General features: G+C 53.5%; 5 protein-coding genes across 11 annotated transcripts; 3 read left to right on the top strand and 2 right to left on the bottom strand.

Moving 5' to 3' along the window:
• Nucleotides 1-8,557: 8,557 nt before the first annotated feature.
• UNC93B1 (unc-93 homolog B1, TLR signaling regulator) lies at nucleotides 8,558-17,005 on the bottom strand. Its single transcript, XM_008147019.3, has 11 exons — nucleotides 16,810-17,005; nucleotides 16,518-16,659; nucleotides 15,861-16,014; nucleotides 14,814-14,975; nucleotides 14,460-14,592; nucleotides 14,088-14,181; nucleotides 13,341-13,465; nucleotides 12,720-12,902; nucleotides 11,970-12,243; nucleotides 10,076-10,194; nucleotides 8,558-9,348 (listed from the first exon to the last, which is right to left on the bottom strand). Exons 1-11 carry the CDS (start codon nucleotides 16,900-16,902, stop codon nucleotides 9,013-9,015), a joined length of 1,815 nt encoding a protein of 604 aa, XP_008145241.2. The 5' UTR covers nucleotides 16,903-17,005; the 3' UTR covers nucleotides 8,558-9,012.
• A 7,420-nt stretch (nucleotides 17,006-24,425) lies between these two features.
• ALDH3B1 (aldehyde dehydrogenase 3 family member B1) lies at nucleotides 24,426-40,731 on the top strand. Of its 5 annotated transcripts, none has more exons than XM_028153766.2 (10): nucleotides 24,426-24,609; nucleotides 29,480-29,642; nucleotides 33,488-33,598; nucleotides 33,712-33,832; nucleotides 34,110-34,195; nucleotides 34,545-34,626; nucleotides 36,435-36,821; nucleotides 37,441-37,607; nucleotides 39,427-39,526; nucleotides 40,077-40,731. In XM_028153766.2, exons 2-10 carry the CDS (start codon nucleotides 29,481-29,483, stop codon nucleotides 40,265-40,267), a joined length of 1,407 nt encoding a protein of 468 aa, XP_028009567.2. In that variant the 5' UTR covers nucleotides 24,426-24,609; nucleotide 29,480; the 3' UTR covers nucleotides 40,268-40,731. The 5 variants fall into 5 exon arrangements, with proteins under 5 accessions (XP_028009567.2, XP_008145077.2, XP_054581409.1 ...); XM_008146855.3 differs by lacking the exon at nucleotides 24,426-24,609 and adding an exon at nucleotides 25,187-25,269; XM_054725434.1 differs by lacking the exon at nucleotides 24,426-24,609 and adding an exon at nucleotides 27,696-27,715.
• Nucleotides 40,732-41,976: 1,245 nt separating this feature from the next.
• On the top strand, nucleotides 41,977-46,506 carry NDUFS8 (NADH:ubiquinone oxidoreductase core subunit S8). 2 transcript variants are annotated; one of them, XM_008146854.3, is made up of 7 exons: nucleotides 41,977-42,064; nucleotides 43,159-43,216; nucleotides 43,306-43,356; nucleotides 43,870-43,959; nucleotides 44,050-44,222; nucleotides 46,111-46,239; nucleotides 46,323-46,506. In XM_008146854.3, the coding sequence occupies exons 2-7, from the start codon at nucleotides 43,159-43,161 to the stop codon at nucleotides 46,452-46,454; spliced, it is 633 nt and encodes a 210-aa protein (XP_008145076.1). In that variant the 5' UTR covers nucleotides 41,977-42,064; the 3' UTR covers nucleotides 46,455-46,506. The 2 variants fall into 2 exon arrangements, with proteins under 2 accessions (XP_008145076.1, XP_054580756.1); XM_054724781.1 differs by lacking the exon at nucleotides 41,977-42,064 and adding an exon at nucleotides 42,072-42,750.
• Nucleotides 46,507-48,696: 2,190 nt separating this feature from the next.
• Nucleotides 48,697-58,303, top strand: TCIRG1 (T cell immune regulator 1, ATPase H+ transporting V0 subunit a3). The gene is made up of 20 exons (XM_054725271.1): nucleotides 48,697-48,798; nucleotides 50,807-50,927; nucleotides 51,286-51,364; nucleotides 52,210-52,424; nucleotides 52,512-52,597; nucleotides 52,902-53,028; nucleotides 53,112-53,194; nucleotides 53,394-53,487; nucleotides 53,585-53,797; nucleotides 54,448-54,592; nucleotides 55,142-55,281; nucleotides 55,371-55,528; nucleotides 55,616-55,706; nucleotides 56,483-56,601; nucleotides 56,681-56,894; nucleotides 57,189-57,311; nucleotides 57,452-57,541; nucleotides 57,617-57,734; nucleotides 57,933-58,110; nucleotides 58,190-58,303. Exons 2-20 carry the CDS (start codon nucleotides 50,811-50,813, stop codon nucleotides 58,266-58,268), a joined length of 2,469 nt encoding a protein of 822 aa, XP_054581246.1. The 5' UTR covers nucleotides 48,697-48,798; nucleotides 50,807-50,810; the 3' UTR covers nucleotides 58,269-58,303.
• Nucleotides 58,304-60,439: 2,136 nt separating this feature from the next.
• Nucleotides 60,440-104,052, bottom strand: CHKA (choline kinase alpha). Of its 2 annotated transcripts, XM_054725599.1 has the most exons (12): nucleotides 103,522-104,052; nucleotides 91,246-91,357; nucleotides 79,715-79,768; nucleotides 73,718-73,831; nucleotides 71,777-71,910; nucleotides 71,292-71,396; nucleotides 70,293-70,351; nucleotides 68,546-68,633; nucleotides 67,635-67,743; nucleotides 64,291-64,397; nucleotides 63,036-63,117; nucleotides 60,440-61,596 (listed from the first exon to the last, which is right to left on the bottom strand). In XM_054725599.1, exons 1-12 carry the CDS (start codon nucleotides 103,833-103,835, stop codon nucleotides 61,537-61,539), a joined length of 1,338 nt encoding a protein of 445 aa, XP_054581574.1. In that variant the 5' UTR covers nucleotides 103,836-104,052; the 3' UTR covers nucleotides 60,440-61,536. The 2 variants fall into 2 exon arrangements, with proteins under 2 accessions (XP_054581574.1, XP_054581575.1); XM_054725600.1 differs by lacking the exon at nucleotides 79,715-79,768.
• Nucleotides 104,053-115,428: the final 11,376 nt, after the last annotated feature.

The raw sequence follows: 115,428 nt of genomic DNA, 5'->3' as shown, positions 1-115,428 counted from the left end.
AGGGGTCCCAGATTGTGAGAGGGCGGTTCTTGGGTGATGCACCCTGGAATCGGGCTCCCTCCTCTCTGGTTCCAGGGTGCGTCACCCGAGAACCGCCACTGCCAAGTCACCGCAGCTCCGCAGCTCCTGCATTGAGCGTTTGCCCCCTGGTGGTCAGTGCATGTCATAGCTACCGGTCAGACGGTTGCTTAGCCTTTTATCTATATAGGCAAGTTGCCTAACCTCTCTGATTCTCTCTGAGGTAACAATAGCACCTAATTGCCATGGTTCTTGAGAAAAATCACCGGGGAAGAAGCACAGCTCCAGGTACAAAGCCAGAGCCCACAATTGCTGGCTCATATTTCTGCAAGTATTTCTCAAGCACTTACTAGGTCTGGGAAGCAAATCAGCCATTCCAGGCAGAGCATGTGAGAACCCGTGTGTGCCCGCCCACAAATCCCAGTGGATTCAGTGCCATGCCAGGGAGGGAAGTCAGGGCAAGGGGATGGGTGGCGTGACTCAGGAGTCCCTGCACCCCCTCTCATTGGATTATGCACCTCAAATGGGTGAATGTATCTCAATAAAGCTGTTAAAACAAAACTGAACAACAAGAAGCCTGAAGAGCCCACAAGCAAATGAAAATATGCTCGCCCAGCCAGTGTGGCTCCATGGTTGAGCATCAACCTATGAACTAGGAGGTCACAGTTCAATTCCCCATCAGGGTACCTGCCCACGTTTCAGGCTTGATCCCCAGTGTGGGGCGTGCAGGAGGCAACCGATCAATGATTCTCTCTCATCATTGATGTTCCTCTCTCCCTCTCTCTGAAATCAATCAAGATATATTTTTAAAATATGATCAAAGTGCCCACAGGGCTGCTGTGCTCCTTCCCAAGGCTCTGGGGGCATGCTGACCTTAAAAATAACAGTTATTTTAGCAGTAAAAATGGGCTAATTTGGAACAGCAACTACAGCAAAAGCCATAGGCAAGTCCAACAAACAAAGGAGAGGAACATTATTTTAGAGGAACTAGCCTAACGTGGCCTGAAGATTGTAACGTGGTCTGACTGCCTGGATGGTACATGTGATTGGACCAGGTGAGGCCTCTATGCAATGTGTAAGATTTGGGGGTTGGGATGGGGAGTTTCTTGGGTGTGGGGCCCAAGACAAGCCTGGTAAGGAAGTTTCTGGTTCACTAAAACTGCCACCTACCCATCTGGAGCGACCTGCCTCTTTCTTCGATCTCTGTTGGTCCTCTGCATAAGGGGCAGGTTTCAGATCACATCCTGCAAACCCCCCAGAAAGTTTCAAACCTACCATCATTGAACACTATCCAGGATTGCTTTGCATATTTTAAAATTTTGGGCCATGTGTGTTGGAGTCTACATATCTTTCTGCAACTCTTATTTCTGAGGTTTTCCTGTCCTGGACCACACTTACTCATCCTATATAATAAAAGGCTCATATGCAAACCGAACAACCGGTCGCTGTGATGCGCACTGACCACCAGGGGGCAGATGCTCAATGCAGAAGCTACCCCCTGGTGGTCAGTGCGCTCCCACAGGGGGAGCACCGCTCAGCCAGAAGCCCTGAGATGGGCTTACAGCTGGCGAGTGCAGCAGTGGTGGTGGTGGGAGCCTCTCCCGCCTCCACAGCAGCACTAGGGATGTCTGACTGCCAGTTTAGGCCCTGCGGAGAGCGGGCCTAAGCCAGCAGTCGGACATCCCCCAAGGGCTCCTGGACTGTGAGAGGGTGCAGGCCCGACTGAGGAACACCACCCCCCAAGTGCACAAATTCCGTGCATCAGGCCTCTAGTGTCCAATAAACACCCCAGTGGGCTGACCTGCCCCTGCTGGCGGACATTAGGGGCACTATGTTTGGGGGATTACAAACATTGCTGCGAGTAACATTGGGTGCTGGTCTCTGTGCTTCCCTTGGATGTGCATGGGAGAGGGACACAGGCAGGTGATACACTGAGTGGCCAGATTATGATGATCTCTGAACGCATAATAACCTGGCCACTCAGTGTGTGTGTGTGTGTGTGTGTGTGTATGTGTGTGTGTGTGTGTGTGTGTGTATTAGAGGCCCGGTGCATGAATTCGTGCATGGGTGGGGTCCAGCCAGCCTGGCCAGGGGGTTAGGGGAACTCCTGGTTCGACTGCTGGTCGAACTCCTGGTCGAGGGAACAATTTGCATATTAGCCTTTTATTATATAGGCTATACACTGAGTGGCCAGATAAATATGCGTTCACAGATCATAATAATCTGGCCACTCAGTGTCTATTATGTGTACTTTTACCTGTCCCAGGTATGCTGTATGTGGCCTGGATGTTGTGTCCAAAGAGGCTGACTAAGTAAAACTGCACCTGTTATAGGCACCCCGAATACCAGCAAAGGTGTTATCGGACACTCTGAATTGAAGGAAGAGGGCGGTTCTTATCAATCTCGTAGGAAGGAATTCAAATGAGTGACTCCAGACAATTGCGTTGTAGTAAAGCCAACTTCTTAAAGAAGTAAAGGACATTTAGTAAAGAAGCAAGGCAAGCCAATCTATTGGACCCCATCCGGCCTAGAGCACAGACGGGCTGCTCAGCTAGCCCGGGAAGCCAGTGCGGTGGGGATTCAAAGGGTTATACCCTTCTGTCCATAGGTTTACATTTTTTAAAATTCCTTTGCCAAATATCTTGGCTCAGATTAACCCTGCAGGTTTCCCTTTTACTTTGTTATGGCTCTCCCAGAATTTATGGGAAGCATCTGGCAATTTTATCTTGACAAGCCCCGAGACTGCTGGCTTCTCTGTTTAGACAGTGAGGTGAAAACTCCTTTTTCTCTCCCCCCCTTCCCCCCGCCCCCACCTCCGCCACCAATGAAGGAGAGTTCTGGTGGCTCCACAATCTCACCAGCATTCGATGGTGTCGGCGTTCTGGATTTGGGCTATTCTAGTAGGTATGCAGTGGTATCTCGTTGTTGTTCTAATTTTTAATTCCCTGATGACATATGATGTGGAGCATCTTTTTATATGTTTACTTACCATCTGTGTTTCCTGTTGGGTGAGATACCTGCTTAGACCTTTGGCCCATTTTAAAATCAGATTGTTTATTCTTTCACCGGTACCAACCGTCTTGTTTATCATCGCTTCATAGTAAAGGTCTCCAACGTTCTCAATCACTATTGCTTCAGCACATGTCACATGTTTGGTAGCTTCCCACAGTTCTTGGGTATTCTGGTCTGTTTGTTTCTTTTGTTTTGGTCTGTTTTGAGTCTCCATGTCTTTGCTCTTCATTTTAGGAAGTTTCTGTTGTCAGACCCTGAATGAAGCCGGCCGTGTCCAGTTTGAACAAGGAGCTCCTTAATCTTTATGTCTGTTACAGTGTTTTGTTTTTCAGCATTTCTTTTTTATTCTTTCTCAAGATTCCCATCTCTCCGCTCATATGATCCTCATCTAATTCTGGTTCTGATGCTTGTTCAGTCTCTTCAAATTGTTTTGTGCCCTTTTAGTCTGCCTTGTAATTTTTTATTTTATTTTAATTTTATTTTATTTTATTTTATTTTATTTTATTTTAGAGAAAGAGGAAGGGAGAGAGAGAAAAACAGAAACATCGACATAAGAGAGAAGCATAGATTGACTGACCAGGGACCAAACCCCAAACCTAGGCATGTGCCCAGACCAGCAATGGAACCTGCCACCTTTGGGTGCACAGGATGGATGTCCAACCAACTGAGCCACACCGGCCAGGGCTGCCGTGTAATCTTTCTAGAAAGGCAGATGTGATGTGCTGGGTGAAAGGGACTGCGGTAAACAGGCCTTTACAAACGAAGAGGTGAAGGGTCGGGGCGAGGCTGTGCTCTGTGGTCCTGCCCCTGGTGAGTCTGAGCCCGAGCTTCTCTGCCTTCCCCCTCAGTGGGACAGGATGGCTCGAGTGGCCTCTGTCCCTTACCCCACGTGGAAGGCGAAAGGGGGCTGAAGCCCGGCCAGCATGGCTCAGTAGTTGAGCGTCAACCTATGAGCCAGGAGGTCATGGTTTGATTCTGGTCAGGGCATATGCCCGGGTTGCAGGCTCGGTCCCCAGTGTGGGGTGTGCATGGGGCAGCCGATCAATGATTCTCATCATTGATGTTTCTATCCCTCTCTCCCTCTCCCTTCCTCTCTCTGAAATCAATGAAAACATATTTAAAACAAAGAAAACTATTTGAAAAATAATAATAATAAGAGGGACTGATAACTTCTAAGCTCCTCACTGGAAGCCAAGCGTATCTCTCTTTTTTTTTTTAATATTTTATTGATTTTTTTACAGAGAGGAAGGGAGAGGGATAGAGAGCTAGAAACATCGATGAGAGAGAAACATTGACCAGCTGCCTCCTGCACACCCCCTACCGGGGGTGTGCCCGCAACCAATGTACATGCCCTTGACTGGGATCGAACCCGGGACCTTTCAGTCCGCAGGCCGACGCTCTATCCACTGAGCCAAACCGGTTTCGGCCCAAGCGTATCTCTTGATAACATCTTCCTGAGTCGGCAGCTGTCTTCCCACCCTGTGATGTCATCCTTTGTGTGTTGGATTTTTTTATTTTTATTTATTTTTTTACAGAGAGGAAAGGAGAGGGACAGAGAGCTAGAAACATCGATGAGAGAGAAATATCGACCAGCTGCCTCCTGCACACCCCCTACCGGGGATGTGGCCGCAACCAATGTACATGCCCTTGACCAGAATCGAACCTGGGACCTTTCAGTCCGCAGGCCGACGCTCTATCCACTGAGCCAAACCGGTTTCGGCTATGTGTGTTGGATTTTAATGTAACGCTGAAGAGGGAAAGCAAGCCCAGACACCCCGGAGCTGGGTTGGGCCTGTCGGCCGAGCCTTGTTCTCCTGCCGAACACGAGCATTTTCACAGAGCAACAGCATCAGCCTCACCCCCGGTGACCACGATGGACTGACAAAAGCAAGACCGTTCCAGACACATGGCTGAACACAGACAAAGGTGGGCATTGTCCAGACCACAACAGTGACCGGATGTTCCTCTGTCCTGGTTAGTGTGCGTGGCAGGCTCCTGGACCCCCGTGCGAGCCTGCGCCTACCGATAAGGTTACAAAGACTTTAGAAACACCCCTGCTTCTTTTTTTATAAAAATAAACTTTTATTGATTTCAGAGGAAGGGAGAGGGAGAGAGAGATAGAAACATAAATGATGAGAATCACCGATCGGCTGCCTCCTGCACGCCCCCTACTGGGGTTGAGCTCGCAACCCAGGCATGTGCCCTTGACCAGAATCAAACCCGGGACCCTTCCGTCTGCAGGCCAGCGCTCCATCCACTGAGCCAAACAGGCGAAGGCTCACCCCTGCTTCTAACAGTACCCAAGCCAGGGCAAAGCCCTCTCCTCAAACCTTTCTCCAAATCACCTCTCCCTGGCAGGCCTCACAGTTCCCCAGGGTCTCACCCGCTGGGTGGGTGGGTGAGTGACGGGGCGGCGGTCCTGCGTGGTAGGCGGGGCGGCGGCCCTTGGGCTGTAGGGGGACAGCAAGCGCTGTGTCTATCGGAACATTTCCACCTTGGCAGGAGGGAACACCCACCTTCGCAGGACTCGGAATTCCCCGAGGATTGTCTGTGAAAAGCAGAAAATCATTTCCCTAAATCCCATCTCTTAGTTTTCCTTCAGAACGTCCGGAGACCGTGAACAACTTCAGCAAGGAAGAATCTGACTGCCATTTCCCGAGGAAGGCCTCACACCGAGGACATTCCGGACCCAAGGATGAGTGAAGGTTCTTCTGACGATGCTAAGGCTGTCTTCTGTGGTGCGGACCTGGGAGACTCCTGAAGCGACATCCGAGATGCTTACAAGCTCTTCCTCGGGGCACCCCCTTCTCTGCAGTCAAGTGCAATGATAGCGGAACCATAGTGAAGCCCCAGCTGCCACCGAGACAGGATCAGACTGTGCCAGCGAGACTGGCCTACATTGGCACCTCCAGGGAGGGTTCTCTAGGCAGATCCTTGTAGACGAGTGTCTGGGATTGTTGTGGAGCTAACTCGAGTGAACGACCACTAGAGTCCAGACCAAATTAAAATTTAGGGAGCCTTTATTAGCCGGCTGGCGACTGCTCTGCCTTTCTCCACACAGGGAGTCCAGACAGCAGCCCCGACCCTTTGTGCAGGACCACTTTTAAGCCCATTAACCACATCCTGTTTTTGCAGAACAAGTAACCCAAGACAAAACAGTTTTTCCCAAGCAACGTCAGAGTCGTGCCATTGACGACCATGTTGTTCACAGGGTCATCCTGTTCTTCAGAAAGCTGATAGTGTTCTATGAAAGAAGGCCTACATGCTGGGAAGGGGCCATGAGACCCTATCTCAAGGCCTGGCCTGGTGTCAGCACTGACAACTCTATCTGGGGCACAGTCCATGGCCTCTCTGGAAGCATGCTCAAAAATTCCCACTCTCCAACAGGATTACACCCGGATTACACCCGCTGCCAGGAACACAGCCCAGATCCTGACTTGCTATAGATAGGAAAGTGGAATTGAAAGCTGCCAGGGCACATCCAAAGGCAAAGCCAGTTTTGCATCTTGCCGCTGGCTATTTCAAAGCTGCCTGTCGCCTCAGTGTGAAATTTGGTGCCACCCTCCGAACCAGCAGGCTAACAGGGAAGGAGGTGTTCCGGGGGGGGGGGGGGGAACCCCTGGAGGGACAGCACGATGGCCCTTCACCCGGCCTGTGGGTCAAACCACGTGACCCTTTCTGGGCCTGCCTGTCATTGCCAGTCTGCGTGTGAAGCTGACAGCTTTCGGACCTTCGCCTGCCTGGGTGGGTAGGCCCCCTGGTGGGGAGTCTGGGGAGAGGTGGCCTGTGGCCTCACTACAGCTGTAGCTCCCACTGCCCCCATGACGGCAGGACCCCGGAATCTGCCAAAGACAACTTAGTATCTGGCTTAGATGGGTTTGCAGCAGATGCGGGGGAGGAGGCTGTGTGGGCTTCATTCAAAGGCAATCACCTTCTGTAGAACTGGGTCCCAAAGGATGCAGCCGGGGAGGGGGACTCCCTGTAGGTCCGGAGTGTCAGTAGCTGAGGTTCATTGAGAGCTTCCCCCAGGTGCCCAAACGCTCTTGGTTGCTGGCACCCTTAGTGTCTCAGTCATTTTTCATGGTGCTTCCGAGGTCAAAAGAAATACCCAACGGTTCTACTTATGAACTACTTTAGGTCTAAATAACTTATAAGTATGTACGTGTTAATAACTTATTAGTCATTTAGAAAGTAGAATTCACATCATGAGAAAGAAAAAACAGTGCTTTTTATAATCACCAGTACTTACGGATCGGCCAGCCTCTCAGACCTCAGCATCAGCCCACACACCCAGCATCATTTCCTGTTCCTTGGTGATTTTCACTTTTTATCCTCAAAACCACAGGAAACCCAGGGTCTCAAAGGTATGACGAGAAAGACATGTGGGGAGTGACCTAAAGCTGACACTGAACCACCTGGACCTTTGAACTTGCTCAGAAACGTATGGGACCACGGCTTCCCTCTAAAATGTAGGGAATATAGAATATCCTCTGCGCCTTGTGAGTGTGCTGCAGGCGGGGACCTCGGAGCCACCTGCTCAGGGCCTCACACTGGCCTTTCTCTTACATACACTTCACAGAGAAGGAACCTGCGGCTGCCACAGGCAGACCCTGGGCCTGCAGTCACAAGCCTGGTTCCAGCGCCCCCTAGAGGCTGAGAGGACAAAACTCAGGTGAGGGCAGTGGGGGGCGGAGGAGGTAGGAGAATCTAGAAGACCTGAAGCTAGCTAGAGTGGGTGTGGACAGGGTCTGGCCTTAGGAAGGGGGTGGGGGGATGTGGCGCATGAGGAATGGTGTGGCCCCAGCAGAGGAACTGTTGGGTGCAGTTGGGGACTCCATGACCCTACTGTGGCCCCCTCGCCAGTCCTCACCCAGGCGTTTACAGCCTTCAGAGTGGGGTCTCAGTCGCCTCTCCCATAAGGGGCGGGGTAGAGAAAGCGGCCTCTCGGGTTGGAGGGGGTCTGAATCTCTCATGGGCATTGAGGCTGAAGCCGGTAGAGGGCAGTGGCCACGTTTACCTGGGCTCGGGCAACCACACTGCTGGCCCACACTGGCCTAGGGTGACCCTGCCGCGGCTTAGTAGTGGACCCTATCCCCCAGGGAGCTGTGGGCAGAAATGCCCCAACAGATGAAAAAAAAATGGGGGTGGGTAGGGATGCTGTGAAGACTACCGGAGGGAGCAGTCCCATCCTCCAGACCCGTCACTCTGCCCAGGTCCCCACTTCTTTCTCCTGGGCGGTGGGAGTGGGCCTGGCAAAACTGGGCGGCTTCCCGGAGGGGCGGGACTCCCTGGAGGGGCCAACCTGGTGGGCGGGGCCTAGGGGGCAACCTGGTGGGCGGGGCCCAAGGGGCAACCTGGTGGGCGGGGCCTAAGGGGCCAACCTGGTGGGCGGGGCCTAGGGGACCGTCCCCACCTGGGGGAAGTCAAGGCCTCAGACCACGGTGCCCCAGAAACTGGGTCAGCCACTCACACCCTGGGAGCTCTCCTCTCCTCCACGGCCTGAGACTTCCAGTCAGGACGATACAAAATCTCTTTATTGTTTATTTTGTAGAAAAAGTCGTACCTCTTGGTGGGCCGCAGGGATAGGATGTGCAAAGCGCATGACAAGCTCCACCCGGGCCTGCAGCTGAGAGCTGGGGTAGGACCGGGGAGAAGGGGGGCGGCGCGGGGACCCTCGCCCTGCTCTGGGGCTGGGGCACGTGCTGGGGGGCGGCCGGCCTGGAGAGTGGGTCATGGAGAGCGGCCCCGCGAGGGGTGGTGTCGGCTGTGCTCCCTCAAACCCTAGGCCTGGCCGAGGGATCTCCAGGTCCCACCCCACCTAGGAGGGGGCTGAGGAGCCGAGCCCAGGCTCAAGTGGTCCCCGGTTCTGGGAGGGGTATTTCCAACCTGGGGAGGGGGCTGGAGGTCCTTCCTGAAGGTAGCGCAGGCATCAGGGGGGCCCCACCCAAAACGCGGTCAACGCAGGCCGGGGCGGCGGCGCCCTCACTGCTCCTCCGGCCCGTCGCCTTCCTGCGCCTGTTCGTAGGGGCAGGGCCGGCGGCAGACGCCGGCTGGCTCGGGGCCGGGCCCCGCGGGCAGCGGCTCCTCCTCCGCGCCGTCCCCCCGGCCGCCGCCGCCGCCGCCGCCGCCGCCGCGCTCGCCCTCCGCGTCGCTCTCGTCGGAATTGTCCTCCTCCAGGTAGCGGTAGCCGCGCACCTTGTGCTGGGGCCGCGGGATGCGGGGCTGGCGCGGGGCCACGCCCCGCCGCAGCTTCTGCTCCATCGACAAGTAGGAGAGCGTGGCCACCACCAGCGTCAGCAGCAGCACCGCCAGCTTGGCCTGGGCACAGGGAGGGGTGCTGGGGGCTCGCGGCCGGCGCCCCCTCCCTGACCAGTCCCTCGCCCCATAGGCCCCTTCCCACCGCCTCCCTGAGCACCCTCCTGCCAGCAAGACTCCATCCCAGCTCCGCCCTCCACGGGCAGATGTGAAGATGCTGAGATGTGCGGGCACAGGCCTGGCCCCCCTTGACCAGGGCTTAGGTCCCTCTGTCCCTTACACGCGGGGACCGTAAGTAACGCTTCTCGACGGTAACACACAGTGAGAAAGAATTCTACCTCATCACTCAGTACCTACACACTCGCATACATACTCCCGGCTACTTTCTATTGTTTCATTTTTTAAATACTGGTCAGGAAGGACCTGCTACACCGACCCGCCCGCTGAGTGAGAGCAGAGCATGAGGACCCTGCTCCCCATGGCCAGAAAGGGAGACACACCTTCAGCATCCCTCTGGGAGCCGGACACCTGGTGAACAGGTTCCAGAGACACACAGGCGGCTGGGATGCCCCACAGGCAAAGAGCAACCTCTGAGAGGGGTAAACTGAGGCCCTCAGGAGGTGAGGCAGCAAGTGAAGGCTGGGCTTGGGGCCAACCCTTGGTGAGTGGTGCCCTCCCGGGGCTACGAGGCCGGGAGGGGGGGGGCACTCAGAAGGGGTCTGTTGCCTGAGCTGGGGGATGGTGGGGTGCCTAATGCCCCAGAGCCCTCCCCCACCCCACTCGGCCTCACCTTCATGGGCAGGCTGGAGCCCAGGTACACAACGAAGATGGCCACTGCCTGCCACCAGTGGTAGATGGTGAAGATGAAGTCTTGCCTCTCTTTGTCCTCGTACAGGATCCCCAGCAGTGCTGTGGCAGACGGAGTAGGGCAGGGATGGGAGTAGTGTCACCCAGGGCACGGGTCCTGATCTCCCACTAGTGCTAGGCTGTGCAGGGTCCCAGGCCTCGCCTAGAAAGCGATAGACCGGTCCTGGCCTGCCCCCTAGTGGATATGCTGGTTACTACACTGCCCGGGCAGCTGAGCAGAGCAGAGATGAGATGAGATGCAGGTGGGCCTCGCTCTGGGGCTGGAAACGTTTGTGCCAATCACATCCTGTCCCCTTTGAGGCCCCAGCTGTTCAGAGCCAGGCCGGCCGGGACTTTCTCCTCCTCTCCCCTGGCTCAGGGAGGTCAACCTGCTTGCAGCAATGAGCTTTCTACAAATGAAGCCTGACGCTGGGGGATTTGAACATATTTCCCTAAGAATCCTCCCTGGGGTGGGCAGGAGAACTGGACAGAGAGTCGGGGACTCAGACTGTATGCCCAGGCCAGTAAAGTGAGAGAGTTGGCACAGAGATGTGGATTCAAATGCTGGCTCTATGGGTGACTTAGAGAAGTCAGCTCCCCAGGCCACTGTTCCCATCTGGAAAATGAGACCAGGCATATATGTTATACTTACACTGAGAGGTTTTAATGTGAAAAAGCCCACACAGCACCTGGCAGTACCCTCGCCTGCCACTTGGACATGAACACCCCACTGTAAGCCCTGCAGCGTGACTGTACCCCATGGGGCTGCTGTGAAGGGACATGGAGCCCGAGGGTCCACAGAGAGGGGACAGGAAGCAGAGCTGGAAAGAAGAGGATGTCGGGACCAGGCCTAAGTCCAGCCATGACATGGGTCCAAGGTACCCAGGCTGGATGCTGCCCAGAGCTGGCTGCCCCTGAGCAAAACAGCCACGAGAGCGTGGTCCAGGGCGTGGGCTCCACCCCTGACTCTCTCTCTGGTGGTAAGTGCTGGGGTCACCTGAGCAGCCCTGCCCCGCCTGCAGCAAGCATGACCTCCACTGTGCCACACCCCCAGGGGCGATGTTCAAAACGGTTAACGGCACCGGCCCCTCAGAACAGATGCCGATGTGGAGGACCCCGATGGCTGAGCTGTGTGTACCCACTGCATGTCACTGGCATATGCCCACTGAGGGCAGAGGTCATCACAGCGCTGAACTCTGACCCACTGCCTCCTTTCCACCAACAGGGCCCCGCTTCCCGGTGCCCCGACCCCAGCAGCCCAGACGAGGGGCCTGGACTCTGCAGACCAGCACTGGGCGTCACCAGGCCCCCAGGTCCTCTCTGTAAAGGCCACACCTACACCTGCACCTGGGGTGTGGACAGGGCCGCCTGCGCTTCCCATGCTCCTAGGGCACAGACACGGAATCTTCTCCCGTGTCATGAAAACGATGTCAAATGGGCCCTGTCCCTGGTATGAAAGCAGAGTATCCCCAATATGTTTTTCACACTGTCCTTCAGAGGTTTCCACAGAGCCCATACCTACCCCAAGTAGCCACAGATGTGACACTGAGCCCTCAGTGTCATAGGGCCCCATGCCCACCCTGGGGTACCCACTGGATGTCCATGGCATAGGACTCCCACACCAGCCCCCAGGGTGCCCACAATTCTCCCCATCTGTCCCTACGATGGCCACGGAACTTCTATCCACCCCTGAAATGTCCACAGGATCCAGTTACCTCTACCATGTATACAGGACCCCATGACAGACCTCCCGTGTCTATGGGACCCCATGTCTGGCCCTGGGATGTATGTGCTACCCCCAACTGCCCAGCCGTCCCCGTGCCCATGGCTGTACTCACTGGAGAGTCCGGTCTTGTTGAGGCCACTGCCCACACCCCAGAGGACGGCTGCTACATAGAGGATCCAGATGTGTTGCAGGACCCGAGGTTTGGGGGCCCAGAAAAAGAGGCTGAGAGTGAGCAGCAGGTGCAATCCGGCCCCAGACAGCAGGGGCACCTGGCGGGGCAGCCACAGCCCCAGCAGGCCCAGGACTGAAGAGGCTGAGGCGCCCAGGCCATAAGCCACAAGGAGGTAGGCCAGGCGTTCCAGACCCACGGAGCACACACCATAGCCCTGGGGGGTGGGGTGGGGTGGGGGGGTGGACGTGTGAGGTCAACTGGCCAAGGCTCTAGCCCTCCCCACATGAGGCCTCCACCCTGCCCTCTCTGGGCCACCTTGGGGCTAAGCCCCTCCAAGGCTCAAGGCTCTTAGGAAGGGAGGGAGCAGAGAAAATGCTCGGACATTGTTCCCAGGCACCAAAGCTGCACCCCACAAGGAACCAAATACCTTATGGGTGTTATCCTATCTCAATCATGTAACCCCTCCGGGAGCGAACCCCTCCTCACTTCACAGAGGAGGAAACAGGCTCGGAGAGGTTAAAATAATGTGTCCAAGACAGAGGGGAAATAAAGGAAGGGAAGAGGGAAGGGAATATTTGGGACATATTTGTACATACTTAGACCCGTACTCAAAACTTAGTCGCTGTTTATCTGAGGTTCAGACTGAACCACAGAGACTGTTTCACTGCCATCCACGCAGGCTGTACCTACCAGCGCGAGGCCCGTGCAGGCAAAGAGCACCTCGAAGCCGCTGTAGACGAAGAAGGGCACGAGGTGGCGCAAGCGGAAGTCGCGCACGTGCTTGAAGGGCAGCTGGAAGATGTTGCCCCAGCCCACACTGCGCAGGTCGATCTCCTCCGTGGGCCGGTACGCGGCCCCGCACAAGCCCAGCACCTGCGGACCCGCGCCGTGAGGGGGCGGGCAGCCAGGCACCGGCCCCGCCTCTCGGCACAGGCCCCGCCCCTAGGTATACGCCCCGCCTCTCGGCACAAAGCCCCGCCCCTAGACACACCCACAGGCCTCCGCTCACACCCTAGCCACGCCCCCAACGCCTCAATTCTGCCCTCAGAGCCCAGGTCACGGCCAGTCCCCTCCAACCCAGTCTCCACCTCAACCCCAGACCAAGTCTGTACCCCTCCAACTCCACTCTCAGTCCACAGGCATCTTCCTGCCCTATTGCCCCAAGGCTCAGAGGGGCGACTCCCCAGGACTCAGCCCTGGCTCCCCACTCAGACCACAGGAGCCAGCCACCGCCCAGACTGCACCCTTATTTCCCCGCCTCAGTCCCCAGACTTCATTGACTCCGCCCCATCCCCCCGTCCTGGGCCGCACCAGCAGCATGGCCACGAAGGCCACTGCCATGAGCACGCTCTCCACCACAATGAGGTTTCGGCTCCGCGGCAGCGTCTTGAGAACCGTCTTGTTGAAGCCGCTGAGGATGCCCTGGCTGTTGGTACCTGAGAAGCGGTGGTGAGAGCATTGTGAGCAGGAGGAGGGCACACTCTCAACTCAATCACAAAGAAATGCAGCATGGCCGGTGGGCGGGTGGGCGGGAGGGGAGGGTTAGAGGGGACAGGCGAGGGTAATGCATGCAAAGGCAGGGTTCCTTGGAGAGCAGTTTGGATGTGAGGGCCGCTAGGGCTGAACATACTCCAAGGAAAGGAACACCTTCCTCCATCCCCCTTCCCACCTCCATCCCCCTTCCCATCCTATTGCACAGAGGCTAGGGTTGGGGGGCCGGCGCCAGTGCATCCCCCACATCTATACATTCATCTTGCACTGACTGAGCTTTGAGGGTAGGACTTGACCCCAAGAGAGGTCCCATAGGCAGCTTGATCCCAGATGGCACCTCCCCCAGGCAGCCTTCCCTGATACATCCCTCCCCCCTTGCTGGGTCAGATTAAATATATACTCTAACAGGGCCTTGTGCCTCGCCCACCAGAGCCCTGGGACCCCAGACTTTCAGCCCTGAACCCTGTGAGAGAGAGCATCCTCTGCCCTGGAGGGCTCAGGCTCCGCAGGATAACTCAGTGGGGGAGGTGAGCAGGGCTTGGGGACCCCATCCCCATGAGGACTGACCGCAGCTGTGCACATTGTTCAGAGTGTGGTTCAGGTCGTACAGGTAGTGATTCAGGAAGTAGATCATGGGCAGTTGGGCGCAGGCGAAGCTCAGCTGTGGGCAGGAGGCACAGGCATGATCTGGGCGGGGTCTTGGCATAGCCTTGGGGGAACGGGAGCCCTCCCTCCTCTGGGGTGGCCTGCTGGTAGAGGGGGATAGCCCAATGCCAGAGGACTTCCCCCTGGTCAGCACTGTGGACAGCCAGGGAATGAGGTTTTAATCACGTGGGGTAAGCAAGCAGGGGAACTAGGAGGCTGACAAGACTGGAATGGGGTCCAATGTGTGGGTTCCCAGGCTAGAGTCCCCCCCAGGGCCCCACATGTGGCACTCACATGGAAGAAGCTATAGAAGATGGTTTGGAAGACCAGGAGATAGGGCGCGTGGGAGCCCCGCGGTGGGCGCTGCTGCGGGCCCTGCTCATCCCGCTCCTTGTAGTGGGAGTACTCATAGTACTTCTGGGCCATCCTGGACCACAAAGGAGAAGGCTTTCCCCAGCCCAACCTCTGCCGGACACCTCTGCTTCCTGCACCCAGAGCTATGGGCTGGCAGCCCCTGCATCTTATGGATGGGGAAACTGAGGCCCAGAGGGCAGAGGGGCCAATCCCAGGTCCTCTGGCCAAGGTCGGCAAAGCAGCAGAGGCCTAGCCAGGTCTCCAGCTTCCCACCCTGCTGCCCACCAGGCTCACCTGGTGATGTAGTTGCCCATGGAGGCCCAAAGAGGCACGATGGCCATGCCCAGGGCCACGGCTGAGGGCACAAGTGTGTAGTAGCGTTCCCAGTAGTTGGTGGAGACAAAGAGGGCGTAGATGCCCACGCCCAGGAACATCATCCACTTGGTGCCAAAAAACCTATGGGCATTGAGAGATGCTGGTATCACGGGCTGATCGGGACTGCCAGGGCCAATAGCAGAGTGCCCACGACGCTCAGTGCATGAGGCTGTGTGAGGTGGGGAGAGACCCCTGGCCTGGGAATCAAGGACTCTAAGATAGAAACTCAGAGACAGGGGCTTGCTGAGTGGCTCACGGATGCTCTGGTGACAAGGCCTTGACTGTCATCCTCGCACGCACACATGCACGCACACATGCACGCACACATGCACGCACACACACGCACACACGCGGTGGGACAATAAAGGCAGCCGACTTTCTGGAGGGCTCGGGAGGGATTTTCCTTTTTCTGGTTTCAATTACGACTCTCACACTGTCTGTGCAATTGTGATAAAGATTCTCTTTTTAAAGATAAGGGAACTGAAACCCATCTGTCTTGTCCGCTGGTCTCTGGCCTGAGCACAGACCCACCGCCATTGGATAGCGTGTCTGTGGAGGGATTTTTGCAGTGGCCGGAGGCTGGCTGGAGGCCTTCCAGCTCAGTCTAAAGCAGGCCTTCCGGGGGGCCCCCTGCCCAGGTGCGCCCTTTCCGTGAGAAAGGTCCCTCTCCACCCGCCACAGCTGATTGGCCAGGGGGGGTGCCACAGAGGAGGGCACGAGGCCAACGCCACTGGGTCACAGGCCCGCTGAGGGAAGGAGCCTGAGTGAATTCCAGCTGCTTGAAACCCACTGTGTCCTGGGCAAAGCTCTTGTTTCCTCCCCCAAACCCAGGCGTCCCCCCTCCTCTCTCGCCCCTCCAGGGAGGCCAGGCGTCTCCCAACTCCCTGACTCCCAAGCCCCCCAGGGCAGCCCCTGCGCCCCTTCAAGCTCAGGGTGACGCCCCGCCCCTGGGGGCAGCGTGCGCACCTGATGAGCACCGGCGTGTAGAGGAGCGCCGCGATGGGCGTCACGTTGATGCCGATGAGCATCTTGCTGTCGATGTCGGGCAGCCCCATGTTGCCATACTTCACCTCGCGGTAGGTCTCGTCATAGTGCAGGATCAGCTGCATCTGCAGGAGACCTGGGGACGGGGAGCTGCAGGGGCGGCCCGGCGGGGGGCGGCCACGCAGAGCAAGCGGAGGCTGGAACACTTTTACCAAAGGGTCCCCCCACCCTACGCCCTGGCGGGGGGGCCTGGAGGACCGAGCGGGGCGCCCGGCGTCCTGCCAGCTGTGCAGCGTCAGCGACTTGATCCCCGTCTCCCGCCCCACCTGCCTCGCCCCGCAGGTCTCTGGGGTCCCAGCCCCTGGCCCCCACGTTCCCCTAGGCTGGGGCCCGGAGACACTGCCCGGTCTCCCCCACCCCCACGTGGGGAGGGGAGGCAACTGCAGCTGCGCGGGCCGCGGACCGGGAAGTGAAAGAGGAAGGGAGACCGACCGGCCCGAAGGTTTCTCTTTCCCAGACCGGGTCTGGGCAGGGAGGGCGGAGGGGTGGGGGCCGAGAGGCCCTGGGGTCGGGCGCCAGTGCCCCGAGGGTTAGGGTTAGGGTTAGGGTTAGGGTACACACCCAGGGGCAGGTACTCACCCAGGTAGACGGCGTAGGTGAGCATGCCGCCCGCGCTGGCCGCCAGCACGTTCTTGAGCACCCCGAGGCGCTTGCGGCGGTAGTAGCGGCGCTCCTCCTCCTCCTCGTTGTAGTTGGGGTACGCGCCCACCAGCTCGTCCAGCTGCGGGGCGTGCACGGCGCTCGTACGGACGGCGCCCGGGGCTCCCACCCGCCCCACCTCGGTCCGCCCCGGGGCTGCATCTCAACCCCAACCGGGAGCGCCCGGCCCACCCGGGCCCCCGCGCCCTCTCACGGTCCCGTCCCCGCTCACCGGGGCCCCGGACCCGTCGGGAAGCCCGAGTCGGTCCTCATCGCCCTGCGGCCCCGCGGCCCCCGCCACCGGGTAGAGGGGCGGCTCGGCCATGGCCTGTCCTCGCCAGGGGACGGGTGGTGGCGGCCCGGTGTCCCAGCAGCGGTCCGGTCCGGCACTTCCTCCGGGAGGTGGGGACCTGCCCCGCGCCGCCCCCTTCCTACCCGCGGAGGAGTGGCCCCCCGCGCCGCTGCGGAGGTGGCGTGTGTGTGTGTGTGTGTGTGTGTGTGTGTGTGTGTGTGTGTGTGTTAGAGGGGAGCGTCTATGTGAGACCAGGACCCAGGCTCAGGCATGTGAGATGCTGGTGTGTGTGTGTGTGTGTGTGTGTGTGTGTGTGTGTGTTAGAGGGGAGCGTCTATGTGAGACCAGGACCCAGTCTCAGGCATGTGAGATGCTGGTTCAAATCCTGACTCAGCCACCTCCTGGCTTTGTGTCTTTGGGAATTAACTCCGCTTCTCTGTGCCTCAGTTTCCTCATCTGTAAAACGGGGTGCTGGGCACTACTTCCTAGGGCTGTTGCTGGATTGAGTTAAAGAAAAGCTTTAGAAGAGGGCTAGGCCCATAATAAGCTCCCCTCAGTGTGACTACCGTCATCCCTAGCCCCCCCTCCAGGCCCCAGTTGGTGTGTCTGCAGGTCAGCAAAGAGCCCCCCTAGCAGCCCCCCAGAGGGCTCCTACCACAGGACGGGGCGGCCTGTGCCACCTCCCAGGCACCTCCAGCTTCAGTTTTGGCATCTGCAAGGGGAAGCTGTGGCCAGGCCACGCGGAGGCCCTGATTGCGGTGGCTGCTGGGCGACAGTGGGGTGACCCCATCACCACCCTGCAGGAGGGTTCAGAGCCTCCCACTGGGTCCAGGGCTGCAGGGGGAGCCCGTGAAGTTCCAGCCTTACCCGAGGGGACACCAGAGCACTGGCTGTTTCCCTGGTTACAAACACGTGGAAGATTTTTAAACCATGCATTTCCCAGGATAGTCTCTTCAACAAAAGGTGCTGGAAAAACTGGACAACCATATGTAGATAAATGAGATGGGACCTTTATCTCACACCACTTACAAAAATTAAATCTAAATAGATTAGATTTAAACAGAAGACCCAAGACCATGAAATTCCTAGAAGAAAATGTAGGAAAGAAGCTCTTTGACATTGGTGTCAATCTCAAAAATAAAACAGCTAGTTATTTTACCAGCAAAACGGGCTTATTCAGAGGAATTGGAATGACAGAAGAATTGCAATTCGGGACATGTTAGCCATGGCAAAACTTAGGTAAGTCTGGAGGAAAAAAAGGAGAGAAATGTTACTTTATAGAGAAAAAGGGTGAGTTGGGAGGGGCTGTTATAAACAACAAGAGGCCCAGTGCATGAAATTCACACACTGAGGGAGGGGTTGGGGTAGGGGGGGAGGTCCCTCAGCCCGGCCTGCACCCTCTCGCAGCCCGGGAGCCCTTGGGGATGTCCAACTGATGGCTTAGGCTGTAGGGAGCAGGCCTAAGCTATCAGTTGGACATTCTCAGTGCTGCCGAGGAGGTGTGAGAGGCTCCCGCCACTCGCCAGCCCTGAGCCCGGCTTCTGACTGAGTGGTGCTTCCCGTGGGAGTGCACTGACCACCAGGGGGCAGCTCCTGCATTGAGTGTCTGCCCCCTCGTGGTCAGTGCACGTCATAGCAACTGTTTGTTCAGCTGTTTGGTTGATTTGCATATTAGCCTTTTATTATATAGGATGTCCATTGGAAGAAACCGGGAGTTCTGAAGTGTAGTAGCTTTCCATTGGCTGAGTCATGGACGTTTCTCATTGGCTAGGTCTGTTGCTAGGCAAGGGGAAAATCTTCCCTCCTCCCACTAGAGTAGCAAGATAGCCTTCTTTCTGTTGGAGTCTGCAGGTGTGGTGAGTGGTAGTGCATGAGAGCACGGCTTCTAGCTCCGTCTTAAATGAGGTTTCCTTTATTCCTTTTCACATTGGTCTTGGCAATGATATTTTTGATATGACACCAAAAGCACAAACAGGAGAGAAAAACCAACAAGTGAAATCACATCAAATGTAAAAGCTTCTGCTCTGCAAAAGAAACAATAAAAATACAAAGGCAAGCCCAGACAGTGTGGCTCAGTGGTTCAGCATCAACCTATGAACCAGGAGATCTTGGTTCCATTCTTGGTCTGAGTACATGCCTGGGTTTCGGGCTCGATCTCCAGTAGGGGGCATACAGGAGGCAGCCAATCAATGATTCTTTCTCATCAATGATGTCTCTATCTTTCCCTCTCCTTTCCTCTCTGAAATCAATAAAAATATATTTTAAAAAAATACAAAGATGCCCACCCAGCTTGGCTCAGTGGAGAGAGCATCAGCCTGTGGACAGAAGGGCCGCGGGTTCGATTCTGGTCAAGGGCATGTACCTCGGTGGCAACCTTGGTTGTGGGCTCCATTCACAGTACTGGCCTGTGTGTCCTGGAGGAAACCAATCAAATCTCTTGCATCCGTGTTTCTCTCTCTCTGTCTCTCCTCCTCCCTTCCACTCTCTCTAAAAAAAAAAAAAAAAAGGCAACCTACAGAATAGGAGAGAATATTTGCAAACCATGTGTCAGACAAGAGGCTAATATCCAAAATTTATAAGTAACTCAAACAACTCAATAACAAAAACAAACAATTCAATTAAAAAATGGGAAGAGGAACTAACTAGATATTTTTTTTCCAAAGAAGACATCCAAATGGCCAACAGATAATGAAAAGGTGCTCAACATCACTAATCATCAGAGAAATGCAAACCAAAACCAGGATGAGATAGCACCTCACACCTGTCAGATGGCTGTCATCCAGTAACAACTGCGGGCCTGGGGCTAGAAGGAAGGGGACTGTTGTGCACTTAGTGGGACTGTAAACCGGCCCAACCACTTCGGAGAGGAGTAGAGACTGTTTTCCTTCTGCTTTTCTGTGGTTTAATTGTGTCCCCCAGGCGACCGCTCACCATGTATCCCTCACGCAGAGGCTCGTGTCAGACACTCAGTAGGTGCCCAGTAAATCTGGTGGATGGTGGGCGAGTGGATGGGTGACAGATGCCTATCCTAGAAGCCTTGCTGGGGAGGCGGAGCGCTGGGGGTGTGGAGTGCGTGCATTTGCGGAGGCTTCAGGCTGAGAGGTGGTGGAACTTTCCCCAGACCACACCCACGTGCAGACATAGGTACAGACCACAGGTGGAGTCATGCCAGTGGTGCCCAGAGGTGGGGCATGTGGAAGGAGCAGGAGAGGCCCAGGGGCAGGGAGGAGGCGAGGATGCAGGGGGTGCTGGGAGGTCAGGAGCCTGGAGGCATGGTCAGAGAATGGACACCAGTGAAGACAAAGTCCAGGGTGTGGCCATGGCGCCGGGTGGGGAGGGATGAGGAGGCGCAGGAGGTCGCGGGGGGTAATGTGGGGGAGGGATGAGGAGGTACAGGAGGTCGCAGGGGGAGGGTAATGTGGGGGAGGGATGAGGGGGCAGTGGACTTGGATGCCCTGGAGGACGCGGTCCTGTAGAATTCCCCGGGCGGCAGGAGATGCGTCCGGGCAGAGGGAAGAGGGCAGGGAGGCGGCGGTGCGTCCTCAGGGAGCGGGCTTAATGGAGCAGAGGGTGGGCGGCGGGGCCCACAGGCTCTGCACCGAGTGAGGAAGACACCAAGACGGACCCCTAGCTCCTCCCGGGAGTGCGCCCCCTCAGCCCATATTGGAAAGGGGCCCTTGGGCCTGGGGATAGACTAGCATCTCCGGTCCGTAAGGGACCCCTCCCTCTCCGCCCCCTTGAGCCACTAAGGGAGGAAAGGATTCAGCCAAGTGCATTGGCCCGGCAGCCGCGCCTCCGCCTGCTCCAACAGAGCCCGGAGGAGCGGGGAGGGACGGTCTGGGAAGGCCCTCCCCACGAAGCAGGGTCCCCAGGGCGTCCTCCCAGCCGGGAGCCTGGTCTTCTCTGGGCTTTAGTGTGGGGAGCCCTTCACCTCCACTGTTGGGCACCCCCCCCCCCCCCGGTGTCCCTCACCGCAGCGCGAACAAGCGGAAAAGCACGCTGTCCAGGACCGAGGGGGACAGGCTGGCGGAGGACGAGAAGCAGAGCAGACGTGGGGGGGCTCTTGTGGAGGGAGACGGGCAGGGGACACTGTTGTCACCACATCGGGAACAGGTCAAGCCCACAACGTCCTAGAGGAGAGAGGAGAGACGCGCGGCCCGGGGAGAGGCCTGGGGAGAGGCCGGGAAGCTCCCCGAGAGCCATGGCTGGGCCTGGCGGGGTCGGGGCACCGCTGGGCGGGGCGGGAGAAGGAAGTCGCAGGCCCAGTGAGGGGGCTTGGAGGTGCCAAGTGTGGGTCACCCTGAGTGGGTGTGTGCCGTACAAGGAAGGGGAAAGGTCTCCGGGGGCGTGTCTGCTCAGGGGGAGAAGGGACAGGCTTGCTGAGTCCATTGGTCTTGAATCTCCCACCAGAAGGAGGTTTTGCGTCTTCCTCCCAAGAGGAGAGGAGTCAGTGTTTTAAGAAACAACCAGAAAGCAAAGCAAAGGCGGGAGGGCACGGTGGCTTGCCCCGTGGAAGGCCCACCAGTGCCAGGTGTCCCAAATGTCTCCCACACCCACCCCAGCCACGCGCCCAACGGATGGCGGCTACTTACGTGCTGATTTCCCTAATGTTGCATGGTTTCCCTCTGTCTCACAGTCCCTGCCTGACAAAGAGGTTACTCTACAGCTGAGTATTTATTTTTTAAAAATCTATTTTTTATTGATTTCAGAGAGGGAGAGGGAGAGAGAGATAGAAACATCAATGATGAGAGAGAATCATTGGTCAGCTGCCTCCTGCAAGCCCCACACTGGGGACTGAGCCCGTAACCCAGGCATGTGACCCAACCGGGAATCGAACCTGGGACCCAGGCCAACGCTCTATCTACTGAGCCAAACCAGCTAGGGCTACAGCTGAGTATTTAACCTTAAGTCCTTGTTACATGTGCATTCCTGTGGTCTGTTGGTAACATTTAGTTTTAAATTTCTTTATTAGAATTGATTTACTGCCAAAACCAGTTTGGCTCAGTGGATAGAGCGTCAGCCTGCGGACTGAAAGGTCCCAGGTTCGATTCCGGTCAAGGGCATGTACCTTGGTTGGGGGCACATCCCCAGTAGGGGGTGTGCAGGAGGCAGCTGATCGATGTTTCTAGCTTTCTATCCCTCTCCCTTCCTCTCTGTAAAAAAGCAATAAAATATGTTTTAAAAAGAAAAGAAAAAAAAGAATTGATTTACTTTAGAACATTTTTCTGGTAGCTTGTTACAAAACCTGACATTATGGCACAATGGTTAATGATACTGTTCTAACTAATGGGGGGGGGAGTATATATGTACACACACACACACAAATGACCAAAAAAAAAAACCAACAACAACCTGATTCTTTAAAACACACACACACACACACACACACAGAGACAGAGACAGAGAGAGACATGCAAACATGCATGTCCCAAGGAGCAAGCAGCCATTCCGCCTTGTCAGTGCTCATCAGATGGATATGAAAGGGCAGCGCTTCCAACCCCAAGGCTCCAAACCCCGCGGATGCTCAGTGACTGTCCGTTAGCGAGAACACATGGCCAGATCAGTCCAGACGTGGGGTTTGGATGCGACTGGCAAACTGCTCCTGAGACAGGGGCTTTCCAATTTGGGCAACGGGCTCCTGGTTGGATTCGGCCAATGGGAGGCGCTAGTGGGAGACGGGGCCTGAGAGCCACGGGATTTTTCCCGGAGGCACGTGGGCGTGGCTTGGCCCCTTCAGGGTCCCAGCACCCACAGAACAGCCCCTGGATGCCCCTGACCCTCTGGAGGCTGATGACACCGCTTTCCTCCCCTTCAGCCTCCCCCCCTGGGACGGCCAGTGAGCGGGCCTGGGGGATCCAGACAAACACAGCGGCCGTGGCCCGCAGGACACAGACCTGACGAGGAGGCAGGCTCCTCCCGCCCCCATCCAGGCTGCACACCCTCACGGCCACACCCCCAGGAATGGGCAGCCACATCTCCCTCACTGTTTTTAAATGACTTTCTCTGGAATCGATTTTATTCTTTGTTCTCATTATGACATTAGGGCTGTCCTTACAGAGAAGCACACAGGAGACAAATGTTACTCAAGATTCGAACACCTTGAAACAACAGCTCCTGCATCGCGGACCAAACAGGAGCCTGCTGGGCCCACTGTGCTCTCGCCCGACACCACCTCCCTGCACCGAGGCGGGTCTTTACCGCTTTTTAAAACGAAATGCCGTGGGGTCGATGATCATCATAGGCTGAGCCGAGATGTGCCACGGACCCTGCCCAGCGCCTGGCACCCACATGTCCAGCTCAGGGGCTCCCAGGAGTAGGGGTGACCTCCCCACCCAGCTCCTAAACGAGGGCCGGCAAGTCTGGTCTGGGGGCCTAGAACCCCCAGCGGTCCCTCTCGCTGTGGCCCTGGCCCGCCCGGTCCCTGCTCCTCTCTGAGCTGCTGTCTCATCTGTAACAGAGGCATCCAACCCAGAGAGGGAGAGGACTGGCCCCTGTTCCTCCCCAAGAACAGTGCCCCTCAGACTGGGGGCTGCACTGCCAGCCCCAGTCAGGACCCCTGTGCCAGGAGGTCAGGCCTCTTTGGGGGCCTTCCAGGATGTCCCTGAATTCATGACAAGCTCAGGAGTAGCCCCTGCAGGGGGAGATCCCTGGCTAGGGAAGGGCCCCTCAAGATCCTGCAACACCCCTCCTACTCACCAGTACTTCCCCAGCTGGGGCCCTGATTTGCTGTGTGGCCTTAGACCAGTGGCTGTCCCTCTCTGAGCCTGATTCCTAGCCAAGGGCTGCCAGGCTCAGCCCTAGCCCAGCCCCACCTGGAGCCAGCTCTGCCTCTGCCTCTGCCGCTGCCTCTGCCTGGCTCAGCTCCAGACAGCAGGGCTGGGCTGTCACATGCTGAGCCACGTGACAGGCAGCGGCTGGGGGCTCCATCCCTCACAGAGGACGGGGCCTCTGCAGGCCCTGACCCCTGTCCCAAGTGGCTAACGCCTCCAGAGGCCGCCAGAGCAGGTGTGGGCCAGGAGACCTCTCCGGCCCTCCCAGGTAGGCAGGGGGAGCAGGGAGGGAGGGGGTGGCAAGGAGCTTCTCCCAGGGGCAGGGCGGCCCGTAGGCCCCAGGCCAGGATCCGAGGCAGATCCAGGGCACCAAGGCAAAAGGGCACGGGGACCGTGGCAGCAGGTCCAGGGTAGCTGGCACAGGGTGATGGCACAACAGATGTTCCTGCCCCCACACCTGTTACCTAGCCACCTGCCTGTCTGACACCAGCAGCTGCTGGGGAATCGCCCGCTTTGTGTGGGCTCCCACAGGTGTGAGGGGGTGGAGGCCAGGGCAGGGCAAAGGACAGGTGCCCCGGCCCCGCTCAGGCACTGAGGAGCGGAGCACAGGAACCACCATGGTGACACCTGTCATCACACAGCTGCCCTAGAGGGCAGAGGGCGGCGCTCTTCCCGGCGGGGAGGGGACACCGAGGAATGGACGCGGGCCCTGCTCGTAGCAACACGCTTCCCGGGGGGTCCCAGCCCTGCCACCCGTGCCCTGAGTGGTCCAGTCCTGTCTCCGCTCCGGGACTCCATTTCCTCCGGGTGAAATGTCAGGCTGCGGGGCCGGCTCCGTGAGGGGTGCTCGATGAGGTGTGGATGGTGTTGACGCAGACGCGCGGCGGGCGTGGCCCTGAGCTTGTGTTCCTGGACTCCAGCCATCTTGGGATCTGCCTCTTCATTTTGCAGATGGGAAACTGAGACTCAGGTGAGCTGGGCGTGTGTGGGCGGCAGGGTCTTCCTTCCTCTTCCAGGCCACTGGGCCCCACCCCACAGCATAATCCTCAGAGCCACCGCCCGGTCCCTCCTCCTTCTCCAGCTGGGCCTGGGTCCCTACCACCGGGCCTGGGGCTGACCCCTCAGCTCAGAGCTCCCTCGGGCTGAGAGACCAACTAGGAGGCTGGCAACCCCGTCATTGCCTCCAGGGTTCATTAAGGAGACTTACCCGTGAAGTGCGCCGTGGGCAGTGGCAAGGTGATGTGGATTCGTGGAAGGCGCCAAGGAGTTACATAAGACGGGCCAGGAAGGATGGGGACACCGGGTGGGACCGTCCCAGACACGTGAGGGAAAAGCCGTATGTGCCTGCCCGGGGAAGGGCAGGGGTCTGTCTGGAACCATCGCCTGGAGGGTTGATAAGAGTCTCTGTGGGGACTTAGGGGAGGAAGTCTCTGTTCTGGCCCGGATCTAGCTCGGGGTCCAGCAGGGGTCACATCTCTCCCGCCCAGGGAGGGAGGTGGCCGTGAATCTCAGCCCAGGCTCCAGGCCAGGGCGGCCCCGCCCCAGGGCAGGCCCAGCCTTGGACATTTCATAACGCAGGCTGGCCACAGAGCAGAACGCCAGGAGGAAGGACAGCTTGGCAGAGCCTCAGGTACCGTGTCCTGGGGAGGCCGGGAGAGAGCAGCGAGCAGCCGGGGCCAGGGACCTGGCTGGTGGGCTGGCTCGGGACTCCCGGTGCTGGCAGCCCAGGCAGGCAGGCCACTCCCGGCCACTGCACAGACCGGCTCTGTCCTCAGAACTCCTCGGCCAGCCTGGGGAGAAAGGGGAGGGAGGGAGGGACTTCCCTGTGCTGAGATCTAAAGGGGAGTGGGAGGGGCTGAGGGGCGATCCGAGTGGGGATGGGGGGCCTGAGGCCAGGCTGACAGCAGGCACCCTCGTTTTGTCTGAGCTGGGCCACCACCCTTCCTCTCTCTGGGGTTACACATCCTGTAAGGGAGCCCAGGGCCCCAGCTCTGGACCTGGCATTCCCAGGAGGGAGAGCACCCCATCCCTGGGGTGGGGGTTCAAGCCATGCATTTGGCAACACGCATTGCATTTCCTGGGCGTAGCATGAGGAACTGGTCACCGAGGGGCTTTGTGGGTAAGGGAGCCCAGCGCAGCCTCTCCGTGGGCGGGGCTGGCCCTCCGGGAAGGGAGGGGGGCAGCTGCCCAGAGCTTCAGGGACCTCGTGGAAATCCAGGTTAAGGTCAGATTGGAATCAGGAGCTTCGAGGCTGGTCCGTGACCTCCACCTCTGGCAGCTGAGAGGGTCCCCAGCCACCGTTTACCTCGGTCATCTTCCCCAGCTCTGCACCCGGCCCCGACCTGGGCCTCCGGCTGAAGCCCTGGCTTCAGTTCTCCTCGGGCTCCCACCCCAGCGTCTCCGCCCCAAACCCTGTGCAGCTGCCCTTCACAGTCTGAATACAACCGCTCAGAGACATCGTCGCTGAGCATTCAGGGCTCGGCCTGGCAGAGCGTGGCACACAGGATCTCCCAGCAGCACACGGGGCAGCTGCAGGCGCCACCCCCATTTCACAGACGGGGAGAGTGAGCCCCAGAGAGGCCGTGCCACCTGCCCGAGGTCGCCTTGCAGGAGATTTGCGATGGTGCCTTGGAGCCAGCAGACCTGGGTGCTCACCCCCTCCATCCCCCTCCTCAAGCCCATGTGACTTTTCTGGGCCTCAGCTTTCTTTCGGGGCCCCGGGCTCTAGCTACACCCAGGCTGGCACAGAGCTTGGCACGGTGAGCACCTGGTTATTCTTATTAGAGGAATCCCAGGCCTGTGGCCTTGAGGGGACCTGCTTCGTCCTCCCCAGATCCCAGGCCAGGGGAACAGGCCTGTCCCTTATCACCATCCAGCGATTTAGCAACTCCTGGGCCACTCCCCCCACCCCCAGAAGCAGCAGGTCCGGGACAGAAACAGCTGAGTGGGTGGGCCCTCAGCCTGCTGTGAGGTCTGTGCCCCCGAGAGCCCTGGCCTGCCAGCCCCGATGAGGCAAGAGGGGGAAGCAGAGGGAGGATTGTCAGGAACAGTGAGGGGCCAGAGGCCAAGGGAGCAGGATACAGACAACATGCCTTCCCACCCCTGCTGGGTACCACACGCCTCTGCCTACCTGGCCCGGGGTCTGCAGCGGAGGCCGGCTGAGGTGCCCCATCTCTGCAGGGACAGGCTGCCCTGCTCCCCGCCAGCCTCGGGTGGGGGATGGGGCCTCAGGCAGGCTCCTTGCTGTCTGTGCCTGATCTCCATCTCCTCAGTGGGGAGAGCGTCGGGCCCCTCCCAGCTGTCCTGGTTAAGTGAGTCACTCGGGTGCAGGTGATGGAACCTGACTTTAATCCGCACCTGAGGATATTTTCCCATTGATTTTAGAGAGAGCGGGAGGGAGAGAGACAGAGAAACATCAATGTGAGAGAGACACATTGATTGGTTGCCTCCCGCACAGGCCTTGACCAGGGCCAGGGATTGAGTCTGCCACCGAGGCACATGCCCTTGACCGGAATCGAACCTGGACCCTCCATAGGCCGACACTCTATCCACTGAGCCAAACACTAGCCAAACGCCAGGGTGGAACCTGCCTTTCTTATGAACTTCGGCAGCTCAGATGTGCCCAGGATGGGGTGGACTTGGGGAACCCTGTCATTTGTGGGTCCTTTGCGAGGTCACAGGCCCAGGGTCCCCCCAGATCCCGGTGGAAGGCAGCCTTGGTTTCTCTGCACGCCTGGGTTGTGCCCAGCTCCTTGTTCCCCAGGGGGCAGCTCCTGGGGGCCTCCGTCCAGAGTGACCAACCAGCAGGGGGCAATATTGGGTGAGTTTGCCTCAGGGTTGCCAAGAGAGGCTGCTGGAAGGTTCCATCCAGATTTCCACCCTCCCACCCCGCCCCCGCCCCCCGCAGAGCTCCTGCCCTCCCCTCGCTCAGAGCCCTGCACCTTGAAGTACACACTCGAGTGCCCAGTGCACGCCTGACATTTTTGTGGCTTCTGCCGAGACTCTAACGAAAGTGCAGATACCCTGGGAGGCAGGAGAGGGTGGGGTGCTGTGCCCTCAGCCGCCATCAGAAGTCTGTGAGTGGCAGCGGGACCGGGGGGGGGGGGGGGCAGGGGGGGGCAGGAGGAGCACCGCGTGAAATAACCGCGGCTTCCTGGGCGCTCCCTGCTCACAGGAAGACGCTTCCTAATCCTCAGGAGGACAGCAGGCGCTCTCTCGTCCCCACCTTGTGACAGGGAAACTGAGGCAGAGGGAGGGTGAGTGACTCCCCCAAGGTCAGGCCATTAAGAGGCAGAGCCGGGGGCACCAGCCCAGATGCGGGTCCAGAGGCCGCAGGCTCTTGCTCCTGGGTCTCCCCAGGGCCAGGGCGCCTTCCTCCCAGAAAAAGGGTGGAGCCTGGGGCCCAGAGCGGCTCTGAGCGCGTCCCCTTCTGCCACACCGCCACCCTCTCTAAGGGCCATGGTGCCCCAGGTAACTGCCCAGTTTCTCCCAACCAGAGCCGGAGGCCTGTGGGGTCCGCTTGGCCCCAGGCGCACCCAGTGGGCCGGCGAGGGCTCTGGCCAGGCTCTCGGCGCCGAGGCCCGTTAGGCCGCCATCCTGTGGGCCGCAGCAGGCTGGCTTCCAGAAAGCGGAACGCACAGTGACAGCAGCCATTGCACAACCGCGGGCAGCCTTGGAGGCACTGATGCCGCCCCGGGCTCAGACTGGACTCGCCCTTGATAAACACCGCGCCAGCTGGTGGCGCCCTCACTGCCCCCTAACGAGCAGGAGAGTGGGTGCCAGGACCCCCAGTGATGAGCTAAGTCTAGTGGGAGGAGGGAGTGGAGAGGAGGGGGAGATCCAGGGAGGAGGACAGGATGAAACCGGGTATTTGTTACACATGTAACCTGGTGCAGTGGGAGCAGAGCCAAGGGGCCTTGTGGGGTGTGGGAGGGAGTAACCAGGGCGGGCTGCCTGAAGGAGGCATCAGGCAAGCCGAGACCTGAAAGGAGGAAGTCAGAGGGGCAGGAGGAAAGGGTCCCCTGGGTCGTTGGCACCAGGCCAAGGAATGTATGCGGCAGAGCACTCCTCTGTCAAGTAAACAGGTGGGGCCCCGGGGGAACATCGGGGCCTCTACCCCACCCGCCAGCCCTGGCTGATGACTGCCCCTGCACCCCTGTCCCCACTGTTCCCTAGGGGCTCTTCCAACACAGCGGCTGGCCCCCACTGGGGTGGGCAGCAGGGCCTCTGGGAGGCCGTTCTCTCCCTGTCTTTTTCGGGAACAGGGAGAGGAGGCCCCTGCTCTCTGTCACCCTCTGAGCCACTGCCACCCTTGGCAATGCCGCCCCCCCCTCCGCCGCTGGGGGCGGGGGTGGGGAACAGAGCATTCTGTGTCTGGAATGTTCCCACGTGGTGGCTGTGGTGGCGGTTGGTGGACTGTCCCTCTCCTTATCAAACTCCTCCTGGTCACTCCAGGCTTGGCAGGTGAGGGCAGCCCCGGCTCCAGGAGGGGCACTGGAAAGGGGCGGGGCCCTGGCTGGGGGCTGATTTCTCTTTGGTCCCTGGCTGCCTGCCCACCCTTAGGGGCTGAGGAGCAGCTGTCCCCAAGCCCACACCAGTCCGCAGGGTCCAGGGCTCCCCTGTCCACTGACCACGGGGAGCTGTCTGTGCTTTTATTGGTGTGGTGTGTGTGTGTGTGTGTGTGTGTGTGTGTGTGTGTGTGAACATGGCCAGCCCTGGCCCTCTGGGGTTACACGCCAGTCCAGTGAGGGTGTCTGTGAGCCCACAGGGGTGCAGGAGAGGGTGAAGCAGGTGCCTGAGAAGGTGGGGATCCCTGCTCATGCTCCCCATTGCCCTCACAGGATGGACCCCTTCGAGGACACGCTGCAGCGGCTGCGGGAGGCCTTCCGCTTGGGGCGGACGCAGCCGGCCGAGTTCCGGGCTGCACAGCTCAAGGGCCTGGGCCGCTTCCTGCAGGACCACAAGCAGCTGCTGCAGGAGGCGCTGGCGCAGGACCTGCACAAGGTGAGGGGCGGCGGAGGCGGCAGGGGCGGGGGGCTGGGACAAGGGGCCTGGTGACAGCTTCATCCTCTATGAAGTGGAACTAAGAGCCTATCCAACGCCACCCTCTGCTGTGCCATAACCCGGTCCTCTCCGTTCATCCATTCACTCATGCCTTCGTTCACTCGACTATTTACTGAGCACCTGTTATGTGCCAGGTACTGTTCTGGGATCTAGAGATGCAACAGAGAATAAAACCAAGTCCCTGTGCCCAGCAAGCTGGCCTTCTGACCAAACATGACAGCAAATAGATAATCACATAACGTGGTGACGGCACGGAGAGACTATCTAGCGCAGTGGTTCTCAACCTTCCCAATGCCGTGACCCTTTAATACAGTCCCTCATGTTGTGGTGACCCCCAACCATAAAATTATTTTCGTTGCTACTTCATAACTGTAATTTTGCTACTGTTAATGAATCGTAATGTAAATAGTACCCGTGTTTTCCGATGGTCTTAGGCAACCCTGCTAGCGGTTCTCAACCTGTGGGTCGCGACCCACAGATATTTACATTACGATTCATTAACAGTAGCAAAATTACAGTTATGAAGTAGCAACAAAAATAATTTTATGGTTGGGGGTACACCACAACATGAGGAACTGTATTAAAGGGTCGCGGCATTAGAAGGTTGAGAACCACTGATCTAGTGTGAAGGGAGCACGAGGGCCAGGATCAGGGTGCTGCTTTATACTGGGGGTCAGGGAAGATTTCTCTGAGAAGATGGCATCTGAGCAGAGACATAAGGAGGAGGGGAAGGATCCATGTGGATTTAGGGGAGAATGGCAGCAGGCACAGCATGTGCAAAGGCCCTGAGGCTGGAGGTGCTTGGTGTGTTTATGCTTGAGGAGCAGCAAGGAGGCCGCAGAGATACACAAAAGGTGGGGTCCAGGGACGTGGGCCACACCATGCAGGACCTCATGGCCTGGAGGACTTCAGCTTCACTTGGTACAGTGTCCAAACCCGGGAGGCCTGGGGGCTCAGCCCCTCCCAATTCCAGCAGCAGCCGTGGCTGGACTCCAAGAAATGCACTTTCCCGTGGGCAGCCCCCTCCTCCTCAGCTGACAGGCCCATCTGCTTAGCTGCCCTGGGACAGCTGTCCAGCGGGTCCTTTGGAAAAATGTCTCCTGTGCCTGTTGCAAAGGCCACAGTGTCCAGACCCACCCCTTGCGTCCCACCAGCCCCTCACCACCTGGAGCCCCCAGAGCCAGGCCTGAGGCTCCTTGTCAACCAGCGAGGTGAAGTGGTGTTTTGATCCTTCACACCTGGGAGGGGACCTCAGTGCTTGGTGCATGTTGGCTGCCCACCCGCCCGGTGGTCACCTCCTGTCCCCAAGGGACAACGACAGTCCCATGTTGGCTTGTCCTGAGCTTGTCTTAGTCCTCAGCCCGAGTCTGTCCAAGGAAGTGCCTGGGGCCTCCCGAGCCCACACACGGGACTCTGCGTTGATTCCTGGGGTCCACCCCTTGCTGCTCTGGGCCTGCTTCAGACCCTCAGGGTCAACCAGACCCTCCCCTGCCCTTCCTCCTCCCCCACTTTCCCAGTGGGCAGCCGCTCCACTCAGGTCGCATAGAGACACGGGTGCCGGATGCCAGCAGGGCCAGGGGTCCCTCTGCAGCCTCCTTGGGACCGGCCCTCTTCCCAGACACCCAGCCAGGTGCCTGCCCTGTCCCTGGAGCAGCCACAGACTTTAAGACTAGTGCCTCGGAGCACCTGGGGTGGTGGATGAGGTGTCCCCGTTCCACAGGGACAGCAGACGCTGGCCAGGAAGACTTGTCTGAGAGGGTGGCCTCCTGCTAAGACCTGCTCCCTTCTCGGAGTCGGCAAAACCTTCTCGTTACCAGTGCCGTAGCCAGGTGACACCCAAGCACCCTCTTCGCCCTTTCTGGAATTATCTGTTGTCCCGTTTATGAAACCAGGGCTCCCGTCCATACTCTCCTCAGCTCTCCCCATCTCGAGGGGCTGGCCTTGCCTCCCTGTGGGGAGTATCCCATTCCCTGGGCGTGGTAGGGGACGGGTACGCCACGGAGCCTCTGCCACCACCCACCTGCTGGCCCGGCTGAGCTGACTGTCTGTCTGGTCCCTTTCTCCCTCCGGCTCAGGTTTCATTCCCGCCTCCCATCCCAGCTCCTCAAGGCCCCAGGAGCCCGGCCCCACAAAGGGAGCAGTGGCCCAGAAAATTCACCTGGTCCCTCCCTCTGGTCTTGCAAGTTCTGTCCCCAAACCTGCCCTGCCCTATTCTGCATGAATCCTCTCAGTTAACCCCAAAGGGCCTTCCAGGTTGGGTGGCCACCCTCGGTCCCCCCTAGAGCAGGCACAGAGAACACACAGCCCTGGCTCAAAACAGCCTACTCTCAGCGAGAGGTCAATGGGGGGGTGGGGGGGTGGGGGGGAAGGAGACAGATGCAAGACTTTAAACAATAAAGAATTTAAATAAAAAACAAACAGCCTACTCTTCCAAAATCATGGTGTTCAGGAGGGTCCTCAAACCAGCCCAAACCTCACTCGGGCCATAGGTGACCTACCAGGTGCAGTGGTCAGGCCCACAGCTCACTGGGCAGGAGCCTGGGCTGCGCTCACAGGTGTGGGGGAAGCATGCTTGAACCCTGCTTAGCTCCTAGAAGCGCTGGTGGGAGTGGCATCTTCCTGCAAGGTCCCAGCCCTTCCCCCTTCCCCTCAGGGCTCAGCTCTGGCCCTGGCCTTGCCACCTGCTTGCTGAGTGACCCTGAGCAGGGCATCCCCATCTCTGGCCTTCAGTTCATCCTCAAACCGGCCTGGCACCCCTTGGACCATTGCCCTGCCCTCTAGCAGGGCGGAGCTTGTGCTGTGATGACCAAGTCTCAGGCATCAGGACAGCCTGGCTCCTGTGTCCCTGACTATGGGCCTCATGCAGCCTGCAGCCCATGGACGGGGTCTCCTCCCTGGTAGGGGCAGGACAGGCACATGGAGAGAGACCAGGGCAATGTCCCTATTGATGTCTCTCCTCCCTTTTGCCCTGGAAATCTGACAGTGAGGCCTGGCCCCTAGGTTGTGGGACCTGATGGCATTTAACCCCAGGATGCCTGTCCCCAGTGTCCCCTGCAGACTGGTATGCACACAGCAGGCCGCGGTGGGACACACAGACCATCCTGTTAAAACTTAAGCTAGATCCTGTCCCTACTCCGCTTGACAATCCTCACCCCGGCTGCTTGGCCCCATCACCTCACCCACTCTGCTCCTGGCCAATCGGGAACACAGCAGGCCTGTGCCCACCTCAGGGCCTTTGCACATGCTGTGACCGCTGCCTAGAATATTCTGCCTCCGCATATTCATGGGCTCCCCACTCCCTTTCTTCACAGCTCAGATGTAACCTCATCCCAGAGCCAGGCACCGACTATCTGTCATAAACAGAGCAAACACGTACCTACATGCACACATTCACACACTCACTCGTACACACATCACTCACTCGTGTGCTTGCACACACATGCTTGTTCACACTTGTGCGCGCGCACACATGCACACACACCCCAGCAGTCTCTATCCCCTTACCCTGTTCATCTTTCCATTGCACCAACTCCTGCCAAGGTAGTCGCCTGTGTTGTCATCGTCACGCTGACTGTCCTGCGATGGCAGTTCCAAGGGCAGGTTTTCTGTCTGTTTCGGCTGCGGCCGCATCCCTGGCTCCAGAACGGGCTCTGCACACTGTGAGCACTCACTGACCACGGAGAGAGTGAGGGGATGAGGAAACAGAAGCAGGCTCTGCTTAGAGGAGGCTGTGCCCTCTCCAGGGCTCTGGCCACCTGCCAACCCTGCCCTCCTCCCCCCTGCAGTCAGCCTTTGAGTCGGACGTGTCTGAGATCAGCATCAGCCAGGGCGAGATTAACTTGGCCCTCAGGAACCTGCGGGCCTGGATGAAGGATGAGACGGTGCCCAAGAACCTGGTGAGCGGGCCTGGGCTAGGGCAGGCACTGGGCAGCCCCTGGGGTGAAGGGTGGTGCTGAGGGGCTGGAGTCTCAGACCTACACCCCTCACCACCACGCTGGCCCCGGCACAGGCCACCCAGCTGGACTTGGCCTTCATCCGGAAGGAGCCCTTCGGCCTGGTGCTCATCATCGCCCCCTGGAACTACCCCCTGAACCTGACGCTGGTGCCCCTGGTGGGCGCCCTCGCTGCAGGTGAGAGCCCAGCCTCCACCTTCCACCCGGCCCCTCCCTCATGGCCTCCCTCAGAGCTAGGGAGGAGCGGTGGCGCCAGGTGGCAAGGAAGTCTGGCTGGCATCTGGCTCACCGCCCCCGGGCTGCTGGGCCTTGGGCCTGCATGTCACCTCTCTGAGCCAGATTCTTCACCTGAAGGCAGAGTGAGGCCGACACCTGTCCTGCAGGTGTGAGGAGTGAGTGAGTGAGGCCTGGCATGGTTCCCCCTCGCCCAGCTCTGCCCCGCCCCACCCCGCAGGGAACTGCGTGGTGCTGAAGCCCTCGGAGATCAGCAAGAACACCGAGAAGATCCTGGTCGAGGTGCTGCCCCAATACCTGGACCGGGTGAGCAGAGCAGGCGGCCCCAGGGGCTGGGCCAGACCCAGTTCCAACTCACTCCTGCCTCCTGTGGGTCGAGTGGCCCTGGCCAAGTCACCACCTTCTCAGCCTGTTTCCCTCCTAGTAACACAGAGGGGTGGCAACCACGGCAGTGTTCTGAGTAGCCTGTCTCCTGGAGGTCCCTATGCCCCCAACCGTGGCCTCAGCCTTCCCACCAGCCCTGCCGGGCCCCAGACCCTCTCCCCACCTCACCCCCATGAAGCCCACAGAGAGCCTGGGCAGTCCTGGCTCAGGCCAGACTCGGAAGAGTCCAGACTGGGTCCCAGGGGGAGCCCTCTGCCTGTCCCTCTTGCAGAGCTGCTTTGCCGTGGTGATGGGCGGGCCCGAGGAGACAGGGCAGTTGCTGGAGCACAAGTTCGACTACATCTTCTTCACGGGTGAGGAGCCTGCTGCAGGCGGCTGGGGCAGGACGGGGCGGGGGGGGGGGGGGGGCGCCTGCACTAGCCCCACCTTGAGGGGTCTTGTCCCCAACCCTGAGAGAGGCCACAAGTACCAAGGCAGGTGGGTAGCCAGAACTCAGAGGGACAAGTGCCCAGCGGTGCCCTGGGGCTGCAGGACAAGCTTGCTCCTCTCCTGGAGGAGGATGGGAGCAGCGCTGGACCCGGGGACCCTCAGGAGGACTGGGACCCTCCCCTGGGCACAGACCTCCAGATTCGGTGTCCAGCCTGGGTCACCCACTGGCCAGGGTTGGACTATGGAAGCAGAGGGGCCAGGGTCCTCAGCTGTTCCTGCCGATTTGGGGGTGGGTGGGAGGTATAGAAAGAGGCAGCCGGGAAGGTGCCAACCCAACCTCCACCATCATGCCACACAGCTCGATGGGCTTCGGGCGTTGGCCCCCAGGACGGAGGGTACAGAGGTGGGCAGACCCGAGGCTGGCTCCAGGCCAGGTCCCAGGGCAGCCGGCACAGAGGCCTACAGGCTGCCAAGCCCACTCTGCCAGGCCTTGGTGTTCTGACCTGTAGACTGGAACCATCCTCAAGGCACCGGCCGGTCCAGGGGACACATAGAAGCCTTTGTCGTAGCACGTGGCCTGGGAAGCAGCTGTTCATTTACTCACTCAGTGGAAGTCTCCTAAGAGAGCAGCCCTTGCCCAGGCACCCCAAGGGCACTGGTGGGGAGGCCTTAGTGCAGTGGTTGGCAAATTGCGGCTCGCGAGACACCTGTGGCTCTTTGGCCCCTTGAGTGTGGCTCTTCCACAAAATACCACGTTCAGGCGCGCACGTACAGTACGATTGAAACTTCGTGGCCCATGTGCAGAAGTCGGTTTTCGGCTCTCAAAAGAAATTTCAGTCGTTGTACTGTTGGTAATTGGCTCTGTTGACTAATGAGTTTGTCGACCACTGTCTTAGTGGAATTCAGTAAGGGGAGGTTGCGGGGTGGGGGGGGGTGGGGAGTGGTCAGGAGTCCTCAGAGACAAGGAGATGTTTGCGAAGACAGGAGGAGCTGAGGGAGAAGCCTGGGCGTAGGGTCAGGGGGGCTGAGAGGAGGAGTGCGCTGTGAGACCCAGGAGATCACCCCAGAGGAGAGGGCGGGACAAGCCAGGAGGGGAGGGAGGAGTGGGAGCAGAAGGTGGCAAGGCTGCCAGGTCGGCTCAGAGAGAGGAGAGACCCAAATGTCCGCAGCTGCAGCTGGACTCTGGCCTCGGCCTCGGCGATAGGAGTCTCCGAGGGTTGAGGGGTGTTTTGTTTTGTTTTAAAATATATTTTTATTGATTTCAGAGAGGAGGGGAGAGGGAGAGAGAGATAGAAACATCAATGATGAGAATCATTGATCGGCTGCCTTCTGCATGCCCCCTACTGGGGATCAAGCCCACATCTGCAACCCGGGCATGTGCCCCTGACCGGAATTGAACTCAGGATCCTTCAGTCCGCAGGCAAACGCTCTATCTACTGAGCCAAACCAGCTAAGGGCGGTGGGGGGTTCTAGAGGAGCGTGAAGTGTGAGGAATGCAGGGCAGCACGTGAGACACCTGCAGGGGGAGTCAGAAATCAGAAGCAGGGAGGGCGGGGGAGGGGGGGACGTAGGGGGCATTGCAGAGGGTCCTGCTAGTGCAGTGATTGGCACGGGAAGGCCAATGAGACACAGGGCAGGTAGTGCAGCCCCCTTGAGGGATCCCAGTCCCCAAACCTAGGCCATTCCACCAGGTCCAGGTGAATGACGGTCACTCAGGGTTTTTCACACACAGGGAGCCCTCAAGTCGGCAAGATTGTCATGGCCGCAGCCGCCAAGCACCTGACGCCCGTCACGCTGGAGCTAGGGGGCAAGAACCCCTGCTACGTGGACGACAACTGCGACCCCCAGATCGTGGCCAACCGAGTGGCCTTTTTCCGCTACTTCAACGCCGGCCAGACCTGCGTGGCCCCCGACTACGTCCTGTGCAGCCCCGACATGCAGGAGCGGCTGGTGCCCGCCCTGCAGAGCGCCATCGCCCGCTTCTATGGCGAAGACCCCAGGGCCTCCCCAGACCTGGGCCGCATCATCAATGAGAAGCACTTCCAGCGGCTCCGGGGCCTGCTGGGCTGTGGCCGCGTGGTCATCGGGGGCCAGAGTGAGGAGAGCGACCGCTACATCGGTGAGTCCCGCGCTCCCGACCCGGGGCCCCGGGCTAAGGCCCCTCCTCGCTGGAGGCCACAGCTGGGCCGAGGCTGGGCCCTGAGGTTCCCAGGGCCCCACTGATGGAGCCCAGCCAGGTAAAAGGCCGTTGCCACGATTCCCGGACACTAACGCCACATGTCGCCGTGGTCTGAGCCTGTGACCCCGTGACCCCACCCTCGGGTCCAAGCCCTGCTTCTCGGAGCTGGGCCCAGTGTCCAGGCTCCCGAACCCTCAGATCCCCAGCTTCAGCCCCAGCACCTGCTGCTCCACAGCCGTGACCCCGGGTCCTGTGAGCCGATTCCCGGCCTGGGCACCCGCTGGGCCGTCCTCACAAAGCAGCCCCGGCCTCTGGGCCGCAGGACTCCGTGGGGACGCCGCTGCTCCAACAGGCTGGGGCCTGGGACCTTGGGCTCCAGGGCTCTGGGATCCAGTCACCCTGAGACTGTCAGACCACGGCTGGGACCCGGGTTCCTGGTCACTGCTCAGGGCCGTGGGGAGACTCTCTTCCCTAGAACATCCCCGAGCTGGAGCCCCGGTCCCTGGGCCCTGCCCAAGGCCCCACGCCCAAGGCTGAGCCGCCCCCTGTGCCCGGGCAGCCCCCACGGTGCTGGTGGACGTGCAGGAGACGGAGCCGGTGATGCAGGAGGAGATCTTCGGGCCCATCCTGCCCATCATGACCGTGAGGAGCCTGGACGAGGCCATCGACTTCATCAACCGCCGGGAGAAGCCCCTGGCCCTGTACGCCTTCTCCAACAGCAGCCAGGTGGGGCCCGGGCAGGCCTAGACAGGTGGGGCAGGTGCCAGCAGTGGACCAAGGGATCTGGAGGGAGGCCGGGGTCCTGGCTCCTCTGGGCAGCACAGGAGTTCCTGGTGGGTGGCAATCTTGGTTCTGTCTCTGCCCTTTCCCTCGGGAGCAGCCACATCCCTCCCGCTTCTAGGCCACGCTCTCCAGCATCCAGGGCCCCCTCGGTCAGCCCTCCTCCATCTCGGCCTGGTGGCTAGTGTCCCTCCCTGCTCAGTGCCCAGCTCATGGAAGGCACACACATGGGCAGGAGTGAGGAGGGTGAAGGACCAGAACACACAGGCCAAGAATGGGCCCTGGTCCCCACTCCTGGCCCCTCACCTCCTGCCTCAGCTTTGCTCAAGCCCCTGGGGCAGCCCCAGCGCCTCAAGGGTAGCACCCCCAGTTCAGAGCACACCTCCCTCCACAACCAGCTCTCATGAGACCCCTTGCAGACTCGACAATGCTTTTTAAAATAAGCTTTTTATTTTGGAATAACTAGACTTACAGAAAAGTTACAAAGATGGCCCAGGGACCATATACCACACACCCAATTCCCCGGTGAAGGGCCCTGACATTGGTCAAAACTAAGGGGCGGACATTGGCGCAGTACTGTTCACTGGACTCCACACTTGATCCAGATTCGCCAGTTTTTTTTTCTGCCCCAGGATCCAAGCCGGGTCCTTGGTGTGTGTAGTTGTCCTGCTCCTCTGGCCTGTCTCTGCTTCACTGGAAGCTGCTGTGCCTGAGCCCCGCCCATCCTGTTTTTCTCCACCTCCTTCCTTTCCTTTCCGGTCTACAAGCCGCCTCCGGCTCACCTCATAATTTCTCCACCAGCCCTAAAATCAGCGGCTCCTCCAGGAGCCCTGGTTTATCAGGATTATGTTCACATAAGAAAGAGCAACACGGGGTTTGGGGAATGGGGGTCACCTGGCATAGAGGTTTTCAAGCTTCTGACTGCCCAGGCCTGGTCCCAGGATGCAGGGACCCTTAAGGCACTTGACTCCCCCAGACGACTTATTCTTACTCCTCTCGAAGCACTGACCCCCCACTCCACCCTCTGTGGTCATGACTGCTGGTCTCAACTGACCTCTGAGCCCACTGATGGGGGGTCCACTCTGCCCACCATTGGCGAGCCCTGACCCAGCTGTCATCTGAGGGTCACACACTGGAACGGAATATAATGACAATTAGTGACTACTAACCTTTTCCCTCTCATTCTCCAAATAAACCTGCAGAGCGAAGAGGAAAGGGCTTTCTAAAAGCAAGCGAAGGCCAAGTTCATGTTTCTAAAATACCAATCTGATCACATGATTGTGTCTGACCTCCCTGTGCCACACATCAGAGTCCCCAACCCCCGCTTCCCTGCCCCTCAGCCTCCCCACCTGCCCTGCACGCCTGGGGGGGCCCTTTCTCTGCCTGAATGACTTCTGCTCCCCTGAGACACCACAGGCATCACATCCCTCTCCTGGGGCACCTCCCTGACTACCTGGCACCTCCCCTGCACTCTGCATGTCCCCAGGCAAACGCTGGGTTCCCACCTCCCCCTGGGGCCTGAGCGTGTCCCCAGTACCCTTCACACCAGAGCAGATGCTCGGAAACATGCCCCGAGTTGGGAGTTTGGTGGCAGGCTGCGAAACGATGCCCTCCACTGGTCCCACCACCCCCTTCGGGTCACGTAGTGGCCTCAGACCCTTCCTGGGGCCCTAATGGGCTGGACGGAGCCCTGGAACGGGGGTGGGGCGCAGCAGGCTGGCTTCCTGCTGCCCAGCCACTCAGCCTCATTGCTGCTTGTGCCCAGGTGGTCAGGCAGGTGCTGGCCCGGACCAGCAGCGGGGGCTTCTGTGGCAACGACGGCTTCATGCACCTGATCCTCGCCAGCCTGCCTTTCGGAGGAGTGGGTAGGTGCCGGCAGAGCCCTGCCTTCTTACCTTACAGACTGATGGCCCCAGAACCTTCCAGACCTGCCTCTGCATTGACATATGAGTGTGGGGGTCTGTCTGGGAGTGAATCTGATCCTACTACTCCCCATGAAAACCTCCCACAGCTCCCAGGCCCCTCAGGATCAAGCCAGGCCCCTGCTGGCCACTGAGGGCCAGGCAGCTTCCGGAGGCGGCCCTTCCTGACCCGGCCTTGGGGTCCTGCCCCAGCCTCCTCTCCAGCTCCCCTGCCTGCTGCCCGGCCACACCGGGCTCTGCCAGGTCCTCACATGCCATAGGTCAAACACCTGGCAGGGCACCTGGTGTCTCCGCTTATTGAGCTGGTGCCAAGCTCAGGGCTAAGCCCTATACCCAGTCTCTGATGATGAGCCAGCCCACTTTACAGAGGGGGGGACCAAGGCTCGAGGGGGTGAAGTAGCCCACCCAGGTGGCACTGCGTGATTGGCAGAGCCCACATCTGTCTTATGACGCCACTGAGGGCCTGACTGCCACGTTCTGTGCCACTGTACAGGGGCCAGCGGCATGGGCAGCTACCACGGCAAGTTCTCCTTCGACACCTTCTCCCACCACCGCGCCTGCATGCTGCGCAGCTCTAGAATGGAGAAGATTTACTCCATCCGCTACCCACCCTACTCGCCGCGCAACCTGAGGATGCTGCTGGTGGCCATGGAGGCCCGGAGCTGCAGGTGCACCCTGCTCTGAGCCCACCTCGGGCACCAGGGTACCAAGTGTCCCTCCTGGCAATGTCCGAGTCCTCCTGTCACCTGTGGGTGGAGATGTGGCCTCGGGTCCAGGGAACAAGGATGAAAAGACCTGCCAGGGCCCCAGCCCAGCCCAGCCCGGGCTCGCCCTCCTCCTCGGCCTTCCATCTTCTGGCCCTCAGCCTCCTCCTCAACTGCCCCCAAACTAGGATGGAAACCTCAATGCTAGGCACCTGCATCCCGGGAGCGGGCAGACGTGGGCACCTGTGGGCCACGCCCTTCCTGAGGAGGGTGCGGAAGGGGCGTGGACATCTGGTTCAGGCCACATCGCAGACCTGTTGTGACCCGGGCGTCCCTGTCCTGAGCTGCTCCCCATCTGTACAGTGGAGGTGACTAACAATCAGTATCTCAGATGGTTGTGAGATTACATTTGGGAGCTTAATAAATACGAGCTGCTGACCCCGAGCTCCAGACATCCTGTCTCCTGGTGTAAGTGGGGTGCAGCTGCCTGCCTCTTCTCTCCCGCCTCTCCCTCCCTTCAGGGGGATCTCCCTCCCCTTCAGCTCAGGCTCTCGGGAGCTCTGAACACACTCCTGTCCCCCAAGTGGCCAGCCCCAGGCGCCTTATCCGCACCATGTCCCACACTGGACTCATCCTACTCCCTGTCCTGCTCATCCTTCTGGGCCCGGATGCCATGGATCGGTCCCCCACACACACTGCCACAAAGCCCAACTCACCAGCCTCCTGCTCGGCACCCCACCCCCCCTTTCATCTCCCAAGCCCCACCTCCAGCGAGTCACGATGATTCTGTGACACCACACAACTTCTCGGTTCCACACATTAACCACTGCGCTCAGGGCCACCCCTAACCCACCCTCTCCCCAGGCCCCGCTGCTCCTCAGTTTACCCACTGATCCTCCCAGAGAGCCCGCGGCGTGAAACCCTGCAAACCTGGCTGGAAGCCCCGCCATGGCCCCGTGCTCGCACGCGTGGCCTGTCCTCGTCCTCTGCTCACGCACGTGACCGTCCTTTCCGGGAGGACCGCTGCACACACGGGCATGCTCTCTCTGCCCTCGCCGGCCTGCTCAACTCCAGCCCGCATTCAGCCTGAACAGCCCTCCTCCACAGCCCTCACCTCCCCCGCCCCCTGCTCCCAGACACAGGAGGCCTCAGGGCCGCCTCCGAGTCCGCAGCCTCCGGGGTCCGTCCGCCACACTAGGCACCGAGAGGAAACAGGTTTGGTGGCTGGTGAGGGTCGGGCTCCCGAGCCACGTAGAGGACTCGGTTCAGAGAGCTGCACTTCGCAAGCCTAGGGTGTGGGCAAAATGAACAAGTCCGTGCCTCAGTTCCCCCATTGGTAACGCGGTAATAACCGTCCCAGGGCTTTGTAAGGGGAAAATAAAGCCGCCTTGGGTGGAGTCCCGCACGGACCGGCACCACAGGCGATTCTCACCAACTTTATCACACACCCCGCGGAGGCCGGCCCGGAACCGCTCCCTAAACCACGCCCCGGATGTCCCGCCCCCAGCGTCTCAGAATCCTCGCTTATTGGCCTCTCCGATACAACATGGCGGCGCTAAACATAACTTCAAGCGCCTGCTCTTCCATAGCCAATCAGAGGAAAGAAATTTCTACGTCCCGCCTCTTCGGTTGCGCCGCTGGCCAATCAGACCACACCATGAGGAGTCAGCGCGGAGACGGTGAAACCAGCCGGTCCAATGGGAGCATCCAAGGGTGTAGGCTCCGCCTTCTCGGCGAGCTGGCCGCTCGGTAGGGGAAGGAGTGGCAACGCTTCAAGGTGGGTGTCTGGGGCTCCGCTGCTAAGGCCGGGCTTGGGCAGCGCGGCGTCGGGAGCGAGTGTGGTGCCTCTGTCGGTCTTGCTGGCTCTGCCCCTGGGCCTCATCTCGGCCCGCTTAGACCCCCGTCCTTGTGCCCTTGAACGTGCAGCAGAGGGACCTGGAAGTTGGCCTCCTCAGGGCGCATGCGCCGCTTGCGTCCTTGGGGTCAGAGGTCATAGGGAAGGTCGAAGAAGATGGGTTGGGTGCCTTAAACTGAAGTCAGTGGTCGAAAGAAATGGACCCGTTAGAAGTCACAGGTCACGGGAGGGGGCAGTCTTGAGCTCCCGCTAAGTGCCCTGCTCTGGGCTAAACCCTTGGCTTGTAGGATCTCCCTTCGTTCTTACGATCCCCCCATTTCTCATAGGAGGAAACAGGCCAGGTGACCCCACCTGCCCAGGGTCACTTGACAGTCTGAGAGACAGTTCCAGAAGGGCGTTGGTGCTGGGGAAAGGAATTCGATCTTGAGGGTTATTTAAGCCTCGGTTTCCAGCAGGGGCGGGCTGGGGATGGAAAGGGAGGGGTCTGCTGGATTCGGGTCCTGGTCCCAACCTCCTGGAGCGTGACTTGGGCAAGTCACTTAACACAGCCGAGCTGCAGCTGCTCATCTGTGCCTCTCCCGTGGGATCCTCGTAAGGACACGATAACTGTGAGTGGCCCCTAGCACAGTGGGCCGTTGGTGCAGTGACCTCGCAGTCGCTGCAGGTGGCCACTGGCAGTGTTGTCCGGGTCTGCGTTGGGAGGATGGACAGGAGGGGAGAGTTGGGAGGCAGGAGCACTGGTCCGGGAGGGAGGAGAGATGGATTTGAAAGGTTTCTTAGAAGGTGAGAAGATAGAACGTGGGCTCTGTCTCACGCTGAGCTGTCATGTTGGCGGGCTGAGAGGTGCTATACCTGGGGACAGGAAGGCCATCTGTGCCTCTGACAGGAATGGGGTTAAGTAGGAGACGAGATGACACAGTGGCCCTGAGGTCAAGGGTAGGTCTCCTGTAGAGCCTGAGTTTCTGGGGGGCCAGGTCTGGGACCCATCATACCTCCCTCCCTTTTCATACCCGCAGATGCACTGCCTGACTACACCCACGGTGCTTCGGGCCCTGGCCCAGGCTGTTCGTGCAGGTAGGACCAAGAGAACCTTCCCTGGGTGCCGGGGGGCCAGTGTCCTGGCCTGAGGTCGCAGCTGCACAGCAAAGCCCCTTTCCTTGCAGGACATCCCAGTGCCCGGAGCCTCCACAGCAGCGCAGTGGCAGCCACCTACAGTGAGTCCCTGGCGTCTGGAGCCTCGGGCCTTCCTGACCATGGTCCTGCCAGAGGCAGGGGAGGAGGCCTGGCTTTGCCAGTGTCTTCCCCTCTCGGAGCCTCAGTTTCCACTCTGTAAAATGAGGAGGAGGATCAAGATTGTATATGATCCATGGGAACAGAGTCTCTCCTTGCAGGGGGTGGGGGCCTTCCCTCAGCTACAGTGTGATCTCAGAGCTCCCCTGTGGGGGGCGTGGAGAGAACTGCCAGGTGTGCGCCCTGGGTGCCCGTGCCTCTTCATCAGGACCCCAACACCTAAGCCCCTTCCCACAGCCCTCAGCTCCTGGGCTCAGATGGCTCCACAGGCACCGGGCCAGAGGCCCGGTTTGGGAAGGTTTGGTGAACGAACAAGCGCCTGGGGCTGTTGTACCTGCCAGAGGGGTGGGGCTCATCTCCCTGAGCTGCCTTCGTGGCAGGGGAGGCGAGGCTGTGAGAACCACTGCCACAGGCCTTTCTGCCTGTTTCCCCTGCAGAGTACGTGAACTTTCGAGAGCCCTCGATGGACATGAAGTCAGTGACTGACCGGGCAGCTCAAACCCTTCTGTGGACTGAACTCATCCGAGGTGGGCCCTTGGGGGAGGGCCGGACGGGCTGGAGTGGGACCCAGTGGTCAGGGATGAGGGCCGCACCTACCATGCCTATGATGCCCACAGGACTGGGCATGACCCTGAGCTACCTTTTCCGGGAGCCAGCCACCATAAACTACCCATTTGAGAAGGGCCCGCTGAGCCCACGCTTCCGTGGGGAGCACGCGCTGCGCCGTTACCCGTCCGGGGAGGAGCGCTGCATCGCCTGCAAGCTTTGTGAGGCTGTCTGCCCGGCCCAGGTGAGCCCCTGACCCCACCTGACCGCCACCTGGCCCCTGTTTTGGGGAGAGGGAGGTGGAAGCCTGTTACTGAGAGGGAAGCTGAGAACTCTGGCCGCTGCCAGGTGTGTCTCCAGGAAACACCCTTTCCCTCTCTGAGCCACGTCCCACTGTGAATGGGAACCAGGAGGCCTTGTCGCTGGGGCCGGCTCAGAGTCGGTGAGTCACTGAGTCAGCAGGGGAAGCTTCCAACCCTGAGCAGACCGCATGACACCAGGTGCTGCCCTTGGAGGTCTGGTCAGGGATGTGACACCAGGCCTGTGAGCCACAGGGTGGCACCGAGGGTCTCCATTTCCCCCAGGCACAGCAGCAGTTTCAGGAGCCCTGCCTGTGCCTGTCACAGGGCCAGACCCTAGGACACGCAAACCGCAGTCAAGGCTGTTACTGTCCCTGGTCACTGCTCCCCTGAACCCCCGAGTTTGGTTCAGTTGGAGGGTCCCTCGTGGACCGCCCGAAGTCAGGGCCTGGTTGTGTAGAAACAGAAAGACCAATCGTGGCAGACAGACCCATGGCACGCCCAGCAGGAGCGCCAGCAGGCACAGTGACCCCCTCGCAGGGGCTGCTCTGGGACCACGTGTCCATGACCCAGGACGGCTCCTTTCTGAGTCCGAGCATGCCTTCTGGGCAGCTCCCAGGCCCTCCGGGCCCCAGGCTGTGGCCTTGACGTCTTCAGTCCAGCCACCAACACATGACAGCAGTGATGCTCCCAGGGAGCGAGTGCCGTCCGCAAGCCAGGCACTGTGCCAGGCTCTTGACTTATCTTTATAGCAACTCCGGGAAGTAGAGATTGTTATCCCTGTTTTTAAATATGTTTTTATTGATTTTTAGAGAGAGGAAGGGAGAGAGAAACATCAACAGGCTGCCTCCTACACACGCCTACTGAGGATCGAGCCTGTAACCCAGGCATGTGCCCTGACCAGGAATCAAACCAGTGACTTTTTAGTGCACGGATGACGCCCAACCAACTGAGCCACACTGGCCAGGGCTATCCCCCTTTTTATTTTTTTTTATTATTATTTTTTTAATATATTTTATTGATTTTTTACAGAGAGGAAGGGAGAGGGATAAAGAGTTAGAAACGTCGATGAGAGGGAAACATCGACCAGCTGCCTCTTGCACATCCCCCACTGGGGACGTGCCCACAACCAATGTACATGCCCTTGACCGGAATCGAACCTGGGACCTTTCAGTCCGCAGACCGACGCTCTATCCACTGAGCCAAACCGGTTTCGGCAACTAGCCCCCTTTTTATAGATGAGGCTACCAGCCGAAGGTCCCACTGTGAGTGGTGGGCATGTGAGGGCTTTGCCACACCACTTTGAAGATCCTCCTGGCTGTACCCAGGAACTGAGAGTTAAGGACTGGCCTTCAAGTCTGGGCTCTGCCCCTCACTTGCTGTGTGGCTTAGGGGAGCCCCTCAACCTTCTGAGCCTCTGTTTTCTGGTCCATCAGTGGGGAAGCTAGATGTAAGTGGGGTTGTTCAGCATACACCCAGGAGAACTGAGCGGCTCCACGCTGCAGAAACAGCAAGTGACAGCCCTCCCCTCCTGGGATTCGTGTCCTCCAGTTAACAAACAAACAAGAAAAATGCCATCTTGGGGAAATGCTAAGGAGAAGCCGACGAGGTGACGAGGTGACGTGACGGGTGGCCTGCTGGGAGAGAAGTCAGGAAGGGCAGATTGGGCTGAAAGTGATGACAGAGGGTCCGCTCTGTAGGCCCCCAGGGGGTGAGTGCCCAGAAGGGGCCAGGCCTGTGCAGATTTGGGGGTGGAAATGAGCAGTGAGGGGGGACCCTGTGCTCCGAGCTGGGGGAGACTGGCAGATGGCAGCACCCTGAGCCACTCCCCAGGCCATCACCATCGAGGCTGAGCCACGAGCCGATGGCAGCCGCCGGACCACTCGCTATGACATCGACATGACCAAGTGCATCTACTGCGGCTTCTGCCAGGAGGCCTGCCCTGTGGATGCCATTGTCGAGGTGAGTGGGCCCTGGGGTGGGGGAGGCTGGGGCAGAAGCTCCTTGGAGAGGCCTGACATGGCCGCCTGCACCCCCACCCGCAGGGCCCCAACTTTGAGTTCTCCACGGAGACGCACGAGGAGCTGCTGTACAACAAGGAGAAGCTGCTGAACAACGGGGACAAGTGGGAGGCCGAGATCGCCGCCAACATCCAGGCCGACTACCTCTACCGGTGACGCCGTCCCGCTGGCCCGCGGCCCTGCTGCCAATAAAGGAGCTCTGACCCACCGCCTCTGTCATGTATCCGCTGTCCACGCCGCTGAGCCAGCCGGCCTTCCCCTTAGGCCCTCCTTGGGGCTGGGCCCCAGCCCACAGCAGCCCTGTTGGCCACACATCTTTCCAGACACTTTCCCCGGGCTCGGCAGGCCGCAGTCAGCTCCAGTTCCCATGATGTGGGGTGTCCACGGCCTAGGTCCTGGGCCTGCCCTCTCCTGAGGGCTCCCACAACTAAGCACTGGGACACAGAGCTTCCTACAGTCTCAGGCAGAAGTACATCAATTGCAGAAACTCAGAAATACCAGATCATTCTTTTTTGGTCAGAGTGAAGCCTGCTCTGGGGATGACAGTCACGAGATGGTGACACAGGCTCTGCTGACCTTGAGCTGGCCTTGCCTCACCTCCAGCCACATCCCCTTTTCTTGCCAAGTTCCCCAGACCAGGCTGCCTGCTTTGCGATCCCAGCAAAGTGGTGTGGTTCCCTCTGGGAAGCAAGCCCAGTGCCGGTGGAATAGTCGAAATGAGCCCCTGGAAGTTGGTGCTGAGCACTGAAAGGACTTCTGTGTGTTCTGAGCAGTGGGGAAGCCGGCTCAGAGAGATGCAGTGATTTGCTCAATCACACAGCCTATATCCAATGAACAAACTAACTCAGTCTGAGCTCCATCATTCCAGAAGTACTTGTTATAAACACTCATTTCCCAAGATGATCTTGGAAAGAAGTGGGAGGGGGTTCCATGGGTCACTAAGTGTGGGAAATGTTCCAAGTCTCTTCACTGGGACAAGCACTGCATGTTAACACAGTCAAGGCTCTGAGAAGGCCTGCAGCAAAGAAACCCAGCCTTTCCCCAGCTCATGCCTAGGGATCCCCTTTTCCCAGATCACTGCTGAACCCTGGGCCAGGCTGGACCCCAACACTGGCCAAGGCTTTCGGGCCCCCACAGCCCAAGGAACAGCACAAAAATGAGAAGTAAGTGTAGGACCCAAAGGGAATCCCAGAGCCAGGAAGTGCCTGGGAGTCCACCCCACTGGTCCTGGTGGCAAAGCGCTTGCAAACAGTCGCAAAAGGGGCTCAAAAGCCCCAAATCACTTCCCAGACAACCAGCATTAGAGAAGGCACGGAGCCTATGTTAGCACACAGGTAATTAGAACACTTTTATTGAACTGTCATTCCCGCTCCTGATGCGGTTCTTTCCCTTACTAACCTGTTTTCCTGTGTCAGGACTACAGCTCTAACGCCCTTTTGTAACACGATAGGGTTCCAGTGTCCCCTGCACCCAGCAGTAGGGACCTGAGACACCCCCCCCCCCCCACCACCCCTTCCACACACACTGGTGCTCTTTGGTTGTGTTGAGGGTTCCCTCTGGGAACAGCCCTGTGATGTTCCAAATATCCCCCACTGACCTTGGCTGTGACTCAGTTTCCAGCCCTGTTTCTGGGGTTCCATTTGCTCACTCCTACCCCTCAGTGTGACTTTCAAGGATCACCATAGCTAAAGGGCCCCTGCGCCCCAGTGGATATGGTCCTGGTTTGTCCAAAGTGCAGGCAGCTGGGTAGCTGTGAGCCCCAATTCAGTGCTGGGACCCGATGAACCCCCTGGAGTTGAATCAGCCAGGTCCCTGGGACACCCCACAGCCCGTGGAGCAACAGTTAAGCACAGAGCGTTGGCCAGCACACGCTGGGAGCAGCGCCCAAGTAGAATACAGCCTTGCCTGGCCTCCGTGTCCTGCTGTCCTTGAGGGGAGAGGCCCAGAGAGGGCAGCCATCCACCCTGGGGCACAGAGCGCTTATCTGGTGGTCAGAGGCCGGAAGGGGTAAGGACCAGGTGTAACAGGCCTCACTAAGACGGAGGGGTCGAGAGGTGGGGAGCAGGCTGGTCTTGGAACCTCGGCGGATCTGAGGGTGGTGGGGTCCCATCAGCCATAGGCCCAGCGAGCCCTCTAGGTGGGGGGGATCCCATTCTCTAGCCCCCCAGCTGGGCCTGGGCTCAGCACCTCCCCCAGCCCGGCCGCGTAGACAAGCCTGGCTGGCGGCGGTCCGTGTCTCCGCTCGTGTCTCAGGGCCTCCACGCCCCACGCCGCCCAGAATTGTTTTCCAGCTTCTGGCGAGAAACCGGAGCCGGAGCGCGTCCCGGCCCGGAGCCCGGGGCGGGGATTGGGGGCGGGAATTAACTGGCCCCGCCCCTCTCGGTTCCGTCCCGCCCAGGAAAGTGAGCTGCGCTGGCGCCTAGGCCGGTATCAGAGCCGGGAGCACAGAAGGAACAGAGCCAGAGCGCGCTGGTGCGCCCAGCCGGGGGTGAGTGAAGGGGTGAGTGCTCGAGCGGGTGAGGCCTTGCTGGGGGCCACAGGGGCGACGAGGAGGAGGAGGAGGAAGACGATGGGGTGTTAACAGCTGCTAAGGACTGAGCCCAACTCTGCCAGGCCTGGTGGCACTCAAGAGTTTTTCTCTGCTGCGTCTTCCTCCGAGGGAGCGACCCATTTTACAGATGAGGAAACTGAGACCCACCCAAGTAGGAAGAAACAGAGCTTGAGGCAAGTGAGGTCATTCTGATTCCAGAGCCAACCATTTTGGAATGGAGGAGGGGGCTGACCTCCTCCAGCCCAGCTCACCATCGGGTGCCTCAGCCTCCAGCCTCCCGAGGGACCAGGAAGAGAGGAGGGCAGAGTGCGGAGCGCACTGGACTCTGAAGGTCACAGGACAGAGGCATCTTCATTTGCTCCTTAAACAGGACTGGGGTGGCCCCTGGCGCTGGCAGGGGCCAAGGAGGAGGGGTAGGTTGTGAGCCAGGGAAGGGTCTAGCCAGGTTTCTACATACCCATGCCCACCACAGCTTGTCCCCCCCCCCCCCCCCCGCCCCCCCAGGGAAATGCCAGGCCTGCATGAGTCAGGGCCACCAGGCTGTATTTGCCACAGCTGATGCTCAGGGCTGCCGAGTCCCATGGGTCCCCAGGCCTGGCTTCCTCCAGTGCCCTCTTCCTTCAAAATTGCTGTTGAGTTTAAATGAGATAGTGTGGGTGAAGGGATTACATGGGATGGGGGCTCCGGTGATTTTGGTCATCTCCCCAGCCAAGTCCTGTCTCTGCTGGGGGTGGCCAAGGCCTCTTTACCCAAAGAGGAAGTGGAGGCTCAGAGAGGACAAGAGACTCCCCCAAGGCCACACAGCCAGTCACAGCTTGGGCAGGGCTCCTCTGATGGTTCCTGAGCCTCAGGGAATGGAATCCAGCCCCTTCCACACACTCATCCCTGTCCAGGTCCCGGAGCTTCTGTAGCCTGAGGCTGCCTCCAGGGCATTCTCTGCTCTCCCTCGCCCAGGCGGGTTGCATTCCCTATTTGGACTTAAGTAAACCGGGCCCTGAGGGAGGAAGTGCGGCTGAGCAGGCCAGGCACTTTGATGCCAAACTTTCACCCTCCGTGGGGCCTTAACTGGTGTCTGTCCCACCTCCCTCAGTCTGAGAGCTAAGCAAACTGAGTCCCACAAGAGGGGAAGTGGCTGGCCCTGGGTCCCGAGAGCAGTGGCCATGGAGCCCTGGCTTGTGGGCGGGGGCTTCCGCAGGCCCATTGGAGGCCACCATGGACCTCCCCCTGCGGGCGATTGAGCAAGGCCCCGCCAGACCCTTCCGGCTCGTTTTAAAGTTCGCACAGTTTCACTTTCAATGGTTTCAACACCTGGAAGGCTGCTCCCGCCCACACCCGCAATGGTTGCTGCCAGGCAGCCCAGGCCTCGGCAAGGTCCCCCATTCATGAGTGTCCCCCTCTGCCCTCTGCCCTCCCTGAGCCCCTGGGAACTCAGCACACACCGACGTCGCAGGGAGGGGGAGGGCTCAGCCACCTGTGGAGACAGGCCCGAACTCCGCCGGCTGTCGGTTGTCATAGATGCTCCCTGTCCCTGGGGTAGAAAGACAAGGACTAGTGACCAGTGAGGTCTGTGGCCCTGCGTCCCAAGAGCAGTGGCCATGGGTCCCCAAGAATGAGCAGGATCCAGGGTGAGGGCAGGTCACAGACGAGGGACAGTGGGAGCAGAGGTCAGTGTCCCCAGGAGCCGTCGGGGGTGGAGGGAAGGGGTCTGGGATAAGGCAGAGCCAAGCCAGGAAAGAGATTGCAGCTGGGCTGTGGGTCAGGATGTGGGGTTACTACATCTGGGCCCGGCTACTTCCTATGTGACCCCAGCACCCCATCGAGCCTTCCCGGGCCTCAGTTTCCCCATCTGTCAGATGGGCGTGGGAACAGGACCTTCTGGGATTATGTGAGCTGAGGTATAAGAATTCCTACCTGTGGCCTGCCCCTGACTTGTCCCCACGCCCTGCCCGTCCCACAGGACCATGGGTTCCATGTTCCGGAGTGAGGAGGTGTCGCTGGTCCAGCTCTTCCTGCCCACGGCTGCCGCCTACACCTGTGTGAGCCAGCTGGGCGAGCTGGGCCTCGTGGAGTTCCGAGATGTGAGTGGGCTGGAGGGTGTGGGAAGGACCCCGCTGGTGGACCGTACCCCCTCCTGATGGCGCAGCCCTGCTGGAACCCCTCGGCCTCGGCCATAGACCGTCTGCTCTCAGGAAGGCCGGTTTCTCACGGCTGAGGCCCCCTGACCTGGCCCGAGTTCAGCCAGACCTTCTGGGCTCTGCCATGCCCTCTTGGCATGCGGGGCCTGGTCTGCCTCCAGCTGGGCACCTGGAGGTTCACAGTGTGCATAGCACCTGCTGGGGGGAGGCAGCTACAGTCTGAGGAGAGCCAGGCCTGGGGGTGGGGACCTCCCTGCCCCCCACCCCCCAAAAAACTGACTCCTCCACACCACAACCACAGCTCAACGCCTCGGTGAGCGCCTTCCAGAGACGCTTTGTGGTGGATGTCCGGCGCTGTGAGGAGCTGGAGAAGACCTTCAGTGAGTTGGCCCCAGGCCCACATCCCAGGCGGGCTTCCTGGAGGAGGAGCTTGGTATGAAAGGGAGAGTGGGGTCACCTCGGTGAGAGACAGAAGGGAGGTCCAGGATGGGCCCTGCAGAGCCAGGAGAGGGCAGCTGGAACGGAGGGAATGCATCCCACAGATCTTGGGAACGGGTCCCCCATTCTTGGGAGCAGAGGGCCTAGGCCAGGGAAGCGTCCTTGAATTCTGCGTGAGAGCCCAGGAGTTTGTCCTATGGGGCCACCGTGGTTTCTAAGCGTGAGCAGAGTTTTCTCTGCGGCAGATGGACGGGGTGGGCAGAGGCCAGGATCTAGGGTCAGGTGCCCCAGGAGCAGCTCCTTCTTAGTCCTGGGCAAGAGGGACCTTGGCGCTGAAGCCACTCCGGCACCCCCCGCCCCCCCGGAGAAGCCTGTGGTGGAGGATCGAGCACACTGTAAGGTTCGATAGCTTGGTGGCAGCTTATAAGTACCCGGCCGGTTCTGTGCGGCCTCCAGGCAAGCTCATGTCCCAGGCCCCGCAACGCTAGGGCCGGCCTGCCTAGGAGACCGCGGTGGGCGCCAGGCCCTGGCTGGGCGTGGCCGAGGGACTGGAGGAGGGTAGTCTCCTGAGCTCGGGGAGCGGAGCAGACCTGTGGCCATGGAGGTGCGCCCTGGGGTTTTCCTGGGGGTCTCGGACTCAATGAATCAGTTTGAGGGTGGCCAGTGGAGTTTAGGGTTGCATTTGGGATCCCCTAGACATTAACCAGCCCTTGGCTAATAGAGGCCGTTAGCTGGTGGGGGCTCCTCCGTGGTCGGTCTCCCCTGACGCCCATCCCTCTGCACCCAGCCTTCCTGCAGGAGGAGGTGCGGCGGGCTGGGCTGGCCCTGCCCCCACCGGAGGGTGGGCTGCCGGCGCCCCCACCCCGCGACCTGCTGCGCATCCAGGAGGAGACGGATCGCCTGGCACAGGAGCTCCGGGACGTGCGGGGCAACGAGCAGGCCCTGCGGGCCCAGCTGCACGAGCTGCAGCTCCACGTGGCCGTGCTGGGCCAGGGCCCCTCGGTCAGCGCCAGCTCAGGCAGGGCCACGGGAAGGGGAGGGTGCCAGGCCCCATTCGGGCCCTGGCTCACGGTGCCTCTCCACTCCTAGGTGGCAGCCACCTACACGGATGGTCCCTCGGAAAGGACGCCCCTGTTCCAGCCCCCCAAGGGACCCCACCAGGACCTGAGGGTCAAGTAAGTGAGGGGCAGCTTCATGCTCTTTCCTGCCACCACGGAGGCCCTGAGTGATGGGGCCAGGCCAGGACTCCTTGTCCAGTGCTCTCGCTCACCCTGCCTCCTCCCTCAGGCCTGGAGTTTTTCTTGCTCGTGGGGAGTCCTCCTGTCCTGCCCTTGCCTGAGGGGACCTTGCCTTCTCCCTGGGGGCAGGGCCAGTGTGCCTGGTTGGCCAGCACGGGCAGGGCCCGGCCTCAGGGTGGCCTGGCCAGGGCGATGCAGGGGGAGGTAGGAGCGGCCCCGCTCAGCCCTGCCCGGCCGGCAGCTTCGTGGCAGGGGCCGTGGAACCCCACAAGGCCGCCGCCCTCGAGCGCCTGCTCTGGAGGGCCTGCCGTGGCTTCCTCATCGCCAGCTTCAGGGAGACAGAGCAGCCGCTGGAGGACCCGGTGACGGTGAGCAGCTGGGGGACACAGGGCTGGGGTCACGTGCTTGGCAGAGCCAGGACTTCAGGGTGAACTGGGCCCCGCTCTGGCAGGGCGAGCCTGCAACGTGGATGACCTTCCTCATCTCCTACTGGGGCGAGCAGATTGGGCAGAAGATCCGCAAGATCACAGACTGGTGAGCCCTCTGGGGGGCTGGCCCCACTGCCCTTGTGCAATGGCCCTGCGTCCAGGGGTCACTGTAGAGTGAACACACCACAGGCAGAGACCCCTGCTGTCCCCCGCGCTGCCCTGGAGCTCCCTCTAGACTCAGCCTCCAGCCTCTGCACAGCCTAGACGCCCCGGGCCCCCCTCACGTCACCCGTCCTCCCTGCCAGCTTCCACTGCCACGTCTTCCCGTTCGAGGAGCAGGAGGAGGCCCGCCGAGGAGTCCTGCAGCAGCTCCAGCAGCAGAGCCAGGAGCTGCGGGAGGTGGGCGCCCGGGGCCTGGTCCAACCTTGTGCCCCCTGCCCCTCCTTTCTCCCCGCCCCCTTGCTGACCCCAGTGGGCCTGTCCTGCTCCTCCTCAGGTCCTGGGGGAGACAGAGCGCTTCCTGAGCCAGGTGCTGGGCCGGGTGCAGCGGCTGCTGCCGCCCTGGCAGGTGCAGATCCGCAAGATGAAGGCTGTGTACCTGGCCCTCAACCAGTGCAGCGTCAGCGCCACGTACAAGTGCCTCATCGCCGAGGCCTGGTGTGCCACGCGCGACCTGCCCGCCGTGCAGCAGGCACTGCACGACAGCTCGGTGAGCCTGGTGGGGTCTCCCGCCCTCCCCGGCTCCCAGGCCGCCGCCTGTGTCTGCCTCACACACACTTCCCATTCCCAGCACTATGCCTTTGCCAGGGCTCCCCCGCCCCAAGGAGTCCACCTGGATGGCCCTGGCCCAACCCCCTGACGTCCCAGAGCCCTTGGGCAGAGCCCTTGGGCTGGGCCATGGCTGCAGTGGGCGGGCGTTAAATCAGAAACCAGGTTCAAATCCAGGCTCCGCGGCCACTGGCCCTGTGACCTCCCGCAGACCGGAGGCTGTAATGACCCTGCCTCCAGGGGTCGCTGTAGCGTGAACACACCACAGGCTGCAGTGCCTAGTTGGTGCTCACAGGTGGCAATGGGGCTCCCTCTCCCGGGCCACCTAGATGAGCAATAGCGGATTTCGGTTTTCCAAAGGATTCTGGTCCACCTGGTGTCTGGCTCTCCCTCAGTCCTGGATGGTGGGGCTGGTGAGCCTCCTGCACAGAGAAGGGAGGGGCTGCCCCAGGATCCCCAGCGCTCGCCAGCCAGCACCCTCAGTGCTCCATGTCTCCATCAGGGCCTGGCTGGGGGGGTCAGAGGGTCCCTGAAGGCCCAGTCTCATCTGTCCATCTGTCTGTCTGTCTGCCTGCCTGCCGGGTGCCCCAGAGCGAGGCGGGTGTGAGCGCCGTGGTTCACCGAATCCCCTGCCGGGACATGCCCCCCACACTCATCCGTACCACTCGCTTCACGGCCAGCTTCCAGGCCATCGTGGACGCCTACGGTGTGGGCCGCTACCAGGAGGTCAACCCCGGTGAGAGCCACGGCGCCCCACAGCTTTGGTGGAAGCCTGGGAGGGTGGCGTACACATTGGGCCTGTCCCGCCCTCTGCAGACGAGAGGGGCACACTCCCTGTGATTCCCCATCACACTCTCGGGCACGGTGGTGTGTGTGGGGGTGTTTATCCCAGCATCCCCTGGTGAAGCTTACCAAGGAGCCAGCACGGGGTTGAGGGGTTGGGCATGGAGCCGAGACCCTGCAGCAGGAGTGGCCTGGGTTTGGGGTCTGACTCACTCACCTCAGTAAGTGTCCTAGCTTCTCTGAGCCTCAGTTGTCTCACCTGTAAAATGGGAATCAGACAGAGCGGCTTTGGGAAGGTGTGCAATCGTCAGGGGTTGCAAACCAGCAGCAGGCCAGGGGCCACAGCGAGCCTGCAGGCGTGTCCTGTTCGGCCACGCTGTGTTTCTGAAGAAGTTTGGATCAGGTGCTGTCCCAGAGTCTGGGTCCCGGCCTCCCTGGCACCTTGTACAAGATGCGCCTTGGGCTGCGGGGTCCCGCTGAGCGCACGGCTCCTCTCCCGCAGCGCCCTACACCATCATCACCTTCCCCTTCCTCTTCGCCGTCATGTTCGGGGACGTGGGCCACGGGCTGCTCATGTTCCTCTTCGCCCTGGCCATGGTGCTGGCCGAGGACCGGCCGGCCATCAAGACAGCAAAGAATGAGGTAAGTAAGGGCATTGGGGCGGGGGGGGGAAAAGGCTGGTGGGGGGGGGGGCAGTCCGGGCCTTGTCTCACAGCCACCACCACCCCCAGATCTGGCAGACCTTCTTTGGTGGCCGCTACCTGCTCCTGCTCATGGGCCTGTTCTCCGTCTACACCGGCTTCATCTACAACGAGTGCTTCAGCCGCGCCACCGTCATCTTCCCCTCGGGCTGGAGCGTGGCCGCCATGGCCAACCAGTCCGGCTGGAGGTGAGGCCCGCCGTCCCCCTGTCCCTGGGTCCCCGCCGGCCTGCCCCGTCCCCACCACCTTGACCACCCTGCCTGCTGTTGCCACAGTGACAGTTTCCTGGCCAACCACCCACTGCTCTCTCTGGACCCCAACATCACCGGCGTCTTCCTGGGACCCTACCCCTTCGGCATCGACCCCGTGAGTCCTGGCCCCTGGCCCTGGGTGCTGCAGGCAAGCAGGAGGGCAGCCCAGTTCTGGCGCAGGATGCTCGGGGCCCCAGACAGATGAGGGGCCTCCTTGCTGGGCGCTTCCTGCAGCCACCAAGCGGAGAGACTGTCAGAGTGATGGCACCACTGGGTCACTGTGGAGCTGCCTCTGTGCCGGGCGCTGTTCTGAGCCCTGTATGTGCAATGATTTTTAAAAAATATATATTTCTTTATTGATTTCAGAGAAGAAGGGAGAAGGAGAGAGTGATAGAAACATCCTTGATGAGAGAGAATCATTGATGAGAGAGAATCATTGATGAAAGAGAATCATTGATCGGCTGCCTCCTGCACGCCCCCTACTGGGGATTGAGCCCGCAACCCAGGCATGTGCCCTTGGCCGGAATCAAACCTGGGACCCTTCAGTCCGCAGGCTGACGCTTTATCCACTGAGCCAAGCTGGCCAGGGCTGCAGTGATTTTTTATACTTCATTTCTGTGACAACTCCAGGAGGCACCCCTTAGCATCATTCCCACCTTACAGGGGAGGAAGCGGAGGCACGGGAGATTACCCACGGTCACCCAGGTCGGAAGAGCTGGGGTTGGCCCAGGTTGTCTGGCCGTGTCTGTGCTCTTAACCAGTGCTCCCTGCTGCCTCTTGGGGGGGCAGGTCACAGATTGTGCTGAGGCCCTAAAGGGGACAAAGAGACTGGTGAGAGTGACGAGGGCCAGGGAGGCCCCTGCATGACACCTGTCCCTCCTGCCACCCCAGATCTGGAGCCTGGCTGTCAACCACCTGAGCTTCCTCAACTCCTTCAAGATGAAGATGTCCGTCATCCTGGGCGTCACCCACATGGCCTTCGGGGTGGTCCTAGGAGTCTTCAACCACATGTGAGGCCGAGGCTCTGGGGGGGGAGAGGGGACCGCGGGACCAGGGTGGTCCGGTGACTTGGCCCTTGTCCCACCCCAGACACTTTGGCCAGTGGCACCGGCTGGTGCTGGAGACCCTGCCGGAGCTGGTCTTCCTTCTGGGCCTGTTCGGCTACCTGGTCTTCATGGTCATCTACAAGTGGCTGCGCGTCTCGGCTGCCGGCGCCGCCTCCGCCCCCAGCATCCTCATCCACTTCATCAACATGTTCCTCTTCTCTCGCAGCCCCACCAACCGGCCGCTCTTCCCCGGGCAGGTGGGCTGAGGCGGCGAGTGGGTTCACAGCCCTCAGCGGGCCCTGGTCACTGGGCCACTCAGAGTGGTCGAGTGCTCATCTGAGAAACAGGGGTGCTGGCCTGAGCTGTGAGATGCGGGGGCCCAGGGACAGCAAGGTGGCACAGTGGGTCCTGGAGGCCTGTCCCCTTCTCTCCGAGGATTCCCTACGCAGGGATGTCCCTGCTTAGTGAGGGGCCCCGGGGGAGGAGCGCAGTGTAGGCTCCCTGGGCGTGTGGCTTGCAGGGGCACCCTGACTTAGCCCCCTCCCCTGCAGGAGGTGGTGCAATCTGCATTGGTGGTCCTGGCCCTGGCCACAGTGCCCGTCCTGCTGCTTGGCACACCCTTGTTCCTTCGCTGGAATCACCACCGTCACTTGAGGCGCCCCCCGCAACTGCAGGTAGGGGGGTGCTGTAGGGAGGTGGAGCCGCTGCCAGCCTGAGACCCACCTTGCCCCTCTGCGTGGCTGTGTGCAGGCAGCAGGGGCAGTGTGGGCCTGTCTGGGTGGGCCTGCTGACGCTGCCTACGCGCCATCCCAAGGATGAGGTCAAGACTGGGCTTCTGGACTCGCCCGACGCGTCTGTGGATGAGGAGAAGGCGGGGCACCCAGGGCACCAAGAGGAAGCCAAGGTGGGTGTGGTGCCTTCCTGAGTGGGGGGTAACTGCTGGCCTGGCCCGCCCCTTACTATCACCCCACCCCCTCAGTTTGTGCTCTCTGAGGTGTTCATGCACCAGGCCATCCACACCATCGAGTTCTGCCTGGGCTGCATCTCCAACACGGCCTCCTACCTGCGCCTCTGGGCCCTGAGCCTGGCCCATGCCCGTGAGTGACCAGTGTGGTGGGGGGCCCGGCCACGGTTAAGTCCTGGCTCCAGCTTGCACACACAGCTGCTGGCTGGGTGGCCTGGGCGGGTCACTTCTCTGGGCCTCAGGGTCCCCTCTGTAAAGTGGGCTCCAGGCTGCCGAGGATGCGGGGTGGGCCCCCCGGCTCCTGGTCTCCACTGCCCCCCTCCCCCCACAGAGCTGTCCGAGGTCCTGTGGGCCATGGTGATGCGCATAGGCCTGGGCATGGGAGGAGAGATGGGTGTGGTGGCCGTGGTGCTGGTCCCTGTCTTTGCCGCCTTCGCCGTGCTGACCGTGGCCATCCTGCTGGTGATGGAGGGGCTCTCGGCCTTCCTGCACGCCCTGAGGCTGCACTGGTGAGTGGCTCACCCGACTGCTGCGCGGCTCAGGGCAGGGCAAGGCCTTCCCTTCACCAGCTCTCCCTTCTCACTCCAGGGTGGAGTTCCAGAACAAGTTCTACTCGGGCACTGGCTATAAGCTGAACCCCTTCACCTTCGCCGTGGAGGACCAATAGCGCCCACCTGTGGCTATGTCCGCACCCTCCCCCCTCCCCCCCCCCTCTGCCCGCAGCTTGCTGAGTGAAGCAGGAAAGGAATAAAGAGGAGGAAGTCCCAGGACTGTGTCTGGGTCCTGTCTGCTCTGCAAAGCAGGGGCTGGGGAGGCTGGTGTGGCAGAGCCTGGGCCGCGCCAGAATGGCAGGGCTCTGGGCTGTGGGCGTGGGCTGGTCCTGCCATGAGCCTCTTTTGGTTTCATGGACCCCATGGCAGCCTCTACGCCTGCCTCTTACATCCTCCTTTGCAGCTGAGGTGGTGGGAGGCACCGGCCCATGACCAAGGGCCTTAAGAAGTTGGGGAGAAAGCCCATCTGTAACAAGCCCAGACTCTTGGGTGGACCAAGGAGGGATGTTTCCTGCACATTCTAGCTCAGAACAAGTGTCTTCCCTATGCTGGGCCAGGGGAGTGAGCTCCCCATCCTTGAGGGTGTGCAAACTGGCTGTAAGAGGATGTTTGGGGTACCCTGGGTATGGAGGGGGATGCCTGGCACGAATCGGCCAATGTTCTCATCCCTCGTGCTGGCACTGGACCCAGGCACTCCATATGGGGAGAGCAGTGGTGTACACCAGAGGCCACCATCCTGCAGGGAAGGGCAGAGGCTGGCCAGGATAGCGCCAAGGGTCAGAAAGGGGGCGCAGCCAGACTAGGCCCTGTCTCCCCGTCCTGGGAGGCTTCGGCCTTGCCATCTCCCTCCGCAGCCAGACCTGCTCCCTGGAGGCTGTCCTTTAGCTGGTAGGGCGGGGGTGGCCTCCTGCAGCTTTCTGGCTTGGGTCCCACCACCACTGGGAGGCAGAGCCAATGCTGCCCAGAGGCCTCTCTCCAGCTGGACGGCCTGGAACAAAGGCCGCTTTGAGGCTAGACGCCCTGGGCGCAGCGAGCCTGGGGGCCTGGCCCCATCACTGGGGCTCTCATCTGGCCAGCTGCCAGGAGCCTGTCCCTTGGGTCCAGGACTGTCCCTTGGGAGCTGTGTGGCAATCCCACATGCCTGGCAGATGTGGCTGGGAAACGATGATGGCCGTGTCTGGTGAGGAACAGATGTGTGGGGGACTGGGACTGCGAGGGCAAGCCCCGGCCCCAAGCCTTACACCTCCCTGGGGAGCAGAGCTGGACAGACCTGCAGGGTAGGGTGGTGAGAGGGACCCTGACAGATGCTCGGAGCTGGTGTGCGGTGTTTTGTGGAGGCAGGTGTGGCCTAGGGAGACGCTCTCTGGCTGACACATGGCTGGCTGGCAGCCTGGCTGCAGGTCTGGTTGCCGCGGGCCGGCATGTGCAAAGGCACTGCACTGGGCACTCCTGGGGCAAGGAGGTCATCAGGAGACGCAGGGACAGTGGGTCACCTACACTGGCGACAGGTCTGATCCTGCTGTCTAAAGCAGAAGGCACCTGAGTGAATAAGTCAATTTCAGGAAAAGGCGCATGTAGTAAGAGGGATGAGCCAGGGAGGATGTGGAGCGAGGGTGGTCTCCTAGAAAGGCACGGCGTTGCGTGGTGACTGTTTTGAGCTGATGTGAAGAAGCCCATCATTGGAAGACTTGGCTCCCCAGCATCTCAGCGGGAGAGTCGGCAAAAAGCCTGGCACGGTGGGGAGAGGAAGGCTGGAGGGGAGAGGAAGGCTGGAGGGGAGTGGGGACGAGGCCTGCCCAGGTGACCGCCTGGCCTTGTGGGCACAGGAAGGAACTGGAAGCTATGTTTTAAATGAGCTCAGTATTATTGAACATCAAAACACATTTCCCTGGTTAAATTTTAAATGTCCACAAGGTGAACGGTGGGAAGTCTCCCCTGCCCGGGCCCACCTCCCAGTGACTGCTCTGCTGTGTCCCCTCTATGCCTGGGCAGCCAGCACGCCAGGAGCAGATGCCGGTGCACATACTGGGCCGCCGTCGCATGACTCAGTCAAAAGTGACAGCTGGCTCTAACCGCTTTGGCTCAGTGGATAGAGCGTCGGCCTGCAGACTGAAGGGTCCCAGGTTCGATTCCGGTCAAGGGCATGTACCTTGGTTGCGGGCACCTCCCCAGTAGGGGGCGTGCAGGAGGCAGCTAATCCATGTTTCTCTCTCATCGATGTTTCTAACTCTATCCCTCTCCCTTCTTCTCTGTAAAAAATCAATTTAAAAAAAGTGACAGCTGAAGATGGAGTTTTATTTTTTTATTGTTTGTATAGTACAATCTCTGTGGTAGCAGAACTGTATGCACAGAAATAATTCAATAAGAGTTCAGGTTTAAAAAATTTATCCCAAAGGATAGTTAACATATACAAATTTCACAGCTATACTCTACCCACGCCCCACATGTCACATACAGGCTGCTGGTCCCACCGGGAGGACATCAGGGTGTCAGAACAGTGAGGGTTGGCCACCGAGAGCCCCAGCCAGGTTTCTGCTCCTCCTGAGGGCCCTGGGGCAGACAGCCCTGTCACAGAATGGTCAGCTCCAGGCTGCAGTCATGGAGAAGAGGCTGCAGGAGGGGACAAAGACCCTGGTCCCTACGGGAGGCAGCTGGGAGGCAGGGGCCTGCACCCCCCCACACTGCCCTTGCCTGCTGCTGGCCCTTCGAGGCAGGGTTAATAAAGCAACATTCAGTGAGGAGGGCGAGGCAGAGGCTACACCCATGTAGGGAGAGATCTGTCCGTACAACTGAACCCACGACAGGTACTAGGAGCTACATTCATCGCACGGAGACAGCAGCTTGCGCCCGCCATGTGCATGCTGCTTTCTTGAGCTTCAGCCATTTGGACCACAGGGTGAAGGAACAGCTTCTGGAGACTACTGGCAGGCCACGAGCAGTGTCACGGTCTGTCCTGTCCCCTCGTCACCCTCAGGAGTGAGCAGTGTCTACACACGTTGTTACCTACAGAGCCGGTACAGTGCTCACCAGCAGGGTCAAGTCCTGTAAAGAATCAACAGTAGCCAGAAACGCCCGTGGTGGCATGCTGGCTGCATGTCTGCGCAGGCGGGGCCTCTCTGGACTACAGGAGTCTGAGCTATCGCACTATTGCACTACTGAACTGTGTTTCTGCTGCCCGAGCTCGTCAGAGGCCTAGTGAAATCGTAAACAAGGTATGAAATAAATGTTACTCAATTTTAATACAGTCTTTTGTATCATACACATCTGTGTGCGGCAGCGAGCCATCCCAGCTTCTTGCCGCAGGAACAGCAGTCGGAGCAGAGGGCCCCGTGGCTCGGCCGCCCCACGCAGTCCAGGGACGGAGTGTAAGAAGTCCTCCCGCAGTCACACCCCCAGCTTCCTCTTCTGGTGGAAATAGGCATCAAATCTTGCTTGGGCATAGTCCTAGGAGACAGAAGGACAGTGGCTGACCCGGGCTCCTGCCTACCCGAACGCTGCTTGGATCCTGCCCAGGAGCCCACCTGTTCTAGAGACATCTCACGCTGTTGGCAGTGTTCACCCCACACCTTCATCTTAAAGGTACCCAGTTTGGTTGCCATGGCCCACCTGGCCCCGCCACCCAGATAGGACTTTTCCTGGTTCCCCAACTCATTTCCCCCAAGTGTTCAAGACACTGACTGACAGACATTAACAAAGCTCCCCCTTTAAAACAAAGTCCCCAGATGCTCGCAAGCACAAAAAAAGTCTACTTTGTCTCAGTGTCATTTAACCATGACTCCATTTTTGCTTTAAAAATCCAAACTTCCCCTCTTCTTCTGCCCCTCAGCACCTATGTATTCCCTACTCTCTGCCCCTCAGCACCTGTGCATCCCCTACCCTCTGCCCCTCAGCACCTGTGCATCCCCTACCCTCTGCCCCTCAGCACCTGTGCATCCCCTACTCTCTGCATCAGCACCTGCGCATCCCCTACCCTCTGCCCCTCAGCACCTGCTCATCCCCTACCCTCTGCCCCTCAGCACCTGTGCATCCCCTACCCTCTGCCCCTCAGCACCTGTGCATCCCCTACCCTCTGCCCCTCAGCACCTGTGCATCCCCTACCCTCTGCCCCTCAGCACCTGTGCATCCCCTACTCTCTGCATCAGCACCTGCTCATCCCCTACCCTCTGCCCCTCAGCACCTGTGCATCCCCTACCCTCTGCCTCCCAGCACCCTATGTATCCCCTAACTTCTGTCTAGAAGCAGAAATCATCCTGATACAGGAGCAAGGAGGAAAATGCCACCTGTCCCAAAGCAAGGTGCTCACTCCAGACTTCTGTGCGCCTGGCCCCCGGACACCCACCCACACTCATGGAGAGTAACTACAGTGTCTATGACCAAGACAGCTCTTAAGGTTGGAATAAAATGATAGCCTGGCTTGGCACCAACTTGCCTATGAGTAGGATGTCTAACTCAGCACAGCTCCCACCTAAGGTGAGGCTGGACACCACAGAATGGAGTGGTGACAGGTGCATCCCACACTCTTACTCTGTGTCCCTGTGTCATGAGAGACCAAGGTTGGGGGCTAAACCTCTCACGTCTGCATCTCTACAGCCCCTGTCAGAACCAGAGGCCCATACGGCAATTTTCTGATGCAGGGAAGGAGGGCCTGCTGCCCCGGCGGGAGTGAGGCAGCCTCCACAGGCACGCGGCCTCGGTCAGAGGGGCTTCGATGACAGCCTTTCTGCTACCTTCCCGGCTGAGCCTGCTGTCCGGTGCCAGGTGCCCTGGTTCAGGTACTCACAGGGAACGGGGAACTCTCTGTATGGACCACGGCCACCGGGCAGTCACAACCATGTAGCCTTATTCCCCCGGGAGCAGAAGAGGAAAGCACCTCCCAAACATACCATGTAGCCAAATTCGATGGATGAAATCTTGGCCTGCACGATGGACCACAGTGCCCAGAAGAAATGGGAGGCGAGGGCAAACCTGCAATCACAGAAGCAGGAAACACGTGCGTAAATGTGTGGTACCGTCAGGGGCCAGGGAAGTCCTTCTGCTAGATGGGCATTCTAACTCATGTCCGTTCATCTGGACGCGAACCGTCTGGGCACTCAGCGGGGTGATGTCCCATGGCCACAGAGGGAGCACCGCGGCCTCTGACAGGTGTGAACACGCCAACTGCCTGTCCCTGGCACATGTGACTGCATTCACAGGGCTCACCCGGAGGCCTTGGTGGCCATGCCGGTGAAGCCTGGGCGACACTTATTTCGATGCCGTGCTGCCATGTATGAGGGCGCAGCATCAGCACCTGCACCACATCACCAGCAGGAGGAGAAACCACGGCTTCTGAGAGCTCACGGCCTGTCCCCGGAGGCAGGACGACACCCTCACCCCTCCTCCCTCACCAAGTAAAACCAAGCACAGGAGAGTGCGAGCCAGTGCCTGTTACAGGAGTCCAAATTCTCACCTTCGTGCCTGTGGGCCTTGTGCAAATGAACACGAGTGCCAGTCCCAGGACCAGTGCTCTGGCTCGCTCACTAAACCCAGCCCTGTCCTCCTGGCAGTGCCCACTCGCCGCCCCGGGTACCACCCCTTCTGTGTGGGTCTCTCCACCTCTCCGTTTCCACCTGGTGAAGAACCAGAAAGGGCAGCCTATGCTGCCGGTGGCACCCAGGGGGTGGCGTGCTCGGGGAAGGGTGGACATGCCTGAACCATGGAAAGGTGACCGGAAGTGGGGCAGACAGTACAAGGTGGGCAAAGGTACTTTGAAAGTTTGAGTTTTGCTTTGAGAGCTGATGAAAACAGTTAAAAGCAAGACTCAGAATACACGCAACGTTTAATCATTTCCTAGGAGACGTGTTATCAGACGGCACCCTCCAGGCCATGAGCCTCAGAGGCGAGTGCACAGACCTGGCTGGCAGCAGCCTCGCCCAGCTGAGTCTTACGCGTGTCCTGCCCTCCCGGGGCAGACCCTGTTCCCCTTACCTGCTGACACCTGAACACACTCAGCCGAGAGAAGTACCAATGTTCTGTTTCTGACAAAGCACAAGGCCTAGGCATGTGCGCTAGAGCTCTTAAAGTACGCCACGGCCAGAGGCATCCCAACCCCATTCTGTTCAGAGGTAAGCTACCTTCACAATCAGCAAAGGAAAAAATTACCTATTGACTTCAACCAGCATTTCTTCTTCTATAATGAACTTTTCTTCATTACTGAGGTTTTCAAATTCATTTGGGAATGCAGCCAAGTAACTGGAAATAAAATGGAGCTTAAAAAAAAAAAAAAAAAAAAAGTAAGGACCAGTGATGGCTAAACAGACGCTGTCCAAAGCTTCGGTGAAGCACACACATCTAGGTCACGTCAGAGAAGCCTGCGGAAGCCCGGCCGTGCCCACCACACTGCCCTGCTGCCCAGGGGACCGGAGCGCCTGTCTGGCAGCAGTCACTGGTACAGCCAGAGCTCTAACGGCCCCGACGAGACAGGCACAGGAACCTAAGGCTCCTTCTGGAGACAGTAATTCAGCTGGAATCGTTTTATTCTAATCGACACTCATGCTTCCCACCGCCTGATGGTAGAGCAGGTGAGCCTATCCCCAAGCGCAGCCACAAGCACGCCAGGCTCAAGGCTCTCGGTGCCCAATGCTCCCTCAGGGCGGGGGCTGGGCCAGGCAAAGAGAGGCCCCTCTCAGAGGCCGTGATCATTCGCCCACTTATGCTCACACAGGGTGACGTCTGCGTTTACCTAAGGTTGTCCCAGGCTGCACATTTATTCCACGTGTCAATTAGGACTTAGGAGCTCCCTGGTTCTTTTTCTTTTTTTTAAATCCTCACCTGAAGATATTTTCCCATTGCTTTTAGAGAGTGGAAAGGAGGGGGAGGAGGAGAGGAAGGGGAAGAGGGAAAAAGGGAAGAGAGGAGGGAGGGAGGGAGGCAGAGAGAGAGAGAGAGAAATGAGAGAGACACATTTATGGGTTGCCTCCCACCAAACCTGCAACTCAGGTACATGCCCTTGGTGGCCAGGAATTGAACCCAGGACCCTTCAGTGCCTGGGTGACACTCTAACCACTGAGAACACCAGCCAGGCCAGGAGCTCCCTGGTTCGTGGCTATTTCATACTCTGTCAAAAGGCAACAGAACACAGCCAAGCACCGACGCCTTCTTTTGCACACAAGAAACTGGCTGGTCGGTCATCCTTCTCTCACTCACTGGTTCCCTGCTTGGTGTGCCCACACTTCTTCCTCCACCTCCTTTCCCTGTACGGCCTCTTCCACCTTCCTTCTCTCAATCAGCTTTCACATTCCACTACCAAACAGGATCACTCACGGTTAAGTGCTATCCTAGGCAGGGGCTCACAGAGGGGCCTCACACTCTGAAGGAAACCTGGCACAGAAACAATGAGGTGCCAGGCCCTGGCCACTGTGGCTCAGTTGGTGGGGCGTCCCCCATGCACTGAAAGGCTGCTGGTTGATTTCTGTCAGGGCACACGCCCAGGCTGTGGCTCCATTCCCAGTAGCGGGGCATGCGGGATGATGAGTTTTTAAAACCCATGCTTGAATCACTGCACTAGTAGGATTCATTTCTGGGAGACACTAAGTGCTGAAACAGGCAAATGAAGACAGGAAACTTGAGTTGAACTGACTGACACCTCAATGACTCTCCCTCCAAAAAGTCCTAGGCCCAGGCTGTTTTCCAAGCAAGGTCTATCAAACGTCCAAAGAACAGGTATCATCTTCATCGTAAATAAACTTGTTCCAGAAAATAAAAAGGGAGACTGGGCTCACTTTAAAAGACTGGTATAATTGATTCCAAAATAGGCAATACTTTTAAAAGTAAACATTCAAGACCCATGTGCACAGATACAGAATCCTAAAGTAAGACACTGCCTGACTGGACCCACCAGAGCATCCCAGTTTACTGCAGAAATTCCAGGAGGTTTTAACGTTTAAAAACATCTCACTAACGAATTAAAGAGAGAAAAGCATTAGACAGCCTTGCTGCATCCATGAGGTAACCAGATAAAGATCAACACCTTGGTTTCAAACCTCCCACAAAACAGGAACAGAACTGCCTTCAATGTCCATGCTGTGCAGCATTGGCGGTTACACAGCTCTGCCTCCCACTGCAATGAATCGCCTTAGTACTGAAGATCTCCCCTGACTGGCAAGAAGGAGCACACTGGAGACCAGGCTGTGTTCTCTCCCCCCAGGCTTTCTCCACCCTTTCTTCTCATACAGCACGGCCTTGAGGTCCAGACCATCCTGAGCACTTTAGACACACTCTCAAGTTGTTCACCGTCAGCCTTAAAATATGAACAGAAGAGCCCAGCTGGCATGGCCCAGTGGTTGAGCATCGACTATGAACCAGGAGGTCACAGTTCAATTCCCAATCAGGGCACATGCCTAGGTTGTGGGCTGATCCCGTGTGGGGCCTGCAAGAGGCAGCCGATCAATCATTCTCTCTCATCATTGATGTTTCTATCTCTCCTTTCCTCTCCCTTCCTCTCTGAAATCAATAAAAATAGATCTAAAAATAATACATATGGCCAGAAGAGAGCAACAGAGTTCTGGGCAGGAGTTACATTCATCGATAGCCTGCAGTTGAAAGGCTGCGCCCAGAGTCTGCCTACTGAAGACTATCACTGTGCCTAACTCAGGGGGTGGGCGCCTAACCAACACCTGCTCAGTGAGCTACGGAAGCAACTGACTGCATCCCTGTCCGCTCCCCCGACCTCTGTGAATGCTTCTGAGCAGGCAGGACGTGCCGGGAGGGCAGGTGTGGAGCTGCCACTGTAAGATGGCAGAGGTGGGCTTGGTGTACTTCCCCCAGCCCTGCCGGCTCCCACACGCCTACCGTATTTTCCGACGTATAAGGTTTTCCTGGGTTAAAAAGTCGTCTTATACGCCGGAAAATACGGTACTTATCCTCAACCCAGGCTTCAGTGTTGGGCTGAGGAATGCGAGAGAGGGGTCCCAGGAGGCAATCCCCAGTCACTGGACTCCCGTAACTCAGGACAAGACAGCAGCTATGACACCGAGACGACCCCTCTCTGCACAATAGGAAACATCAGTGATCCCCAAAAGGCAGCCAGAAAGCAGGAGAGAGGCTACACTTTTTAGAAAAAACTAAATAAAAAGAACTACAAAGGGGGCTGTGCTCCTCTCTGACTGAATACTGCTATCTCTGGCACAGAGCTGAACTCCAATGTCAAGTTTGTGTCTACATTTAACGAGAAAAACATTTAAAGCAAGAGGGTTTGCCTAAGCATTACAGTTTATTTTTTATTTTTATTTTTTTCCAGTCTATAGTGAATTTCTTTCTGGGCCAACAGTTCTTTTGAGTCCCAATTTCTATGTCCAACAGTTGTTTATGTGTACATAACAGCAATGATATTTCAGGTATTACACAGTTTAAAAAAGGCATCTTTCCAAATTGTGATGTAATCAACACTAACACATAAGGCTGCCCTGGGTAATTCACTGACTCCAATGTACACACCCCAGCCTTACCTGCTGCTTCCTGGTGGGGAACTTCCCCAAGTTTGCTCTGAAAAAGGGGTACTTCTCATAGTTATAATCATACATCCACTCACAGAAATGGTTCGCAATGTCGAATCCCCTGAAAAAGAGATCAGAAATGCAGAGAATGAGACAACCTGCCCACCACCAAACTCCGTTTACAGAGCGAGGCCGAGTCATGAGCATCCCTCCTGGCAACGCACTGGACTTCCTGAGGCCCCAGAAGGACACCTGCTTCATGGTCAGGGACAGCCAATGGGGCCATGGAAGCAACAAAGCACCTCCTGACCTGCCGCTCAGAGCAACTGCTCGAGCACATTTTCCTGCCATCAGTCCTCTTATGAAAGGAAATAATCTCTGAGCAAAAGGAAGTACCAGATTCTGGATTCTGATCACGCACAGCCCTGCTTCCCTCACAGGAGCCAAGGACGGGCTGCATGGCAGTGTGAGGCCATCCCGCTGGGGACAGAAAGCATTGCTTCCAGAAAAAACTTTGTAACGTACAACCATATTGCTACCTATTTTCCCTTATAGGTGTTTCATACACATATTCAAATAAAATAGTATGGAAGTGCCCTGGCTGGTTTTGCTCAGTGGATAGAGCGTTGGCCTGGGGACTGAGAGGTCCCGGGTTTGAATCCGGTCAAGGGCACATGCCTGGGTTGTAGGTTCAATCCTCAGTAGGAGGCGTGCAGGAGGCAGCCGATCAATGATTCTCATCACTGACATTTCTCTCTCTTTCCCTCTTCCATCCTCTCTGAAATCAATAAAAATATATTTTTAAAAAATAGTACAGAAGTAAAAAGACCAACACATTACCTGTAATTATCTTCTTTCTTTAAAAAAAATATATATTTTATTGATAGTATTACAGATGTCTCCCATTCCTCCCCGTTACTTACCTGTAATTATAACTGCTGTATTCAAAGTCGATGAGCATCAGTTTCTGGTCTTCCAAATTCTCTCCCCCTTCCAGCAATAAGATGTTACCTGCAGAAAGGTGTGCATGACATGACTTTTACTCTGGGCAGGTTTCACATTCGAAGGTACAAGTCCTGAACAGCAGAGCGAGTCTCTGACCCTTTCAGGGATGCTAACCACACATGAATGAAGATGGCCAAGTCCTGGGTGGCGCCTGGAGCAGCACTGTCCTGGGAGGCCTGGCCTGTGAGGGAAGGCCAGGGCCCCTGTCTGTTCACAGCAGCCCCAGAGGAGTGCAGCCCTGGGCTCTCCCTGGGTTCTCTGGACATGGGCCACAAAGGGAAATGCCTTTTTGGCACGCTAGAACTCTAGTTACCCCAACACCCCACAGCCCCGAGGTGGGGACGCTAGAAAGCTGTGTTCTGGTGTCCTCCCAATGAGGAGACCAGAGGTGAGGTCAGACACTACAGGGCTCCAGGGACCACACCTGGCCCCACCGCATGGTCCTCACCAGGTTTCCTAACCAAGACCACAGACAACATCTAAACATTTTCTTTAGGGCTGGATTCTGGGCCAGAAGTGAGTTGGCCACCACACTGACCCCCAGGCCTACATTCTGAGGTCCCCACACTCTCACAATGTCCAGCATCTCAGTTCCCATGGGTGGTGGGCAAGTAGGGCCCGCCTGGCTCATCTGCTGGCCATTCCCTCTGCAAGGATCCTGCAGGTGGCACAATTTCTAGGCTTTTCAGCAGCACCTGTTTCCAGTGGCCATGGAGGAGAAGTCGAGGCAGACGTCCACAGAGCAGAACACAGTAAATGGACACTGCGCACTCCATCCTCTCACACACTGCCATCACGGGCAGCTGACCTCCCTCCCACACAAAACTGGCTGATGTGTCTACATGTTGCTTGATCAGACTTGGCTGGCAACAATCAGCTAATTACTAAAAGGTACTTTGGCTTACGTTAAGGTCTTACTGATGACTTGTCTTCAATAGAGACTGTTCTCAAAATTAAAACAAACTGCTCAGCCTGGCCAAGGGCCCAAAGGGGGCCGCAGGGCAAAGCCACACCACAGCCAGAAGTCAGTACAAGGTGTGAACTTCATACTGGCAGGACGTGATAATGATCCGCGAGGAGGTGGCTTTGATACGCTGCAAGGTGCTGCTCTGGATGGGAGTGGCCCAGGACGGACCGAAGCAGTGGACCTGCCCTTGGTCTGCTCGTCCAGGTTAACGGTCATGTCCACAGTCAGGCATCAAACACTGGACAAGCACAAGACTTAGGAAGGTGAAGGCCTTCATCCCACCTCCCAGTTTAAGTGAATATTCTGTTTTTTTACAGAAATGGGATGATATTCTACATGTTTTTCTAAAACCTGCTTTTCTCTTTCAATATATCCTGGAGGTTTTTCGATTGGCCTATATAAAATTCAACCTCTTTTTTTTTCTCTTTTGAGAATTCTTATGAATTTATTTGAGCCAAATTCATAACATGCTGAGAAGCAAGATCTCTAATGCTCCCTCTTTCTTTTTAATAGTTATGCTACACTTCATGTCTGGCTGTGCCATAAGTTAATGCCTCGAATCCTCTCTCTTCCTGCACACCTGGCATTTGCTATACACCCTAGAGGCTATCTTTTAGTACACAGCGCGCGTGCTGTACACACACACACACACACACACACACACACACACACACACACATAATGGAGGCAAGTCTTACCTTCTTGACAGTCATTATGACAAAATACAACTGGAGATGGAGTGGATTCAAGCAATGATCTGGAAAAGAAAGGATTTGCTATTACTTACCAAGCTTTTAAGAAGTCCAATGCAATGCAAATAGTCCTGCTGTCTCAACAAGCCCCCCACTGTATTAGTGCTCCAAACAACACATGGCCTCTGCGTAATGTCTGTCACTTGTGAAAACTGTCCAGTGTGGGCCAGGCTCCAGTACAGCCTGTGCTGTCTCTCCCTCTCCTTCCCTCCTCTCTCACTCCTCTCCTCACCTCAACTTTCCTCTCCTCCTGCAGTCCCTCCTCTGAGAGCCCGACTGACCACTGGCCAGAGCGCATCCCTGTTTTGGCCTCTGGTTTCCTTGAGAACACTTATCACAACTTAACGTTATTTTCTTTATTTATTTGTTTTCTGTCTCTCTTGATGGAACAGAAGTGCCTTGAAGAAGGTCTTGGTTACTGTTTCCTCAGCACCAATCACAAAGCCCAGCTCAACAGACTCTCACATCCTGGGTATTAAAGGTGTAAACACCCCCACTTGGGGCACGTGTGCTAGGAGTCTGCATCCCCGGCCTCCGAAGACTCCATGTGGCGTCTACTCAGACAGCGATGTCAAGCTTCTTCCTGTATTTTCCCACAGCTTGGGGTGCACTGTTCCCCTCACTGGCTGACACTCCCAGTCTGTCCCCATGGTTACTTGTTTTGGTTTTGTTTCAGAAAAAAACTACTACGCTGTGTGCGCTGGTGCCATAGCCAGCAACTCCCACCATGAAACCTTTGTGTACGACCAGCAAGTGACATCACTCCTGTAAAACTAATGCCAGGTGACAAAACCCATTGTTTAAAGCCATCCTGCAGGACAGATGTAAGTGCTGGACCTGAGGCAATGCTTAGTAAGCGATTACTGACAGCTGTGTTAGTGACTGAGGCAATTGACATTTCTGGATGCCTACTTTCTGAGTCAGGAAATGGATGCACTTACTGACCTCAGGTTCTCCAGCTCCAAAGGCAGGTTGTAACTGAGGAATCTGTGGAGCTGCTTCACCTTGGCTCCCTCGGTAAATTTAATTCTCAGCACTTGATTCAGATATCTTGCAAAAGAAGAGAACAGAAAGCATTGCTCAAGCACCACGCTTGTCCCGGGCTCTAGTTCAATGTAACCATGCAACACCAAGGGCACCGGATCTCCATGAAGGGGAAAGGGAAGGGCATGGGGTCCAGGGCGCTCTGGAAGTAGACTTCCTGCCCATCCACCTGTTCAGTGGCGTTTCTGCAAGTCTTTCCTGGTTCAGGAACTGATTCTGACATGGAAGAAAGATCTATTCATGAGGCATACACCACCAGCTCACAGCTGCACACCAGCAGACAAAGGAATCCCTCCAACTGAGTGGCCAGCCAGTGCTCACCTCTGGCACCACCGGGAGCTGCCAATGTACAACTAAAGTTAGAGAAAACTGATAGGACCACTTACTTTTCCATTGTTCCAAAAAGCCATTTCGGTTCCTTATTGAATGGCATCTTCATACCATGAAATGTGGCCATTTTCTCAGCTATTTCTGCAGAAATATCTGGCAAACTTAATTCTTCAGTCTCTAATCGCCGGCTCTGAAACAAAGAAGGGTGTTAGAAAATGGAAGTGTGAGCTCACACAATCTCTAAGGATGAGAAGCCAGGTTTTGTGGGTGTCTAAGTCTCAGCTAATACACAAAACTCCCTTAAGAATGGGCACTGTGCCGAAGATGGTGACCCACCAATTGCCATGGCATTTCTTTCTCTCTCTCTTTTTTTGTTTGTTAAATATATTTGTATTGATTTCAAAGAGAGGAAAGGAGAGGAAGATAGAAACATCAATGATGAGAATCATTGATGACCTGCCTCTTATATGCCCCCTCCTTGGAATCCAGCCTGCAACCCGGGCATGTGCCCTGACCTAGAATCGAATCATGACCTCCTGGTTCATAGGTAGACACTCAACCACTGTGCGACATGGGCCGGGTGTCAGGGCACTTCTTAGTGAGGGGCAGACCACCTTCAAAGGTCGATTTCATTTTGAAATTTTTAAACTGAAAGTCCTTCTCCCACATAATTTGTGACTGCCCTCTGCTGACCCAACACTAAAAGTATGCTCCCTTCTCTAGGCAAAGAAACCCAGGGCTTCAGCAGTTTATCAGGTGACCCGCAACCAGCTCCTTCATCAGCTGGAACAGTCCTCTGACACATGCAGGTGAGGTGTGGTGGTCAGCAGTGCTGTAAGCTCAGCTGAGTTTTGTCCCACTATTCACAGTGGGGGTCCCCAGCACCTGCTAGACTGGTAGAGAAGGTTCTCAAGAAAACAGGCGCCAAGTAAGTGGGACTTATCCCCAGCTTTCCTACTGCAGCCTGAGGCCAAGTGTGTGTGGCCGCCTTTCCACAGCTATTCACAGGAGCTCAGTAACCTAAGACTTGTCTATCTTTCCCACAAGAACTGCTTCCCTATAGAAACCCAGAGACATTTCTCTGAAAGTCCAAAGTGAGGCATAGCTCAGTGGTTGAATGTCAACCTATGAACCAGAAAGTTCAATTCCCAGTCAGGGCACATGCCCGGGCTGTGGGCTCGATCCCGTGTGGGGTGGGCATGAAGAAGCTGATCAATGATTCTCTTTCATCACTGATGTTTCTCTCTCTCTCTCTCTCTTCCTCTCTGAAATCAATAAAAATATATTACAAAGAAAAGAAAGAAAATCCAAAGTGGGGTAGCACAGGGTAAAGAGCGAGTGTCCCCAAGCTAGAGAAATAGCCCCCTGCTCAATTTGTGGCTTCTATACTCACTGCAGAACTACATGGCCAAGGGCACATTACTTACACCTCTGTGCCTCCTTTTCCAGTGTCTGTAAAGTGCCAACATGCCATGAAATTCCTGACAAGGCTGCTCTGAACTAGCTCAGACAATGCAGGCGAGTCTCCGGGCCAGCACCTAACCAGAGAGTTTCAACAAGCAGCAGGTGCCCTATGATTCAGGCCGAGGCCCATCAAGCTGTCTCTCTTCAACTCTGGATCCTCCACAAATGACCACGCTGTGATAGGAACAGGGCACTCAGCTTTTAGTAGCAGGACACGGTGGACTAATTAAAGAAGCTCACTCAGCTTTCTGAGCTGCTAAAAAGTGATGGTAGCCCTGGCTGGTGTGGCTCATTGGTTGGGCATTGTCCCTTGTCCCGAAAGGTTGCTGGCTGAGTCCCAGTCAGAGCACATGCCCATTTATGGGCTCAATCCCTGGTAAGGGTGTGCAGGAGACAGCCAAATGATGTTCTGCTCTCACATCAACGTTTCTCATGCTCTCTCTCAAAATCAATTTTAAAAATAAAATTTAAATTTAAAAAGAAAGAATTTAAGTCACATTTACTAATTCAGTTGAGTCGCAAACACATCTTACCGGGATAAACTGCTCCAGGCGGCCTTGCGGAAAGATGCCATAGAGCTTCGGCCCGAGCGACCTCTCTGCAAGAATGGCGAACATGACGCTCTCCAGAACCATGGCCTCAGTGCCCTGAAACATGCCAACAAAGCAGACATCAGCGAGGGCTGACTTGGGCCAGGCATCAGAGTGCTTTCCCACAAGCAGTGTCACCGGATCCCGCACCAACTCTTAAGATCAGGCATTATTATCATCACCCATATTTAAATATGAAGAAACAGAGGTTAAAAGATCTGGAAATTTGTAGGATCCATGTTCAAAGCACTATAAAGATGAGACTTAAAATTAACTTTAATTAAGGTCACTGACTCCAAAAATGGGACAATATCTATCAATCCTTTATTGCTCCTGTTAATTTTAAAGCTTGTGTGAGTCCCACCCTGGGCATCTTGTCCAAGGTCACAGCACCGCCATGCTGGTGAGGGTAGACAGTGCTGGATGGTAAGCGCAGGGGCCAAAGGCCTGGGCTGTGTGACAGTGAGCTTCCTAATACTCATTCAGATCAGGGGTCTGTTTTCTGGCCCAAAGAGCACCTGGGCCTGGAGCATTCAAGGTTTCTATTTTCTACTATTATCCCCAATCTTCTCCTCTGTCATTTAATGTTCATCTTCTTGCCAAGACATCTATGATGCTCATATGGTTCTGTCCTAAAAGCGAATGTGGATCTATAATCATTTTGCCTTCAAAATCCATGTTTTGGATTCAATTCAAACTATTCCTTAGTTCTCTTCTCTCAGACAGCAAATTATAGGTTGAGTTTCCATCTGTTGGGGTGAAGAAATGGGAACTTAACCAGAGGTGCACCCGAATCTCTTAAAGCTTTTCAAACGGGTGTGTCTGAGGAGATGCCAGCAGGCGTGCTCTGAAAATTCTCTCAGGGGTTCGGGGGGTTTCCACTGCACCCCTTGTTAAGAAACGTGCTGCTGTGCTTCTGGGGTGCCCCAGAACCGGCGCACCAGGTGGACAGCTTCAGATCGTGTTGAAGCACCATCCAACCACCTCCACAGAGACACCGAAGGACAGGCTCAGTGGGCACCACAGACCAGCTGGAGTAAGTCCTGTTCTGTGGGGTGGGCCCTGCATAGCTGAATTGTCACAGCCTATCCTTGCAGCCAATCGGCCTCAGGGTAAATCTCTCCCATTGATATGCCAAGAGCAATTAAGGCTCAACTACAACAGGAGGGTGTACACAGCCCACACGGGGTGGGAGAGGGGTGGGTAGAGCACACCTAGAGTGCCCAGATAGGGTGAACAGGGAGGCTGTGCAACTGGACCCTACAGGACACCTACTATACGAGGCAACTCTACCAAGCCTGGGAGACGTAACAGCTGTACCTAATACATAGAAACAAACACAGGGAGGAGAATAAGAAACATGTCCCAAATGAAAGACTAGAACAAAACTCTAGAAAAAGAACTAAACTAAACGCAGACAAGCAATACTAACACAGAGTTCAAAACACTGGTTATAAGGATGTTCAATGACTTAAGGCAAAAGTAAACAAACTTAGAGAGAACAAAGACATGGAAACCATAAAAGAGAACCAGTCAGAAATGAAGGATACACTAACTGAAATGAAGAATAATTTACAGGGAATCAACAGCAGAGCAGATGAAGCTGAGAATAAAAACAGCAACTTGGAATATAAAAAAGCAAAAACACCCAATCAGAATAGCAAAGGGAAAAAAGAATTTAAAAAAAAATGAGGATCGTGTAAAGGAACCCTGGGACAACTTCCCATTTGCCAACATTCGCATTATGGAGGTGCTAGAAGGAGAAGAGCAAGAACCTGAAAACCTATTTGGAAAAATGGTTAACTTCCCTAACCTGGTGAAGGAAATAGACATACAAGTCCAGGAAGCACAGAGTCCTATACAAGGTCAACCTAAAGAGGACTACACCAAGACACATCATAATTAAAATACAAAGGGTTAAAGACAGAGAGAGAATCTTAAAAGCAGCGAGAGAAAAGCAGTTAGTTACCTACAAGGGAGCTCCCATAGGACTGTTAGCTGATTTCACAACAAAAAGTTGCAGGCCACAAGGGATTGACAAGAAAGACTTAATGTTATGAAAGGCAAGGACTTAAAACCAAGATTATTCTATACAGCAAAGCTATCATTTAGAATGGAAGGACAAATAAAGTTTCCCAGACCAGAAAAACCTAAAGGAGTTAGTTCATCACCACCAAACCAGTATTACATGAAATGTTAAAGCATCTTCTTTTTTTAAAAAAATTTTTTTAATTTATTAATTTTAGAGGAAGGGAGGAGGAGGAGAGAAACATCGAAACATCAATTGTTTTCCACTTGTTGATGCATTCATTGATTTTTGTATGTACTAGGGATTGAACCTACAACCTTGGCATATTGGAATGATAATCTAACCAATTGAGCTACCCAGCCAGGGCAAAGAGTCTTCTTTAAGAAGAAAACAAGCTCTGACTAGGTTGCTCAATTAGTTGGAGCATTTGTCCCTTACACTGAAGGGTCATGGATCCGATTCCTGGTCAGGGCACATACCCCCGTTTCGGGTTCCATCATTTCTCTCTCACACCGATGTGTGTGTCTCTCTTTCTCTCTCTCTCTCTCTCTCTTTTTCTCCCTCCCCTCTCCAAGATCAATAAAATAAACCAAAACAAACAAACAAAAACACAAATATCCTTTGGAGAGGATTTTTTAAAAAAATTCTTTAAATCACACTCACATTACAAAAATGAAGACAAACTCATAGGCAATGATGCAAGCTCAAGTTAGTGAGAAGGAAACAAAGAAGAAAAAAGAAATGCTACTTGCAAAGATATGGTGTCAAATTTAAGTAAAAAAGTAATTCAGTCACTTGTACATGTGGTGGGGGAAGTGGATTTGCTGGTAATCCCCCACAGTTCTAGTCTAGCCACCACCCCCTTGTGTAATCCCCACAACTATGATCTAACCATCACCTTGTGGGGTCCTATCTTCATTTACTAATTTGAAGTTTTATATAAATGACTGCTATAAACCAAACTGCATCCTCCTCCAAATGCATACATTGCAGCCCTAACTAACCCCCAATGCGATGATATTTGGGTGAGACCTTTGGAAGGTGACTGGGTTTAGCTGAGGTCATGAGGGTGGAGCCCTAATGGAATCAGTGTTCTTATAAGAAGAGACACCAGAGAACTCTCACTACTTCTCTCTCTCCCTCCACCAAGTGAGGGCCCATGGAGAAGCTGGTATCTGGCAAGGCAGGAAGAGGGCTCTCACCAGAACCCAGCATGCAGGCACCCTGTCCTCCGACCTCTCGCCTCCAAACCTTCGAGAAATCAGCATCTGTAGTTTATGCCCCTGGGAATTTGTTACTACTAAGACAATGACAATAGGTCCAAAGGGTTGACCTATCAAAAGCTAATGGATTTGAAAGGGGATTTGACTGACAATCTTTAAACTCTTAATGACTGACAACAAATTCCTGACATCTCTATTTAGCTGGTAAAATGTCTTCACTCACTCATCTGATCAGACAGCAAACCTGTGTGCGGGGGTACAGTCACGGCTGGCTTCAAGTCCAGCACCAGAAACACCCACAGGAGAGTGCTGCAGAGCATCTCTCAAGCTCTCCACCTGAACCCGGGCTCTGCTGCCCCCAGGAAGCAGCAGTCCAGCGCCCCACCCGTGCTGGACGTAATAAAAGTGAGTGCAGGACAAGGAAGCTGACCTTGGCACCCAGACCAGCTGGTCTACCATTAGTGGCTCTTCACCATCTGTACAGCTCCCAACCCAAAACTTCAGCCCATTCCCCAGTCATTTCCAAAGAGTACAACGACTAAGATTTCTTCTGTCTAGGTACCCTAAATTTTGTTGGAATTAAAATTTGCTTTTAAGTGTCCTCTGTTTAGAATAACTAAGTTAAAGGTCATTAAGGTTGAATATGAATAAAACACGTTTCTAATCTAAATGTCCCTTACAGTTTAAAGTTTCAAATTTCATAGATTTAAACCCCACTATTATTTCAGTAATTATTTTTGCACATTGTGCCCACTCAGTGCAAAGGCTTCTGGGAGATGACTGCAAAAGAACACACACGGTCCAGAACCCTCCAGAGTTGAGTCAACCCACTGCCAGAGATGAAGACGGAAAGAGAACTTAAGGATGTTCCAACCTCTGTAGCATTGCTCTAAACACTGTAAACAAGAAACATCTTTGTTCTTATGTGGTTACAGCTCAGTATTTATTCACAGTAGGGAGAAAGGGGAATGGTGTGTGGAGGGAAGAATCTGGAAAGGAAGAAAATGAAAGAAAACACTAAGTCACAAACAAGACAAATGGGTAGTTAAGAAGGCTCACAAGTAATCTTAGAATGAGTGCATGGACCACAGGTGGTCTTTCTGTAACCACAAGGTCTCCAGGCACCCTGCTGCTTGCTACTTAACCTTTTGCACTCGGATGTCGAGTGTGACGGTTATTGAATGTATCAATAATTTGAAATATAAAAAAATCCAAATAAATGTTTGTATGAAAAGAAACTCCAGTTTTTTATTCTACTGCCGCGCTTTGTAAAATCTGGGGTATTTAAAAAATTAAAACCCGAGTAGAATAAAGGAATCGAGAAAAAAGCAAGCGAGTGCAAAGGGTTAAGTGACCAGTCGAGGTGGGAATGGTAGCAGATGGTGTGAATTCCTAGCAAGGGCCTGGGTGGAGGACAGGAGCTGTGAAACTATGGTGTATAGGAGAAATACAAAGACAAGGTTTGGATCAGGTGGCCTGAGGAGAGAGGGCAGCATGTGAAGAGGCCGTGGACCAAACTGTGGAGCGTTCTAGAAGTTAATGCAATAGGACATGAGCCTAGAAGGAAAGAGAGAAGGAAAAGTAGAAGAAAAGAGACAAGAGTTTTACTTTGTGTCTGTGTCCCAGCTGCCTTAGGGAAGGACACATTTCAAAATAGGTGAGGGCCCTGTTAAATGCTGCTGAGAAGTCAAAATAATAGAACTGAAAAAATAATTTGGACTTAGCATCATGGAGGTCCTAGTGCTCCGACATTTTCAACTACCAGCAGGCACTGAGGTCTGCATATAAAGGGCTCAGATGGGTGAAAACAGAATGTCGATCACTTCCCACCCGGTGACTTCCCAGTCAGTTCCAGACCCTCAGGATCAGGGTCTCCAGAGCAGGGTGCAGGTGAAACAACCCACCAGAACACGAGGACTAGCAGCACTTTTATTCCTGTATTAGCTCACCTCTTTTTTATGTCTGTCTTGATTATTTTAATAACTAGTACACAACTTAGTAATTAGAAAAACCAGTGTATTTATGTGTACAAATACATACATACATGCAACACGATGTTGTGTGTACATGCACACTTGTGCACACACATCCCTTATATACAAACTTGGGAGAGTGTGCTCAAAAGTTGTTTCCTCCCTGGAGTGTGGAGGTAACTGCTCCAGACTCCCCACTTCTGAGCCTCAAAGAGAGGACAGGATAACATCAGTGCTCTTGACCTCAAGCTCTTTTGAATTTATACATTTTCAGAAAGTGGGGTCATTCTAACTCAAATCTTGTAATTGAGGGAGACACCTTTCTACCTGGTACCTTACATAAGTAAAAACACTCCTACCTGCCCCGGGAAGAGTGGCCACTGAAACAACTGGGCAGTGATGATACGACGCAGCAGTGAAATCCAGGAGGCCTCCACCAGAATATCATGCACAAATGTTACCTCAAACTGCCATCTCTTAGTACCCCAAAATGCTCTCAGGTCACCCAAAAGACACCAAACATGCACTACCTCAGTAGGAACTGGAAACAGCCACTGTCCTCTTAGGCTTACTGAGGTGGCTCCCATACGCCAAGAGCCCATCCTCTCAGACAGACAGACAACCAGGGTCCTTCAGATACTGCCCCACCAGAGTGGCCAAGGTCGGCTAACATGGTTACAGCTCACCCAGATGCAGAATGGATTTCATTACTTACTTGAAATTCATTTTCATTCTGAGCTTGTTCGGATCCCTCCTTATTACAGGACCTCTATGAATGAGAAAAAGTAAACACTTCCGGTGAGATGGGGAACAATCAGCTAACTTTGCAACCACCAGAACAGCCAGGGGTAACAAAACATCACCGATTTTTAAAGAGTGTTTCTCAGTCCACTGATGTCTAAACTGCACCACCAGTGTCCAGCACTAGTACCAACACCTGAAGAAGCGCTTCGTTTCTTTACAGGAAAGGGATGTGCTGTTGAGACCAAGCAGCTGTGATTCTCAATCACTCTGGTGTACCACTTCACAATTTCATTGCTGGAGGAAAGGCAACAGAGGGCGCTCTTCCAACGAGGCCTTCCATAGACACATGGTCAAGCTGAGTCTGCCCTACTTAGCCAGGTGGCTCTTTACCTGGAGAAAGGCCTTCTTTCAACAAGAACAGGGAAGGCACACATGCTTGTGGCAAGCGTGGTCAGCACAGAACTCACAGAGAAGAAAGCCCTGTGCAGGCAGGTGACCTGGCACAGAAACTGTGCAGGTGAGCCTGCCAACTTGGTACTTTCAGACTAACTCTGCTTGTTCCTCTCAATATAAATTTGTCCTCCACCAAAAAGAGGTTTGTGTAAATTTAATCAAGTCTCTAAACTTATTTCACATATTAACATATGAAGGGATATTTTCACATCACTCTCCGCAATGAAATTGCAAATGACTGGTAACCAGGATTCTAGCAATAACAACAACTACATCATGAACCACCATCTTCCACTCTGCCTACATTCTTTCTTCATGGCCCGGACCATTTCTTCTCAAAGTAACCCCCACCCCAAGTGCTTTAAAACCTTCCTATATCTTCTAGCCAGGGCCTGGGGAAGCAAGTCATAAACTTAAGTGTCACGTCAAAAGTCTATACTCAAATACTGCCTCTAAAAATATGTTGTTAAAATTAAACTAAAGACACAGAAGGAAGCCCATAAAGGAAGCTCTTTAAAAATGTTAAGGTAAAAGATTCTTGAACCACCCCATGAAAAACATACCTTTCCATTCCACAGCTTTATCAAAAATACCTGTACCAAGGGTAGAAAGTGTGGACAGGAAAAAAATGCCACGTTAAGCAATACCAGCTACTCTAGCACCATTCAAAAAACCTAGTGATTTAAAGCAACAATCCCATCCATCATACACAAGTAACATTCCACAGACGTTTTAACATGTTTTGTATAAACAGTATATGTTCTAGCTTACTGAATATAAAACTAAACAAAATAAATATTCATGTGCATGAAGCTATCTGCAAAGACCTGCACTTACATATACTCAATAGTGTATTTACCATACAGTTAAGCACATTTTGTACAAAGTACAGAAAATACAAATGGGATATAAAACATTTTGTATAATTTGCATCTCTCTGATGAAAAGGTGGTACAGGTTAAATCCCGTTACAATGAGAGCTACAAAAATGAAAGTATTTCAGAAATACTTTTAGACCTCTGCTGATGGCTAGGTGTAGGATGTGATAAATCTTAGGAGGGAGTAATTAGGTATCATGAAAGCTTTAATCTAAAATACTCTCATGATTACACTGTTACTTAGACTTGGTCTCCTCTCCCCGTGGCCTACAAGGTACTTATGAATATGGACACCATCTTTGATTTATGTCTTTTCCAAAAGCACCAAGTAAATCCTGGTGCTTGAACACTTTTAGGACGGCATGAATAAATGAACATTCTGGCACCATGAAGTTCAAGGTGGCTAGCTCAAGGTGCAACCCAGGGTGATGAGCCGATAGTTATGGCAAACTCACATCCATGATTCCAGCAGTGGGAACACTGGCTACAGTGTTAATTGAAACACTGAATGGGGCGGAAATGTCCCCAAAACATTATATACTTTTGCTTTTTCTCCCCAAGGAAAATTAAGCATAAAGGAAGTTCTATTATCTGATATATCTCATACTTTGTAGGGAAAACTTGAAGACAAATAAGGAACTTCGATATCTTACAGAAATTTGTTGTAACTGGATTTGACCTGTACAGAGTTCTAAATGACTATGGTTATTCCTAGGTTATTATTACTCAAACTGTATCTCCTTAGATACAGTTAATGGGTTATTAAGTCAACAGAAGTCCCTTTTCCTTGTCTAATGGTGCTCTCAAAAGCAAGTGACTTCATCCAAAGTTAGAATTGGTTTAGTTCCCAAGGCCATGACTTTTGAACATATTAGCAACCATTAAGTGAAAATAACTTCCCCACCCTGCCCACCCCAGTCCACCCCCAAATGCATGCATTACTTCTGCCATAAGAACACCATCATGAAGGTAAGATGGACTTCTGCCATAGTCAACCTTCGGTTCTGTTTCCTCAGTACAGAATGCTCAGGTTCCCTCAAACCTGGGAATGATCCAGGAAACCTCAAAACAAGAAGATATTCATGAAAAGGTGAGAGAAGAGGCCTCCTCCTGAGGTAAGCCAAGAAGAGAGACTCACACTGCCAAAAGGTCAGAGACGTTTCTGTCCTGGAAGACAGTAAGTAAAATATATCTTGGAATCTGTGGGTTTTTACTTCAGAGGAACAAATTTATCTGAAGAAGATATAAAATATATTGTAAAAAATTTTACATGACTTCAATTATTTTGCCAACTAACTTGCACATTCATAAAAATTTGCTTTCATAAGCTAGAAAATAAAGCTGAGAATTTATATTTATTAGAAATTTGAACACTGACTGGTTATTTAATATCAAATAATTACTAAGATTTTTAAATGTGAACATTATTCTGATCATCTTTTTAAAAATCACCTTAGATACAGACTGAAACATTCATGGAAGAAATAGTATGGTGTCTGTGATTGGCCAAGAATGTTTAAATTTAAAACCCAAATTCCTAAATGTCTAAATTCTAAGATGAGAAAATAAAGGACTTTCACTTTTTTTGGAGGGGGGAGGATGTTTTGTTAAGCCTCACTCAAGGATATTTTTCCATTGATTTTTAGAGAGAGTGGAAGTGAGGGGCAGAGACAGAAAAAGAAAAACATCAGTGTGAGAGAGAGACATCGATTGACTGCCTCCCGCATATGCCCCAACCAGGGCCAGGGATCAAACCTGCAACTGAGGTATGTGCCTTTGACTGTAAATTAAACCCGGGACCCTTCATTCCACAGGTCGACACTATCAACTGAGCCAAACCAGCTAGGGCAGGACTCCCATTTTTTTATTTTATATACTTCCATACCTCAAAAAGTGTTTAAAAGTATATGTTACTTTTATAATAAATATATTTGGTTCAAGGTTTCCAATGTTTCTTTTTCTGACAAAATCACATTTAAAAGGCTTTTGAATTTTAAAGACCACCATGAAAAAAGTAAATGTTCATATTACAGGTTATTAGTTTTCAAAATGTTCTATTTAGTGATTTGCAGAGATAAAAATCCATTGGTAATAAAAACATCTTTAGGAGCTGGGATAAGAAAATACCACTTGATTGAATTGTCATATATAATTTTAGGATTCAAAAATGTCCTACTTTGTTACCTAATGTTTCACAATCTAATCATTTTATTTCTTTAAATTTGTTTAAGCCATTGGGCAAGATTAGCTCTTATCAGGGGCCAGTTCTTAATAAAAGGTTCCTCTAATGATGAACCTTTATGACTAGACTACTTTAATACAACCACAACATTTGTGAGACTAAACCAAGCAGCACTTGGTTTTCCCCAGAGTCTGTGTATGTGTGTCTATAAATAAATTAATCCCAGGGGCATGAAGTGGCATACAGCTATCCAAATGTCATTTGTACTACCTGAAACATTTATCTTCAAAATATCTTTAAAGATCCAATACTGCTGAGCGGCTGGCGGGGCAGGCTGGGAGAAGTGATGAGTCAGCTACAAAGAAGGACATGTCATCAATAGTGTAATAAACCCAAAATGCTACCTAAGAAATTAAATCATCATCAATTATAGATAATGTCATAAGGAGGTAGCCACTATGTTAAATACAATGGTGGCTACAGAGATTTTTTTAGATACAAATAAGAGTGTTTTATAGAAACATGGAGGACATTCTCTTCTTCCCAATAAGCTCTTCCCCATCAAAAAATAACTAAATGGACTGTCTCTTTCAAAGGCTATCGCAATATGATGTAGTTGGTTGTGGCCTTTAAAAATGCTTTGGACCCCTAGCCAGTTTGGCTCAATGGATAGAGCATCGGCCTGCGGACTAAAAAGTCCCAGGTTCAATTTCGGGTCAAGGGCACATGCCCAGGTTGTGGGCTCGATTCCCAGTAGGGGGCTTGCAGGAAGCAGTCGATCAATGATTCTCTCTCATCATTGATGTTTCTCTCTCTCTCCCCCTCTCCCTTCCTCTCTGAAATCAATAAAAATACATTTTTTAAAAAGTGCTTTGGCATCCAGAAATGAGTGAAGAAAGAATAATCCAAATGTTAGCTAGACTCAACCTTTAGGGCACCTAAGATGTGGTCCAGGAAAATCCTCCCTTCTCTCCACTGACCTGGGATTATACTTGTGAGCTGAGTCCTAACCCATGCCCAGGCTCTCATATTCACCCTGAGAATAACAGCTGTTCGTCCTCTTCTGAATGCTCAGTAACACTGAACCTGGAATGACATGGGCTTCTTTACTGTGCAGTCTGCAGCGCTGAAGACTTCTAAGATTCACCCTGGTTTCTGACCACACTCAATTCTCCAGGAGAGAAAAGATTCTCAGCACAGGGATGGCACCTGTCACCATGCCTGTTAATGATGGGACTAGATTCCTCTCTGCTGAGCTCGGGTGGAAAAAGCTCGAGAATTGCGACTCCACAGAAGTTACAGCAGTCATGCGGCTCTTTCCATTAAAATTCTGCAGCACGCTTTCTTCTGAATGTTACCATGGACCCTAACCTTCCTTCTCCAGGATTTCTAGGAGTTTTTCAGTGTAATAATATTTTCGATGTAAATTTTTGCTTTTATGGTTTCTTACAGCATTTCCTGAAAATATTTTACAGAACATATTTAAATGTTAGATGACAATGCAATGATTTAAAATAGAGCCTATGTGATTATTTAATGAGTATATATGAATTATGAGAATTTAGACCAGTGATTCCCAACCTTTCTAATGCCGTGACCCTTTAATACAGTTCCTCATGTTGTGGTGACCCCCAACCATAAAATGATTTTCGCTGCTACTTCATAACTGTAATTTTGCTACTGTTATGAATCATAATGTAAATATCTGTGTTTTCCAATGGTCTTAGGCAACCCTGCTAGCGGTTCTCAGATCGCGACCCACGGAAAACACAGATATTTACATTACCATTCATTAACAGTAGCAAAATTAGTTACGAAGTAGCAACGAAAATAATTTTATGTTGGAACTGTATTAAAGGGTTACGGCATTAGAAAGGTTGAGAACCACTACTCTAGAGTATCTTCAATTATCCCAAGAAACATTCTTTTGAATTTTGTAAAATTGGGTGACTTGATGAACATCAACAGACTAGAACTTCTACAGACAAAGACAAAGACAGGTGAGTAGCTCTTGGTAAAGAAGGCTTCTTTTAGGACCTTCCCAAAATGTATGTCTGACCCAAGGTAACTGCCCCAGGACTCCTGAGGCTGGAGGTCAAAGTACCTTCGGCATAAACAGCCCAAGGGTTGACTTGGAAGCAACCTGTTTCCAGGGGGAGAGAGTGCCCTGGCTCCTCAGGCCTGTGGACGCTTCCACACGGGATCAGCATTGCTGAGCGTGATAAAGCTACCAGGGACCCACCAAATACATGGAAAAGGATACTAACTGATCAGACAAGGAAGAAAGTTTGTTTCCAACTCTGACCAAAACCTCAATACAATGCTAAAAGTGATATGAAGGAAGTAGGTCAACACTTCAATTGATTTCTCAGGCTGAGGTCCATAAATTTCTAAAATAACTGAATGTCATTTTCTACTGAGGAAACAGAAGGGAATATGATTTATGTTGGACAAAAACAAAGCAAAACCCCTCAAAAAACAAAAGTGGAATATTCAATATATAATATTCTGACATCTTAATCACTGAACCTCTTTAAACACAGCACAAACTGTAGCTGGTGCTACTTAACAAAAGCATTACAACTTTCTTTTTAAAAAGCATTTCTTGAAACCAAGAACTAAAAGAAGGAAATTAAAGCTGTAGAGAATGCTCCGACTTCAGAGGACTCATACTATACCGTGAATCGTGTCTGTCACCTGGAAACCAGAGTGCTCCAGGCACGATCGCATGGACAAGCCTGCAGCAGAGAACACATGCACATACAGCTAAAGTGGTACATTACCCCCAATGCCCTCATGCCACCCAACACAAAGACATTCCTTCCCAAGAGGGTGGGCTGCGGTCACATCATCGTTCCAGGGGCCAGAAATCTGTATTGGTTTCATGCTATAAATCTCAAACATAATTTAAGACCAGCAAGACAAAGACACTTTGTATATGTCAAAATTAGACACAGTTGTACGTGGTTTATTTAGTTATCAAAAGAAGGCACCAAAGCAGGTATGGAAGGACTACAGATCGTAATTTGGTGACTATCTTTGTCGAGTGCTAGCTAAAAGAAATACTGGGTGGACCAAATGGGAATACAAAAGCAGAAAAAAGTTTGATTTCTGAGAGGGAAGTTTGACTAACTTAGAGACAGATATAATTACAGCATACTCAAAGTACAATGGAATTTTTTATTTTAATGCAGAATAAATAACACAACTTAAACTCATGATAACCCTAATTCAGAGTATTCAATTACCAGGGACATGGCTTTCAGTCACCTGGGACAAAGTGGGGCTCTTTGTGAAGGGGCCTCAGTCATACTGTCTGCAGAGTAAAGGTGACCTTAGTTCCAAAGAGAAATGTCCATTTCTCAGGAGCCAATAGTTTACTATTAACTATCTATGGGCTGTTCTATATTTTATTGTGGTTAACTTTTAATTAAACTGGGGTTAACGGGAAACCGGGAAGAGCACATTTTGTTTTCTGCATTCAAAAAATACCATGTACCAAATTTTAATCTTTTGAATCACTAACACATATCTGCGTTGTGCCTTGATACCTTTAATTGTATTATGGTTAGTACTCAAACAAGCACTAATATTAGCCTTCTATTACTCAAAAAAAAACAAAACATTTCCCAGACAACACTCGAGAGAGCTTTGATGTATATTATAAACATCCATGCCTGTGAGACCGTTCAAAACGGTGAGGCCGAAGCTCTCCATTCATGCACAGAAGGGATTGGCTCAACACAGTCACTGTTCTGACAGAGGAAGGACAAGGCAATCCTCTGAGGCTTCCGCCAACTGGCACAGGTTACAGTGAATGGACGATACGTACTGACATTTGTGTCTTCCACAATTCATGATAAATAAGCAAACTGGTTATTTGTAATCAGCCAAACTTGCTTCTTTGAAAAGGCTGCTACTGGATGCTGCAGAGCTCATGTTCCTTCCCAGTATCAGAAAGGAAAAAAATCAAGTTACATTTATAGCTAATTTTATCATGTCAAGCTCTTTTCTAGCAATGACATTTCTTACCACATGGCAAAGTTAAACTAGTATTTCTTCTCAAAACTCCTATTAAATCCAAAACAAAACAAAACAAAAACCCTATTAAACCATACTACTTTAAATTAGGGGCAATTTTATAGTTGAATTCAGTTTTCATTGACCACACAGTGAATGTAAATAACCTCTTCCTCATTAAAATTAGAGCTAGTCTGTGAAATAGATACCAAATTATATTGACATGTATTATTTTAAGATTACACCATTATTTTTCTATTTAACAATTCCCTACAAATAATACTTTGTACAGCTGTTTTTCAAAGCTGTGTTTCTTTTATTTATATTCTCGAATGGACCAATTCTTTCCCTTGTCTAACAGAGGACTTTTAATGAACACAAATCCTAAATAAGACCTCCAAGACACAATTAGGAAGTCTGCTTATGGCTCATCTTATATAAAAATAAGGGACAAAAACTGGGCCTTAGACCAATTAGAAGGTTTTACCTTGGCTTTCTGCTACTTAACCCTTAGTGAACTGCACCAAACAGCAGCCATTTCCCTGCCACTATGGAAATAAAGGAAGTTAGACACCTCACAACAACAAAGTAAGGAAAAACAAAAAAGTTGAGAAATATCTCATTATTTCAAACCAAGTCATTTGTAAATTACTGTAAATGTAAATCAAAGATTTCTATTTATTTAATATTTTATTGTCACAGAGATTAAAAATGTCAAAAGCTTAAAACAAAGAGAAAGGGGGGAAAGGGACACACTAAACGAGTCTATCATATAATTAAGCAAAACAGCAAAGTATTATGAGAAAATACATATTATGTACAGTCATCAATTAAGATTTTTAAAGAAAGGAGCTTATTTTAATCCACCTCAAAAGGATGCTACAACTGCATTTATATAGCTTATTTAGGTTATACCAATTATATTTCCATAAATGCACAATCATATGTAGAGATGTGTGTGCTTCCATCTAAAGTAAAAAAGGCAAATATAATATTTGCACTGTACTATATTAAACTCTGCCTTAAGCTATATCTCTTAATGCCAATCCTGACAAGTTACTGTCAATTCTGTTAATTTTGTCATTGTTTTGGGAAGAAAAGTGTCATTGTAGATTATAAATATCTCTTCATCCCTTATAGGCCAGATTCAAAGAGTTGATAAGATATCAGAAAATTTTAAACTGAGTTAAAAATATTGGGAAAAGAATTTAAGTTCATGGTAAAATCCCTGATAGTGTTGTGAAAGTTCAATTTTTAAAGCACATAACAACTGCTGTCTGGCTCGCCTCTTTCTGGCTCCTCAGTCTACCTCTATTTCCTTCTCTCTTACCGTGGTCTGGTCTGGGAGTCCCTGCATTTCCCCTCCTAGTGTTGTCAATAGTAGTCTTAATGTCTGAAAGTCTAACTGGCAACAAGTGCCCCTGATAATCCTGAAGAACCTGGGGACCAAAAACATTTACATTTGAAGCTGTAGGTTTCATAGTTTACTAGGTTCAAACTTCAATTTCTAAAAAAAAGAAAAAGGGTACTTAAACTAAGGACTCAATCAAGTAATTATGCTGAAATAGATTTCCACCTATGAGGCAAAGAAAGTTTTTTCCCCCCAAGAAAAGTGAGTTTATTGTCTAGTAAGTCAATCATGAGACTGTCAACACTGGCTCATTACCACCCTGTCAGCTACTCGTTTCCCTTTGTACCCAACATGCTCCAGGCACAGTTTCCAGCTGTCATCAGTAGATGCAGTTTCAGAAATGGAAACTAAACTTGTCTAATAAAAATATAATCAAGAAACTAAATGTAGAGTATCCCCCTACAAATTAGAACTGTATGTAAAATATATTCCATTCCATTAGTTTGGTAAGAGTTAATTCCATGTTAAGTGGCTTCAATTATTCTGCTCTTTATTTTCAGAGTTACCCAATAGCCTATTTTTCCCCTTAAAAACAAATAGGAACATAGAATTCTGTTAAAGCAAATTCTATTTCCAGACATTTCTATTGTACTTAAGTACTTACTATAAGGTAATAATCCTAGGCTGCTAAAACATTTAAAAGGACAACATACTAACTACTGAGAGTGAATCTCTGTTAGGGAAAGTCACAGGCTGTGTTGTAGCTGGCTCTTACTAAGTGACCTCCCAGTAAGGCAGCACGTTCTAGAGCTGAGCTGTCTGATGCAGTAGCCACCAGCTACATGTGACTACTTCCATTTAAACTAATTAACATTAAATACAATTTAAAAGTTCATTTCTTGGTTGTACTTGCCACATTTTAAGCATTAAATCAGCCACATGCAGCTGGTGACCAGCTTCCTGGATAGCACAGATCCAGAGCATCTGCCTCACCTCTCTGCTCTAGGCAGAGCACAGGGCTTGCCGCCTCGCTTAGTCTAGCACCTAGAGGAGTGCGGAGTGCATACTTATTGATTTTAAATATTCTTTTTATTGGTTTAAGAGAGAAACAGCACTCTGTTGTTCCACTTATTTACGAATTCATTGGTTATTTCTTGTATGTGCCCTGACCAGGGATCAAACCCACACCTTGTTTTTGGATGATGCTCCAACCAACTGAGCTAGCCTGCCAGGGTCTGGGAGTACACATTTAAAACACTCCTGTTTAAATTATAAACAGAAGTGAAAGCCTCATAAATCAGATTTAAACAATAGTCTTCTATCACATGCCAATTCCAATAAAGGTTATTAGAGTATTGCTTAAATGAAAGCACACAAAAACAAACAGAAATGGGGCTTGTTACGGAATGGAAAAGTCATCACAGGAAGTGGCTAAAGACTGACTTTATTAAAAGGGCCAAAAGGACATCAATTGGGTATTTCAAAACCTGTGATTTGATACTGCAACTTGATTAAATAAATAAAACCAAACTGCATGGCAAACAGAAGAATCTTTTCTGCTTGTGCATCGTCAAGGTCAAGGTCAGCTGCAATTCAGCTGTATATACCTAACTGTAAATGGCCTCAGATTTCCTCAGCAAAGTGCACACAATCTCACAGCAGACTAACTTGTTTCCAACTCTTTCAGATCCTAACCACTTTCACAGCTTGTCAGGGTCAAGGAAAAATTATCCAGTGAAAAGATTCAGTCAAATTATGACAATAATTCATTTTTAATGAATTAATATATAAAGTGCCAATCTTAATTATTAATATTTCTAAACATAATCAAATTATCATAGACATGGACATGACCTGCTTTTTAGATTGAGCTGAAACTAGTGTTTTAAAAATTAAGTCAGAAAACTATTCTCCATTTCATAAAGATAAAAAATAGGCCCTTCCAAAGAGGATTTAAATGAGTATCAAAATTCTACCATAGAAATATATCCATCCAATATGAGTGTATGTGGTCAGTAAAATGGTAAACTCATGGTATTAAAAATAGTTTTAAAAATCCAGACATTTGGGATATCCTATAATAGATTAAGACAATTCAACAAATAAGGTACTTTAATTAAAATTAGAATAAATTATTTAAGTAATATAAAAATTAGGAAAGATTGTAAATCTAACAAATTTGAAGTTTTAAAGAAATCTCCAAGGAGGCAGTTAATAAATTCCACTTCCCGGAGGGCTGCCCACTGGGACCACCCTGTAAAACCTGTGATCATGCTATAAAAACACCTGCTCCACATCAGAAGGTCACAACCTAAATCTGAGCTGAAAACCCGAGCATCATCAGGCACTCTTTAAGATTTAACCAACATTATACTTTCTGTGGATATAAAGCTAGGAATGTTTGCACTAGTTCCATAATAAATAATAAGTAAAAACAGGAATTCACTTAGAATAGAAACAAAAGCCAAGTTGTACAGCCCAATTAAAATAAAAGTAATATATTTAAATAGCTTTAGTAACACCACTAAAACATTTAAAATCTCTTCCCACGTAGTTTAGGAAAGAGGATTAAAACTGTTAACAGGTCCCTCCCATCCCTAAGCAGCCCAGAAACTCACCATCTTTAAAATCGCACCATACAGCCGTAGCAGCACTTTCCGAGGCTCGTCACCAACGGTGGCCACAGTGTCGGGTAAGGAGCACAGGAACAGCATGTTACTGAGGCCACCTCTGTGAGAAATAAGAGGATGGTAAATACCTGTATTCTGAAGTCAACTAAGTCACTCTCCTTGGAGAACTACAATGGATGAAAAGTGAGGACCCCACAAGCACTGTTCTCATTAAGTCTTCATTCATTCTCAAGATACTTGCAACATAAATGATTAACTCCACAGTTTTCAGATCAATTCCATGAGTCACATTAAAAACTAGAGGCCCGGTGCACAAATTCGTGCACCATTGAGGTCCCTTGGCTTGGCCTGCGGGATCAGGCCAAAATCGGCTCTCCGACAACCTCTGAGGGGTTCCAGATTGCGACAGGGCACAGGCCAGGCCAAGGGACCCCACAGGTGCACAATGGGGGCCGGGGAGGGACAAGGGAGGTTGGCCAGCTGGGGAGGGACCAGCGCATGAATGGCCTGTCTCACTCAGTCCCGATCAGCTGGACCCCAGCAGCAAGCTAACCTACCAGTTGGAACATCTGCCCCCTGGCGGTCAGTGCACATCATAGCGACTGGTCAAACGGTCGAGTGTCTGCCCCCTGGTGGTCAGTGCATGTCACAGTGTGCGGATAAGTGGCCTTAACATATCATTAGCATATTATACTTTGATTGGTTGAACAGACAACCAGACGACCAGACACTTAGCATATTAGGTTTCTATTATATAGGATAGGCAAACCCTTCCCAGCCAATGTGGCTCACTGGCTGAGTGTCTACCTATGAACCAGGAGGTCATGGTTCAATTCCCAGTCAGAGCACATGGCTGGGCTGTGGGCTAGATTCCCAGTACAGGGGGTGTGCAGGAGGCAGTTCATCGATGATTTTTCTCTCATCACTGATTTTTCTCTCTCCTCCCTCTCTGAAATAAAAAATATATATACTTAAAAAAACAAAAGCAGGCAAATCCCCAATCTGTCCTTCTAGATTACTGCTGGGGGAGAGGTTGGTTATTTATTTATTTATTTATTTATTTTTAAATATATATTTTATTGATTTTTTACAGAGAGGAAGGGAGAGGGATAGTTAGAAACATCCATCAGCTGCCTCCTGCACACCCCCTACTGGGGATGTGCCCGCAACCAAGGTACATGCCCTTGACCGGAATCGAACCTGGGACCCTTCAGTCCGCAGACCGACACTCTATCCACTGAGCCACACCGTCAGGGCAAGAGAGGTTTTTTTTTAAAACGCATGTGTGCCCTACACATGGCACTGGCCTCTAGAGAATGACAAGGACCAGGAGTACTCTCTCCAGCACTAGCAATGGGGAATCCCAGATGCAGTCCTCCTACCCCACATTCTTTTATGATTCCAAACTTCCATCACAGCAGATTCCACTTCCTCCAGAACTTTCCATTTGAAGTACAGTTCCAAGACCTACCTCTTCCATGCCCATGTCAGTAAAAACTTCTCAACCAATTTTGACTAACAAGCCTTTTCAAAAAACCTGCAACGTTAAGTGATTCTTGGAGCATTCAGAGGAAATGGAAGATCTCAATACCCTAACCCTTCCACCTGACTAGTGAAGACAGGAAACAAGTTGCAGAGGTCATTCAACAGGAAGGAATAAGCCTTAAGGACAAATCACCTGCCTGGGTTGGAAATGACTGGGTATAGAAGGTGGCTCGCTAATGCAGAGATTGGAGTTAAATTGCAGAATACAAAATACCCTACAATCAGCAATTACAGACAAGAGGCACCTCACCTCTATTAACTTCAGAGCCACTAAATCCTAACTAGCCATTAAGTCTTGAGGAATCTATACTACTAAGAGGGTAATATGCTAATTAGGGCAGACGTCTTCTGGACATCCATCCAGACAAAGCCACAGCGGTTACAAGGCCCGGGGCTCGTGGCAGCCATGAGCCCAGAGGCTGCGAGGCCCAGGGCTCAGGCCTCACAGACGCCGTGGCCAGCAGTGGCAGCAGCGGGGTGACAGGGGTGGTGCTTTCCCCTGATAAACCCAATCACCTCCTGCAGAGGGTGACCAGACTTCGGCTTAGGCCCATTCCCCATGGGAACATCCCCTGATGGCTCCCAGACTGAGAGGGGGCAGGTCAGGCTGAGAGACCCCTCCCTCCAGTGCACCAATTTTCGTGCACAGGGCCTCTAGTCTCTGTATATAAAAGCCTAAGTGACCGTTACAACTGAACAACCAGTTGACCAGTTGCTATGATGTGCACTGACCACCAGGGGGGCATACGCTCAAGACAGGAGCTGCCCCCTGGTAGTCAGTGCACTCCCACAGCCAAACTCCCACGGCCCCTCCCCCTGGCCAGCCAACCTCCCACAATCCTTCCCCCACCTCTCCTGGCTGGCTGGTCCCTGATAGGCCTTGATTGCTGGCCAGGCCGAGGGACCCCACCCGTGCACAAATTCGGACATCGGGCTCTAGTTATTACATAAGCACAGCACTCTGCTGGAAGCTAGGGTAATACAAAACCGAAATAGGATCTGGTTCCTATCCTCAAGAAATGTCCACTCTGATGAAGAAAGCAGACATAAAACTATAAGACAGAGTTCAAAATCAGGGGACGGTGTTTGCAACTATGTGCTTCAGCACATCCTGAGTCTATACCTGCCTGTCAGATGCATAGATACTGGATGGCAGTATATGTACAAGAAGTTACCAACAAATCGAACCACAGCTTTCTAGAATAACATCCCCAGTCAGGGAGCCACCAGTCTCATTCCTTGTTCCATCCATGGACAGTCCAGCCTAGTCAAGATATGATGCCAAAAGTAAGGCTAAAATACAAAGCGAATCTACATCACCACATGCTCAATTATGTAGGGATTTGTAAGCATATAATGACAAGCACTTTCAAGAAATACAAAGCAGCCCTAGCCGGTTTGGCTCAGTGGATAGAGCATTGGCCTGCAAACTGAAAGGGCCCTGGTTTGATTCCAGTCAAGGGCACATACCTAGGTTGCGGGCTCAATCTCCAGTGGGGAGCGTGCGGGAGGCAGCCAATCCATGATTCTCTCTCATCACTGATGTTTCTATCGCTCTCTCCTTCTCCCTTCCTCTCTGAAACCAATAAAAAAATATTTTTAAAAAATAAATAAATAAAAGAAATGCAAAGCAAGAGAGAACACTTCAACTTGTGTAGGGAGGAAAGATAACGGGAATTTTTTTTGTCTGGAGGTTATTAATGTTGCTACATAAACGTCAGTCTAACAACTCTGACAGTTCTGCTCCCGTGGCAGATATTCACCTCCCTAGAACCCAGCTTTATTCAGCCGGGAAGTGCCCTATATCAAAAACTATACTTAGCAAATACTTTTACAGCTAGGTGGGCCCATGCTAACAAGTGCTGGCAAATGTAAAAGGCCTGTGACTTCTGGGAAATCAACATAAGACAAGTTCCCACTTTGCCCCTCTCTCTTCCCCACCCTCCACTACTCTGTCTGAAACAAGAAAATGATGGTGTGTCAATTGCTGAGCTATTGTCTCTGAGCTCCAAACCCATCTGTTTTCTGCTGTGATGCAGACTGGGGCTACTCCAGTTCCAGATCTCCGTGATCAGATGCTCCCCACTGGGTGTGGGCAGTGGGGCCCTGTGGCACTGGAGGGGCCTGGAAGGCAAGAGGAGGGAGAAGGTGTGTTGCTCCCTGTTCCTGTTGGCACTGCAGTAGCAACACGTCAGCCCAGCCATGGCAGCTGTTCCAGAACCAGCCCCAGAACACCTTCTCAGAGGTACCAGCTCAGAGGTCTGGGCTCTGGCTTCACAGGGACGCTTCTCACCGTGAGAACCAGCAATAGCCAAGCAGTGCCCTCTCCTCGGAGGCTGGATCTTAATTCTGTGGGGCCCCTCCTCAGAACTTCCAGATTCTGGTAACTCCCACCTCTTCCCTTTGGTTCTCCAAGGCCCGGAGTGGGGCTGCTTCATGCAATTAGTTATTTTAATCACTTCTGCCTTTTTAGTGCCCTCTACACCTGTCCACCCTGTTCCCTATGTTAAATTCTCTATGACCTAGTATTATTCCAGTTTTTTGCAAGAGCCTGACGGGCACATATGGCCGGAGCTTTCGCAGCTTCTTAGATTATAAGAATAAGGGCCACATCTTAGGAATGGCAGAGCAGGTAGCTGGAAGGAGCCTGCATCCCCATCTAGCCTGTGGAGCTTCCAGACTGGCCCGGCCTGGTGACTCTGGAGCTCTAACACGGAGGAAAATACATTTCTATGTGGTTTAAGCTTTTGTTACTCTGGAGTTTTCTGTTATAAGTACTAACTGATAGAACTTATCACCACATCCACTAACTTGAGTTCTTCCAATCTGGAAACTCCTCCTTCTCTGCTATCTAAAAATTACCTACCATTTAAGACCAAGTTCAAAGTCCAACCTCCACAAGAAGCTTTTGCCATCTTCCCTGCTAGCTCCTTGAAAGCCAGGGTAATGTCTACCTTCAATTCTTAATGCCCAATGGCCTCCAAATTGTGGATGCTCAATAATCGTTTTCCAAAAATGACAACAAACAGCAGCACTCTTGTCCCACTAAGTCTCTCTTCTCCAAACTCCTCCCTGAACTGCCTTATAGTGCTAATAAAATTGGTAAGTTAGTCTTCGCTCCCTAATTAGACTGTAAGCTCCCATCTTTCTGTAGAAGGCAACATGCTAAGAGAAAGACCACAGGCTTCAGAGCCAGGGAGCCTGGCATTCAAATCCCACTTCTGCCCCTTATTAGCTGTGCAATCTTGGGCACATCACAACCTCTCTGACCCTCAAATTCACTCCACTATAAAGAGTAGGACTTCATTAGTCATTATAAGGGCTCAGAGTAATGAAGTATTTGACAAGGATTAACTTGTTTCCTTCTCCCAACAATCCTATAGGTGGACACTGGTATTGCCCCATTTTATAGATAAGGAAATTGAGGCACACAGCAAGGAAGTGACTAAGCCAGGATTCAAATGCAGGTGTATGGCTCCAGGGTCCTTGCTTTTAACTCTGATGCCACAAGACACAAGAGACAAAGCTAAACATGGTAACAAGTGCAGTGGACACCAAGAGCCTTACATCAAGACTAGTCTGTACAAACCTGCACAAAACAAATGTCTTCATTTCCTACAGCTGCTGTAATATATGACTGAAAACTTATGGCTTACAACAGCAAATTTACTATCTTTTAGTTCTGGAGTTCAAATGCCTGAAGAAAGGTCTGGGGCTAAATCAAGGTGTCAGCAGAGCTGCACATCAAAAGTATATCCCACATTTCAGGAAACACACACAAAACTAAAAACAGACTCTGATTGAGCTAATGAATTTCAAAGGATAGGTAGGGGCTATTAAGGGGAATGCGAAGTTAATGTTTAATGGGCACAAAGGTTCAGTTTGGAAGCACAGAAACATTCTTGAGAAGGATGGTGGTAACAGTGACACAACAATGTGAGTGTACTTAATGCCACTGACCTATATACTTAAAAATGGTTAAAACTGTAATCAACTTTATTATGTGTATATTTACCACAATTTTTAAAAAAGGAATGTATCAATGATATGCTATACCACGGATGATCCTTAAAAACACAAAAAAAAAATCACATGCATTCCATTCATAAGAAATGCCCAGAAATAGGAAGTCAATAAAGACAAAGGTCAGATTAGTGAGTGCGTAGGGCTAGGGAGGCAGGAGGCTAAAGGGGACAGAGTTTCTCTTTGAGATGATGAAAATGTTCTAAAACTGACTGTGGTGATGGCTGCATACATCTGTGGGTATTCTAAAAACCACTAAATTGCACGTTTTAAATGGGTGAATTGTGGTATGTGAATTATATTTCAATAGTTTTTTTAAAATAAGAAAATTGACTGTTTCCTATGTAATGAGTTTTAAGCTACTAAAAAATCTGAATGTGCTTCCACAGAAACAATGGTCCAGATGTAAATAAAAGTCAAATTTAAGATTTTTTTTTCTTCAGTAGCTTAAGAGAAAGCCATCACGAGTACCTGGGAGCCTTCACAAGAGTTAAGGATCTATTTTCCCCAAGGCCAGTTAGTTGTCTACCCCAGTTAAGGAGGAACAGAAAGATAAGGGAACTCAAGGTTCTAGTATCCCCATCCCCCACCCAGCAAGCAAGTGGAAAAGCAGATGGAAGGTGCAGCGACAGAGGATGCAAGGACCCTTAACCTTTCTTTTCAACTGGGGGGCAGAGCCTCATGTGCATAGCTATCAGAACTGCCCTGCAGCTCCAGTCACAGCCAGCAAGGGCTTCTGGCTCCCAAGCAACAGGACAAGCATTAGTTAAAAGTCCTAGTTCTCCTTCCTGTCACATCCTCTTGAGAGCTCAGTCAACAAGGAGAGCAAACAGATGAACTACTGTTCTAAGTTGTGTAACTCCATTCAAAGTTTATCCCCGTACTCCTAAAGGAAGGAAGGAAGGCAGGCAGGCCAAGCTTGGCCAGAAACAGGCGAACAACCTGGAAATCCTTCATCTCTTAAATTATCTGTAGCCTCTGTTGCTCAATAGGCTTTAGTAGGAGGAAGTAAACCACTGGTTATGTTTTAGTGACAATCAAAATAAAAGGTCACCATTATGGATGACGCAAACTGTGAAAACCATCCAGAAATAAGCCAGTTACCTATGAGCCAAATAAAATGACTAGGAACAAGGAGATATTAGGAAAATATGCCACAGAAATGATAGCAAACATCCAACAGCCCAATTTATGGCATATCTGTCAATATGATCTGCCCAAGGCCCTGGTGGGGTAGCTCAGTTGGTTCGAGTGTTGTCCCGATCCAAGGTTGTGAGTTCAATCCCTGGTCAGAGCACATACAGGAATCAACCAATAAATGCATAAATAAATGCAATAACAAATCAATGTTTCTCCCTCTCTCCCTCTTCCTCTCTCTAAAATCAATTTGAAGAAGAAAAAAAAAGAATATCTGGCCCTGGAACTATCAAGGATTTCAAAGAATTGTGAACTCAAACTACAAACTTTATCATCTGGCAGGGACAGCTTTATAATAAACACACATGTCATAATTAAATTTAGGAGGCACAACATACTCATGAAGCAAATAAAATGAAAAATAACATATTCACTTCACATTCAACACGTGTAAGTGACACATGTTGGAAACTGAAGAGCAGAGTCACTGCTGGGAATTCTAACAGGCATCCTCTGGACCTAGCTGAGTGTGCTTCACCAATCCCACCCCGCTTCTTTTACAGATTACTAATCAGATATAAAAATAAGCATTTCAACTTCTTTTTATATCCAGCTAACCAAGAATTAACTTACACCCCTGGCTGGGTGGCTCAGTTGGAGCATCGTTCCGTACACCTAAAAGGTTGCAGGTTTGCCGAAACCGGTTTGGCTCAGTGGATAGAGCGTCGGCCTGTGGACTCAAGGGTCCCAGGTTCGAATCAGGTCAAGGGCATGTACCTTGGTTGTGGGCACATCCCCAGTAGGGGGTGTGCAAGAGGCAGCTGATCGATGTTTCTAACTCTCTATCCCTCTCTCTTCCTCTCTGTAAAAAATCAATAAAATATATTAAAAGGTTGCAGGTTCAATCTCCGGTCTCCAGTCTCTCTGTCTTCCCCCGCCAACTCCTTCCTTCCGCTTTCCCCTCCCACTTCCCCTCTCTCTAAATATCAATGAACATGTCCTGGGATGAGGATTTAAAAAAAAGAAATAAGAATAAGGAAATTTTTCAGTAAATTGTGCTCCAGTTAATTGAACCTACCTGCAAATTTCCTTCTGTTTATGTCTGGGCCTCCCCTGCCCTGAATTTCCTGATCTAGCCCTTTAAAAAGCCAAAATGATTTTCATTCATAACAATTTGTAAGAAGAACAAATTTGTTTCTTGGTGACTTTTCCATCCTTCAACTTCAGCGAAAGTTCTGGATTTAGCAAACTTTATTGTTTTCTTCCCCACTCGTCTTTCTCTACATTAGCCTCACTGATCCAGAACCTACAGCACAATCCTTCCCAAGTCCACTATCTTAGTGACTATCTTATCTTAGTAAAGCCTCTGGGAAAACTTATGTTACCTACACCCAAGGCAAAACCATAAAACCCCCAAATAAGGCAAGCTTAAAATTTAATCAAGTTCCTCTTAATTTGCTACTAGGTCACTGCAAGTCAAACAGTTTAACATCAGCATACAATACAACTGATTTCAAAACTTAATGGCAATTTGTAGATTTTTCAATGAGAAGTAAAATAGACTTTTTCCCCTATGAGGCAAATGAGGAAATACCTTTCATTTCAGAGGCCTATCTGTTCACCAAAAGGCACAGCTGTGTTTCACCTGGGAGGCCGAAGTTGGAAGGAATGCTCCCCCTTGAACAGATAATAAGAAAAACCCAAGTGTAATGTGAGGAAGCAAAGGAAGGTGGCTGTGACTGTAAAATACGATCCTGCCACCTCCCCCTTTCTAATGTTCAGTCCCTCAGGATGGAACACCACGGCACAGCCCTGAAACTCATCATACCCTCACCAGCCATAATGCTATAGGGGCAAGATGTCATTTTGGTTCTATAGCACATGCAAAGGTCACTTCACAAATCCCTAGAGACTATTACCATCTTACCAAAAACACTGAATACTGTCATCGGGTGTTGGCTATGAAAACTATTAACTTCGGTTGCTCTGAAAAGTTCACATGGACTGTAACTATACTCCATGTGTCCACCTGTAAAAGGAAGCCAAATCTAAGTCAATGATGTCATCAAAACCTTTTCAGTCCCAAGAAAAAAGAGGAATATTCTAGTAGATGTGATGTATTCCAGCTGTATCATGTGACCCACTTGAACCCATCAGCACTTGTGAATGTCACATTCTAGGCTTCAAGCAGCCAGCCTGTGAAAGGAAGCAGGTGGTAATTCTGCTGAAGAACAAGCGTGGACTACAGTTACCGGGCAATGTACAGGGGCAATGTCTTGGAGCTCGTGTATGTATTTACATCTAGGAGAGGCTTCAATGTTTGCAACTTGATCTCACAAAAAATGTTTTCAAGTATATGAGTAACATACAATTTACCCGCTTAACCATGTTTAAGTGTACAGTTATATATTCACATTTTTGTACAACTATCATCACCATCCATCTCCATAATGCTTTATCTTGTAAAACTAAAAGGCTGTATATTTAAACACTAATTCCCTTTTCTCCCCCTCCCCCAGCCTTTGGAATCAACAGTCTACTCTGTTTCCATTTATCTGACTACTCTGGGGACCTCACAGAAGTCAATACAATATTTGTCCTTCTGTGTCTGGCTTATTTTACTTAGCATAATGTCCTTAAGGTTCATCTATGCTGTAGCAGGTATCAGAATATCCTCTTTTAAGGCTGAATAATATTCCACTGCATGTAAATGTCACCTCTGCTTATCCATTTATCCATCATAAACATCTAGATATATTTTGCCTCGCCACTGTGGCTAAGTGATAGAGCATTGACCTATGAACCAGGAGGTCACAGTTCAATTCCTGGTTTGATTCCGGTTAGAGCACATGCCTGGATTGCAGGCTTGATCCCCAGGTGGCCTGCAGGAGGCAGCCAATCAATGATTCTCTCATCATTGATGTTTCTCTCTCTCTCTCCCTCTCTTTCCTCTGGAATCAATAAAAATAATTTTTAAAAAACTGAAACAAATTATACATATTCCAATCATCTGGGAAAGAATTCATATCTAGCTGAGAATGCTCAATGATAAATCCAAGAAACCACCTGCTCCAAAGAAACCTTTAACACAAAGATTTTCTTCTGCTAAGTTATCTGGTTTGCACCTAACCAAATGTATTTTGGTGAAAAATAAAAAATGGCATTGAAACCACTGCAAACTGTACATATGTCACAGGCATCAAGTCCAGCACACATACTAAGTCTCCCTAGAGGTTAGGGCCTGGACCCAGGAGTTTCAAGACCATCATCTAAAAGTCAAAATGACTAAAGAGCCTGGCCGGTGTGGCTCAGTGGTTGAGTGTCAACCTATGAACCAGGTCACAGTTAAATTCCTGGTCAGGGTACATGCCCCGGTTGTGGGCTCAATGCCTAGTATGGGGCGTGCAGGAGACAGCCAATCAATGATTCTCTCTCATCATTGATGTCTCTTTCTCCCTCTCCCTTCCTCTCTGAAATGAATAAAAATATGTATTTAAAAAAATTCACAACATAAAGTGTCTCAGCAGAAAAACAATCCTCAAGTCCAAAGGACCAGATACACAGAAAGTAGAAGGAAACCTAACACCAAAACAGTTACTGAATTAAGATTGCAAATGAAAAAGAAAAACTTTAGGAAAATATCTTCTAGTCATCTAAAACTCAACTTGAAACAACCACAGCTTAGGTGAAATAAAAAATACTTGTTAAATGACAGCATCAATACAGAGTAATCAGAAATAGGTGCCTTAACCCCAAGCCTGGAGGCTGAGTTAAACAAACAGGCCTTGCCTGGCTGGTATGCTCAGTGGTTGAGTGTCGACTTATGAATCAGGAGGTCGAGGTTCAATTCCCAGACAGGGCACAGGCCCAGGTTGCAGCTCCGTCCCCGTGGGGGGATGTGCAGGAGGCAGCTGATAGGTGATTCTCTCTCATCATTGATATTTCCACCTCTCTCTCTGAAATCAAAAACATATTTTAAAAAACAAACGGGCCTTTGCTGGCTCTTTGGGCAAGTTACTCAGTGCCTCTAACCCTGTTTTCTCAGCATAATATAAGGTATCTAACAGGGATTTATGTGAAGATTACATGATAATGTCAGCTGCTCAGTATTAGCACCAACCACAAAGCAAAGGTTAATCTTTAAGAGTATGGCCAGATGGATGAAAGAGGAGAAAGCTCAATCTTCAGTCCTCTATTCCAAGGCTGTTCAACCTCAGCACTGTTGACATTTGGGGCCCAATAATTCTTTCTTAGGGGAAGAGGAGGGGCTGTCCTGTGCTGCCAGTTGTGGAGGAACCAGGAAGGAGAACATGGGCAGCAGTCAGAGCTGGACAATCCAAGGGATTATACTGGGAGGAAAAAAAAAAAAACCCTCCTGGAACGGATAAGCAATTAAGCAAGGTTATAACATACAAAATGTAATATACAAAAGTCAATCGCTTTCCTACATACACACCAGCAACGAACAAGTGGAAAGTGAAATGAAAAACTCAATTCAGGGATTATCTAAACACCTTTTGGTTTTCTTTTCTCTGCCTTTTGACTCACTGCTCATAAACATATCTGTGAGAGAGGCCAGAGGCACAAAAAGGAAGTGAAGCTCAGTTAATTTTGCTGCATTTGCAGCTCCGGTGAAAGACTGGGCACAGAAAAGGAATCAAATGACTAAAATTGGATTTGGGGATTATTGGTGGCAGCCAGCCAGTTGCTAGATACTGCCCTCAACCTGGTCAGCCATGTAAAAGAAAATTCGCAGAAAAAAGACAGCAGTTTAAAGGTCTAAGTAGAAGGATGCACACTAAAATGTTAAAGGGTTATCCCATGGGAACAGAGTGGAGACAAAAATCAAGGGGGTCTTTATGTTTTCCTGTTACGTGTGAATATGCACACTTATACGTTTTTGATTAAATTTTAAAACGTTTAACCGTAAAATAACGGGGGTGGGGGGTGGGGGATTCCTTCCACTTTTCCCCCAGTGATTTTCGGAGCCACACCTCCTAACTTTGGTTAGTAACACACCTAACAGGTTTGAACAGTGTTGGGGGGGGGGGGGGGAATGAGCAAATGTTACCCCTTCACCACTAATAAATGACTCTTTCAAAGAGGAGAAGAAAAAAAAAAAAACCCAATCGTAGACTCAAGGAACTGGAAGTAAAAGTTACCAAGTGATTTTTTTAAAAGCCAGTCATAACATCCCTCCTTCCTTTAAGACCCTAAACCGCAAAGGAACTTTCTAGACATAGTTTAAGCTTCTGAACGAAATGTACTACTTTGTGATCGAACGGTATTGTTCTCCTCGGAAGAGACCTGCTTTCCCACGAAACCGAAAAAAAAAAAAATACTTTTTTTTTTTTTCTCAAAAGCCTGCCTCTTGGAAGGTCTTGGGCGGCCGCGGGGCCTGTTTCGCGAGATTTGGCTTGGACTTCACCAGCGTCCGGGAAAGGTGGCTCTCGCCGGCCCCCGCGCCCCCGCCCGCTCGCCCGGCCGGCCGGCGTCACCTGACCGGCTAGCGGCTGGCCACGTCCACCCCGCCCGGCCGGCCGCCCGGCCGCCACCGACCTGATGATACTAATGTGAAACTGGTCCTCGCGAAGGCCCCGCCAGGCGCCGGGCAGGAACTCCTTGCACCACAGATAGGCCCTGCGCCGCGTCCGGGGCTCCGGCTGCTCGTCGGCCGGCGGCGGCGGCGGCGGCGGCGGGGGCAGCGCCAGCGGAGGCTGCCGGCCGCCCAGCTGCTTGGACTCGAGGTCGCTGGCGGCGTCGCGCTGCTGCCCCACGCCGGGCGCCGGGGTCGCGCTGCTGCTGCCACAGCTCAGCAGCAGCCCGAGCGGCGAGGGCTCCGCCTCGCCCCCGTTGCAGAACTTGGTCTTCATGCCAGGCAGGCAGCCGAGGAGGCGCGGGCGGCCGAAGCGCGAGAAGGCGAGGTTCAGGGTCCGGCCGGGCGTAGCGGACGGGCCGGCCAGGGGGCAGCGGCGGTTGGGGGCGCGCCGGGCTGGGTTCGCTGGGCGGCGGCGGCGCGGAGACGGCGGGAGGCGTGTGGCGGCCGCGGCGGCTGCGTTCGGCTGGCCCTGCGCTCCGCGGCGCTCGCTCCTATACCGCTGCCGCCGCACGAGGAGCGCCGCCCGCGTCACAGCCCGCCCTCGAGCTCGCCCGTGATTGGCCGCCGCCCGCCGGCCCGGCGCGTCACAACCGCCAACGCCCTGGACACGCCGCCTGTCCATTGGCCGCGGCACCGCCCCCGCCCGGGGCGCTGCGACCGCAGGGGGCGGGTCCGGCGCGAAGGGCGGGGCGTCGAGACGGCGGCGGGGTTCGTGGGGATGGAGAGGGGCGAGCGAGGCCCCGGGCACCCGGAGAGAGGGCTGGGGCGCGGTGGGAGGCGGGGGTGGCCCCTGAACGTGGGGTTCGGACTCTGGGCTTGGGTTTGGGGGCCGAGATTCTCCTGGGACCCTCTCGGACCCCCAGGACGTTGGAGGCCGGGGCCGGGCGGGGGGCAGGCTGGCAGCTCCTGCCCGGAGCCTGGCTTCTCTTTCCGCATGACCTTGGGACCAGGCACCTAGGTCTGCGGCTCCGTGGGGGTGTTTTTTAAAAATATTTCCCGACGACCGTTCAGCTTTTTTTCGAGGCGCGGCCACGCCCCTTCCAAGCCGGAGCCGGAGGAGTGATTGTCCCGAGATCGGAAACCGAGGCCCGAAAGGGGGGAAGAAGGGACTGGTTCCAGGCCGCACCGCCGGCCCAGCCCTCGGAGGCCTCCCGCAGCCTCAGGTTCCCTATCTGCGGTGCCGAGGACGCCGGGGCCTACATGCTCCGGGCGGGCGGGCGGGCGGGGTGGCATCCCGCAGCGGGGTCGTCTCCGCTGCCCGGAGCTCTGGCCAAAGGTGAGTGCCACGGGGCTGCCTGCTTTGTGGACGCCGCCCCGCCCGCCCGCCCGCCCCTGTGCGGGAGGCCGCCGCGTGACCATGACTAACGCACCTTTGCCCGCGGTGGGGAGCGAGGGCCCCTGCCCCCGTTGGCCACAATCCGCCGCGTGTCCGTCCCTACCTCTCGGGGGGGTACAGATAAGTATAAAAATTACAGATTCTGTTTGACGGGATATGAGCTGGGACAAGATGTTTCCCTGGCTGCTTGGGAAATTCAGCACCTGACGCACAGGAAATGGCTTCTTGTTAGGAATTTCCCAGTCTGCTCCAGCAAAAATCTCTTTTTAAGTAGTGTTTACTTGGCTGAGCTTGGTACAAGAAAAAATGGTCTTACTGAAAGAAAGGATTATCATGAAAGGGGGCGTTTAACTGGACAGCCGTGGAGGTAGACTTGGAGGGTGCACTATGTGGAGCCGGGAGCACCCAGGGTTTAGGAGGGGGGTGCGGTGGGAGCCCCGTTGGATGTTTGGAAAGCTGAGAAATCAAGGTCTCCAGTCTGGCCATTTAGATAAGGTGGCCAAGGACTTTGTCTAAAAATACCAGCCTGCAGGGAGGTGGGGCCTTGCATTGCCCGCCCTTCCATTGTACCCTGGCACAAGCCTGGTCATCTCAGAGGAATGCTAGAAATCTGGGCAGGAGGCAGGGACTCAAGAAGTCAGGTTTGGGCCTCTCTCGCTGGCAATAACTTGTTCTGGTGTCTGCTGGTTTGGGCTGTTAGAACCTACCGGCGCCTTTATGGGCTGCAATTCCCTATGGGAGTAAGAGGTTACCTCATTAAAGATGTTGGAAAAGTTTTATCTGCTATTGCTTCCATTCCATTTAATAGATGCTGAGACTCGGAGGCCGAGAGCCTTGGCCAAAGTCCTAGGCTAAGGGAGGGGCGAGGCAGGTGTCCTGGCTCTGTCTGTGAGGTGCTTTGCTTCCTTGAGGATACAAAACTTCCTTCTATATAGTCAGCCTGAAGTCAGCGCCCCCCCATGGTGCTGGGGCAAAACCCCCAATCCTGAGACTGAGGAAGCTTGGCACATAGGAATGCTAAAATAATAGGTTTTACATGAAAAAGGAGTAATTCTGCCTGTGGAAGTGGGGGGTGTTTGAGCAGGGTTGGAAAGGCTGAGGAGGAATCTAGCAGGCAGTCGGGAGCTCCTGCTGTTTACAGCTGCATCCTCTGAGGAGGTATAATGAGGGCCAGGCCTGGGACACAGGCCTCAGGGAAAGTGCCAGACATGCACTGGTTTTCCAAAAGGAGAAACCCAGAACGATAAATACGCACAGGACTCAAGCTAGCAACCCCGTTCTCAAGACTTTCTCCCAAGAAAATAAGTCCTCGGAAGCAAAAAGCCCCAGGCAGAAAACGGCCCATTCCCCGTTGCCTCCAATTGGAGAAACGGCAAACACCTTCAATGCGGAGCCCACAGGTTGGTGTATCAGACAGAGCTTCAGCGTGGCCAGGTTGCAGTTGGTAGGAAGGACGCATTTTCCACATATTTCTCGAGTGCCAGTCGTAACACTTGGCAGCACTGTGTCCACAAAAGAACACCCAAACCTATGGGAAAACGAAGAACTTGCCCTGCCCGGGTATGTCAGGTGGTTAGAGCATGGTCCCGCCTAAGCCAGGGTGGTAGGTTCAGTCACCAGCCAGGACATGCAAGAATCCACCAGAGAATGCATAAGTAAGAGGAACAACAAGATGGATGTTTCTCTTGCTCTTGTCCTCTCTCTCTCTAATTAAAAACTAATAATTTGTTTGAGACATGCCCAAAACAAGATCTCAGTGAATTGGGTTGAAAAAAAATGCTCCCGAGAAGGGCAGTTTTGCAGCTCATTTTATACATTAGAATCAAAGAAAACTCAAGGAGGGTCACAAGAAATCTACTGGTGTAGGTTGAGGGGGTGGGAGAGAGAAAGCAAGGATAGCCCTAGGATTGGATATCAGGCAAAATGGAGGGCCACATACTTCTCTCACACTGATAGTTACAGGATAGTTAACATTTACAGCAGAGAGACAATATGCAGGCAGCAAGATAACAATGAGGAAATGAGTGGTCTGCGCTCTAGTGTTGGTGGTGGTGCCCTGAGGGATCTGGAAAAGAGAATTACTCTGACAGTTCAAAGGTGTGTTATCCTAGATTAACCTTTGCTGAGGAAGCTCTAGGCCTGGATGGGACTACCCGCCACAACCTGCCCAGTTAGGAATTTGTGGCTGTTAGGTTTGATCAAGCAGCTGAATCGATACCCATCTCCCGGGAACTGGCTTCTCAGGTCATTTCACTATGGACATTCCCTTGGCTGAGACCACGTTTCACTTGCGGGGACTACATTCCATTCTCTCCCCCTGGCTATGTGTAAAGAAGTCTCTGCCCAGAAAAAGCCCGCCGAAAGTCCTTTAAAAGCCGCTGGTCTCTGGGTGCTGGAGCCATCCAGGCTCAGCCACCGGGTGTGCGGATGATCCAGTAAATTCGTAATCCCTCACCATTCTGGCCCCTGCGTGTTCCTCCTCCTAGAATAGTAATACCCCTCCCCCCCCCACACACACACACACACTGCCACCCTCTTCCTCTCCCCTCACCCTCCTTGGTTTGTTTATTGTGTATTGTCTGTCTCCTTCCCCGAGACTGGAACCTCCAGGAGACTGGGGACTTTGCATATCTTGTCCTCTACCACAGTGCCCAGAAGGCCCTGGTATTTGTAGACACTCAGAAATATTTGCCGAATGGGTGACTTTGGGCTGAGCCTCAATTTCCTGAACTTTAAAATAGGGATTACAGTCCCCAGGGCACAGGGTTGTGGTGAGGAGTGTATGAGAGGATATGTGCAATGCCTGCAGCAAGCAGGTAGCGCCCCGTATTGCTGTTACGTGGTGCGCTGCATGGCATAGCATCTGCCAGTGGCTGGCATTTGGTAATGAATAATGCACACACTTGTAGCAACTCGGCCTGGGAAGGCAATGTTGTGTAAGAAAGTAACTCAAACTGGAACGTACATTCTGATCAGTAGAATGTTGACATTTGGGAGGAAGTGGACAAGACTCGGAGAGAAATTTGTTATGGCAGGTACCGTACAGGGGGGAGGGTGTTCCATGACAAAGCTTTTCTTCTAGGACATAAGAAAAAATTTCCAAAAGCTCTTTGACGCTGAATTCTGAGCAGACACGGTATGGGTGATGAGCCTCAGGAACGGGGGAGGGGGGAGGTTGGGAAGTCCCTCTCCAGTCCCTAGCGTTCCTGCAGAATGGTTCCTTTGGTCTGGCCTGAGGGTATCCTCAGGGCCAAAGGGTAGAAGACCAGGGGCCACCACCAGGGTAGAGAGGGGTCCACCCATGGGCCCCAGCCCTGCCACTAAGTCCAATGGCAAGGCCTGTTCTGAAGAAGGGCTTTGTGAGTCTGCCAACCCCCAAATGGAGGGACCACTTGTCAAGCACGGTGCCAGCCCTTTACCCAGATCCAGCATCTTTGAACGTTCATGACCGGAGTGAGCTGAGTGTGATCAGCATGCATCTCTCAGGTGAGAGGGCTGAAGCCATTTGTCCCAAGCAGGCAGCTAGTGAGGGCAGAACCCACCAGGGCTCCTCCCTCTGGATGCGGGAGCCTCGTCCTTCTGCACCAAAAGCACCTTTGGCTCAGGAAGCACTAGATGCTTGGCCCCAGGAGGTTCACTAGGGAGCTGGAGAAGCAGAGCCCCGGCGGGGCAGTGCTCACCATCCCTTCCAGGCTGCACCCCGGACCTGGTGCCCCACTTCAGTTCTGAGCCTTAAATATTGATGTGAGCACCGAGAGGCCAACGGGCTGAAATCCTACATGCTGAGGATTGGGTTACAGCCCTGCCAGCAGAATGACAGGGTTCTGGCCCCTTTACAGAGCCCACGTTTGGCCCCACGCCAAGATCTAGCTAGAGACTGAGCAGGCCCAGCAGCTTCCTGGATGTCTCTGAGCCCAAGTGTGATCTTCGTTGGTGGCCTCACTGTCGAGGGGTCACAGGTAGAGCATGAAAGCAGGTGACTTGAATGCCCATGTGTCGTGTGGTAGGTGGATGGGCCAGGTCCTTCCCCTGCCCCCCCCCCCCCGCCCCCATTTGCAGGGAGCCTGAGTAGAGCATCAAGGGCAAACACCTGTGTTTGGAGCTTTTGCCTGCACCCCGTGTGTGACCGTTGAGGAACTAACATAGAGTCACTATACAACCAAATTACTAAAATCAGGTATACTGAGGTCTGAGGAAATGATTCCATTCTTGCTTTAACTGGCCTGGGAAATTGAACTTGAATTTCTCAGTTGTGCATCAGTGCCTAGAGTTATGTATGTAAATCCTAGAGATAACCCTGTGAAGAACTTGTGAAAGAATGTTCATGTGTCCCGACCACCTGACATCTAGTATCCAGACCCCTGGTCATCTGGGCCCTAGAAGATTCTAGGGGATCACCATCTCCAACCAACCCAGAGGTTAAGAATGCAGGACTGATTCTGCTTGTGGATGGAAAAGGGGCCACATGCTAAACCCGACAAGCTCAGGGGAGGCCCACATGGCAGCCCTCAAACTCGGAGACAGAAAGGGACCGCAGTGGATGGTCTGAGATTAGAACTCTCTAACTAAGCAGGTCATGGCAGGTAGTCTTGTGCTTGGCCAGGATTTTCCCTGACAAAGGTCAACCTGTATCTTAACTGAGCCTGTCTATTGTCTTTTTGCATCTCAGACAACATACCTTTGGAAGGTCAGGGCAATTTCCTTTTTTTCCTGGCACAACCAGAGCACCAGAGTGGAGATCACAAATCGCCTCATTGTTGCTGTGTCAATTGTTGACTGTTAACTATCCTGTGCCCAATAATGTACAAGACGTGTGTGCCTATCCCTTTACCTTTTATCCAGTCCTAGAGATGTCCCAGCTTTGCTTTCTCCCGCCTCCCTAATCCACCACCAGTGAATTTCATGTAACCCCTTACACCTTCACTTTTGGTTCTAATGTGTAAAATAACTGGTAAAACTCTGCTTTCCAGAGCAGTTTCTCAATCCGTTGAAATCTTGCGTCCCGGCCATTGTCATCAGTTCGGCTCAAATATAAACTCATAAAAATTCTCCACAGATTTGAACATTTCTTACATTGACATTCTCATCTTTACTATAAGACTTCAGTTTTTCTTTCTTCTTCAGAACACTCTGAATATTTAGTTGTGTTTTCAGTTTGCAAATGCTAAGACCCTTGAATAAATCGTTGCCATTTTTAATTTTAGCAAAGCCTCCTGATTCATTTATGCTCCTCAACACCTTGGGCAAGTTGCCTGACTCTAAGCCCAGTGGAGATCGCTGTTCCTATTCTACAGGGTTGTTGGGGAGTCACTGAAACCAGAAGGAAAGTGCTGGGCATCGTCAGGGCCCTACAAAGGGTCTCTGTGCCCTGTGGGTTGTTAGCTGACTTCTCAGAGGCCGAAAGAGCAATGCTGCCTGTTGTGAGTAAGGGTGGATTGCAGCGGCTCATCCCCCAGCCTCCCAGAGGCCTAACGGGGCCTGGGCCCTTTCCTATTCTTGCAGGCTCCTGGCGCTTTCAAAAATGAAGAAATACCTCAACAGGATTATCCAAACGGGCAGATTTGAAACACTTAAGCTCACATGGGGAGGGCTGTGGTATGAACATCTCTCGAGCCTGATCATGTATATCCTTGACAGCCTGGTCACCCTTATTTAGAGACGACACCGAAAGTCTGCACCTGAGGCCCTCGGGGCACATACGGCCCTGCTGGGTCCCCCGTGGTAGACCCTGGGCGGTGGCTGTCCATCGACTAGAAGTGACTCCCAGGGCCCCCAGGTGATTTCCTGTGTCCCCAGCCTATGTTTTAAAGCAGACCTTCCAAATTCAGTTCCAAATGTGCCCTACATGCCTCACCTTTGTGTTAGTGTCTTTTTAAAAGATCTCAGTTATGCCCTGGCCGGGTGGCTCAGTTGGTTGGAGCATCATCTGTATACCAGAAGGTTGTGGGTCTGAATCCCAGTCATGGCACATACCTGGGTTGTAAGCCTGATCCCCAGGCAGAGGGCATGAGGGAGGCAACCAACTGATATTTCTCTCTCTCTCTCTCTCTCTCTCTCTCTCTCTCTCTCTCTCGCTTGCTCTCGCTCTCTTAATAAAAACATATCCTCCTGTGAGGATTTAAATATAATAAATAAAGATCCCAGATATGAGGGAAGTCACTCAGGCCTTGGGGATGAGACTCTGGGCTGGGTGTCCGGAAACCATGGTTCAGGCACTGCCCACTCTGAGCTCCTCTCTCCTCAGACAACCCTGGGTCCTGCAGGCTCACCTTGCTGTGGAGAAGGAACAGCAGGACCTGAGGACCCCCTACAGATGGGGAGCTGAGGCCCAGGCTGGAGTCAGGGGTTCTGCTTACCCAGGATGCCTGGCTGCCTCTGGGCCATTCCTCCAAGCCAGGGTCCGACTCCTACCTCCTGGGGGGGGGGGTCTCTCTCACTCCTCAGGGGCACTTTCTTCATCCCTAGACTGATGCCCCCAGCCCTGTCCCCACCCCTTTAGCTCCCTACCCTACCAGGCCCTGGAGAAGCCACTCAGGTTGGTGGGGCCCCACTGGTGACCCTCTGTGACTGTGGCCTGCCCCAGAGCGTCTCAGAATGCCATCTAACTAGGCAGAGGGACGATGTGGAGGCAATGAGGGGGGAAGGGGAATGGAAGAGAAGAGGGGAGGCGACTTTGGAAGCTCTGCCATATCCTGGGAGACTGTGGCCAACTTTTTCCCCAGCTCCTCTGTCCCAGGGAGAAGGAATCTGGCCCGACAGGATTCCTGTGCCGCTCCCCTGGCTGTGAGAGGCTGCAGTGGGCACAGGGCAGCAGCAGGTGGGGGAGTCAGGAGATCAGGGGATATGCGTAGGGCCTGCTCCGGGAGGGGTCCTGGGGCCTCAGACCGCCCTCCGCACCAGGACCTCTAGGGAGCATTCCAGTCAACAGCGGGGCCTCCCTAACCTACAAGTCTGCCCCAAACCCCACACACGGCTTTGGACCTGGTGGGAGTCACCCCCAAATGTTCTGTTGGGAGCAGCCAACAGCGTTACCGGTTTCCTTCCACAGGGTGATGGAGCTGCTTTTACCATTAGAGCGTCTATCCACCCTGGGGCAAACGAGGAACTGCCCGAAGCTGCAAGCGGCTAGCCCAGTGGGGTCAGCACATTCTCCCCAAGCCAGGCCTCCCACGGAGGCCAGCACCTGCGCAGCCCTTTCCCAAAGCTGCAAGCCCCAGCCTCTGTCGTCCTGGCTGCCTGCGTCTACTTAGCCCGTCTCTCCTCCACTCCAGGTCCTGCCCATCGTAGGTGGGCAGTGGATGTTTGAATGCATGAGTGGACTGAGGTCATGGCACCCTGCGGCCTGACTGCTAATCCCAGTTCCACTACTTACTCCCTATTTAGCGCCGGAGAGGCGATGGATTATTCTCTCTGTGCCTCTGTTCCTTCAGATGGTTGATAAGATTCATTAAAAACCAGAACTCAGCCCTAGCCGGTTTGGCTCAGTGGATGGAGCATCGGCCTGCGGACTAAAGGGTCCCAGGTTCGATTCCAGGGAAGGGCACATGCCGGGTTGCGGGCTCGATCCCCACCCCACCCCAGTAGGGGGTGTGCAGGAGGCAGCCAATCAAAGATTCTCTCTCATCGTTAATGTTTCTATCTATCTCTCTTCCTTCCTCTCTGAAATCAATGAAAAACATATATTTAAAGAAAAAAAGAATATGGTTCCTTGAATGTTAAAAAATAAAATAACAGAATTCAACCGAGTACATTTGTAGCTCTAACTGGCTTTATTAAAGGATTTGAGGAAAGAGTGAAGAAACAAAATAGACTATCGACAGTCAAGCTACAAAAATCAGAGTGGGCAGAAACACGAGGAAAATGACTGTATTTAACTACGCTGAGGACTTGATCTTTTTAGTTGTGCGGCAATGCTTACAGCTATATAAACCTGTGAACCGGAGGGGGCAACATGGTAGACCCCACAGGCTCAGGGGGCTGCGTGGCAGGACTGACAAGCTCAGTGACCGAACGCAACCACACAGGATGGGCTGACCACAAAGTCCTGGCTGGGAGGTCATGGCAGGTCGTCATGTGAAGCTCAAGCTCTGCTGTGAGCCCTGTCCCCGTTCCTCCTGCAGCGAGGAGAACACACCTTCTAACTGTCAGAGTGGGTTTCTTTCCCAGAGCCCTCAGGGCACCACCACCTGCCCCGGAGCACAGACCACGGGGCACAGACCACGGGGCACAGACCACGGAGCACAGACCACGGAGTACAGACCACGGAGCACAGACCACGGGGCACAGACCACGGAGCACAGACCACGGGGCACAGACCACGGAGCACAGACCACGAAAGCCTCGCTGTTATCTCGCTGTCCGCATGCCATCGCTACGCGCTGTCGATGTGAAATGTTAACTATCTCGTACTCACCAATGGAAAAGGAGTATGTCTCTCTCCCTCTTATCTTTTATCTAATTGTAGGCATTTCCCTTCTTTGCTTTTCTCCTGCCCGTCAACCTACCACGAATGGGTTTCACGTGACCCTCCTCCTCATGTTTGCTCCTTGGATGAAATGTATAAAATGAGCTGCAAAAGACGGCCGTTCTCCAGAGAATTTTCTCAGTCTGTTGAGATTTTGCTTTGGGCATGTCCTCAAAAATTTGGCTCAGATAAATTCTTTCTTTGTTTTTCTTTCCTTTCTTTTTCTTTTTCTTTTCTTTCTTTTTTTTTTTTTTCCTGCACAGGCTCATGAAATATATCCTCACCCAAGGATATTTTTTCCACTGATTTTCAGGAAAGGAGGGCGAGAGGGAGAGAAACATCAATGTGAGAGAGACACATCGATTGGCTGTCTCCCGAGAGCCTGACAGGGGCAGGGATGGAACCTGCAACACAAATACTGGCACCTGCTGGGCAATCGAACTGAAGACCCTTCGGTGCACGGGCCCACGCTCCCACCACTGACCCACACTGGCCAGGGCCTTTCATCAGTTTTTAAGCCATTGATTATGCAGAGCCATTTCTCAGGACTCTTTTCTCTCACTTAAGAAATTGGATTACACTCTGATAGGGATGACGATGCCAAAACAAGGTCGCTGGCTCATCATCTGGGACACAAATAAATACTTAATTGCTTGACACTTTATTGAACACAAAGCAAGATTAAGCACCCTTGCCTTCGTGGTCCAGAACGGAAGCAGGAGCCCAGGGATGGGAAGATGTGCGTTCCCCCTCTCCCCCCCGCCCCCGCTTCACCGCGCCCCCCTCCCCTGCAGTCCTATCTTGCTGTGGGAAGGCTAACCCAGGTTCTCTCAGTTGTCAGAGCCCTTGGATGCGTCATCCCACTCCCAAGCTTGGTGCAATGTTTGCCCATCATCCTCTTCCTTCTTTTGTTCCTCATCTTCCTGTTGTTGAGCTGCTTCTTATTTTTTTTCAATTACAGTTTACATTCAATATTATTCTGTATGCGTTTCAGCTGAGCGGCTCCTTTGACCTCCGATGTTGTCTTGGCTGTTCCCTGATCGGGTCAAGCTCCCAATTTCCCTTGCCGATCTCGTCCCTCGCTGTCGTAGGTGCCAGATTTGGGGAACCAGCTTCCGCTTGGGCCGCATTCGGAGAGAGCGAAGGGTTGCCCCGGAGGCCTGTCCTGGGGGATAAGCGAGAAGCTGATGTTCTTCCTGAAGAGTCCTTTTCTCTCCAGATCTTTACCGCCCCCCCCTCCCCGCCCGTCAATGTTCTCCATCTTCTAAGCTGATACCAGTCCAACTGCAAAGGTGAAGGAGGCCATGTTCATGGACACGCTCATCGTCTGCTTGGCCACTTTCCACAGGGATTTCAGTGCAGATGACCCGCGCTCCACCTCCTCCTGCTGCCTGTATGCCTCCAGGTCGGCCCATCTTTGAGATGCCACCGCCACAGCCACGGGGCTAGCGTGGGCCATGGGGAGCTAGCTCAGTGTCATTTTCAGCTGAGCTGTTCTTAGTTTGGGCAACTCAGACTGGACCCCATGATCGTACTGGCACCGAGTTAAGTAGCTTGAAGAGTGCTCTCGAGCCCTCGCAGGTGACCTGGACACCGGGGTTGGCTTGCTTCCTGGCGAGCACTCCCTGGAATGCAGGCGCCATCAGGTACTTCGGGTCGGTGGAAGCAACCTCCTCTAAATCTCCGTTTGGGCTGAACAAGCCGAAATGTTGCAACATTCTGGAGCCTTCTCAGAAGGTCCGGTCCCTCCAACAGCTTCTCTCAGGCTCCCTCTCTGTTGAAGGGGAATGGAGATGAACCCTATCCATTCATCTCTCCACGGACTCCCTTCCCCAATGGGAGACATTCCAATCCTATAAAAGACAAAGCTCCTTTTTAATTTAAAACAGATTTCCCCCCCTCCCCTTTCACCAAAAAATGTTGACCAGAAAAGTTGGGAAATACTGAAAAGAAGAAGAAAAAAATCCTGTCAGGCAGAGATCATGTGGTCACAGGACTTTTGCTGTACTTCCTCCCAGTCTCTCTGGGTCAATGGCTTTGGATAATGTTGTATCTTGCCCGCCCCCC

Source organism: Eptesicus fuscus, chromosome 13 (assembly GCF_027574615.1).
Source record: "Eptesicus fuscus isolate TK198812 chromosome 13, DD_ASM_mEF_20220401, whole genome shotgun sequence".
Classification (NCBI taxonomy): domain Eukaryota; kingdom Metazoa; phylum Chordata; class Mammalia; order Chiroptera; family Vespertilionidae; genus Eptesicus; species Eptesicus fuscus.
This window is presented reverse-complemented; position numbering and strand designations above follow the sequence as displayed.

What these genes read in the sequence shown, in the direction of transcription:
- NDUFS8 (XM_008146854.3), top strand. Translation starts at nt 43,159, where the DNA reads ATGCACTGCCTGACTACACCCACGGTGCTTCGGGCCCTGGCCCAGGCT. An exon ending in GGCCCAGGCTGTTCGTGCAG is followed by an intron (nt 43,217 to 43,305) that starts GTAGGACCAAGA and finishes CTTTCCTTGCAG; the next exon opens with GACATCCCAGTGCCCGGAGC. An exon ending in GTGGACTGAACTCATCCGAG is followed by an intron (nt 43,960 to 44,049) that starts GTGGGCCCTTGG and finishes TGATGCCCACAG; the next exon opens with GACTGGGCATGACCCTGAGC.
- CHKA (XM_054725599.1), bottom strand. Translation starts at nt 103,835, where the DNA reads ATGAAGACCAAGTTCTGCAACGGGGGCGAGGCGGAGCCCTCGCCGCTC. An exon ending in TTTCACATTAGTATCATCAG is followed by an intron (nt 91,358 to 103,521) that starts GTCGGTGGCGGC and finishes TATTTCTCACAG; the next exon opens with AGGTGGCCTCAGTAACATGC. An exon ending in TACAGCAGTTATAATTACAG is followed by an intron (nt 67,744 to 68,545) that starts GTAAGTAACGGG and finishes TCTCTTTTTCAG; the next exon opens with GGGATTCGACATTGCGAACC.
- ALDH3B1 (XM_028153766.2), top strand. Translation starts at nt 29,481, where the DNA reads ATGGACCCCTTCGAGGACACGCTGCAGCGGCTGCGGGAGGCCTTCCGC. An exon ending in AGACGGTGCCCAAGAACCTG is followed by an intron (nt 33,599 to 33,711) that starts GTGAGCGGGCCT and finishes GCCCCGGCACAG; the next exon opens with GCCACCCAGCTGGACTTGGC. An exon ending in CGACTACATCTTCTTCACGG is followed by an intron (nt 34,627 to 36,434) that starts GTGAGGAGCCTG and finishes TTTCACACACAG; the next exon opens with GGAGCCCTCAAGTCGGCAAG.
- UNC93B1 (XM_008147019.3), bottom strand. Translation starts at nt 16,902, where the DNA reads ATGGCCGAGCCGCCCCTCTACCCGGTGGCGGGGGCCGCGGGGCCGCAG. An exon ending in CCGACGGGTCCGGGGCCCCG is followed by an intron (nt 16,660 to 16,809) that starts GTGAGCGGGGAC and finishes CACGCCCCGCAG; the next exon opens with CTGGACGAGCTGGTGGGCGC. An exon ending in TCTTCTATAGCTTCTTCCAT is followed by an intron (nt 14,182 to 14,459) that starts GTGAGTGCCACA and finishes TCCTGCCCACAG; the next exon opens with CTGAGCTTCGCCTGCGCCCA.
- TCIRG1 (XM_054725271.1), top strand. Translation starts at nt 50,811, where the DNA reads ATGGGTTCCATGTTCCGGAGTGAGGAGGTGTCGCTGGTCCAGCTCTTC. An exon ending in GGCCGCTCTTCCCCGGGCAG is followed by an intron (nt 56,895 to 57,188) that starts GTGGGCTGAGGC and finishes CCTCCCCTGCAG; the next exon opens with GAGGTGGTGCAATCTGCATT. An exon ending in GGCGCCCCCCGCAACTGCAG is followed by an intron (nt 57,312 to 57,451) that starts GTAGGGGGGTGC and finishes CGCCATCCCAAG; the next exon opens with GATGAGGTCAAGACTGGGCT.